This window comes from Mytilus edulis, chromosome 3 (assembly GCF_963676685.1).
Source record: "Mytilus edulis chromosome 3, xbMytEdul2.2, whole genome shotgun sequence".
In the NCBI taxonomy this organism is placed as follows: domain Eukaryota; kingdom Metazoa; phylum Mollusca; class Bivalvia; order Mytilida; family Mytilidae; genus Mytilus; species Mytilus edulis.
In genome coordinates this window covers 53,381,614-53,521,523 of record NC_092346.1, presented here as the reverse complement: position 1 = coordinate 53,521,523, position 139,910 = coordinate 53,381,614, and the positions used below count along the sequence as shown (strand labels likewise).

The following is a 139,910-nucleotide window of genomic DNA, read 5'->3' as shown; positions in this document are numbered from 1 at the left end:
AGGAATTTTTTTTTATGAAATCAAATTTTATACATTTTGTCATTGCAATGTGCAGCTTTTGAAAAAATTCTCGAGATAGTTTTATAGAGATAGTTCTTTGAGAATATAAATATTTAGTTTTATAGAGATAGTTCTTTGAGAATATAAATATTTGAAAATTTATAACACATAATATTCAATGAATTAAACGATAGAGTTTACTACTTTGCTATGTTGAAAAATGTATACAATTAGGTTGGGGAGTGTGTTCATGAGACACAGATGATGCCACCACTTGCATATAACATTATATAGGGACATAACTTAAGAACTGTAAAAGTGACAATACCGTAATTTATACTTGATCTAAGTTGTGATACATGTGTGGTAATAACTGATAAGCATTGTTTATAAGTTTCATAACATTTGGTTGAGGAAAACTAAAGATAGATTGATTGATTGTTTTAGGCGTTTTCAGTTACTTTTAACACCACTTTCAAGCCCCCCTTTTGCGCTACTTCGGGACAGTTTTTGTTGGAGGAAGACTAGTGAATTAAGATTGGAGTGGAGTGCACCTGTACAAGCAGTGTTCGAACTCACAACATCAGTTTTGATATGCTAGTGTTTACAGTAGTAACTACTTAGACAACTTGGCCACTGAGGCCCCAACTAAAGTTATACATGTAGAATAGAAACGAAAAATTCAGCAATTTTCCATTTGTTAATTAGGGGCATAATGCTAGAACGGTAAAATTGAAGTTGCCAAAATCCCATCTTGATTCTTGTTCTGTGTAATGTGGGAATAATCATTGAGCATAAGTTTAATAACATTGAGTCAAACTAAAATCGAATGAAAACCAACTTTGGGACATATGAACAGACGTAGGGTAAAAATTAATGCCCCATCAGCTATGGCACGGACATAAAAGTTCTTATCTGATGTTCCACCATGTGCCTTGTTCAAGGTATGGGAGGTTTAAGTGCTCAAAAACATGTATATCCCTGAGTGACACATTCTTCATGTGCCTGTTTCAAGTAAGGAGCTTGTAGTTCAGTAGTTGTCGTTGTTTGATGACTATCATATTTGATTTTTGTGAAATATTTTGTTATAAATTATGCCAATACATGTAGTATTCTCAGTTGAATTGTTTACGCAATTTTGCGCCTGTCCCAAGTCAGGAGCCTCTGGCCTTTGTTAGTCTTGTATGATTTTAAATTTTAGTTTCTTGTGTATAATTCGGAGTTTAGTATGACGTCCATTATCACTGTACTATTATGCATATTTTAGGGGCCAGCTGAAGGACACCTACGGGTGCGGGAATTCTCGCTACATTGAAGACCCATTGGTTGCCTTCGGCTGTTGTTTGCTCTATGGTCGGGTGGTTGTCGCTTTGACATATTCACCATTTCCTTTCTCAATTTTATTTAAAAATTTTCATGCCTGGGCCTTTCATAGCTGACTATGCAGTAAGGGTTTTTCTCATTGTTAAAGGCTGTACCTATGCATATAGAGTGGGGTGCTCATTTTTGCCAGGGACACAATTTCGTCGTTTTATGATTTTGAGGTGTAAAAACTTCAAAGGATGTCTGAAAAGGAAGAAATATGCCGGTAAACTATATTTTAATAACAAATATGATTATTTTTTAAACTGAGACAAAATTTCGGCACTTGCCTCAAAGAATAAAAAAACAGGCAACAATTTTCGGCAAATTTCCTGAATGAAAACCATGATTTCAAAGAAGTTTTTATACTAATTATTTGACTGATTGCCCAAAATTTCAGTTCTTTACACCTTTGAAATGTCTGCTATTTACAATGTATCTATAATAAAATTGATTTGATAAACATTATTTAAAGCTGCAGTGATTTGGTTTTAAATAGATATGTAAAAAAGGTGAATATGTGTCCCCCTTTGATAAAACCAAGGATTTGTATACTACTATACAAATCCTTGATAAAACATCAGGAAATTTCAAACACCCTTTAATCTAACTTTTCAGATGATTTTTTTCAAACAAACATGTTTTTAAGCTAAGAAATATTTTGCATTTGAAGTTATCTTCATATAAAAATATCAGTATACTTCAAAAACATAATGTCATGACCTAAACATAAACTGCAGAAAAGATATGGCGAAAATGAGCACCCCTCTCTATATTGCTTACATCTAATTTATTTGGTATCAGGTCCGTTCGCGCCCAATACACTTTCGCATCCTACACGTTCGCACCTCGCACGTTCGCACCCAAGGTCCGTTCGCACTCTACACGTTCGCGCCCAATTTTTATTCAAATTCCAGTTGAATAATTGGAAATCATGATTGTTGTTTTAAATTGCTTTGGTGTAAATATTGAATGTATTTATAGCTTGATATGAGTGAAACGTTGAAGATTTTAAATGAAAAACACAAAAGATAATTGTTTTTGACAGCTTGGTCACTTTAATCTGAAACAATTAAACAATAAAATATAGCAATACACTATTATAACCAAAACATGATAAAATGTATTCAACACACACAAAAAAAAACGTAGTCAGAATCTCACGTTAATACATTGTAGTTGTTTTGAAACAAGTCAATGAAACAAAGTTACAGCAATACTATAACCAAAACATGATTAACAGTTATTCAACACAAAATAAAACGTTGACAGAATCCCAATTTATTTATAGGAAGAATCATAATTTTTTTTAACAATACACTATCCAAAACATGATTAAGATTTATTCAACACAAAAAAATGCTGTCTCACTTTATTTTAATACATTGACAACAAGAATACTCTTGCATGATTACAAAAAAAAAGAATTAAAATTGGGCGCGAACATGTAGGGTGCGAACATGGAGGGTGCGAAAGTGAAAGGGGGCGAACATGAGTGGGTGCGAACGTGAATGGGCGCGAACGGACCCAGATTCAATTTATTTGGTTGATAGTACAGTTCAGTCTCATTGGTATAAATAATACCACATCTCCTTATTTTTATATTAACAACTGTGTAAAGTCACAAGTACATTGTTCCAATCATACTTGCTCAATCTCAATCGCTTTTGTTAGTGATATGTTTGATGAAAATTAAAAAATAACATGTTGATATAATGAAATTCAAAACAGTGTGGCTGTGGCCATTGATTGACACATTAAAATCATCCATTGACCAGGTTGGGCTCAAGTCATGAAACATGGGGTGATTCCCAAGTTTATGGGATAAACACGTTTTTCTGGGGTCGAAAAAACCCCACAAAACTGGGGTAAAAAACTTCGTACATAAATTTCACAACAACTGTGAAAAAGCGCACAATGTCAGCTGTTGCGGTAATTTTTATCCAACATGAACTTTCGTTTACGTTAAGTAGTTTGCCATTGCTATATTTATTCTTTTGTGCAAGTCTCAGGATAAATGAGCTTCATAACCGGAAGTGTAAAAATCAAGCCATTTATGAATAATATCATATCATTTCTTTACTTTCTAGACAAATTGTCTTTCTTACTAACTTTGTCGACTAACATTACTCCATCTTGAACAACAATGCATGTGCATTATGAAACAAAGCTTTCTATTGGTCGATTAATCTTTTGAGCTTTGTTAAATTCTATTGAGGGCAAAATTAACAAAACAATACCATAAACTGTTTTTCGTTTAATAGACTATTGTGAATATACCTTGACAAGACGAAATTAATTATGAAAACTGGAATAATCAATTATACTCTCTTGTATAATAGTCCCAGATGACAATGACCATATTTTGTATGTTTAATGAAATTTGTAAGCAAATAAATTTAGATAAGTTTATAAGCTAGGGGAGCTGCTAGCCCTTACAAAGTTTATCAAAAATTAAATTGCAATATACATTGACATGTCAAGGTATATACACAACAGTCTATAAATAGTATTACATCAGCATTTTTCTTATATATTTATCGTATTCATTAGGAATGATTCTATCTTATCAAAGATGGTAGATTCCTTCTAGATGTTTTGCAAAAAATTTGAAAATTTAAATTTACATGCCAATCCCCCCTTTTTGGCGAAACTACAAAATAAGTAAAGAATATATTTAGTTTATAATATAAAGATTGACTAAAACATTTAGTTGTGTCTGTTCTTATAATTTAGTTATTAACATGCTAATTTGTTCTTACATACTCTACCATTCTCCTTTTATATTAATGTATGTATATAATGCTTCTTTATTATAATATGATTTGACATATGTATTGATATCAGCATGTAATTTATTGTATATAAACCACACACGCAAGTTTATAACAACTCTGACTGGATATATAGCCCTTGCAAGGTCGGTGATGAGAATTTTCCTATATTTCTATTATATAAAATTGAGAATGGAAATGGGGAATGTCTATTTTAACAAGTTTATTTACAAGGTATAATTTTTCCATAAGAATAGCAAAGTATTCTATAAAATATATAGTAAATTGAAAAATATATTTTAAATCATAATAAGATAGTTTCATTTATATTTTCACTTAATATTCTGTTCTTACACAGTAATATAGTTCATTTTGAGTCATTCCTTATTCTTGCAAAGGGAGATAATTTCAGCATCTCCGATACAAAATGAAAAACAGTTTTTTGTATTGTTTTGTTAATTTTGCCCTCCATAGAATTTAACAAAGCTCAAAAGATTAATCGACCAATAGAAAGCTTTGTTTCATAATGCACATGCATTGTTGTTCAAGATGGAGTAATGTTAGTCGACAAAGTTAGTAAGAAAGACAATTTGTCTAGAAAGTAAAGAAATGATATGATATTAATCATAAATGGCTTGATTTTTACACTTCCGGTTATGAAGCTCATTTATCCTGAGACTTACACAAAAGAATAAATATAGCAATGGCAAACTACTTAACGTAAACAAAAGTTCATGTTGGATAAAAATTACCGCAACAGCTGACATTGTGCGCTTTTTCACAGTTGATGTACGAAGTTTTTTACCCCAGTTTTGTGGGGTTTTTCGACCCCAGAAAAACGTGTTTATCCCATAAACTTGGGATCACCCCATGTTTCATGACTTGAGCCCAACCTGTTGACTGGGACAATTTAGTTGAACGTTTGTATGTAACAACCACTGCTCACTATGTACTTTTTAAAGACACTTCAACTATGGGGTCACCAAAGGTTCTCAACACCTTAATAAAGTAATTCGAAAAACTAATCAGAAATAACACGATGTTTTGATTTATATAAATTATATAAATCAAAACATAAATGTTATTCCTGATTAATTTTTTGAATTATTTTATAATTAAAGGCGTAAAGAAACCTTTGGTGACACCCATAGTTTAAATGTCTATCGTAGGTACGTCATGAACGGTGGTCGTTACAGACAAACGTTCATGTAAATTGTCCCAGTCAATGGATGATTTTAATGTGTCAATCAATGGCCACAGCCACACTGTTTTGAATTTCATTCTAATGTTTGCTGTACAGTGTACCCTTGGCCTTGCTGTCTATCATCAAAGGGTGCGTCTACACTGGCGGAATACATTCATACATGCTACCCTACATTCTCCAAAAAATCAGAAAAATAACCAGCTCTTCTCCTGATCCCAACTCACATTTAGTTTCAGGCAACTTAGAGCATGCATTTGTATTTTCAAATGTCAAATCCGTCACGAGACATTACGCAACTTTCCCGCCATACATAATTATTTTTATACGGTTGTGGTGTTTACATATGTTTTTCTAAGCTGAGGAAAGTCTAATCAACTAATTGTGACTGATGACAGAAAATTAATTAACCATAACCTGATATATATCTCAAAAATGAAGCTCACCTTACCTTTTAAAAATATTAAATGAAAAATCAAGCTCGGGACGACAACGAAAAAACAAATTTTAGTGCTATTTTAAATCTGTCGATTCCGATCTATAACCGTAATTGTCAGGATCAGGGGATTTCTTAAATAAAATTGTATAAATTAAATTACAAATAAATATATCAATTTTATGGTCCATCTCAGCAGGAACATACCGGTATATACTATTCCCTGATCACTAGTATTTCTATTGAATTCCAAGGATATTCAGGATAGTCAGTTGAACAAATCCTTGAAAGTTCAAATATAAAGTTTTTTTTAAACTCCGGTTGACGATACTCATGGACTACAAAACAACTGATGAATAGAATAACACCGATATAAACATATACATATCGAGTTAAATTGCTGTTAAAAGATTACAAATTGATATTGCAAAAAAACTCAACACGAGTAACTAGTATATGCCATGATATAGCCCGACATGGTGACAGTTTATCATGGCTCTGAAGGGATATTGCAATTGGTGTTTGATCAACGTCCAACGACAAATATTTGTAAGTATATATATCAAATAGACAGAAAAGTAACAACACAATCCAACCAAATAAGATATATATAATTAGCTGTCAAAATATTATCATGTTCCTTTAGAGAAAGGTCACATTCTTTTACTATCAAACTTACTTCCGAAAATTTACGATGAAATGTACATCTCGACCTATAGCTATAGCTTGTTATTGTTTATGAAACTTACCTTTATTGTCTATTTTCCTGATTTACATAAAAAAAACGGTTTCGACACAAAATAACAAAGATTGAACTATTCGTGTACATCACGTTCACATACCATGGAAAATTTTAACACAAATAATTCTAAACACCATGTGATGGCATGTTGATCATATCATTACTTATTACTTAATTATCTCGGAATGACAGTAATAATTCTCTGAAATGCGATATCAGCTTCCCGGTTTTTAAAAACAAAGTTTTAAAAACAATTCAAAGAGTTTTGTTATAAATAAGGCCGTTAGTTTTCTCGTTTGATTTGTTTTACATTTTTCATGACGTGGACTTTAAAATAGCCGACTATACGGTATATTTTTTTTCATTGCTGAAGGATGTAAGGAGGTTTATAATTATAAGAATAAGAAGATATGTTATGATTTCCACCAGACATCCCGTGACTTGATGACATAGAAAAGAGGCCACCATACGGTATCAACAATGAGCAAAAAGCATACCACATAGTCAGCTATAAAAGGCCCCGAAATAACAAATGTAAAACAATTCAAACGAGAAAACTTACGACCTGATTTATATACAAAACCATGAGAACGAAAAACAAATGTAATACACAGTAACAAATAACAAACATTAAAGTAAAAGTACCTGGCTTGGGACAGGCATATACAGAAGGAAATTAAGGGTTAAACATGTTTGTGGGCGGCCATCACTTCCCCTAACCTGGGACATTGGTGTTTCTGCACAATATAAGAACAAAAATCCGTTGAAAAGGACTTTTACTCACTAGACTGATACAAAGAAGAAAAACAAGAAACAAACTGAACACAGACCGGGTGTGGCAGGATAGTTATACATCCAAACTCTGTTGGATAGTTGTCTCATAGGCAATCATACCACATCTCCTCATAATAACATTAATGTCAGAAAAATATGTCTGTGTTAGGATGACGGGTCTTCCTGTGGACTGTTACCTAATGAACTAGCATATTCAAAATCTGGTTCAGGGTGCGTGTAAGGAGTTGTTAAAAGAGGGGGCAAGGGGCAATAACAGCAAAACAGTGAATTGATTTGGCGTAAAACAGATAACAGCAAATGAAATATTAAAATAAGTCCGGTACAGGACCAATCCAGTAGATGACTCGTAGATCTTATTATATAACTGGTGGTGTGTGCCTATATAACTGTAATTTGTGTAAACAAGACATTTCGACCATGAAGGAAGTTTGCCCTTGGTTGATTTTTTTCTGTTACTTGTACAAAAAGTTATAGTATGGATGTCAATTTTTTCTGAACAAAATTAATAGTTTCGGTTTTTGTCATAGGAATATTTTTAATCAAGGGCATTTGATGAATCATTTTTTTATGGTTTATTTTTTTAATTTAATTTTTCAAGAAAATGCTGTCAGTGACACTTTATATCAATTTGATCTTTAGAACATTTTTTTTCTTTCTGAAAAGCAGTTTATAGTATAGTTTGTATTAAAAAACCATTGATGCACACTATAGAATTTTAATCCAATTACCACATAATAAACCTTACTTATAAAATACAAAAATACCCATGCAGATGGAGACAGGAAATGTAATTGAAACATGCATGCCATTTACGGTTATTCTGATAATATAATAGAAACTACATCAAGTGACAATTCTGATATTATAAAAGAAATTGGCTAGAGTAACAATTTGGATGACACCAAGTGAAACACCAATCATATATCTTATGTGAAATTATAGAATATGGAGAATTTTGGTACAGCATTGGAGTAGCTGTAGGATTTTTAAAAGGATTTTGACGAGAAATCAAATTGAAGACACAGCTTTATTTGAAGCTATGGTTACCGAGCTTCAACTTTTGCTATGCGAAGCAGTTCAAAAGCTTTAAGGAAAATTGGTTGTCAGGGTTCTCTTTCATGTCAATGCAAATAAATTATTGTAGAAGTTATAAGTGATTTTTCGTCAAATTTTGTACAAAACATAAATTGCACAAAAAATGTGTACAAAGTCAAAATACAAATTATAACTTGTACAACGAATGTGTACAAAGTCAAAATACAAATTATAATTTGTACATTTTTTTTGTGCAAATAACAATTAAATTTGTAGAAAATGATACATGTTCACAGACAATGGAATTGATTACAAAGGATAATAATAATTTATACTGGAATTGTCCTAGGTCCAACTGATGTTTAAAATATGTTTATGTGGCATATTACTGAAATCCTTCTGCAAATACAGGACCACCATATTACTAGTAGGAAGACCCCAAACAGATATTCATTGTAAGAAGATGTGGTATGCGTGCCAATGAGACAACTCTCCACAATGTTCAATTATCTTCAATTTCTACTGATGATTGGCTCTCAAAATGCTAACATTCCAATTTCAATAACAGTTAACAGAAAAAAACATTCTTACAATAACAGATAACAAAATAAATAATAGTCCTATAACAGCTAACAAAGAGTAAGACAATAACAGCTAACAGTAAATATATTTTCAGAATAACTGATAACAAAGAATTAAATTGCCTCATAACAGCATAACAGTTAAACCCCTTGCCCCCTCTTAAAAGCAGAGTTAAAGTCATATGAAACGAGTGACTGGTGAAAAATAATGTTTATCCAATTCTTGAACCCCATTGCATGTATATATCATAAACTTAAAGTCATATGAAACAAGTGACCGATGAAAAATACTGCGATTCCAATTCTCGAACCAATGCATACAAACATGATACACTTAGTCTTTTGTGCACGATTTTATCTTTTTTTACGCAAACATTTCGTATCATTTTATCGTCATTTTTTTCTCTCTGTCTGTTATTGTGTGAAAATATGACAGCTACTTAATTATCGTGTTTTAAGTTTATCTATTGTTAACTTATAGTAAACAATCAACAAAGAAGCATGGATATTGAGCACGTGTATAACATGTACAATCAGATAATAAGTTATTAAAATGACAGATCCATGCGTATTGCGATCACCGGGTTTTTACGAGAAGGGTCACGCTGAGGTCACTTGCATACCGAAAATATGTCGTGCGAATTGCTTCTTAGAAGCAAGCAATCAAAAAAGCTAAACTTCTTCTAAATGTGGACAAATTAAAGAATTTTCTTCAGAAAAACGTATATGTTCATAAGTTTTATAATGAAAACTATCCATTTAGTTTGAAAAAAAATATATGCATAATTTTTTTTTAATTTGAGGTTTCATATGACTTAAATAAATATCCATATCATGAATAACATGTATCCGTCATGATATGTACATGTATGTAATATTTTCCACTGAACTCAACCATCGTCATCATGGACTTTTCATTTTCATACCGTATTCATCTAATACAGCTGTTAAAACCTGTTGCACGCCAGGCAAATCTATAATTTCGTTGTTTATTGTAATGCTGCATGTATCTTGATTCTCTGCTCAATATTTCTAAAATTTCATTATATTCGAAACTACTCGTCTTTAAAATCATATATCTGACCTTCGAAATATTACATCATAAACAAGGTTGTCAGTTATGATAAATTGGTGCTGTTTTTTTCTTATCACTGTAATTTTCTACATGTTTATGTTCGAGAAAACTTTAAATTCATATCAAAAGATCAGTTCTTTCTGTTTCTGCGTAGGCTTTGTTATATCCACGAAGACATTAATTAATTTTTCCATCTTTGTCTCTGACAAGTAAATTTACTATTTTAAAATACAATTATTAATCGTGTTTGATTTCATAGATAATGCTTTGTTAAAAAATCTTTCATTATGGACATTTTACAGTTAAAAGGTTGTTATCTACTATTTCAGCTAATTTATAAATTTCCTTTTTTCACGAACTAATTTTGAAAGCTGAGCAACAGGGATTTTACTGCTTTTTTCCACCCCAGAGTCACAGCGAGGCCTTCAATACGGAGAAACGGCTTGAATGGAATTCCTTGCTAGATGCCGGTAACCCAAAATCTTTGCATGGAGAAGTTACGCACATGCAGGCCAGAAATTCAGCAGATAAGACTACAATAGTAAAACAACAAGCTTTTAAATACTACATTCGAGGCAATTTGAATTAAATCTAAGATTGTCATTATTATTCAACAAGATCTAGTGAATACATTTTTAAACCACTGATAATTCTGCAACATGCTTTAACATTTTATTACAATGCTATTTACGGGTTGGAACTTGTTGCAAAATGATTTACAGATTTGGGATCTTGTGGATATTAGATTTTCCGCCAGGAAAGTCAAGCAAATATTTCAAAAACATTTTTTTTATTTTATTGAATGTTCTAATCAATGTCAACGTAAATTAATTTAAGCACAATCATTATAAAACCTGATAAGTAATGATTACTTATAACTATATTTCTTTGCTTTTTTTTGCTTTTGTGCCAATTATCATTTCATTTGCACCAAAACAGTACATTGTATTTGAGCCAACAATACAGGAAAATGGTTAAATAATAGATCTATATTGGAAAGATTAGTTTTCTCGTTTGAAGTTTTTTTACATTTGTCATTCCGGGTAGCTGATTATGCAATTTGAGCTTTTGTAATTTTCAAAGGCCATCCAGTGACATATAAGTGTTCAGTGACGGACCCAGAACTTTTCCTTAGGGGGGCCCGCTGACTGACCTAAGGGGGGGACCCTCTCCAGTCATGGATCCGACTATGGTGTTAATTTCTTAATCATTGGCAATCATACCACATCTTCTTATTTTATAGTGTAATAATCATGTAAAAACACAATTGTGATTACAGAGTATAACATATAAATTATGGTATATTCACCAATAAACCAAAATTATAACATTAAATCCGTTTGAGTTTTTTTAATACGGGGATTGTAGATTTTGCTTCTCTATTTGACAGTGGTTGACTGTATCATTTAACGATGTAGCTGTGCTACATTTGTTGTGATTCTGACTTTTCACCTTACAACTCTATCTATACGTTTTGTTTCTTTTTTTAATACATCAGATTTCCTTCATTTCATGTCTTTAAAAATCACAAATGCATTTCCTCCGATATTTTTATCCGAATTAACTATGTCCATTTGTCACCTAGAACATATAAAAAAAGTTTTATACGAGAAATCAGTATGAACTCACTTACTTACCCAATGAGGAATGTGTGATTCTCTAAAACATTTCTTATACTAGCCTCGCATTCAGGATGCAACTTGCATCAAATTAGTTATATTCCACCTTTAAATTGGCGCAAAAGTCATACTTATTCAGTTTAGCGAAAAAGAAATACGATCCTGTGGCGACAATGACATTTTACTGCATTTTTCAATAAACAGCTACGCCATGAGCGCATGATACGCCCGTCGTCTTGTGAAGTTTTAAGCAATAATCATAAATAGTTTCTGAGACACGGCGCGACATGAAGTGAACCCCCCTTCTTTTTTTACAAAACTCAATAACTCTAAAATTAAATTTTGAACCATCACCAAAAAGTATACATATCTTTAGATTAATATAACTAAGAAGTGTGTAAAGTTTTAAACAATAATCATAAATTGTTTGGAGATACGGCGCGACATATTAAAACACCACTTTTTTTTACAAAAAAAAATTTACTCTAAATGAAATTTTGAATAATCACCAAAAAGTATACAGATCTTTAGATTAATATAGCTAAGAAGTGTGTAAAGTTTTAAGCAATAATCATAAATGGTTTTTGAGATATCATACGGCGCGACATGTGAACCCCTCTCCACCTTTTGTTTTTTTTAAACAAAAAACTCAATAACTCTAAAATAAAATTTTGAATCATCACCAAAAAGTATACAGATCTTTGAATTAATATAACTAAGAAGTGTGTAAAGTTTTAAGCAATAATCATAGATAGTTTTTGAGATACGAAGCGACATGTGAAAAAAACCCACACCCATGTTTCAGTTACAAAGTCCCGTAAATTAAAAAGTTTTAATATTATTTTCACCAAAAGTATACAGATCGTTTGATCATCATAAGAAACAATTATGTTAAGTTTCATGATTTCATGAAATTTGATTAAGTCGTTCTCAAGTTACGCCGGATGCGACATGTTTTCCGTCGGACAGACAGACGGTACGACGGACGGACAGACGGATATTTGTATACCATCATACGTCCCGTCAAAATTTTGACGGGCGTATAAAAATTTGCGCAAATGCAATGTGCTCATCAAAATTTTATAATATTTCAGTTTATAACATTCTGATATTGTATATTATTTTTGTAATGTTCTATGATAATATTTGATCAAATATATATATATCTACCAATTCAAAAAATCAAAAAATACTGTCATGTATTGCCCGTCAACAAATGTCGTTTTAATTGGATATGGAAGTAATGCTTGCATATGGGTCAGAATTTACTGTCATGGAATTTGTGTTACATCTGACAATTTCTTAAAATGTATAGTCAATTAAGATTCAGAATGAATAAAACATAAAATGGAAGAAAACTTGCATGATGATGATATAAATAATCCCGATAGAATTCCACTTTTTCTGATGCAAGTGTTTCTTATACTAAATTTCAATGTGATTTTTGGTGGACATTTTGTTGAATTTATCGTGTCCTTAAAAATCATGTGGTTAAAAATACGTCTCAGTTGATTGTATCTTTCAAATACTCTTTGCTATATGAATATTAATATCAATAAGAGGTGTTAGATAACTATTTAATGGTGCTTAATAGGGTATACATGTCATATTAAAATGAGAAAATAGGTTATATTTGCAGAAATTGAAGATGTAACATTTTGTGTCATAAATGTTACATCCAAAAAATGTTACTTAAAACAGCTTTGAGATGTTCCCTGTCAAAAACATGCAGATTTACCCGGAGATAAACTGTTCCAACATTCAGGTATAATGTTGTGCATGGACGGTTTTTCCTAGAAGTACTTCAAATACGCAAGTGTTGGACATCAATGAAAATAGTGTCAATTTGTTACATCTTATATACAACACTAATAAATTAAATAAAAGAGAACCAATTAACATAATAGCAATATTCAATTGATGTTTTGAAAAATTTATGAAATAATGTCATACTAATGTACAACCATATTCAACACATGCAGTCTTTTCAACTTTCAATGGAAGAAAACCAGGTTGCAAAATTGAAGGAAGTGCAAACCAGACATTAGTTACATCATGTACATGAAATATTTCAGTTATATTTACCACATAAATATACATGTAATGAAGGATTACTGTGATTAATTTTGTTATTTCTAAATCTGATATCATCAAGATTGTTAACCTGACAAATTTGGTACGGCTAAGTTTGATGTAAACAGATTTATGATAGATGAAGAATGGTACAACCATTTCGCTGCAATAAGTCCGTGTAGAATATGGTTTCATTGTTACACCCTTGAATTGTTTGTCAAAATTTAGGCTAATGAAAAATTCATGAATAAAAGTAACCCAATTTACACACAGAGATTAGTTCACATTGCACCACAATATTAATACTAGGAAATGTCCATGAAAAGATAAGCTAATATAGATACTGCAGTATATGGTGTAACACTGAAACTAAATCAATTTTTGATGTAACAAAGACAACAAATTTGAAAAATAGTTTATAATAAAAAAAGTATGAGGACCCAATTGGATTTAGTCAACTTTTTTTTTCATCTGCACCATGCATTTCTGATATTCTGTAACCTTTCACCAAAAATTGATTGTGGTATATTCAGAAACATGAAAAGAAAACCGAAATTGTGTCCTGTTACATCCATGAGTTTAAAAGTAAAATTTCTTGAATATGGTTCAAAATTAGACAGAATACTGCTAGTATTTAATCTGTTTAGAGATAATGAACAGACTTAACCCTACACAGATGTTAAATTGTTCATAGAATTTCTGAAATCCAGTATTTACAAGAAGTTTTGGAGTCTGTGTTACATCATTCAATGAAATGAAAAAAATGCCACTAATATCATGTTGCATGAACAAGTTATCTTTTTGCATACAGAAATGGAAAGGCCTTGATCCCTAGGTTTAATTTACAGTGGCCTTTTCATATTATGAGTAGTTTTAAATTTTCTAAAAAGACAGTTTTGGATGTAACAAAAATTTCATGACAGTAAATTCTGACCCATATAGTGGTTTTAAATACATCTGAATTATGTACTGATTAATATCTGATTCCTAGATTCTTTTGACAAAAAAAATCTGAATTGGTATTGTCTGGTAGAGTCTGAAACTTCATTCAGCAAGGTAAAAATCAGACAACTTCAAGCTGGCTTTTCTGATTATATAGTAATATTATCCTATGGAATTCAACGCTAAGTATCTACATAAACTATTTTTTAATCTGAAATCTCCATCACTTTTTTTTTTAGACAAACAAGGAAATAATTGCATTTTTGTTGATATAATATTTTTACTATATATGAGATATATATATGTCACACTTATTGTATTACAAAGATATACAGCTTGTTACGAGTCTACTTATGTCAACTATCAATAGTAAAGTGTGGAATCTTAGAGACGACAAAACATTAGAAAGAATTTGTTGTCACTGATATTCCCTTTGAATGAGCCAACCTATGTTTAAACTTCCCGTGGATTCGAACAAACAAGTCTATTTTTATTGATCATTTATTGTAAGTAAACAATTTACCTGTGTATATGTCCATATCATACGGTTACATGTAAGTTGTGTAAAACGTGGGTGATTCACATAATTACCGGTTAAAACACATAGCATCCGTAGTTACTTGTTAAAAAAAATGGCTGACAAACTAGCAGAACTAAGAGCGAAATGTCTAGAGCGAGGAGCTAGTGGAATACACGGCATCGGCAGGTAATTAACTTAAGCATTGATGAATTTCACATTTTCTAGCTTAAAAATAGCTTTGAGTTGATAATTCTACTTTTAGTCTGAGGTTACAAGATTAAATCTTGCGAAACTAGAACGTAGTATTACTACGTTTTAGAAACTAAGAAAGAAGTGAAACTTCTCTGACACAGGTTACTATATATGCTTTTAATAAGACTTGTCTTTGTTTCTGTGACTTTGTTTTTGACTAACGTGTTTCTTATCTTCTGAGTCGAAAGACCTGGGGAATTTGAATCCTCACAGATTTTGACATCACAAGCCGAATAAACTGATATAGTAGTAACAAACAGACCGAGTTATAAATAGAAAATGTGCCTGCCTCTACGAATTTGGTCGATCTCTAGGACTTTTTAATTTGTTTAAAACAACACAACTTTAATTTCAAGTCGATGTGAGCCACAGAAACTCATCATAGATACCAGGACTAAATTAAGTATATACGCCATACGCACGTTTCGTCTACAAAAGACTCATCAGTGACGCTCGAATCCAAAAAAGTTAAAAAGGCCAAATAAAGTACGAAGTTGAAGAGCATTGAAAACCAAAATTCCTAAAAGATTTGCCAAATACAGCTAAGGTAATTTATGCCTGAGGTAGAAAAGCCTTAGAATTTCCAAAAAATCCAAAGTTTGTAAACAGTAAATTTATAAATATAACCATATCAATGACAATTCATGTCAGCACAACAAGTGCTGACTACTGGGCTTGTGATACCCTCGGGGAAATAAATCTCCACCAGCAGTTGGCATCGACCCAGTGGTTGTAAATAAACTCATCATAGATACCAGGACTAAATTTAATATATACGCCATACGCACGTTTCGTCTACAAAAGACTCATCAGTGACGCTCGAATCCAAAAAAGTTAAAAAGGCCAAATAAAGTACGAAGTTGAAGAGCATTGAAAACCAAAATTCCTAAAAGATTTGCCAAATACAGCTAAGGTAATCTATGCCTGAGGTAGAAAAGCCTTAGAATTTCCAAAAAATCCAAAGTTTGTCAACAGTAAATTTATAAATATAACCATATCAATGACAATTCATGTCAGCACAACAAGTGCTGACTACTGGGCTTGTGATACCCTCGGGGAAATAAATCTCCACCAGCAGTTGGCATCGACCCAGTGGTTGTAAATAAACTCATCATAGATACCAGGACTAAATTTAGTATATACGCCATACGCACGTTTCGTCTACAAAAGACTCATCAGTGACGCTTGAATCCAAAAAAGTTAAAAAGGCCAAATAAAGTACGAAGTTGAAGAGCATTGAGAACCAAAATTCCTAAAAGTTTTGCCAAATACAGCTAAGGTAATCTATGCCTGAGGTAGAAACGCCTTAGTATTTCCAAAAAATCCAAAATTTGTAAACAGTAAATTTATAAATATAACCATATCAATGACAATTCATGTCAGCACAACAAGTGCTGACTACTGGGCTTGTGATACCCTCGGGGAAATAAATCTCCACCAGCAGTGGCATCGACCCAGTGATTGTAAATAAACTCATCATAGATACCAGGACTAAATTTATCCTTGTTTACACATGCATAGAAAACTATAATTGAGGCTCCAAGTACCCTGTATCGCTCACCTGTTAATTTACACAAAAAATGTATAATGTAATGAGAGTATTTTAAATAGTTTCCCACACTGAAAACGAAAAAAATAATTAATAACCTCATTTCAGGGAAATAGCTGATACGTAGATTTTGTCCTTTTATTGCTAATTTTCAGTTTCTCTTTAGTTTGCACAGTTAACGAAAAAATAAATCATGGTAAGGTTATACATAGTCACTCAAGACCAAACACTTGTACAAGGAGACAATTTTGACTATGTTGACTCGCATGATTTAAATTGATTGGTATTTTCTTTGAACGAACTATTAGTATTTGCGAGTACTCTCAGATCTGCACTGAGTTATGTCTTATGGGTTTGTCAGTTTTTATACGTCCGTCAAAATTTTGACAGGACGTATTATGGTATACAAATGTCCGGCGTAAACATGTCGCATCGTAACTTGAGAACGACTTATCCAAATTTCATGAAACTTAATATAGTTGTTTCTTATGATGGTCAAATGATCTGTATACTTTTTGGTGAAAATAAGATTTAAACTTTTTGAGTTACGGCACTTTATAACTAAAACAGGGGTGACGCAACGTCAGATATTGCTACCATTTAGTGTAACAGAAAAATGACGTTAAATTGAAAACGCACACTATCTAATTCTTCCTGCTTTCCTTTTTTGGTAAATGCAAAGTATAACACACAAATGTAAATGCCGTGAGAAATTAATCCAATATGATTTTATAATTAACATAGGAAATGCAATTTTACTGCTAGTAATTATGTGTTTTTTGAGGAATATTGATGCATTATATATTAATCAACCCGAGTATGATTTTATTCAAGCAGCAACATACAATAGCTTATACATGTAGTTATGATACTGAAGTTTTCTTACTTTTTGATCGTCTTATAGATGTGTATTTTTGTAATGTGTGCATCATTTCGTTTTGTTGAAAGCAGGACATATATATTTAGTGGAGGAAGGAACAAGCGAATGCAGTTTATGTCGTCCCTTTAGCTAGCATAACGCTTCTGGCGACGTCAAATTATGATAACGGACAAACTTGCAAGACATTTTCATTAATTCGTATTTTTTATAAATAACCCTGTAATGTTAATGCTATTTGGTGTACTAACTTAAACTTTAAAAGTACTTTTTATTGGTTTGGTATCAAAGCCGAAAAATAATCTTCACGAAATCAAATCTCTGTTTTTTGGCCGTAAAAGTTTTGTGAGGGCATGAAAGTTTAACTCGGACATTTCCGCAAGACATTGCAAATCTGTATTGTTTTGAATTGAATATGTAGCTCAATTTATTTTTCACTTCGAATTTTGGAAGATTACACTTAGTACAAAACGATCGTGCTTACAATTTAATGAATTTTCTGTCAACATTTTATTTTTGAACTGAAATGTTTGAAGTTTCCAAATTAAATTTCCGATGGGACATTTCCGTACATCATATTCTTTTGAAAATATGTATGCAAATTTTGAAATGGAGACAGCCATGTTAACCAATACTGAAATATATCACGTCATAGAATGTTCATGCAAAATTTCGAAGAGTTGCGTGAACATTTCGCGAATTGTGCGAGTTTTATGTCCCGAGTTTGCATGTTACTTGTTACATGGTACAACGTTAAGTAAACGTTTTTTTGGATAATCTGTGTCTTCCTAAGCCTATGAATATTATATTTTTATTCTTTCTCTATCATAATGTGAAAATGTAAGAATCAATCTTTATTTTCATGTATAATTTGAAATATTTATTTCAGCATTTCTATAAAAATTTTCCGGTCAAATATTTACTTAACGCTATTTTTCGTGGTAGTAGCAATATCTAACGTTGCGTCATGTGTGTTTTTTTCACATGTCGCACTGTATCTCAAAAACAATTCTTGATTATGACTTAAAACTTTAAGCACTTTTTAGTTATATTAATCTCAATATCTGTATACCTTTTGGTGATGATTCAAAATTTCATTTTTGAGTTATTGAGTATTTTGTAAAAAAGGGGGAGGGTTTTTTTACATGTCGCGCCATATCTCAAAAACTATTTATGATTATTGCTTAAAACTTTACACATGTCTTTGTTATATTAATCTCAATATCTGTATACTTTTTGGTGATGCTTCAAAATTTCATTTTTGAGTTATTAGTATTTTGTAAAAAAGGGGGAGTTTTTTTTTTACATGTTGTGCCGTATCTCAAAAACGATTTATGATTATTGCTTAAAACTTTACACACTTCTTTGTTTTATTAATCTAAAGATCTGTATACTTTTTGGTGATTATTCAAAACTTTATTTTTGAGTTATTGAGTATTTTGTAAAACAGGGGAGGGTTTTTTACGTGTCGCGCCGTATCTCAAAAATAAGTTATGATTATTGCTTAAAACTTTACACACTTCTTTGATATATTAATCTAAAGATCTGTATACTTTTTGGTTTTGATTCAAAATTTTATTTTGGTAATATTTAGTTTTTGTTAAAAAAAACCAGGGTGGGGGGTTTCACATGTCCCGCCATCATGGCCGTGTCTCTAAAACAATATATGGTTATTGCTTAAAACTTTCTCATAAACTATTTATGATTATTGCACAAGACTTCCACTTAAAAGACGTCGGGCGTATCATGCGCTCATGGCGCAGCTGTTTATTGTGTTATGTATCACTTAAATAGGTAAGCCCTGTTCAATTGATTTTTTTTTAGTTTGTTCGTATGGTGAGGGTTTTATGATGTGCTGTTTAACACTTCCCGGGTAAGGCGGAGGGTTGTGCGTTCGTGTTTAAATTGCTAACTTGCACTTCATATAAATGGTCTCTGATGTCTCATTTGCATTCAATTCAAATCTTCTTATTTTTTATGTTAACCCCACTTCTTTCTATTTGTGTCGGTCCCGAGCGGTTGTCTTTTCTTGCTGTTTATCATATTGTTCATTTTTTGTTAAATGTTTTGTACAATTCGTTTTTTTGTGTAGATCTATGACATCTGACACTGTCGGATTCCCTTTTGTTTTAAACAATTGGTACATGTTTACAAATCATAGATGACAACCATATGTACATTTATATGTTATTTACCATATGATGGTGTGGTTCATAAATGTTCTCGTTTCTCTTCTTTTATATAGTCTAGACCGTTGATTATCCTGTTTGAATTGTTTTACACTAGTCATTTTGGGTCCTTTTGTAGTTTGCTGTTCGGTGTGAGACAAGGCTCCATGTTGAACGCTGTACTTGACATATATAATTGTTAGCTTTTTATACATTATGACTTGGATGAAGAGTTGACTCATTGGCACTGATACCACATCTTATTTATATTAGCCGTCGAAAAGTTCCTCTACTAGTAATGTTTGATATTACGAAGTTTAAAAATACAAATTAATCACTCACTTAATTTTTATGTTGTAGAACTTTTCGAAATATTGACGATGATGGCAGTAAATCGCTTAGTCTTGAGGAATTTAGATATGGTCTAAAGGACTTTGGTCTTAGCTTTCCAGAAAGTTCTGTACAAGAACTGTTTACCCATATTGACAAAGATGGAAGTGGTACAATTCGATTTGATGAATTCCTAGAAGCAATAAGGGTATATATAATTATCATATACTAAGATGTTAAGCCAACTACAATTGTAAACAGTTTAATCACTTTATTTATAGCTTTTTTAAGCGGCAGTAAATATTAGGGGTATATATTTACACAAAAAAAAAAAAAAACCCAAAAAAACATTTTTTTTTATTCGGCACGAAACTGCTGTAGTAGTCGCTAAACCGCGCTCTTCTGCAGTTTCTTAGCCTGACACAAAAACGTTAATATTCTTTTCGACATTTACCCTGCTATTGTTATATTGCTCTGACCTACACAATCGCCATTCGGTCAGATAATTTTTTTCATTTCGTTAGTTAACATATGATAGATATACTTAACTTATGATACATAAACAATTGAAAACGCAAGATAGGCGAATAGGTTGATAAATAAATAAATAAATAATCGAAATATTCTTTTATTATCAGAGGTCAACCATGTATTGTTTTTTTTATTTGTTTTTGTTTTACCTTCCAGCCTCCTATGTCGCAAACTAGAATCTCAATCATCAACGAAGCATTTAAAAAGTTTGACAAAAATGGTGATGGAGTAATCTCCGTTGCTGATCTGAAGGGTGTTTACAATGCAAAACACCACCCTAAATACAAGAGTGGACAAATGACAGAGGATGAAGTCTTCAGAGAATTTCTTGACGTGTTTGACCATGGAGTTAAAGACGGAAAGGTGAATTGACATTTTTAAAATATTTTTTTCTTATTTAGTTAGTTTTCAATGCAAATTTCCATGTTGCGATTCCTCCCTCTTTTCTTATTTAGTTAGTTTTCAATGCAAATTTCCATGTTGCGATTCCTCCCTCCCCCGTTTCCGTTTGTTATAGCAAGAACTAATTCAGGCTATAAAAAGACTGACAGCTTTAATATCAAATTAATCAACAACGTCAATCATATTCATTATATGCAAAAAATACAGCATTTTTTTTTTAGAAATAAATAAATAGACGAAGCATGCACAAAAAAATATTTCATTATCCTAATTGGGGTAATTGACCACAGCTATTTCAAAAAGTGTTATCGTAGGATACGTCAAAGTTTAATACTGAACCAATCGCACGAAAGTGTAATTGCAGATGTATGATCAGTTTTCTTTGGTTTGTTCGATCGGAGGATCATTATCGCCGGGAAGTGGACGTACAAAAGTTGATGATATATTTTTTGATAATATTATAACATGCATCCATAAAATCGAATTCAGCAATGAGGGCAATTTTAATACTTAAATTTGAAAGATAATTGCTATATGAGTTGGCATGTCTCTGAGTTTAAAAAAAATACTACCAACACTACAACCGCAAGTCTGTCTGTTGCAACAGTTTTTAAAGCAATATTCAATATTCAAAGTTTGTCAATTGTTCATCTTTTTTCTGATGTATATTGTTCTGTTTAACTTTATTTTTTATGTGACCTAGGTGACCAAAGAAGAATTTATTAATTACTACAGTGGTGTAAGTGCCTCTGTAGATACTGACCAATACTTTGTGGAAATGATGAGAAGTGCATGGAAAATGTAGAGACTGTTCGATAGGAACATCAACATTTAAACAAAGAATGGTCGATATTTGATACTTCTCTAACCAGTAGGGACGGCGAATTTACCAGTTGAAAAGATTTGTAGAGCAACAGCTAGATGCAGTGAATAATATTTACCTCCTCCTCGATCGAAATGTATATTATATAGGAATTATTCAAGTCTGTCCATCTTTCAATTTATGTCTTGCTCATAGTTTGTCAATACAACGAAGGATATAATGATATGCATTAAATACCTGTTTTCTAACATCAGACTGTATCATAAATAAAGGATATTTAAATAATGGTAAAGGTAACTAGCTTTGGTGAATTTGCAACAATAATAGATTTGACACTACAGTTCACTGTACGACTTTCAACAATAAACACACCCCTTTAACTATAGTCAGCTAAACAATTGACAAATGTAAAACAAGTCAAACGAGAAAAGTAACATATAAGAATATATGAAATACAGCAACAAAATACAACCGATGCATTACAGGTACATAGAGAATGTGGCGGGGTTGAACATTTTGGCGAGTGCCCATCCCTTCTCACCTTGGACAGGTGTAACAGCACATCATATGAACAAACTATACAAATCAGTTGAATAGCACTTTATTTCATATCGGTTAAGAATAAGCTTCTTTTATTGGATAAAAAGGGGCCACATGACATTCATTATTCTTCAGTAATAAATTCAATCGATCATTAACAGAATAAAACGGACCAGAAAACCGGTCGTTAACAAACTTTTACATGATAATGACCGGTGGGGCGTGGTTTCCGTCTGATAATGACCGCTGGGTCGTGGTTTCCGTCTGATAATGACCATTGGAGCGTGATTTCTCTGTTAATGACCGGTGGGGCGTGGTTTCTCTTTTTAGAAGAGAGATGTTCCTTTAATAAAACATTTTCCTGTTTAAATATTATATAGAAGTTGTTGAATTGTTTATAATGTTTTCGTTAATTATAAAATTTAGAAAACTTGATTAAGTATTTATAAACTGAAAATGGCACTAAAATGAATGGCAGTTTAAACTTTTTACTACAACTGGTCTTCACTCTTTGCAATAAAAATAATAAAACTAAGCGAGTTTGCTTTAGGCATTCTGAAATAATGCGAATTTTCCAAAACATGGTTTCTCAATAAAATAAACATAATAGTTCTTGAAAAACTTGTCATTATCGTGATACACGGACTGCCCGTAGGAAAGTGGTATTGACTGCGACAGCATCGCCTTCGGCTCAGTCATTATCACTATCTTAGTCAATACCAATGTCTTGTGGGCAGTCCATATATCACGATAATGACCAGTTTTTCAAGAACTATTATATAATTACACATCAAATCGTTACCAATAAATGCAACAGTAGTATACCGCTGTTCAAAACAGAAAAAAAACAAGAATGTGTCCTCAGTACACGAATGCCCCACTCGCACTATCATTTTCTATGTTCAGTGGACCGTGAAATTGGGGTAAAATCTCTAATTTGGCATTAAAATTAGAAAGATCATATCATAGGGAACATGTGTACCAAGTTTGAAGTCGATTGGACTTCAACTTCATCAAAAACTACCTCGACCAAAAACTTTAACCTGAAGCGGGACAGACGGACGAACGAACGAACGAACGAACGAACGGACGAACGAACGAACGGACGCACAGACCAGAAAACATAATGCCCCTCTACTATCGTAGGTGGGGCATAACAACATTTAACGAAAACACTGATCGGTTTTCGCAGGGTATTCATACATTCTCTCAAAATAGATACTAAGCCAATACCAGCTTATAAAACATTTGATTTAGTGTAAAGACGTCTTTAACAATCAGAGAAAAACATGACCTTGTGCAATACCAAAAATACAGACTGTAGAACCAGGAATATGCATATGTGTATAACAATACGAATAGTTTGGTTTTTGTCGAGCCTGGAACTTCTGTTGCATTTAGCTCGATATAGGCATTGTGATCCGGCGGCTGCAGTGTCGTTAACTAAATACGCAAGTGCTTTTATTTTTATAATGGTGTAAGTCCTGGATGCTTCATACTTTGTATGTTATAAAGTTTCCGTATGTCGTATGCAATATGTCCTTATTTTCTTTGTTCAGTGACTGCTTGAAAAATAGTTGAGATGAGTATTAGTCCTCATGCATGTATGTTAATCTGACCTCGACCTCATTTCATAGATCAGTGAACAAGGTTACGTTTTCGTGGTCGTCTATATCCAAAATACTTTAAGCAATATGTCTACTATATTTGGTGCATGGACATATTTTATGACACACATGTCAGTCTTGAAGGTTTAATTTGACCTTGACTTATTTTTTCGGTTTATGGGTTAAGGTTTTATGATTTGATCACCTTTTCTTTAACAAAAAAAATTAGGTCATCTATATTTGTTGTATTGAATGATCGTGAGGGTTATTTGTATGTCTGTTATGTATCATGATACATCTGACCTTTACATCATTTGGCATTGCATGTTCCATAGGTCAATATTAAGTTTTCATGGTTAAGTTTCTTTCTTATACACTATACGTAATATATCAACTATATTTAATGCATATATTGATTGCAAGGTATACATGTCTGTCTAACATGGCTCCTCTGACCTTGAACTCGTTGTCATTAGTTCGTTGGTCAATATGTTTCATTTCCTGATCAAGTTCGTTTCTAAGAAACAATAAGCAAAAGAATAACTATGTTTGGTGTATAAATTATTGTAAGGTATACATGTATTTTTGTTTAAGATTATCTGACCTTGACCTAATTTTCTGGGATCAAGTTTATTGTATGTGATACTTGCGATTATAACTATCAACAATATATCAGTAAAGCAGACGAGACATTTCAACGTGAGAATGCAATCAAGGTTGCATTTCTGTCAATATTGACAATGCAATTTCCCATAGGAACTCCTTTAACGGCTAAAACTGTACCACTTTTACTATGTAGTTTTGAAAAAAATCTTATCCTAGAATTGAAAGTTCATATGCACCATAATTTTTTTCAAAGGTCAAAATATAGGGCTGTGCGGCATATTTTCAACGTTTGTATGCCCTGAACTTCTTACAGTTTAAACTAACACTAATTTTCTTAACTACCCCTACCTCGAATGAAAGGTTACCACAAATTTCAATGTAAACAATTTGCACATGTTTATTTACTGGTAACATTGCCATGTTATGTCTCTGTGAGATGGAACACAGAGAGCATAACTGGGAACCAGTATGAAACAAAATTAATTTTCTATAAATATTCAAGATCACCCCAAATGAGGCGTGTTTTGAGAAACAGGTGTATTTACAAAGTGCAACCTCAAGTTATTGACTGATAACACAATCAATATTTTACCAATACAAACAATATACAAATATCTAATTACAGTTTAAAGAATAAGTTTATGCAAAGGAAGAATTTGGTCAAGGTAATTTACGAGAAACAAATATGACGTTTTCTTATTTTAAAGCAAATACTAAAATCATCACATGATCTACAATAGCAACCAATCTAGTTGTTTTTCAAGATTCACCAATGTATGTGATAACATTTAGAGATATGTTCACTTGTTGAACCTCACGTGTTCAATTATCTGCAATTTGACACCATAGCATGCTTTGTCATGTTTTGGACATTGTTCACTGTAATCAAATTTAGAGTTATAAGACTAATAATGTACCCATATGTCGAACAGCGTCTGCTGTCATGGTCGTGCGCCATTATTCAAACGATTTTTTTTTAGGGAATCACAAAAAAGTATACCTATGGTCATTTTTACACACATATATGAATATGCTGTATGCTGAATTGATAAATCCTTTTAACTTTACTTTTAAAATTTTAAAACTGAAATAAAAAATAAGTGTCGAGTTTCATCAAAATGATAAGATTCAAACAGTCAAACGAATTTTCTATAGAAACACAACAGTAGTATACATAAAGGCAACAGTAGTATATCGCTGTTCGAAAGTAATAAATCCCGTGTTCAAAAGTCATAAATCGATTGAGAGAAAAAAAAATCGAGTTGCAAACCAAAACCAATGAAAACACATAAACTATAAGAGGATAACAACAGGAACACCGAAGTACAACAAAAACAAACACCAACACATACAAAAAAAGAACTTTTCGATAACAAATGCCATATATAAAGGCAAAAGTAGTATACCGCTATTCGAAAGTCATAAATCGATTGAGAGAAAACAAATCCGGGTTGCAAACTAAAACGGAAGGAAACACACCAACCACAAGTCAGGAATATTATTTCCTAACATGGTACAGGACATTTTAACATGCTGTTACATTTTCAAAATAAGAATTATTCTCTACAAATATCTAACTTAAATCAACATCTTTCCTATACCAAGACCCTGTAATAAAGTTAGTTTTATCTTGTTTCAAGCTAGTTTTTGGAAAGATTAGAACTTGTTCTAAATCTTTACTAAGGCACTGGCCTCCCTAACAACACGACAGGTTAGCTACTTTTAATAAATGTATTCACACTGAAATATAGTTCCCTATAGTTCTCATGTATGTGCACATAATACACATATGAACTTAAAAAAATTGGTATATTTTTGGAGCTCTTCACCCAAGAATGTATGTACCTAAGGTGTGTTGATGTGCAGGCTTTTTTTTTTTATAACATTTTGATTAGGTAATTGGGTATTGATACACTACTATAATGATTGACAACTGTCATTATCACCAAACAATCAGAGACAATGTGAACCTTTAATTACAATACCCCACCTCCTAAACTGTCAATCAAATTGACCACATTTCTTATCTACCTCAGTCTTACATAATTAGAACCTTCAATATACAACTTCAATATACAAATATTTGACCTCATAATTGATTACACAAATGTATATATTAGATGTTTGATATATATAAGGATGATAGATTTATTTATTGCCTATTACTTTTGATCTACAATACATAAAGTGATTTTGTAAATTATGTCTGAAAGATAAACGATCAATGGATTAACAAGATCTTTAAAAAAAAATGAAATGTGAATATAAATATGAATATATAAAAGCTATTCAAGTAAGGCCTATAATTTACTTGATAAATTTCCAACAATCATCTGTAATTAATCAACAATTTAGATTAGTTCACTTATCTTTTTTATCATGTCGATTTTAGTCACTTGAATTTTTATTAGAAGTGAATATATATTTTTGCAATCAAGAAAAAAATCCCAATTTTAATAAAATAAGTTTTTTTTAATTTGTTTAGGTTGAAAAAGTACATTGCCAATGCCCTGTTTTGAGAAATACTTTAAAAAAATGATCAAAAGACACTCTACAACTTTTAATCTTCAATGTCATATAACCTATGTTTCAACTTATAAAATGCCCCAAAACAACATATTTAGATTATTTTTGTTGACACTTTAGAGTTCTTAGCTGCTGGTCTAGAATTTATGTCTTACAATGATAGTTGAAAGCATTTACTAGAAGAAATTTTGATTTGCAATTTTTTTTTACCATGTTCAGAACAGGCAACATTATTTAAATAAGATATAAGCTGCAGTTTAAATAAAATTGTGCAAATTAAGAGACCCATACTATTTAATTAAATGAGTTCATTTTATTCTCATACTGGAAAAGCACTTTTCCTTCTAAAGACCTGCTGTTAATGCAATTTTCAGCAGTAGTGCTTTATTAATGTTCATTTCCCCCCACCATACCTTAATATGAAATTTTTCAAACTACTCTTCTTATCTTTCCATGAGTGATTTCCATCACTTTGATTAGTCATTACTGCAGACCGTACAGCTTCCCATAATTAATTACACCAAGTTTTTTGGAACACCAGGAATTGTTGTCACATAGACATTTATACCACATCTTCTTATTTTTATTTTTAGAGTAAAATCCTACACATAATAGTATATAAGAATTTTTGAATATGTACATACTTTTCAATTCTGTTTTCTTCTTCTATTCTTCTAAATCTAAGTTTATGAAACCAGATATACAGATATAGACACAGATAATGTTATCAAGCAATCAAGGTGTCTTATCACCATATACATATATATTTGTATTTAACAATAATTTTGAATCAAATTATGAAATACGCAGATGTCTCATCTTTTAATTACTTAAATTTTTTTCAAGTCATTTGTTTAGATTTGATGTACTTTTAAGGGCACCGCTGACTAGTCGCCGATATCCCACAGTTACCGTTCGTTTTTGTATGTCTGTCTGTTTGCACTTCTTTATCGTAGAATAAATCACGATTGCATTAATCGGTTTCCATTATTTTCATACACGTACACGGGGTTTATTATCATGATTTTCGTATCCCAGGCATAGATTACCGTTTTTTTGGAATTTTGGGTCCTTAATGCTCTTCAACTTTGTATTTGCCACTGCTGGTGGACGTTTCGTCCCCGAGGGTATCACCAGCCCAGTAGTACGCACTTTGGTGTTGACATGAATATCAATGGTATGGTCATTTTTATAAATTCCCTGTTTACTAAAGTTGAATTTTTTATAATACTAAGGATTTTCTTATCCCAGGCATAGATTACAATAGAAGTATTTGGCACAACTTTTTGGAATTTTGAGTCCTCAATGCTCTTAAACTTTGTATTTGTTTGTCTTTATAACTTTTTTGATCTGAGTGTCACTGATGAGTTTTATGTAGACGAAACCCGCGTCTGGCGATTTGGTTATAAGCCTGGTACCTTTGATAACTGTTTACACAACTGGGTCGATGCCACCTCTGACGTTTTCTTGATATCAATTGATTTCCATTTTTTAACTCAACTATTTGACCTGTCAAGTTTGACTATGAGATAATGAGAAACCAATTATTGCATAGAAAGTAAGACAATATGTATTATATATCAAATTGTATAAGCTATATGTCTGTTAGATTAAGTATCCTATATAGTTTTTAATTCGTTTGTGCATTTAATATCATATATATTTGATTTGGTACAGGTATTTGCTATTGTAGAAAATGGTGGATTGAACCTGGTCTTAAAGCTAGCTTAATCTCTTACTTGTATGACAGTAGCATACAATTCCATTTGAGCTATTGCCATCAATTAGTGTCGTGGTTGTCTTACGTCGTCCGTCCTTATTTTCCCCGTCTTAGATTTAAAAAATATTTTTTCTCTGAAATCACTAAAAAAATACAATTACACACACAGGGATAATTGGTAAAGGGTAAAAGCTTTTTGATGTAATGGCTCATCAACTAATATTTCAACTATATCATAATAATATAATGGTGAAACGCATTCAATCATAATCGAAAGAGAAAATTTGACATTGAAAAAAGGCTCAGAATGTTTATATCAACAAACTTACAGTAGTAGGTATATTCAAATAATCGAATTATTCCTTGTATGAAATATTGCCATTGTGACAGTTTTTCGTTTTTGTCTGATATCTCGAAACTTTAATAGCGAAAATGACCAGTAATATAAGATCTGTAATATTGCTTATCATGACAGAAACCGTAAAGAAGTTACGGCCAATAAACGATTATTTCGATTTAGATAACGCTATGATGGACTTATATTTTTATCTTCAAACTCATTTACATTTATGTGATTACAATTTGTTAGTATGATGTAAAAATAATGCATTTTTATACGACCGCAAATTAAAATTTTTTTGGTCGTATATTGGGATCACTTTGGCGTCGTCGTCGTCCGAAGACATTTGGTTTTCGCACTCTAACTTAAGTAAAAGTAAACAGAAATCTATGACATTTTAACATAAGGTCTATGACCACAAAAGGAAGGTTGGGATTGATTTTGGGAGTTCAAGTCCCAACAGTTTAGGAATTGGGGGCCAAAAATAGGTCCCAAATAAGCATTTTTCTTGGTTTTTGCACAATAACTTTAGTATAAGTTAATAGAAATCTATGAAATTTTAACACAAGGTTTATGACCACAAAAGAAAGGTTTGGATTGATTTTTGGAGTTTTGGTCCCAACGAATTAGGGGTCAAAAGGGTCCAAAATTAAACTTTTTTGTTTGATTTCAACAAAAAATCAATATATTGGGGTTCTTTGATATACCGAATCTAACCGTGTATTTAGATTCTTAATTTTTGGTCAAGTTTTCAAATTGGTCTACATTAAGGTCCAAAGGGTTCAAAATTAGACTTAGTTTAATTTTAACAAAAATTGAATTGTTGGGGTTCTTTGATATGCTGAATCTAAACATGTACTTAGTTTTTGGGCCCAGTTTTCAAGTTGGTCCAAATCGGGGCCCAAAATCAAACTTTGTTTGATTTCAACAAAAAATCAATATATGGGGTTCTTCAATATGATGAATCTAACCATGTATTTAGATTTTTACTAACGTACAAAACATAATTTAAAAGCAGTGTAAGGTTGGTAATTGAAACTCATTTTAATAGCTCACCTAAACTGCTCTTAAAAGAGGGACGAAAGATACCAAAGGGACAGCCAAACTCATTAAATTATGTATATTGGAAATTAATTATGTATATTGGAAATTTGCCAAAAACTTTGTTATTAATAAATCCCATTGGCAATTTGCCAAAAACTTTAGTTTAATGAACTTCATTGGAAATTTGCCAATATAAAATGTTGCATTGGAGTTATCAACTTAAATAATTACTGTATGACATTTTATATTTTATGGTGTATTTAAATGAGTAGTTATTGTTGAAAACTTCATTAGAAAATTTAATTGAGATCATTTTTAGAATAAGGGAAAGGGGGAGGTGAACAAAAATTGGTGGGGTTCAATTTTTCTTATTTCAAATTTCAGAAATGAAAAAGAAAATTTCTTAAAATATCAAGGGATTAATATTCAACAGCATAGTGAATTGCTCAAAAGCAAAAAACAACATTTTAAGTTCATTAGACCGCATTCATTCTGTGTCAGAAACCTATGCTGTGTCAACTATTTAATCACAATCCAAATTCAAAGCTGTATCCAGTTTGAATGTTGTGTCCATACTAGCCCCAGCCGTTCAGGGTTCGACCTCTGCGGTCGTATAAAGCTGCGCCCTGCGGAGCATCTGGTTTCAATTATAATATTTTAAAAAGTTTTAGTCAGACTTATTGCATGTCTCAATATAGCTTGCTATGAATTGTCTTACCATGAATCATAGTGTGAAAAAATAATATATGTGAAAGCATTGATTTGTCTTGAGTACAAATGAATAAGCAATTTGTATATCCTTTTATAAATCACGTCGTTTCACATTATTATTTTATTGATCTTAGTAATTTATTTCAAGAAAACAACTTTTACATATATGTATATCTATGGGTGAGCTCGGTTGGCGTGTTTCGAACACGATCCATCTGTTTCTTCAATTCTAAGTGTTTCATACTAAATCCCTGGGATGGTATTTTGATAAATGAGCAGCAAGACTTAATTGAAACTGGCTTTCCTTTTTTATAGGCTGTTTCTATTTGCTTTAGCGAGAGAGAAAAAAAAAACAACGTTTAATGTCCAATCAAAATAACGACTTTAACTTAACATTAACGAAACAACGAAATTACTGTAAAGTGTTGGTCTGACAGAAACATATAGTTTTAGTTGTGTAATTCCCTTAAAATAATGCTTTATATGATCAAATACGTAGACAGTTATCAAACACAAGATTTGTACAGTAAGCCTGCATTTAAATGATCATAAACTTAGTTTTCATTGCCTTGACTTTCAGTTCCATGCTGCGCCATTTTGTATTCAGTTTCAACTTATTTCTTTTCGGTGCCTTAGGAGGGCACATTTTGTCATTTTGTATTAAATCTCTGGTTGATTTTGTGCATTCCGTACATCTGTAATTCACCAATCGAGCGCCAGCTGTATACTTCAAACGTCAATAATTTGCAGAATTTCCGGTTAAAACACCTGTCTACCGTAGTTACATGTTAAAATGGCTGACATACTCATAGATTTGAGGGCCAAAATTTTAGAACGAGGACCAAATGGTATTAAATGCATAAGCAGGTAAAAGTCTTGAAATAATACACATTTTCCTAGTTCAACATATATAAGTTTATTTTGAAATATACATCTCTGAGTCTTTGCCTTCTGTCACAGAAAGCTCAACACAGGAATAGTGATCCGGCGGTGGCGGTGGTAGCGGTGGTAGCGGTGGCGTTAATAAACTTAAAAGATTTATATTTTAGAAGGTGGATGACCTTGATGCTTCATACTTTTATACATATGCATTATATAATGAAGTGTCCGGCTGTCATGTAAACTGTCTTTGACCTTATTTTCACGGTTCAGTGGCTAATTGAAAAAAAAACATGTAATGTTTATTTCTCTCTTTTTATGAGTAATAGGATAACAACATGAAAGATGTGCGTGCCTTGCAAGGTCTCATGTCTGTCAGACAGTTTCGCCTGACCTCGACCTCATTTCATGGATCAGTGAACAAGGTATTTTTTTCGTGGTCAAGTCCATATTTCAGATACTATAAGCAATAGGTCTACTTTATTTGGTGAATGGAATGATTGTAAGGTGCATATGTCTAACTGGCAGGTGTCATTTCATGACTATGACCTCATTTTCATGGTTGAGAGGTTAAAAAGTTCAGTTTTGTGGTTTGGTCTTATAATACTGTATACAAAATGTCAATCATATTTGGTATATGGGAATATTTATCGATGTACATGTCAGTCGGGCAGTTTTTATTTGACCATGACCTCATTTTCACGGTTCTTTCCTAACTTTTTAGTCTTTGGTATATTTTTCTAAAACTATGACAATAGGTCAACTATATTTGGTGTATGTAAAGATTGCAATGTTTATATGTCTGTCTGGAAATCATCATTTTATGTTGACCTCATTTCATGACTCATTGGTAATGTAAGTTTTCATGGTTAAGTTTGTTTCTTAAATGAACTATTGTTAATGCATGTATTGATTGTAAGGCGTACATGTCTGTCAGACATTGTTTATCTGTCCTTGACCTCATTGTCATGGTTCATTGGACAATGTGTTTTAATTTTCTGAACAAGTTTTTGTCTTGCTAACTATAAACAATAGTTCAACTATATTTGTTGAATTGAATGATTGAACATGTATTTCCGGTTTGATTTATCTGACCTTGACTTTATTTTCTTAAGTTTATGTGATACTTATAGTAAAGCTTTCTACTAAGGACTATCAACATAAAAAGAATGATCAGTAAAGCAGACGAGAAATTTCAGCGAGTACACTCTTGTATAACATCTATACAGAAATAAAACAAACAGTAGCATTCCATACCAATTTGTTATAAACACGTCAACGTTTATGTTGAACAACGAACTATAAGTCAATGCGAAACATAAAAACTGTTATATATGTTGCATTGACTTATGCTTATGCTTTTTGAAATGATGGTGTATAAAAATGAGACAGTGTATTCTTTGTCATCATGACCGGCAAATTACCTTAAATTTCGACCTCAAAATACTTAATTCATTTCACACAATTGTTTTCTTCTTTGCCATGGGCTGGTTGGTAATAGACAAATAAGTGCAACTCTTCAATATAACGTGTCGCGTACCATGGATAATGAGTATGACCTTTGACCTGCAAGGTCAAATAAAAGTAAAGGTAAAATATTTTATTTTTATATAAAATTGAGAATGGAAATGGGGAATGTGCCAAAGAGACAACAACCCGACCATAGAAAAAAACAACAGCAGAAGGTCACCAACAGGTCTTCAATGTAGCGAGAAATTCCCGTAACCCGGAGGCGTCCTTCAACTGGCCCCTAAACAAATACATACTAGTTCAGTGATAATGAACGCCATACTTATTTCCAAATTGTACACAAGAAACTAAAATTAAAATAACACAAGACTAACAAAGGCCAGAGGCTCCTGACTTGGAACAGGCGCAAAAATGCGGCGGGGTTAAACATGTTTGTGAGATCTCAACCCTCCCCCTATACCTCTATCCAATGTAGAAAACTAAACGCATAACAATACGCATTTTAAAATTCAGTTCAAAGTCCATCTTTGAACCATATATATTCTTCTTGGCATTGGCAAAACCTTTTTGACATCTTAAAATAAACTTATAGATTTTATAATTATATATTATTTACATAAACATCTTTTTAAGTGGGACTTATAGAATTGCATTTACTTTTTAAATCATACCATTAAGATATTTATGATCGTTATTTTCATGTACCGTTATGGCTATGAATATACTTTAAATAAACTCCCACTGAGAAGAGAGAAAAAAAAACATTATAAAGAATTTATTATTTTCTTTAGTTCTATCCATGTATTTCTTAAAGTTTACGTTGTTTCAGACGAAACTAACTTTTTTTTATTGATCAAAGCTGGGTTTTTTTTCTAGGAACTTAAAAGTACAATATGAATACCAAATAACATATTTTCTATTAAAGGCGTATTCATGGGAGATAAAATGAACCCTGCTTTTCTCAACTACATAGTGTTACATTTGATGATCCAGACAACCTTTTTGCTAGGTTTTTTTTTATAATAAATCCGTATACCAGAAGAAATAAAAATCAGCAGAAAATGTATAAAATACTGTATTATTCATCTCATCGCAAACTGAACTGTTTTTTCATTGTTCCAGTCGATTCTGTTAAGTAACAATTACAAGCAATCGGTACATAATACGAAAAGAATAGAACAAAAAGTTTTTAAATGTATTTTAAAACTATTTCAATCTGATGACATACAGAAGCAAACAAATATAAGTGGTAATCTGTTCCTATTTTATTTTAAATATTTAAAGGTCTGTTTTATAAATGCATATTTTGATTTCTATGCCATTCTATACTCCAAAGAAATACCAATAACTGGTTTTTTTTTTAAATCACTATGTTTGTAAGGTTTTGCTAATTTCGTATCATAAATAGAAGTACGAATATGAATGCAATATGCACACAATCAAATAAAACATATCAGATAATTCAGAAATAAAATAACTGTGTTAACCTAGTAATTTTATTTTTTACAAATAATAACAAGAATACTCTTGACAATAGAAGGCATTTCATCGAAACAAACTTGTCTATTTTAATTGATAATACGTATTTTTTTTAAAGGAAGTAATTTACATATTTACCTATATGAGTTTGTTTCTTGGAAATGTGGGTAGCTCCTATGCTAAACGATATTAATCACATATTATACATAGTTGGCTGATTGTTCAAGGTTGTAAGGTGACTTTTAGTTGCTCAAATCAACATTATTTGGACGTTTGTCTCATTAGTGACCACACCACATCGCCTTAATTTATTCAAATGTCTATCCAATTTACTGATCTAAGGACAACATATTTGAAACGATGAGCCAGTGAGGGAAACGGCATAAGCAAAGCAAGTTCTTTTAAAACATTTTCTTGGGTGGCAGCACATGCTTTTAATTTTGAATTGATGCATCTACCGCAAGTCTTAGTATTATATCCATACTAAACATTGAAAACAATAACATTACATAAACTTTTGTGTTTTTAAAAATATTTTACAATTTAACTTTGCAGTTTTTAAGTATACATTCGATTCAATTTAAAAAATGAAATTTGTTTTCTTTAGGAGAACTAAGTAGTTGTCAGGAAATGTAACCTTGAAGCGTTTTACACTACATAAGCCAAAGGACACGGATAAAACAATTTGACAAAATATAATTTTAGTAAATAAGTACTTTCTGATGAGCAAATGATACAGGTTTCTGTGGTTTACTATATTTGGTATAAGAAGTTAATATAAATTGCCACATATCCGTGTGGTAGGGTACATAAGTTCTTGAGGTCATATAAATCTTTCATTGGTCAATGTTGAATTGTTGTTATCAGGTCCCTATTCTCAGATCCTATAAGCAGTAGGACAATTACATCTGGCGTATCTGATTGCTAGAGGTACATGTCTATCGAAAAGCGTTTAAATGATTTTAATATTAATTTTAAGATCTTGAAAGTATCTAGGTTATGCTATATCTATACTAAAACATGTATCTTAAAGACTTTCAAAATCATAATTAATGAAGCAGGCGAGACATCTTGGCGTGCACTGGTATATTTCTATTTATACTAATTTGTCTGATATCGGTCGAGTTGTAATATGCACATCAAAAATAGGAAGGGGGAAAACCTCATTGACTGACTTTAAATTCTCTGAACTTAAAATGTAATTTGAAAAAAGTTTATTGACATAATGAATAAAGAAAGTATCTAGAAATGCATACCCATGTATTGTTTTGAGAACAATATATAAGAAAAAAACACTTGTCACTATACGCCTCAAATAATATGTTATTTATAATTTCCTTTTAAATATCGTCGTTTCAAACGAAAAATTTACTTCGATTGTTCATAGTCATTTAATTTTACTGAAAATACATACCTATATATGTCCATAAAACTGAAATGGGCGTTTCGGAGAACTTCTGTTTAAGAGACAGATTATCCGTTTCTTCATGCAAAAATGACATGCTGTCTCACAAAACCGAATGCGAAAAATTTTGGCGGGGAACATGGGGTAAACACGATATAAAAAGGCACTTAAATAAAAACATGGTCGACATGTTTCATGCGTAAATACGCATACAAAGTAAAATTAGAATTTATAAATCTGCATCATTTCTTATGTTTTATGTCTGTACCTATAACAATGATACCTTCAAGTTTCCTTTTGAGTATACATGAGCATGTTTTTGGAAAATTAAACGAGCCAAATGAATTTTAGTTAAAGTGTTGGGTAACACCTTCAATAAAAACATGGTCGACATGTTTCATGCGTAAATACGCATACAAAGTAAAATTAGAATTTATAAATCTGCATCATTTCTTATGTTTTATGTCTGTACATATAACAATGATACCTTCAAGTTTCCTTTTGAGTATACATGAGCATGTTTTTGGAAGCTTCATGTTACTTATAGAATAACTAATAGAATAATTCAAATAGAGAAAAATTTTCAACGAGTGACCGAACAACATATTAATTCACGAATGAGCGAAGCGCATGAGGTAATTATCAGTGTTGTTTGGTCACGAGTGAATAATATTTTTCGATATTTGAATTCTTTAATTAAGTATTCTTTTTATTGCATTGGCAAATTGCTTTTTTTTAAGAAATTAATGTAAAACATGTAAGAAACTATATCTTTTTTCAAAGCATTCACAATTTTTTAGATACGCCGTTGTCGACGTCTTGACAACGCCTATTATTGTATGACGACGTTTATTTCACATGTTAAATTATCGGTTTTTATTTAACTGGGAAATCAATGTAATTCATTGCAACCAATGTAATAATATGTTTTAGACACTTGGTTATTAACTTTCGTTTTGGTCAAACTTTTGTTCTTATTTTGTGTGAAAAGACAGACAATCATAAAGCAGCTTTACAATTTCAAATTTAAGTAGATGTTTTCTAGGTTACATCATTTCTCAATTAACCCAAATACCAGTAAAACATTCTTGTTTTATTATCATTTAACAAACATCTGATGTGTCCCTGGAACAAAAATATACTGAGTTCAGCCAAACGCTTCTAACCCTAAACAGTGGCGGATCCAGAACTTTTCATAAGGGGGGACCCGCTGACTGACCTAAGGGGGGGCCCCGCTCCAGTCATGCTTCAATGATTCCCTATATAATCAAACAAGTTTTTCCCACGAAAGGGGGGGGGGGCGGGCCCCCATGCCCCCCCTGGATCAGCCTATGCTAAAGATTTACAAAGAAAATTGAAAGAAAACGTTATAAATTTCATGCGTCCGAAACATTTTTTTCGGGATTTATCGTCACCAGGAACGCCCAATGCCATTCGTTTGGAAAAAGTCCATGGATGTATGATATCCGAATCAGTTGAAGAGCTGTATTACAAAAAAGAACATAAAACATAGCAAAGTCTATCTAAAATCAACTTTGCATGTGGGAATTGAAACCTGAATTTTTTATTGACGAACAATTATAGAAAGGATTGTAAAAAAGTGTGTCATGATTTTGCCATTTAATATGGGACTTTTTGTTTTGAATTTTCTCGGAGTTCGGTATTTTTTTTAATTTTACTTTTTTAGTATACCGATCTTCTAAGTATCGAGCTGATGCTAACATTGGAAACTGACAGTCCACAAGCAGCTGTATCGACCAAGTCCTGTAAAAAAAATCAAAAGATAAATTTTATGTGTCCGAAGCATAATAAAATTTTCGAATTTTCCGTTTTCTTTATTTGCCGATATGAATTATATCAAACGCCTGCGTGTCAGGGGAGGGACACATTCTTGGACATGGTTTATTGCGCGTTATAAATAAAATTCTGAAAATCAATGCAATTTGGCAACGTCTCAATTTGATTTTATCATTATAACAATAATATGCACAAAAATAATAAAACAAAATAAAAACAACAGCTGTCAGATAATTCATAATTCAAATAACTGTGTTACCCTTGACCGCTTTGTAATCAAAAGAATAAAAGCAATACCTTACGAAAACAAAAAGAAGTTTCGATGAAACAAACCGGTCTATTTTAATTGATCATAAACTTTTATTTCAAAGAATAGCTTTACCTATTTACCCATATATGTATATTTTTTTAGAAATATGGCTAGTGCTTAAAAAAACCGATATAAAACACAGATCATCCTTAGTTTGCACATTGTTGAGGGCTGAAAGGTGACATATAGGTGCTTATATCAACGTTATTTGGACTCGGTTGTTTAGTTGTTGCGTTGGTATTTACATCGTATCTCCTTATCTTATACAAATGGCTAACCATATCACCGAATTAAGGGCGACATGTTTAAAACGAGGGTCCAGTGGTATACACGTCATAAGCAGGTAATTAAGTATTGAATAATTTAATATTTTTTAACGTTACAAAATATGAATTTGAATTTGTATTGATACATCTATTGCAAGTCTAAGTGTTATATCTATAATGGAAACTGAAAAGAGTAGTATATGTAAACTTTCGTGTTTCAAGTCAGGAATATGACAGTTCTTGTCCATTCGTTTTTGATGCGTTTTGTTATTTGATTTTGCTATGTGATTATGGACTTTCCGAATTGATTTTCCTCTAAGTTCAGTATTTTTGTGATTTTACATTTTTCAGACAAATTTTATAGTTTTATTTTGTCAATGTTTACAAAGTATGGATGTTACGTAGCCTAATGTAATGTATAGTGGTTCATTTCGAAGAAATAAGTAATTATCCGGAAATGCAACCTTTCATTCGGTTTGAAAATCATACGCCAAAAGACAAGGATGAGGTAACTTAGACAAACTTGGATTTAAGGATGTATTTAGGTGAGGTTTTGGAATAAGTGTCAAATGTTCGGACTCCTTGGTGATTTTCCATACAATACAAGGTAAAATATTTTGCCACGTAACACCTTTTTATCTTTTAACATAAGACTTAATAGCTCATAAAAGGTCATTTGACAAAATTTAAGCAGACACTTGATTTTTGTTCCTTTGATTTCAGACCCAAATAATACCAATGCAAATATAAGGTAATAGTCCGAGGCAGCCTAATCCCGTCCTATTTTATAAATCAAAGATCTCGAAAAGGAGCTCCACGACCTATAAATATTTTTAGCTTATTTTGATCCTTTACTTATACTTTTCCAGCTTTAAGTATCAATTTTGAATTCTTGATTTACCTTAAATCACCTAAGTATTTACTTAAGTAAATTTATACCAGTAAACAGCTGTTTGTAAAAAATCAGTTATGAGCAATTAATACAGGTTTTTGTACCAAGTCAGCAATTTGACAGTTGTTGTGCATTCGTTTGATGTGTTTTATCTTTTGATTTTTCCATTTGATTAGTGACTTCCGTTTTTAATTTTCTAGGTTACTTATATGCAATATAAGTAATGTTCATACAAACAATATTTCAGTTTGAATTTTCCTCGGAGTTCAGTATTTTGTGAAGTTACTTTTTTCTGTAGTCTACTTCATTTGCTGAGGAAGTTGATAGACGCACATTTTGTTTACAAAAGACTGATAAGTGTCGCTCGAATCAAAATGTTCTAAAAGGCCAAATAAAGTACGAAGTTGAAGAGCATTGTGTACCAGAAATTCCCGAAAGTTTTGCCAAATACAGCTATGGTAATGTAATGCTGAGGTAGAAAAAGCCTTAATATTTCAAAAAAATAAAGTTTGGAAGCAAGTTATTTATAATTATGACCATATCAATAGAAATCCATGTCTTGGCTACTGGGCTGCTAACCTCTTGGAATAAAAACTCCACCAGCAGTAGTATCGACCCAGTGGTTGCAACGCTGATAATCAAAACTTCACTTTAAATTTCCATGTTTTGAAAGAAATGTTAAGTGTATCTTTTGGTCATAGTCATTTAGTGTAAGTAAAATGTGACCTATAGATATATATATCTGGGAAAAGGGTGCTCTATAGCATCAGCGGATAAAATGCATATCATCCATAGTTTTGTTAAAAAATGGCTGACTTAGTCACAAAACTATAGACGAAATTTAACACAGTTTATAACAAGGAGGCAGTTGTATTCCCGAAGACACAGACTTAAGTATCAAAGTGTCCGTTTTGGTAATTTTGTTCTGATATGTATAGATTATCGGGTTTTCTACACATTGATATCGTAAAATATCATCCGCGAGTCACAATGTGAACCTTTTTGGCGAGTGAGCGTAGCGAACGAGCTAAAACGTTTCCACATTGTGTCGAGCGGCTGATATTTTACGATATCTATACGTAAAAAACCCGATTATCTGTTTATCGTTCTATTAATGGTAGTTTTTCCTCTCCCTAAGACAGTTTTACGCTTGACGAAAGCAAGCTTGATAACATCTCCTCTCGCATTGTGACGTCGCTGATAACTTTTCCTCTCACATTGTAACGTCGCTGATAATACCTGGTCTCGTTTTGAAGTCTTGATACGAGAATTACTGAGCGACAGAGCAGGGTGATTTAGGCGTAGGGAAGGACGATAATGTATGATATCATAAATAAAGAGACAGACACACATAAAGCAGCTTTGCAAATTATAATTTAAATAGATTTATACTAGGATACGGCAATTTTTAGTTTAAAATTGATATTGATCTGAATCTGATGTTTCCCTGAACACATATACACAGATATCTATTGGCTTTTTAAACTTTATTTTGACGATACAAAATGTTAATCTTGGTATCTTTGATAAGTTTATTTCTAACGTACACAATGTTACGAAATTAAGGGGCGCACAGCCCTTCCCGAACATGGAACAGTGGTGCAGCAACGCATTACAAGAACAAGTTGAAAAAAGAATCAACGAAAAAATGACATACAATAACAAATGAAAACCACTGAATTAAAGGCGTCTGATTTAGGACACGAACATACCGAATGCTGGTTGGATAGTGTTGTATACTACTAAATTTAGTCCTGGTATCTATGATGAGTTTATTTGTAACATTACAACATAAGAAAAATATGTAAAATCAATATATATCGTTTAGTTGTCACATATTAAAACTTGTCAGGTTATCTTGAGTGGCAAGAAATGAAAAACAAATACAAAAGCAGAAATGCTTTGTTAACCTTTGTTTCATACAGTTGATGCATACAAATCATGATGCATATTTTAGTCGTCGAAAAACTAAAAAACTTGCAGTCAAGTTGATGTAAGATTTGACTTAAGTTAAGGAACAGGATACTATTCACTATATTGTCTTTAATTTATATTGATTAATTTTTAGAATATTTCGACATTTGGACGTTGATCATAGTGAATGGCTAAGTCTCAAGGAATTCAGTGATGGCCTAAAGGCCTTTGGTCTAAGCCTACCAGAAAGTTCCGTAGAAGAGTTGTTTAAATATATTGACAAAGACGGAGAGAATGGAATTCTTTTTGAGGAATTTCTACAAGCACTAAGGGTAACTATCGTACAGGAAAACCACTTAAGGACAAAACGAGATAAACAACGGCCTGACAAATGCTAAAAACAACTAACGAAAAATAAATAAAAAGTAAAAACACAAAAATACTGAACTCCGAGGAAAATTCAAAAAGGAAAATCCAAAATCAAAAGGCAAAATCAAAAGTCCAAACACATCAAACGAATGGATAACAACTGTCATATTCCTGACTTGGTACAGGCATGACGAGTGACTTGTGAGCTAGAGAATTAATTGGGATAGAGACCGTAAGAAAGAGTTAGTAGGCAAGCAAACCTCTTCTTTTTGGATTCTTAAACCAGAAATATCATTTTGGTTACGTAAATGTGATGCCTTTTTTTCTGTTAAATGTTATTTAAGGTTATCTTGCTCAGATTAAAGAAAACCCTTTTTATTACAGTTCCTTCAGTTCTACTATTCTTAAACGTCAAATGTACTATTGCAGCATTTTTATTTATGCTAAATTTAGAGTCTGTGATTTTTTACCATCACGTACACTTTATATCAATATCTTGTGTTTTTGGTAGGTTGATAGCTTGTGCATTTTGTTTTATGTATATAGATATAAGAAATAGTGGTATGAGTTGCAATGAGACAATTCTCCACACAAGTCACAATTTGTAAAAGTTACCCATCAGAGGTCAAAGTATGGTCTTCAAGTGGAGCCTTGGATCACAACGAACTGCAAGCTATAAAGGGCTCCAAAATTACTAGTGTATGACCATTCAAATGGGAAAACCAACGTCTAATCTATATAAAACTGAGAAACAAGAAAAACTTATGAACCACATGAACAGACGACAACCACCGAACATCAGATTCTTGACTTAGGACAGGTGCAAACAATTGCAGCGGGATTTAACATCACAACATAGAAAGACACTATAAAATGTCAATTGGAAGGCTTAACTTAATAAAAAAACGTAGCAACACAAAATAAAAATTCAATCAGACAGCTTCAGATTATTTTTTACCTTTTTAAAGTTAACCATATCACTACTTTGTCTTATAATTCATGCCCAAGCAAATAATTTATTGCGTTATTTCATACACACCACTCTCTAACCAGCTAGGATCTAATTTGAGCAAGGAGCATGAGGAGGATGTTGGGTACATAATTTATTATAAGTTATGCTCTGTTCATACTGGGTACTATATTTGTAGTCGATACCGAATCTTATGAAGATTCATATAAATTATGGCATATCAACGAGACTCTTAGACGTCTACTGTAATATACGAATGAAACTATTCGCTGCCAAGCCTTCTATATTTTTTTTTCTTAATTTGACGAAAGATCATGAAGTTGAAGATTACCTTAATGAAGTAGTGTGCTCGTTTAAAAAAACAAATAAACTCACAATTTAAAAAGATTTTGAAAAATAGGATTTTAGAATTTGATTTTATTTAATTTTTTGTTGGTTTAATGCTTTTGTTTAAATTTTGATTTTTACCTACCAGCCTCCTATGTCGCAGACGAGGATTTCGATCATCAATGAAGCTTTTGCCAAATTTGACAAAACTGGAGACGGAGTAATTACTGTTGAAGATCTGAGGGGTGTTTATAGTGTTAAACGTCACCCTAAATATTTAAATGGAGAAATGACAGAGGATCAAATTCTCAGAACATTTCTTGATGTATTTGACCAGGGAGTTAAAGACGGAACGGTATAAAAAAGTTTTTATGTTTTTTTTTATATGCATCATATGTATAAAAGAAGGGCAAATATACCAGAGGGACAATCAAAATCATAGATTGAAATTTAGCTGACAACTCCATGGGTTAAAATAAAAAGACAAACAGACAAATAATAGTACACAAGACACAATATAGAAAAATAAAGACTAAGCAACACGAACCCCACCATATAAGACTTACTACTCGTTCTGCTCAAGTCCTACCAACTTGAATGTTTCGTTTGATACTAATTGCCACTTACTTTTCTCATAACTCCATAAAAATGATAACAAATTTTGCACTCCTAATCATCGTGCATATACACAAAATCAGAATAATGTATTTAATAACGCAAAGAGATGTCAGGATATAAATTGACTACACACGTCAGAAAATTGATAACATATAGCAAACATGAGCTATCTAAAGAAGTGTTTTAATAATTCTAGTATTATATTTTATATTGCATAGTTTGGCCTCACCTTTCTACATTTCTATATTTGAAAATGCCTGTACCAAGTCAGGAATATGACAGTTGTTGTCCATTCGTTTTTAATGTGTTTTTTCTTTCGATTTGGCTATGTGATTAGGGACTTTCCGATTGAATTTTCCTCGGAGTTCAATATTTTTGTGATTTTACTTTTTATGTTTCTTAGGTGACCGAGGAAGAATTTACTAACTACTACAGTGGAGTAGGAGCCAATATAGATACAGATGAAGATTTTGTGAAAATGATGAAAACTGCATGGAAAATATAACAAGATTATTTGATAATGATTTCAATTTATCATTTGGGCTGTGATAGGTGCATGACAACTTAAAAATTTCAAGTATTTTCTTAAACTGTTTCTGAAAAAATTTAAATTATTTTTTCAACTGTTTATGAAAAACGTATGTAAAATTATTTAAGAATATGTCTGTCTGTCTGTCGTAGACCACCAAATATATAAGTTTTATGGTGATGTATTTAGACAGACAAGACATAGTACATTTATATATTGTGTATATATAATTTGAGTTAACCAAATGTTTTGAACTTTAGGAAACAGTTTCTGATGTTCCTAACATGTATAATATATTTTGTAATGAATTTCAATAATGTCTATCGAAAAACTATTGAATAGTTATGCATGCGCCAGTTTAAGTTTTGGTGAATGTATAACCACAGTAGGTGTCATAAATGATCATTAGTTAGTTAGAAATATATTTTTAATGTATCGGTTGTTCGAATGATGAACAAGTATTGTGGTTTCCATTTATTAACTTTTTTTCTTTTTTATGTTTAAGTTATTTTATCAAAGGTAAGTATAAGTATTTTTTCCTTATCGTTTTAACGTGTGCAATAACTGTAGACACTGTATAGATTGCTATAGATAGAGCAGATTTTATAAGAAATGTAATTTGTAGAGATTATTATGATTATATCTTCATTGTGTACATTAAACTCATCAAATATACTAAGATGTAAATATATATTTGTTGTTTACTGCTTAATATTTTAACATGAACAAGTTTGATGGATTTTACTGTTATTTTTAGTCGTTGTTTTATTTTAACTTTATATATTTCATAGGAGTAAAAGAGAGGCAGAAGTTACCAAAGAAATTATAGTATAACTCATAAGTCGAAAACAAACCGTACGGTGACCTATAGTTGTTAATGTCTGTGTCATTTTGGTCTTTTGTGGATAGTTGTCTCATTGGCAATCATACCACATCTTCTTTTTTATATGTTAAAAACCCAGTAAGGAAACTAAATAACAAAGAGCAGTCTACTATAAACCACGCAAAATATCTCGCATGTTCATTAATCTGTAATTTGATATTGTTGCTGGGTTTTTCATGTCTCCAGTGTTCAAACCACCGACTGTATATATATTGAATTTCCTCGCAGTTCTGTATTTTTGTTATTTACTTATATTTAAATTTTTTAATTTAAAGGTTTGTATGATGAAAAAATAATTTGATATTATTTTTTCACGAGGTTTCAATGTATGGTAGTTCCATTTTTTCTTAGAAAAAATTGGATATTCAATGGTGATTATTCACCAAAACTAATTGACATTAAACATCATCACCGTAACATGTTATCGCACGTGAGTTATGTATCTCCAAGTTAATATGATATTCCACGGCTTGTATTTCCATTTATGATTTCTGTGGAGGGTTGCTGCTCATAATAGAACTATAAAACAAAGTGTTCCAAGTGATGAAACTAAAACCAGCCCGTTAAAAAGAAAAAATAATAAATGTTATATAGATATAAGAAGATGCGGTATGAGTGCCAATGAGACAATTTTCCATCCAAGTCACAATTTTTAAAAGGAAACCATTATAGGTCAATTAACGGTCTTCAAGCCGGAGCGTTGTCTCACACCGAACATCAAGCTATAAAGTGCCCCAAAAATGACGATTGTTTAACTATTCAAACTGGAAAAACAACGGTCTAATCTATATAAAAAACAAGAAACGGATAACACTTATGAACTTCATCAACAAACGTCAACTACTGAACATCATATTCCTGACTTGGAGAGAATCTTTGGAGTATGCTATGACGATTTTAATGTTCAAAGTTAATTTTGTATTCTGTTTACAACTTATTTCTTTTCGGAGCCTTTGGAGGGCATATTTTGTCCATTTGTATTTAACCTCTGGTTGATTTCGTGCATTCCGATAGTCTTTAATTCACCAATCGAGCGCCAGCTGTATATTTGAAACGTCAATATTTTGCAGAATTTCCGGTTAAAACACCTGTCTACCCTAGTTACATGTTAAAATGGCTGACCTACTCATAGAATTGAGGTCCAAAATTTTAGAACGAGGGCCAAATGGTATAAAATGCATTAGCAGGTAAAAGTTTTGAAATAATACACATTTTGCTAGTTTAACAACATATATAAGTTAATTTAGAAATAGACATCTCTGCTGCAAATCTATTTTTATCGAGCCTGTGCCTTCTGTCACAGAAAGCTCGACACAGGGATAGTGATCCGGCAGTGGCGGCGGTAGCGGTGGCGTTAATTTACTTAAAATCTTTATATTTTAGAAGGTGGAAGAATTTGATGCTTCATACTGTCAGGTAAGCTGTATTTGACCTTATTTTCATGGTTCAGTAGTCAACCACTTTTTTAATGTTTATTTCTATATTTTTACGAGAAATAGGATAACAACATGTAGTATGTGCGTACCTTGCAAGGTCTCATGTCTGTCAGACAGTTTTCGCTTGACCTCTACCTCATTTCATGGATCAGTGAACAAGGTAAATTTATTCGTGGTCAAGTCCATATCTAAGGTACTATAAACAATAGGTCTACTATACTTGGTGAATGGAATGATTGTAAAGTGTAAATGTCCAACTGGCAGGTGTGATCTGACCATGACCTCATTTTTATGGTTGAGAGGTTGATAAACTATGTTTTGTGGTTTGGTCTTTTTTTTATAATACTGTATACAAAAGGTCAATCATATTTGGTATATGGGAAAATTTAACGATGTACATATCAGTCGGGTAGTTTTTATTTTACCTTGTCCTCATTTTCACGGTTCTTTCCTAAGTGTTAAGTTTTGTGCTTTGGTGAATTTTTTCTAAAACTATAACAATAGGTCAACTATATTTGGTGTATGACATGACTGTAATGTTTATATGTCTGACCTAACATTGACCTCATTTCATGGCTCATTGGTAATGTTAAGTTTTCATGGTTAAGTTTGTTTCTTAGATACTATAAACAATAGACACACTATTTTTAATGTATATATTGGTTCTAACGCGATCAAGTATGTCTATCATTGTTTATCTGACCTTGACCTAATTTTCATATTTTTCTAAATACGTTCTTTTCTAAGAAACTACAAACAATAGGTCAACTATATTTGTTGAATTGAATGATTGTTATGTGAAAATGTATTGCCGGTTTGATTTATCTGACCTTGACCTTATTTTCTTAAATTTTTGTGATACTTATAGTAAAGCTGTCCCAAGTCAGGAACCTGTAATTCAGTAGTTGTAGTTTTTTTATGTATTACATATTTGTTTTTCGTTCATTTTTTTTACATAAATAAGGCCGTTAGTTTTCTCGTTTGAATTGTTTTACATTGTCTTATCGGAGCCTTTTAAAGCTGACTATGTGGTATGGGCTTTGCTCATTGTTGACGGCCGTACGGTGACCTATAGTTATTAATGTCTGTGTCATTTTGGTCTTTTGTGGATAGTTGTCTCATTGGCAATCATACCACATTTTCTCTTTTATATTATACTAAGGACTATCAACAACAAAACAATGATCAGTAAAGCAGGCGAGAAATTAGAGCGAGTACACTCTTGTACTACATCTATACAGACAATCAAATACAGTAGCATTCCATACCCTTTTGTGTTATAGACACGTTAACGTGTATGTTGAACACTCAGTCTACTATAAGACAATGCAAAACATAAAAACTTTTTTATCTGTTGCATTGGCTTATGTTATTTGAAATGATGGTGTATAAAAATGAGACAGTATATTATATGTCAACATGACCAGAAAATTACCTTGAACTTTGACCTTAAAATATTTAATTCATTATACATTTTCGTATCTAGAACTCAACTGTTTTCTTCTTTGTCATGGGTAGTTGATATTTGACAAATTAGTGCAACACTTCAATATAACGTATCGCGTACCATGGTTAATGAATATGACCTTTGACCTGTAAGGTCAAATAAAAGTAAAGGTAAAATATTTTATTTTTATATGTCAATCCTTGAACCATATATATTCTTCTTGGCATTGGCAAAACCTTTTTGACATCATAAAATAAACTTATAGATTTTATAATTATATATTATTTACATAAACATCTTTTTAAGTGGGACTTATAGAATTGCATTTACTTTTTTTTAAATCATAACATTAAGATATTCATGATCGTTATTTTCATGTACTGTTATGGCTATGAATATACTTTAAATAAACTCCCACTGAGAAGAGAAAAAAAAAACATTATAAAGAATTTATTATTTTCTTTAGTCCTATCCATGTATTTCTTAAAGTTTACGTTGTTTCAGACGAAACTAACTTTTTTTTATTGATCAAAGCTGGGTTTTTTTCTAGGAACTTAAAAGTACAATATGAATACCGAATAACATATTTTCTATTAAAGGCATATTCATGGGAGATAAAATGAACCCTGCTTTTCTCAACTACATAGTGTTACATTTGATGATCCAGACAACCTTTTGGCTAGTTTTTTTTTATAATAAATCCGTATTCCAGAAGTAGTAAAAATCAGCAGAAAATGTATAAAATACTGTATTATTCATCTCATCGCAAACTCAACTGTTTTTTCATTGTTCCAGTCGATTCTGTAAATTAACAATTACAAGTAATTGGTACCTCATACGAAAAGAATAGAACAAAAAGGTTTTAAATGTATTTTCTAACTATTTCAATCTGACGACATACAGAAGCAAACAAATATAAGTGGTAATCTGTTCCTATTTTATTTTTTAATATTTAAAGGTCTGTTTTATAAATGCATATTTTGATTTCTATGCCATTCTATACCCCAAACAAATACCAATAACTGTTTTTTTTAGATCACTATGTTTGTAAGGTTTTGCCAATTTCGTATCATAAATAGAAGTACGAATATGAATGCAATATGCACACAAATCAAATAAAACATATCAGAAAATTCAGAAATAAAATAACTGTGTTAACCTAGTAATTTTATTTTTTACAAATAATAACAAGAATACTCTTGACAATAGAAGGCATTTCATCGAAACAAACTTGTCTATTTTAATTGATAATACGCATTTATTTCTAGGAAGTAATTTACATATTTACATATATGTGTTTGTTTCTTAGAAATGTGGGTAGCTCCTATGCTAAACGATATTAATCACAGATTATACATAGTTTGCTGATTGTTCAAGGTTGTAAGGTGACTTTTAGTTGCTCAAATCAGCATTATTTGGACGTAGTTGTCTCATAAGTGACCACACCACATCTCCTTAATTTATTCAAATGTCTATCCAATTTACTGATCTAAGGGCAACATATTTAAACGATGAGCCAGTGGGGGAAACGGCATAGGCAAAGCAATTTTTTTAAAACATTTTTTTGGGTTGCATCACATGCTTTTAATTTTGAATTGATGCATCTACCGCAAGTCTAAGTATTATATCCATACTAAACATTGAAAACAATAACATTACATATACTTTTGTGTTTTAGAAATATTTTACAATTTAACTTTGCTGTTTTTAAGTTTACATTCGATTCAATTTAAAGCAATGAAATTTGTTTCCTTAAGGAGAACTAAGTAGTTTTCAGGAAATGTAACCTTGAAGCGTTTTGCACTTCATAAGCCAAAGGACACGGATAAAATAATTTGACAAAAGATAACTTTTAGTTAATAAGTACTTTCTGATGAGCAAATGATACAGGTTTCTGTGGTTTACTATATTTGGTCTAAGAAGTTAATATAAATTGCCACATATCCGTGTGGTAGGGTACATAAGTTCTTGAGGTCATATAAATCTTTCATTGGTCAATGTTAAATTGTTGTTATCAGGTCCCTATTCTCAGATCCTATAAGCAGTAGGACAATTAAATCTGGCGTATCTGATTGCAAGAGGTTCATGTCTATCAGACAGTGTTTAAATGATTTTAATATCAATTTTAAGATCTTAAAAGTATCTAGGTTATGCTATATCTATACTAAAACATATATCTTAAAGACTTTCAAAATCATAATTAATGAAGCAGGCGAGACATCTTGGCGTGCACTGGTATATTTCTATTTATACTCATGTGTCTGATATCGGTCGAGTTGTAATATGCACATCATAAATAAGAAGGCGGAAAACCTCATTGACCGACTTTAAAATCTCTGAACTTAAAATGTAATTTGAAAAAAGTTTATTGACATAATGAATAAAGAAAGTATCTAGAAATGCATACCCATGTATTGTTTTGAGAACAATATATAAGAAAAAACCACTTGTCACTATACGTCTCAATGCATATGTTATTTATAATTTCCTTTTAAATATCGTCGTTTCAAACGAAATATTTACTTCGATTGTTCATAGTCATTTAATTTTACTGAAAATACATACCTATATATGTCTATAAAACTGAAATGGGCGTTTCGGAGAACTTCTGTTCAAGAGACAGATCATCCGTTTCTTCATGCAAAAATGACATGCTGTCTCACAAAACCGAACGTGAAAAGTTTTGGCGGGGAACATGGGGTAAACACGATATAAGAAGGCACTTAAATAAAAACATGGTCGACATGTTTCATGCGTAAATACGCATACAAAGAAAAATTAGAATTTATAAATCCCCATCATTTCTTATGTTTTATGTCTGTACCTATAACAATGATACCTTCAAGTTTCCTTTTGAATATACATGAGCATGTTTTTGGAAGCTTCATGTTACTTATAGAATATCTAATCGAATAATTTGAATAGAGAAAAATATTCAACGAGTGACCGAACAACATATTAATTCACGAATGCGCGAAGCGCACGAGGTTATTATCAGTGTTGTTTGGTCACGAGTGAATAATATTTTTCGATATTTGAATTCTTTAATTAAGTATTCTTTTTATTGCATTGGCAAATTGTTTTTTTAAGAAATTTATGTAAAACATGTAAGGAACTATATATTTTTTCAAACCATTCACCATTTTTTTGATCGGCCGTTGTCGACGTCTTGACAACGCCTATTGTTGTATGACGTCAGAGAGTGAAATAACCACGTTTATTTCACATTTGAAATTATCGGTTTTTATTTAACTGGGAAATCTATGTAATTCATTGCAACCAATGTAACAATATGTTTTAGACACTTGGTTATTAACTTTTGTTTTGGTCAAACTTTTTTTTCTGATTTTGTGTGATATCATAATGAAAAAGACAGACAATCATAAAGCAGCTCTACAATTTCAAATTTAAGTAGATGTTTTCTAGGTTACATCACTTCTCAATTAACCCAAATACCAGCAAAACATTCTTGTTTTATTATCATTTAACAAACATCTGATGTGTCCCTGGAACAAAAATATACTAAGTTCAGCCAAACGCTTCTAACCCTAAAGATTTACAAAGAAAATTGAAAGAAAACGTTATAAATTTCATGAGTCCGAAACATTTTTCGGGATTTATCGTCACCAGAAACGCACAATGCCATTCGTTTGGAAAAATTCCATGGATGTATGATATCCGAATCAGTTGAAGAGCTGTATTACAAAAAAGAACATAAAACATAGCAAAATCTATCTAAAATCAACTTTGCATGTGGCAGTTGAAACCTGAGTTTTTTTTTGTTAATTTCTTTTATTGATGAACAATTATAGAAAGGATTGTAAAAAAGTATGTCATGATTTTGCCATTTGATATGGGACTTTTTGTTTTGAATTTTCTCGGAGTTCGGTATTTTTTTGAAATTTTACTTTTTTAGTATACCGATGTTCTAAGTATAGAGCTGATGATATCATCGGAAACTGACAGTCCACAAGCAGCTGTATCGACCAAGTCCTGTAAAAAAATTAAAAGATAAATTTTATGTGTCCGAAGCATAATAAAATGTTCGAATTTTCCGTTTTCTTTATTTGCCGATATGAATTATATCAAACGCTTGCGTGTCAGGGGAGGGACACATTCTTGGACATGGTTTATTGCGCATTATAAATAAAATTCTGAAAATGAATGCAATTTGGCAACGTCTGAATTTGATTTTATCGTTATAAAAATAATATGCACAAAAATAATAAAACAAAACAAAAACAACAGCTGTTAGATAATGCATTATTAGAATAACTGTGTTACCCTTGACCGCGTTGTAATCAAAAGAATAAAAGCGATACGTTACGAAAATAATAGAAGTTTCGCTGAAACAAACCGTCCTATTCTAATTTATCATTAACAATTATTTCAAGGAATCGCTTTACCTATTTACCTATATATGTATATTTTTGGATATATGGGTAGATCTTATAAAAACCGATAAAAAACACAGATCATCCTTAGTTTTCACATTGTTGAGAGCTGAAAGGTGACATATAGTTATTTGGACTCGGTTGTCTAGTTGTTTCGTTTGTTGTATTTACATCGCATCTCCTTAGTTTAACATCTGTTTATAAGAACATCTGGAATCAGTTATGAGCAAATAATACAGGTTCCTGTGGTCTACTGTATTTGTCGAGAGCATTTATATAAAATGCATATGTCCGTCTCATGGGGTTCATTGGACCTTGTCAACATATTCATCCTTCAGCGGTCAATATTTCGTTTTCTGTATCTGCAGTAAAATCTGTATCTTTATACATTCTTCTGTAAGGTCAGAGCCACCCGCCTCTTAATGCGCGATTTTTTCGTTGCGTTGGATACCAATTGGAAGCATTTGTTTTTTTGTGTGTTTTTTGTCTTTCTTAGCACAATCAACGTTTCTATTATTTTTTTTTTATCTTAAAGACACTCAACATCAAATTCAATCTCAGAGCGCGAACTTGAGATATGTTAAGTTGTAATATACATATCATAGATTATAAGAAAGAAAACCTCAAAGACAAAACTTTGAACATAATATATTTTGTCTCCCAAGACAAATCTATTGAGAAAATGAACTAAAATATCTAGAAATTATACCCATGCACTGTATAATAGACCATACTAAAAGAAAGAATACCAACACCACACTTCGAACGAAACGTTATGTATATCTTTGTTCATTGTAAATTATTTTAAGGAACACATTACTATGAATGTCAATAACTTGTAAAATAGTGTTTCGGAAAATAAGCGGTTAAAACATAGATCATCCATAGTTTCATGCAAACAAATTGCCCACGAAACACAGTTTATTACAAGGAGCCAGTTGTATACATAAAGATTCTACCACTGCATCGAGTGTGATACGATATTTATCCACTCGAGACATTCAAATTTTCAAATTTAAAACGTGAGGCTCGCCGAGCGTTTTAAATATTTAAAATTTAACTGCCGAGAGTGGATAAATATCGTATTACACGAGATTTGGTAATGGAATATGTTTCTCTAATGATTTGTAAACAATATACAGACAGATTCCATACTTCTTTTCAAATGATCTACAAAAAGATGTGTTCTTTCTATGTGAGGTCATCAGGCATGGTCGCCTTTTTTCGTGCCGTCACAATAGGAAATTCAGAGGAAAGCAAAAAATTCGACGTCATAATCGAATTCTGACCAATGAAGAACTTCGCTGCGGAAACGTAGTTCATGGATCCTTATGTTATTTTTTGACTATTTGCGGACCATAGATGGTCCGCAGCTATGAAGGACTGAGATCAAACGATCCACACGTTGATTGAATAAGAATAATCAACATGTCAGGAAAGGGATAAATCGTGTAAGAATTAGAGAAAATCATATATGGTACTTAAATTTGTATAACATGTTTTCATCGTTGCAACACATGTCAAAAAAAATTAGAATTTATAAATCTGCTTAAAATATGAGGTTTTGAGTTTATTCTCAAAATATGATAGCTTGCAGTTTGGTTTTATGTACACAGTAGCATGTTTTCGATGCTTGCAGCGACATTGCTTGAGATAATAGGTTACCTCCGTTTTGTTCAAACTATTTCTGATTTTGTGTGGTATCATTAGCAAAAAGCATCATACCGCTTTAAAATGGAAATGTAGACAATTTTCAGTTTAAGATTTTCTTTTTATCTTTTATTGTTATTGACCTAGATATGATGTTTTCCTGAACAAATGTATTCAGATTTCTGCCAGATGCGTTTATTGTTATATTATTGTTCGTTTCTGTGTGTGTTACATTTTAACGTTGCGTCGTTTGTTTTCTCTTATTTTTGAGTTTTATTTCACATTGCGATAAGACGTGTCACGGTACTTTTCTATCCCAAATTCATGTATTTGGTTTTGATGTTATATTTGTTATTCTCGTGGAATTTTGTCTGATGCTTGGTACGTTTCTGTGTGTGTTACATTTTAGTGTTGTGTCGTTGTTCTCCTCTTATAATTAATGCGTTTCCCTCGGTTTTAGTTTGTTACCCCGATTTTGTTTTTTGTCCATGGATTTATGAGTTTTGAGCAGCGGTATACTACTGTTGCCTTTATTTATTATGCCTTTTAAACTATTTTGAGTCGAGCATCACTGATCAGTTTCTGAAGACGAAACGCGCATCTTGCGCACAAAATTGTAATCCTGGTATCTATAATTGTTTATTTCTAACTTGCTGCAGGTCTGGGCTTTAATATCTATACTAAAATTTCGATACAGTAACATTTCCGAAACGGTCGTGTTTCACACATCTTAAACAATGTTAATTTGCAGTATACATGAGAAAATTTTGAATACATGCTGTTATATAATAAACAGCTTCGCCATGAGCGCATGATACGCCCGACGTCTTGTGTGGAAGTTTTATGCAATAATCATAAATAGTTTCTGAGGAAGTTTTAAGCAATAACCATTTATTGTTTTTGAGACACGGCGGGACATGTGAAACCCCCCCCCCCCCCCCCTCCATCCTGTTTCTTTTTTACAAATATCACTAAAATAAAATTTTGAATCAAACCAAAAAGTATACAGATCTTTAAATTAGTATAACAAAGAAGTGTGTACAGTTTCAAGCAATAATCATAAATTGTTTTTGAGATACGGCGTGACATGTAAAAAAAACCCTCCCCTTTTTTACAAAATACTCAATAACTCAAAAATAAAATTTCGAGTCATCACCAAAAAGTATACAGATCTTTAGATTAATATAACAAAGAAGTGTGTAAAGTTTTAAGCAATAATAATAAATCGTTTTTGAGATACGGCACGACATGTAAAAAAAACCCTCCCCTTTTTTACAAAATACTCAATAACTCAAAAATGAAATTTTGAATCATCACTAAAAAGTATACAGATATTAAGATTATTATAACTAAGAAGTGTGTAAAGTTTTAAGCAACAATAATAAATCGTTTTTGAGATACGGCGCGACATGTAAAAAAAACCTCCCCCTTTTTTACAAAATACTCAAAAACTCAAAAATGAAATTTTGAATCATCACCAAAAAGTATACAGATATTAAGATTAATATAACTAAGAAGTGTGTAAAGTTTTAAGCAATAATCAAGAAACGTTTTTGAGATACGGTGCGACATGTGAAAAAAACACACACCCCTGTTTTAGTTACAAAGTGCCGTAACTCAAAAAGTTTAAATTTTATTTTCACCAAAAAGTATACAGATCATTTGACCATCATAAGAAACAACATTACACATGGAAAAAAGTATTGCAACACCAAATTGAAATTGAAATTAAAAAAACACTTTTTATTTTTTTGTGATATAATTTGTTAAAATAGAACTAGTTAAACATTATTTAAATATCACCTGAGTTTAATCAATAAATATTGACTCGATAAATTCTTATCTGCACATGCAGCTACTGTACCCGTAAACAGCAAAACAGATGTTTTTATCTTCATTGTTTTCAATACTTTAAATAACCAAGTTTATAAAGTTATATGATTGACACCTTGTTATGGGTCCTCCACAAGTCTTAACTGCAGAAATATGGCAGATAATCAGCATGAGAGAAGCAGGAATGTCGCAGTGACAACTGAACGTATTGTTGGTCTTCACCATCCCACTTTAAGTCGTTTTGAGAATAAAAATCAGGCAATAAACGGTGTTAAAGACCTTCCGACAGCAGGAAGACCCCCTATACCATCTGCTAGAGAAAATCAAGCATAATGAAGGTTGGTAAGAAGGAAACCCATTGCATACAATACAATTCTAAAAAGAGAGTGGTGGGCATACATAAGCTTTTAACAAGAACTGTTCGAGATCGACTAATCGCTACTGGTTATCGTGCGATTAGACCATTTCGAGGACCATTGCTTACGAACAGACACACAGTTGTCCGTATCCAATGTAGTGCGGAGCTCGCCAAAATTGGAAATTAGAATCGTGGAGGAAGATCCATTGTTCCTATGAAATTTGGTTCATCTTTCTTGGCCCGATCGTAGCCCGGATTTGAACCATATCGAGCATATATGGGACACTATTGGGCGTAAAGTGCGCGGAAGGACACCCTAGTTCAAACACTTCATGAAATAACCAATGCCCTTCATCAGAAATGGTTACTGCTACCTTAGCAACAAATTATTCGATTTATGGCAGGAATCATAAGACGTCAAAAGGCGGTTATCCGTTTGAATTGAGGCTGCGCACAAAGTTCTAATTCTTTGGCGTATAACGATCAACCATGATGTGAACAATCATCTTAAGATTTATTTTGAAATGTCAGACATTGTAAAGTTCGACTACAGTAAAAGTTGTAAAATGCATTTTTTTGTACAAAAAACACTTCATTTTGTTATTAAAATTGTGGTTAAATAATTCATTTTTTTTTCAAATATTTTTTGTTCTTTTAAATGCCAATGTTATCATAAACTAGGTTTCAATATTATTTTACAAATATCTTATCATATTACATCCAAAATAAGAGGTTGATTTTTCAAGTTTTAAAAAATCAAGGTGTTGCAATACTTTTTTCCATGTGTATATATTAAGTTTCATGAAATTTGGATATGTCGTTCTCAAGTTACGGTGCGACATGTTTACGCCGGACAGACGGACAGACGGACGGACGGACGGACGGACACCGGACATTTGTATACCATAATACGTCCCGTCAAAATTTTGACGGGCGTATAAAAACAAGGACATATTGTGGTATTATTGCCAATGACACAACTTTCCATAAGAGTTCAAATAACGTTGATGTAAGCAATTATAGGTAACCAAAAGGTCTTCAACAATGAGAAAAAAACTTATTGTCAGCTTTTAAGGCAACAAAAAAATGGGAATCAATTGCATCGAGAAAACTTATCCCATTATTTATAACAGTTTAAGATTAACGAAACCCAAATATGAGAAATATGATGCAATGCCTACCAGCGAATAAAATGCTCTTCCTGGCTTGGGACAAACACATATAGAATGCTACGGGATGTAGAAGCGCACAACTGTTCTGTAATCTGGGACAGTGGTGCAGCATCACAACACAAGATCAAATTAAAGAAAAAACATAAACACCACTGAATTAAAGGCTCCTGATTAAAGACAGGAACATACGGAATGCTGGTGGGATAGTATAGAATTTTAACAGTACAATATAAGAACAATCTGTAAAATTCATAAATATCTCTTAGTTGTCATATTTTAACCTACCAGGGACAAGAACTGATAAACGAATACAAAATCAGAAACGTTTAGTAAATCTTTGTTTGATACAGGTGGTGCATACAAATCATGCTGAACATATACACATTTTAGTCATCCGAAACTTGAAAAACGTGCAGTCAAATTGAAGTTATGTTTGATTTAAATGTCTTAAACGTATGTTAATTTACTTTTAGAACTTTTCGAAAAATGGATGCCGATCATAGTAAATACCTAAGTTTGAAGGAATTCAGTAGTGGCCTAAAAGACTTTGGTCTCAACTTACCCGATAGTTCAGTAAAAGAATTGTTTAAATACATTGACAAAGATGGCCAAAATGGAATTACATTTGACGAATTCCTAGAAGCACTAAGGGTAAATATTATAAAAATAGACCACTTAAGGACACTTAGTATTGAAGGTTTTCTGTTTTAAAAAGCATGATGAGTTTTCCTGAAAAATGAATAATAAGACGTGAAAAACCTTTTAATGTGCATCCTTAAACACGGTGAGAGAAATGAATCTAAGATAAATTTTTAAATATATAATGAGATATGGTATAATTAAATAAAAATAAACAACTATTCAAATGACCGAATGGTGCGGATTTAAACACTTATAGGACATTGTACGACCATCAACAATGAGTAAACCCATATAATATTATATCTACAGAAGACTCTGACATGAAGAACACAGAAACAAGTTAAAACAGAGAAACAAAGGCTTGACATATGAGGAAAACAACAAAGGAAAAACAAAAAAGACCATGACGCTCGAATTACATGCTCATGACTCCAAAAGAAGTGATGTTAGGCACCAATCCTCGTCTTTTGATTGCTTAAAAATATCATTAATTTTACGAACATTTTGTGTAGTTTTTTAAAATGCTATTAAAGCTGTTCTCTACAATTATTTTTCAATTAGATTTAAAAAAATATTTAGACAGTTCCTCCGATTCTTTCATTCAAATTCGTTAATTGTACCATGGAATCAATTCTATTTATTCTGAATTATTGAGTCAGTGATTCCTGACCATCACATAATCCACCACTTTTTACATAAGAGAATGCTCCTACCAAAATCAAAAATAGGACAGTTTTTATTAATTCGTTTGATGTGATTGAGCTTTTGATTTTGAGATTTGATTACGTTTTGAATTTTTCTCGGAGTGTGGTATTTTTTTAGATTTAATTTTTTATACACTTCAGTATCAGTATCTTGTGTTTTGGTCGGTTTATAATATCTACACTATACATTATAGATGTATCAACTAGCTGTTATCACGTGGAATTTTCATTTCACCATGGTATGGCATTTTCCTCTTTGTCGTGGTTTTTTGCCATAACGAATATTCCCCTTTGTACCGTAACGGGGAGCTTGGTAATTTGATGTGTGAGCATTATAAGGTGTGATTGTTTTTGTTAAAATCTTGATGGAAAAAAGTATTGATTCAAATTTCGAATATTTTATTTGCCAATCTATATTGATGTTAAGTATTAATAAATAGATTCATCGTGTTCTGCAAAATCCAATTTTGAAAAAACATTTTTGACGTCTAAAGCGTTTCAACTACAAAAATATTTTTAACCTGACAGATACAGAAGCTATAACTTTTTACCCTTTTCAAATATACCACATTACTACTTTGCCTGGGAATTTATGATCCAAACAAAGTTTTTACTCCAACCTAAAAAGGATCTGTTTTGAATATGGAGCACTAGGAAGGTGTAAGTGGTAAATTGCTTAAGTTATGCACTGTCCATTCTGGGTACTATATTCGTAGACGACAACAACTCGAACAAATTTGGAGAATCTTATATTGAATACGGATGAAACCATATGCAACATCGCCTCTTTCTTATTTTTATTTCTTTATTTGAAGTGCCAGATTAACTTAATGAATTAGGGCTCAATTAAAACAACAAAGAATCTCATTTTAGATTTTTATTTTAAGTTTTTGGTTTTAATTTTATGTTTTACCTACCAGCCTCCAATGTCACAGACGAGGATCTCGATCATCAATGAATCATTTGCCAAGTTTGACAAAACTGGTGACGGAGTAATAACTGTTGAAGATCTGAGGGGTTTTCAGTGTTAAACACCATCCTCAATTCCAAAACGGAGAAATGACTGAGGACCAAATTCTCAGAACATTTCTTGATGTGTTTGACCAGGGAATTAAAGACGGAACGGTAAAAGAAACGTTTTATTTTCTTATGTATCTTGGCCCGTATGCATAAACTACTTAAGTTAAGATTTTCGTTATTAACACTTCAGTTTACCTCCGCCCTTTTTAACTAAGTGGTATGCATGAAAAATCTTAAACTTAGTATTTCCTTAGTAAAATCACGCCAACAAAACTTAAATAGTATGCATTATACCCCTTATACAAAGACAACGCCTTAGACATTGCGATAAGACGTGTTACGGTACTTGTCTATCCCAAATTCATGTATTTGGTTTTGATGTTATATTTGTTATTCTCGTGGGATTTTGTCTGACGTTGGTCCGTTTCTGTGTGTGTTACATTTTAGTGTTGTGTCGTTGTTCTCCTCTTATATTTAATGCGTTTCCCTCGGTTTTAGTTTGTTACCCCAATTTTGTTTTTTGTCCATGGATTTATGAGTTTTGAACAGCGGTATACTACTGTTGCCTTTACTTAGATTTCACTTAAGTCTAAGGCACATATAGAGCTACCTTAAATTTTAACCAATAGTTAAAAGTCAGTCGAGAGTCTACGTTTTTTGTAGAACATTATTAAATAAATTAGCTACAGTTAAATGGATCAATAATTATATTACATATAGAAATAAATACTAATAATTCGTTTGTTAAGAACTAAATATTAACGATCCTCTTCAAATCACGTATAATCAACAAATCAAGAGATAACAGAGGGTAGTTATATACTTCATTCTATCCTCACTTCCCAATCTCGTTGCTGTGATTACCGAAAAGTACTCAGTTTTTACACGCATGAAATTATGACCTGTCCAGAAGCGGATTTCAGGGGGCAAGGATTCTCTCTTTTGTTGAAAAAATTTGGTTGATTGTTTATGGATCACTGAATCAGGTTCCCTCTTATAGCAGCCAGTGTCCCCCTTCTTTATGAAAATTTTTGAACCTGCCACTACTACACAATGAGATTCGCAAATTATATAACGTATTTATTTGATACCTTACCGTTAATATGTGAATGTAATCATGTGCTTAGGAAAATATATCCTACCCAAACCCCAACCCTCAACCCCATTTATTTTGTTGTAAACGGGAAGTTATAAAAATATTTATTTAATAAAGATTTTTTAAAACACCTAAAAGAAAATGTAAGCATGGATCTTGTTGGAAGACGACAGCCCTGAAGAAGCTAAACGATTAAAGTAAAGTCTTATGGAAAAAAGATGTATAAAATTATTTGTAAGCACATGCTTACAATGTTTATTTCTTAGAGTTTAAAACATATTGTTGTCTCCATAAAATATTACATCCATGAAAGATGAATTAAAGATAAGTTAGGGATATTGCACTGTTTAACTTTATTTTTATGTGACTTAGGTGACCAAAGAAGAATTTACTGATTACTACAGTGGGGTTGGTGCAAATATAGATACAGATGAAGACTTTGTAAAAATGATGAAAACTGCATGGGACATATAGAAAAACTGTTTGATCCGAATGAAAATATCTAAAACCAACAATATCTGGATAATTTACTGATACTACCCTTTGGACTGCGACACATCATATCATTTGAAAAAACAACGTTTAAGTTCAAAGTATTATCTTTTATTGTTTTCAAAACCAAACAAGAAACTACATAAAAAGTATATAAGAAAATTACTGTTTGTCTTAAAACTTTAAAGTAAATTACTTGTATTTCAATGTTGTTCGAAAGACAAGGCATTGTGTATTTACATATTGAGTATATAGAACCAGAGTTAAGTAAGAAAATTTAAAGGGCACATATTCTGGTGTTTTTTTAACAGGTATATCTTATTTCATAATGAATTTCAATATTGTCTGTTCAGAACTACTGAATTATTTCAAATGTTAAAAACAATATTTAGTTTTGGTTTATGCATAACCGTAGTTGGATTCCTAAATTATCATAAGATGGTAAGAAATGCCTAATTCGAAAAAACACATTGTGTGTTCGCATAATGAAATAGTATTGAGGTTTCCTTTTATGAACACTTTATTTTGTGTTTAAGTTATTTCATTACAGGAAAGTATTAGGATTTTTATTAACATTTCAATTGCTGTATAATCTGTATAGAATGTTATAGATAGAACAAATTTTATAAGGAATGTCATTTGTAGAGATGAATATCACGATTATATCTTCATTGTGTACATTAAACTCATTATATATATCAGGATGTAAAAACATTTCTTATTTACTGCTTAAACGTTTAGCATGACCAGATTCGATTGATTTTACTATTATTTTCAATTTCTAACAACTTATCTTATTTCATAGGAGTAAAAGAGAGACAGAAACTACCAAAGCAATAGTCTAACTCATAAGGGACGACATAAAAAGTATAATGAAGTAAAATGGTAAAAATGTAAAAGTTTTTATTCATTGACGCTCTCCCACCACCCCCTCTCTTAACTTTTTGATTGATCAATAATAAGGGCATATGCTATCAGAGTATACTTTTTGTATCATGTGTCCTGTTTGTTCGAAAAAATATATGTTTGTTTTGTATATCCATATTTTTCAATTCAAAAATCGATGTCAGATAAATTAAACTTGCAGAGTTTTATCCCCTCCACCCCCCCCCCCCCCCAAAAAAAAAAACAAACAAACTATTTGCAGTTTAGTGTATTTTTTTTTATCCATTGATTGTTTTATGTCGTCCCTAACTGACAAGCTGAAATTTAAACAAACTGAAAGATAACCATTATGCGAGGTTCAGTCTACTATAAACTACTTTAAAAACCAAGGACTGTGCACCACAAACATTATATGTTCACTGTCACAGATTTTCACATGTTCATTTATCTGCAATTTGACATTGTTGCTGGTTTTCCCACCAACGACTGTATATTACTTTGGAGTTGTATTAGGGATAATGTATTCATAACTCGAACAGCTTGTACTGTCCTCATCTCATATCGTTTGAAGTGAATGCGATTTTCAGAGTGTTTATCACTTCCACTTTTGACTATTTGTGGTTGGATTTATTTTATATGAACTGTACTCAGTTTTGTACTAGTAATTCAATTCTAAATTTTGAAAAAAGAGTATTTTGTTTCAAGTCTTTTTGTTGGTTGCTGTTTGTGCTTTTTATAGTTTGTCATTATTTCGAGATAAAACACTACTGTCCCAAATTAGATGAACGGTTAAGCGCTATCAAGCACGTGCAACAACGCTACATTTTGAATGTTTCCGTTCCAGGCCAGAAGCCTGTATTTTTTTTATTGTCGTTGGTGTCTATCATATGTGTCCTTTTTTGTGTGTATGATATTGTATTTTGATTTTGCTTAATCGAATGATGATTATCGAACATCGGTATACTACTGTTGTTTTTATTTAAAATCAGGCCGCTAATTTTCTTGTTTTGAATGTTTACATTGAAAAACATTTTGTCATTTAGAGCCATTATTTACTTACTTTCCGGCATGGGTTTTAACTTATTGTTGTAATTTGAGGGTGACCAACAGTTGCTTAAACCAACGTCATTTTGATCTGTGATGGATCGTTATTACATTAGCAACCATACAACATCTTCTTTTTGTATATAAGCAGTTAGACATTTCTTTTTATGATTTTAACAACGAATTTCCAATGCACCTGGTATCGCGCGGTATGAAGTTTTGTGATTTCCTTATCGTTTTATTACATGTAAAATGGTTCGTTTATTTACCATTTGATTACTAACTTTCCGTTTTGAATTTTCCCTGCAATCAGGTGTTTTTGTTATTTTACTTTTTATTCAATATTGATGTAAGAGTTTCAAACATCAGTAAACATCAGCGAGGTGGTTTTGAAAAAATAATTTGATGCTATCTTTTCTTGAGGTTAATACGTGGTTTGTTTTCAATATTCCGAAAGAAAACTAGGTATTTGATTATTCACCAATAATTATTGACATCAAACAATATCACCGTAACATGTAGGCGCAGGTGAATTATATATCTCCCAGTTGATGCGATATTCCACGGTTTGTATTCCTATCATGATTTCCTTGAACGAAGGTTGCTACTCGTAATGGAAATTTAAACAAAGAGTTCCAAGTGATGAAGTCAATATCATTTCTTCTTATTTCTTATTTGACCGTTACAAAAAAATCTGTTTCATAGATGACGACGTTCTAATTGTCGCCGCAACAATCCCGCTATCCTTTTCCCCGAATGTGAAGTAACGAATCAAACATCATTATGTCTGAAAGCTGTCGGTAATTGCGTATCATAAAGAGAAGTCTGAATACGAATGCAATTTGGCGTCGTCTCAATTTGATGTTTTTATGATAACAACAATATACCAATATGCACAAAAATAAAATAACAGTTATCAGATTAAGCAGAATTTAAATAACCTAGAATGCGTTGTATACAAAAGAATTACAACAATACGACAAGAAAGACATTTCGTCAAATCGAGCAGGTATATTTTCTATTGTTCCTTATCATTTAATTCAAGGAATCGATTAATCTATTCATATTTATATTTATATACATGTTTCTTGGTAATTATCATGTCAACTGATATAAAACACAGATCATTTGTAGTTGCTCGATAGTTATAGTTGTCTTATTGGTAGTCACATCTCCCTATTTTTAACAAATGGCTGACCATATCACAGAATTAAGAGCGAAATGTTTAGAACGAGGAGCCAGTGGTATACACGGAATAAGCAGGTAATTTAAAAGTCATGATTTTTTTTTACGCTTAACAGCACTTTTGGATTTAATTTTGAGTTGATATATCTGCTGCACGTCTTAGTTTAACATCTATGATGAAACTGATAACATAAACTTCACTCAAACTTTCGTACTACAGACGTACAGAATTTTACAATTGTGCTTTCCCTTTATTCTTTATAGTAAAGATGTGATTTTTTTCTTTTCATGGAAATAATTAGATCTCGTCAAATGCAACTTTTCAACCGTTCTGAAATAAAAACTCACGAAAACTTTTATAGCAACTGATAACAAAGTTTCATCGGACCTTGGTGTCATATTCATCCTTCGATATTCAATATTACGTTATCATGATAAGGTCTGTTGTCAGATATATACTACCTGTAGGTCAATTATATTTCGTGTATTGAATAATTGTAAGTTGTACATGTCCAGCAGTAAGCGTTCATATGACTTTGATCTTATTTTGATAGATCTTGAAAGTATTAAGGTTATGCGATATATATAGTAAAACGTGTATTGGTTAGAGGTATAGGGGAGGGTTGAGATCTCATAAACATGTTTAACCCCGCCGCATTTTTGCGCCTGTCCTAAGTAAGGAGCCTCTGGTCTTTGTTAGTCTTGTATTATTTTAATTTTAGTTTCTTGTGTACAATTTGGAAATTAGAATGGTGTTCATTATCCCTGAACTAGTATATAAAATTGAGAATGGAAATGGGGAATGTGCCAAAGAGACAACAACCCGACCATAGAAAAAAAACAACAGCAGAAGGTCACCAACAGGTCTTCAATGTAGCGAGAAATTCCCGCACCCGGAGGCGTTCTTTAACTGGCCCCTAAAGAAATATATACTAGTTCAGTGATAATGAACGCCATACTAATTTCCAAATTGTACACAAGAAACTAAAATTAAAATAATACAAGACTAACAAAGGCCAGAGGCTCCTGACTTGGGACAGGCGCAAAAATGCGGCGGGGTTAAACATGTTTGCGAGATCTCAACCCTCCCCCTATACCTCTAGCCAATGTACAAATGTAAACGCATAACAATACGCATATATATAAATATATTTGTTTAGGGGCCACCCGAAGGACGCCTCCGGGTGCGGGAATTTCTCGTTACATTGAAGACCTGTTGGTGACCTTCTACTGTTGTTTTTTCTATGGTCGGGTTGTTGTCTGTTTGACACATTCCCCATTTCCATTTTCAATTTTATTGTATCATTATTGTTTAGGGCAAGCTAAAGACCGCCTCAGAGGGTGGGATTTTTTCGCTGCGGCTGCGTTGTAGAACTGTTGATGGCCTTATGCTGTTTCTGCCTATTGGTCGGGTAATTGTTTCTTTGGCACATTACTCTTTTTATTCTCTATTCCATCTTAAAAACTTCCAACATCAAATTCAATTATGATTAATGAAGCAAACAAGATATATCAGCGCGTGCAATTGTATTATCTTACTTGTATTAATTTGTCTGATACGTGTAATATGCATAGATTTAAATACTTTGAAATAAGGATTATTTGAAAAAAATCTATTGAAAAAATGAACAAAGAAAATATTCATAAAATGTATACCTTTGCATTTTAATAAAGAAAGAATAATTGTCACTATACTTCTCAATAAATAGGTTATTCATTAATTTTCCTTTTAAATCTCGTTGTTTCCCACAAATGTCTACATCTATTGTCTATAGTCCTTTATTTTAAGAAAAAAATACCTATGTATGCTTGTACCTTGGAAACGGGTGCTTTGGAGAGTTGCCAGTTAATGCACAGATCATATGTATTTCATGCGAAAAATAGCTGACTAACTCATAAAATTAAAGGAAATTATTATGACGAATAGCCAGTGGTATACACCTGGACGTTAAAATTAAAATTTTCAGCATGCTCTATCTCAACAACACAAAAAAAATAGAAATTAAAGTTCGTAAATATGGTATACGTCTGAGGTTAGACCTATAACAATGATAACATCCTATTTGTTTCCAATTAAACATCAGCGTGTTGTGGATGCTTGCTTTGATATTTTTTTGGACAATAACTGTTGTTACCTTTGTTTTTGTCAAACCTTCTTCTGATTTTGTATGATATCATACGCAAAAGACAAAAAATCATAAAGCATCTTTAAAAATTGAAATATAGATAAATTCATACAGGGTTACAGCAGTTGTAAGTTAATTCAAATATCAGTTTGAATGTTATTTTTCACTTTCATTTAACATACATCTGATGTGTCTCTGAAGAGATTTATACAAATTTCTACCTTTTAAAAGAGGGGCGAAAGATACCAGAGGGACAGTCAAAACTCATATATCGAAAATAAACTGACAACGCCATGGCTAAAAATGAAAAAGACAAGCAGACAAACAATAGTACACATGACACAAAATAGAAAACTAAAGAATAAGCAACACAAACTTCACCAAAAACTAGGAGTGATCTCAGGTCCTCTAGAAGGGTAAGCAGATCCTGCTCCACATGTGGCACCGGTCGCGTTGCTTATGTTATAACAAATCCGGTAAATAGTCTAAGTTGGTAGGTCTCATGCATGAAAGGGAAGGGCATAATAGTAACAACGTAAGGAACATATCCGATATCATTTGCGAAACGGCAATTCCATAACGGTCAACCAACTCGTGATGGCGTCCGTAAAATTTACGAAGGGAGGATTTCAACTTCACCATTTGGAACTCTTGGTTTAATAGCTTCCTTTTAAACAGCAACCCTCTATCAAGGAAAAACAAGCACGGGAATATCGTATCAATTGGAAGATATATAACCCGTATGCAGGTGCTGCTAGAATTTCAACTTTTTTTTTGTAATTTTGCGTCACTGATGAGTCTTTTGTAGACGAAACACGCGTCTAGCGTACACAATTTTTATCATGGTATCTTTGATGAGTTTATGTCTAACCCTCGAACTTTGAACATAACTAAGTATTGATATATCTGTTTCAATAAAAAAAAATAAAAGTTCAATACAGTAGCATTTCACAAACGTTCTCGTTTCAAAAGGACACTAGCTACAAAATATTAAAAAAAATATATTGTTTTATGTTCAATCATTATAGAAAGTGAAATAGTGAAATAAAATATCGCTTTTAGCAGCCAGTTTGGTTCAATTTTGTGAAAATAAGCTAAGAAACATTGAAGATGAATTATTCACTTGCAAGTGAAAAAAAATCTATCTCATTCAATCCGTATTCATGTGAAATTCAAGTTAACCCCTTAGCTAGAGATGGATACCGCATACATTGTGCATGCTCAATTGTTGAAAGGAAAAGAATGCCCAGATTGAAAATGAAACAAAGGTAAATTATTTGACTGTCTGATTCGATCCACAAAAAAATTATTATTGTATATGTAAATACGATAATTAACATATATTTTTTATCTACAATATAAAATTAAACATACCTAGAAAATTTCTAATGCACGAGTCTATTATCTATTTATATCAATATTTATGTTTTTATCGCTTATATGGCAGCGGAGGTCAACTCGACAGTTAATGAGATGTCGTCTAGACTAAAATACTCACGAAACGAAGCTACGTATTTACGAGCCCATGTCCGGTATATTGTTCATTTAAAACTTTGAATAATTTGGATACATGTTTTACATTATTATAAAGCAAATATGAGAATTTGTGTCAAATCGGTTAACATGAATTTGACAGCTAGTTCCCCTTTAAACAGCTTAAACAATGTCAAGTTAGAGTTTGTTTTCCTAAAAAAAACAAAGGAGATGTGTTATGGTTGCCAATCTGAAAACTTGTCATCAAAGTTTAAATGTGTGCTTTTATAGGTCACGATAAGGCTTTCAGCAGTTAGAAAAACCAATACAAGATAGTCAACTTTTGAGCACGACTCAAGATTCAATCAGTACACATTCAACGGAATGACTGTATGATTAACAAACTGCGAAACGCATAATATTGTGCAATTCCAAAATATTGGTCAACAGTATCAACAAGATATAGGATCATGAATACTAATAACTGTACACATATATTTAGTTATGCATAATATAAAAAAAAATACAATGTAAATACCGACTAAAAACAAATATTTGATCTCTATTTATACCACTGTGGTTTTTTCTTTTCGTGTTAAATATATAGGTCCATAAAATATTCTATCGAATACAAGCCTTTAACTGTTCATGATTCTAAAATGCAAAGAGTTAAGCAAGACAGAAAAATATGAAATTCAAATAGATTAATTCTAAGTGAAAGGTGTTTGTAGGTAATACCGATATATGTTATGAACAGATAATACATGTTATCTTCAACTTGTTAGTGTTGCTTTATTATTTTAGTAGGTGGCTTACTTATATAGTGATTGCGCCTTAAATTCAAATGATATAAATAAAATGTATATACGCTCATTCTTTAACATATTTTTAGTATAACATTTTGACGAGTAATTATAAGAAACACTGCCGAACAGGGATCATTGTGCTGTATACAAAAAAATATTAACTGAAAGGTATCATAATATTGTTTAGAAATTTAATCAGGTTGTTCATATTTGTGTTGTCTGTGAAATACTTATAAAAGGAAAGTATATCTTGATAAAACGTAAGAATAAATTTCCTCTCTGTTTATTAATTCTCGTTAAAATCCTTCTTTTAATTTTGAAAGAATCCTAAATCCTGGTAAATGTTTTGCAGTAGTTTTAAGCCATGAAGCCGGAAATAACCATAGAAATTGCATATCCCGACTGCACACACCGAATTCGCCTTTTCAGAAACTAGAGGACTATGGATAACCTCATTGATCGTACACCAAAATGAAAATAACGTAATGTCACTGGTTGAATTTCAATTGTTTATGAAATTTTAAACCAATCACAACGTTCTTGTGTTCGCTTTTGAATATATTACGCAGAATGCATTAGATTCTGAAACGGCCACTTGGGAAAATTATGGACGGAGGGATAAAGTATCTAAGATTAATGGCTAATGCGAACTGAATTATCATCTCCTTTGGCTATTCAAGGAAGAATCAAAGAATCAAAGAACCTATGTGAGCACGTCTCCCACGATTGATGTAGCAGATAAAGAATCAATTAGTAATGATTGAGATTTTATAAATAATGTTCATACAGTAGTCCCTACTAATGTGTTACACTTTAGGATTATATACCTAACTTATCAAAACGGGTTTGAATATCTCTTACTCATACGATTAAGTCAAAATAAGGAGAATTTATAATAAGGGAACGTTTTGATCCCTTCAATTCTGAAATCAAATTATATAATAGATAATCATGTACTGTGCTCGACCCTGGATGAAGGTGAAACAGAATGACATAACTTGAATGAAGAAAGCTATATTTCATATAAAATTGAGAATGGAAATGGGGAATGTGTCAAAGAGACAACAACCCGACCAAATAAAAAAACAACAGTAGAGGGTCACCAACAGGTCTTCAATGTAGCAAGAAATTCCCGCACTTGGAGGCGTCCTTCAGCTGGCCCCTAAAGAAATATATACTAGTCCAGTGATAATGAACGCCATACTAATTTCCAAATTGTACACAAGAAACTAAGATTAAAATAATACAAGACTAACAAAGGCCAGAGGCTCCTGACTTGGGACAGGCGCAAAAATGCGGCGGGGTTAAACATGTTTGTGAGATCTCAACCCTCCCCCTATACCTCTAACAAATGTAGAAAAGTAAACGCATAACAATACGCACATTAAAATTCACTTCAAGTGAAGTCCGAGTCTGATGTAAGAAGATGTAACCAAAGAAAATAAACAAAATGACAATAATACATAAATAACAACAGACTACTAGCAGTTAACTGACATGCCAGCTCCAGACTTCAATTAAACTGACTGAAAGATTATGATTTCATCATATGAACATCAGGCACCATCCTTCCCGTTAGGGGTTTAGTATCATACCATCATAAAATATATGAGAAGAACATAACCTGTGTCATGCCAACAACTGTTTTTAGGATAAATGTGTTTAGTTCCGATGCAAAGACCTTATCAGTGACTCAATATTAACGCCAAAATATGCAATCTTTAATGATTGACAACAGTATCGTAATTATATCCCTTCTTAATAAGTCTATTCAAAGGTTTTGTAAGTTTCTGAGGTGAATACTGACACCTTTGTGCTTTATAAAGAATATTTCCATAAAAAATTGGATGTGAAATACCTGAACGTATTAGAAGTCTGCATGTTGAGCTATATTTACGAATGATGTCTTTATACCGATGATAAAATTTAGTAAATGTTTTGACTAGTTTGTGATATCGAAAACCCTGGTGTAATAATTTTTCAGTAGTACATAATAGGCGAGTGTAATATTTGAAAAAGACGTCTAGTTAAGGACTTTAATGCACCCACCTAACACACGGCTAATTTCTTTTTTAAATGAAAGAATAATGATTTAACTTTGATTTTTGCCCGGTCGTCACAAAATCGTACGGTGCAGTTTTTGTAAAATTGACGTTTATTTCAGAAATTAGTTGAAAATTGTAAAAATACGACATGTTTTTCAAGCAAAAGAAATTAGTCGTATCTCTTCTTTTAGACAGAATAATTAAGTGAATTCGATTCTTAAAATAATGAAAAACAATATTTACAACTATAACTCCGCATGCTTTTGCATTCCTTCTAAATATTTGACATTTTGTACGAAAATTTTCATAATCCTGACCTTTACGGATCTACAATTAAATTTTTTATTTAATGCTTTTGCAATCTATCCGTTTTAGAACACACCAAATCACTCATCAGTTATCGTTTTTTTCATTCAAGGTCAAGACTTTATCTCAACATTTCTTAAAATCACGTATTTCTGTAATTTTATGATGTTGGGTAACATCACTATCGTTTCCGGAATCCCTTATCTATTTCGTTATCGTTTTTTACTGAATATATTAGTCGATTTCCGTGTACTTATAGTGCTATTAGAGTATGATAAATCATATTTAAACGGTTCTATTTCTATCTTGAACTTCAGTGGAGCTTAAATATCTATAAAATCGTCCGAAAATAAGATCAAATCAAAGTAAAACATAGTTTTTGAGTTCTGTAGAATTCACCCATTTCTAAATAAGAAATCGTATCGGAAAATTGTAGAAAATCTTCCGAGTCGTGTCAAATTTTCACAGTCCAGTTCACAATGAAACCCTTCCTATGCTAAAGAGCAAAAACTATCCATTCATTGACACAGATGAAACTATGTAGTTAAACACTTAAATGAAGATACAGTTGTATTGCCGCAGTGGGAAAACGAAAAGATGAAGTTTACAGACTGGTCGATGAATATGAAAAAAATGAAAACATCCCATTTGAAAATACAAAATATCATAAGAGTTGCTATGAATATTTCAAAAGTAAGTACAACCTATCATCTTCTGTTTTGTCTGTACAAAGACTTTGTACTACATGTACCAATTCTACCGACCAGTCTCTTCTCGTATATCAACGAGGGCAGTAGATCTACAACTCATTCTGATTTGTCTGTTTGTATATTTTGCAAATGTATAAAGCCTATAAGCAGGTTACACAACTTCATAAGGTATCCTTTGAGTAGCAAGCTCAAGTGTTAATACATATATCTCCTACAATATATATAAAAAGAAGATTTGGTATGATTGCCAATGAGACAACTCAGTATCCACAAAAGACCAAAATGACACAAACATTAACAACTATAGGTCACCGTACGGCCTTCAACAATGAGCAAAGCCCATACCGCATAGTCAGCTATAAAAGGTCCCGATAAGACAATGTAAAACAATTCAAACGAGAAAACTAACGGCCTTATTTATGTAAAAAAAATGAACGAAAAACAAATATGTAACACATAAACAAACGACAACCACTGAATTACAGGCTCCTGACTTGGGACAGGCACATACATAGATAATGTGGCGGGGTTAAACATGTTAGCAGGATCCCAACCCTCCCCCTAACCTGGGACAGTGGTATAACAGTACAACCTAAGAACGAACTATAAAAATCAGTTGAAAAAGGCTTAACTCATCAGATGGAAAAAAATACAAGTGGACGTAATGATCTGATTTACAAAATAACTCATGATAATTTTACTATTAAATCTGTATACCATCGAGCGTGCATCGCTAAATATTTGCTACAAAATTTGAAGTCAGAAAGTAAAGAGCTATTTTATTCTGAACATAAAACAGCTTTTACTAACATTTCGACGATTAAAGATGACGTGCCTGTACACAAGGAAGTATTCTGGTTAACAACTTTAATTACTTAATTTATGCCCGAGGATCGCCGCCGAGAAAACTAAATAACATATTATGAGCTTCAACAAATACTAAAAATGTATGGTCAATTTATAGTTACAATGTACATGTATAAAGCCTCAACAAGGCCAAGGTACATCCAATATTGTATACAGTAGCTCTAAAATTTTGTCTTATTCTTTTTAACTCTTTTTCATTTAGATTTATCATTACAAATGCACCGTATTTGTGGACACACCTTTGATTAACAATTTAACAAGTTTGACTGATCAACAGATAAGAAAAATTGAAAATGGGGCATACATTCTACATGGCATTATTTTTCTTCTGGTGGTCAAAATTTTATCCAAGACAATGTCGACCACATAAGTCAACTACAGAAACAATAAAAGTTCTCCGTATGACTTTGGTTGGTTAAAAGGCAACATCGGTCTGGTATGATGTTATCCAACTTTCTACAAGATTTGAACTGTTCACGTAGGAGGAGGGTTGAGATTGCAAAAACATGCTTAACCCCGCCGCAATTTTGCGTCTGTCCCAAATCAGGAGCCTCTGGCCTTTCTTATTTTTGTTTTAATTTGTTGAGTATATTTCGAAGCTTAGTATGACGTCCATTATCATTTCAAAACTAGTACACTTTTGTTTAGGGGCCAGCTGAAGAACGCCTCCGGGTTTGGGAGTTTCTTGCTGCATTGATGACCCATTGGTGGTCTTCTGCCGTTGTCTGCTTTTTGAACGGGTTGGTATCTCTTTGACAAATCCCTCATGTCCATTTCCAATTTTTAATTCAATCTGTATATAGTAGATCTTGTGTCCGCCTTGCGCAAAACCTCTGCTGTACTGGTATATGCCCGTGCCAAGCAAGTTGTCTCTGTATGGATATTTTGACCGATAAGAATGATGAGATTACAAGTTAAAATGAAGCTATAATATTCCGATATCGCAATATTTTGACACCTAAATGGTCCTACATCCCATTGGTCCGACGTTTCGATCATTTAGGTTATACGCTAACGGGATTTTAACATAAGAAAGCCAAATAAAAGGTTCAATATTAGGATAACCATTTCCTCCGTTTGAAGCGGTGAAACAAGATATAAAAAAGTAATACGTAGTGCCAAAGTAGCCGAAGGTCATCACTAGCGTAATTTAAAATAAGTACAAACTCCTTTGTCAAGTGTTGTTTGATTAATAAGATATCTGAATCTACACGGCGGCCGACTAAAGTAAAATCAAACACAGTTTAACGTACAATGAGTGGTCATATTTTCCTTGTGATGTTTTATATTAAAATTGTCAATTTGTTGATATAAATATACTAGTAGCACTTTACTCATTTTAGTAATGTTAGTTAGTACTCTTATCATATCTGATTTAGTGATGTAAATGAAATTGCGGTATGATCCAGACTCAACATATTGCACTACAATAATAAAAAAAAATCGCCCTATGGTTGTCTGATCTTGAAGCGGTTGGTAGGCTTTCAAACTAACAGGAGACCATACGCTTCCTCAATTTTAATGTACAGCTCATCATGGGACTTTCTAAACAATTAAAAATACGTCATATGTTATATTTTCCCCTTGCTTCAAATATTTTGTTTCGGATTTTTTATATCAAATTTGCAGATATATGTTTGTAAAAACGTGCAATCAAATTATATGGAGGTATTATAAGATTTAGATAATGCAAGGGCGACTACAGATACATTTGTGTGACTTAATGGTTGATTTTCAAAGACTCCGAGAGAAAACGTTACGTAACATGCGGTACCGTTAAAATCAACAAAAAATAAATAATACTACGATAGAAATATATTTTCCCAACAGTAATACGGCATTCCTATAAAATTGTTTCATTTTTGTATTTGTTTTGACTCGATTTTTCTACTGGAAGTATCCGTGAATTGAAATTGCACCCATAACCTTTGACCTCGATTTAAAAAAAAATGCACCATAATTTCTTTTGACGACCGGGATATTTAGAAAGTACACATTTTTAGCCTTCCAGTGGTATATAATTTAGCCGTGTGTTAGGTAGGTGCATTAAAAATGTGAATTTGGCTCTCATATCACTCGCCTATAAATTTCTCTCGTTAAAATCTAAAACATTGTTACATACACGAGCGAATCGTACAAGTTGAGATATATAAACACCGTAAGATGGTGACAAGGGAACGTCACCATCTAAAAACGGATAATTAACGATAGGAAATGAAAAATCATCCCTTTTATCATAAATTTTAGTATTCAGCTTTCCATTAGTGATATCGATATCAAGATCGAGAAAAGGGCAGTGGTCATTGTTAGTATTAGCTTTATTTAAAGTAAGTTCAACAGGATAAATTTCATTAATATACATACTGAAGTCGTCATTATTGAGAGCCAAAATATCATCCAAATATCTAAAAGTTATTAAATTTGTTTATCAGATGTTGTTTCGATGGGTCTTTGCTTATTTTTGTCATAAATTGTAACTCATAACAATACAAAAACAGGTCCGCAATAAGTGGTGCACAGTTAGTCCCCATTGGAATTCCGATAATCTGACGATATACGGAATCCCCAAAGCGAACAAAAATGTTATCTAGTAAAAATTCATGGGCATATATAGTATCAAAGCATGTCCAATTAACATAGTTTTTTTGTTTATTGCTACTAAAAAAATACCTAAAAGAGTTTGAACATATATATTCACATTCTGATTTTTTGAATGCCCATTTAATAAGGTGTGTGAATTTTTTCTTAATGAGAATGTGAGGCAATGTGGTATACAGGGTAGAAAAATCAAAACTTTAAACAGATTCAAAATCACCAATATAAGCATGCAATTTATCAAGTACTTCCAACGAGTTCGTGACACTCCAAAAGTAATTTATTCCACTATTTTCGAAGGCCTTATTTGAACAATTTATAGTTTTCATGTGGTCTAAGGCATTGAACACAGGGCATGCGGTGTTGCCTTGATTATTACAGAAGAAAATTCCGCTGACTAAGATAAACAAAATTTGATTTCTCTAATTTGTAGATATAACGTTGTTGGGTTAAGGTTTAGTTTTCTAGTCTTTTGTTTTCGGTGTTGATTTGTATACTGTTGTTTACCTTTCGGCGGTTTTTATACCTTTTGTTACCTATTATTCGTGTGTTTCTCTGTCCTATATTTTCTCCCATTTATTTGTATTGTAGCCCTGTCATGTCATGTTGTAATTTTAATGTTATATTTAACATTTCCATTAAAGCGGGAGGTTTGGCATGCCACAAAACCAGGTTCAACCCACCATGTTTTTCTTAAAATGTCCTGTATTGAGTCAGGAAATTATTATATTATAGTTCGTTTCTGTGTGTGTTGCACTATAATGTTGTGTTTCTGTTGGGTCGTAGTTCTCTTACTTTTGATGCGTTTCCCTCAGTTTTAGTTTGTAACCCGGCTTTGATTTATTTCTCAATCGATTTATGAATTTCGAATAGCAGTATACTACTGTTGACTTTATTTATTTGATTTTTGCCAAGGCCACAAGCGTTGTAATTTGTTTCGACTTATAAGGTTGAATGTCTCTATGGTATCTTTCGTCTTTCTTCTTTAGACGAAGTATAAATAAATTGTGATGTTATCCCTGTCTAACTCAATGCCATTCTATAGATAGTGCCTATTGTTTAGTTGTCACATATTTAAACCTGCCAGGTGATCTTAAGCGACAAGAATTGACAAACGAATACAAAGGCCGAAGCTGTTTATACCCCTTTGTTGAATACAGGTATTTCATACATATCAAGCTTAACATATGCACATTTTAGTCGTCAAAACATTGAAAAAGTGCAGCCAATTTGATTTGATATTTGACTTAGATTATGGAACAGTATATCAATAACTTGTCTCCCTGCATATTAATTTTTTTCTAGAATTTTCCGAAATATGGACGTCGATCACAGTAATTGGCTAAGTCTTAAAGAATTCAGAGATGGCATAAAGGACTTTGGACTTAGCGTTCCCGAAAGTTCAGTAGAAGAGTTATTTAGCTACATTGACAAAGATGGCCAACATGGAATTCTATTTAATGAGTTCCTAGAAGCACTAAGGGTAACTATTATAAAGATAGAACTCACAATGAGTACGAAGGGTTCGTCTGTTTTTATAGATCATGTGGAATTTCAACATGCCTAAATTTCTTTAAACGCATGGAGAGATTTGCATTAAAGATAGATAGAAAGAAATCTGATGTAATGGTCAATAAGAAAAATGTTAGCCATAGACGAAAAATACGGATTCAAAATTTACAAAGCATCATCGTATGACCGTCGATGATAAACCCATATATAACATTAAGCTATAAAAGGCCCCAGCATGACAAAATAAAAAAAAAAAGAAATAAAAGAGAACTACAACGCCCTGCCATAGGCCAACAACAACATATAAATAACAAATAAAGCAAGGACGACCGAATTAGATGTCTTTTTCTATTTTGACGTAACAATTTATCATTATGAATTCGTGAATTCTATCAAAACAAAAAAGCAACTCATTGATTTATCCAACTTTTGAAAATACGGTTCTTTATTTTTACTTTTCTTACTTTTATTTTTTTTATTTTTTTTTTATTTTTAAATTTGTTTACATACCAGCCTCCCATGTCACAGACGAGGATCTCGATCATCAAAGAAGCATTTACCAAGTTTGACAAAACTGGTGACGGGGTAATTACTCTTGAAGATTTAAAGGGTGTTTACAGTGTTGAACATCACCCTAGATATATAAATGGAGAAATGACAGAGGACCAAATTCTCAGATCATTTCTTGATGTGTTTGACCAAGGAGTAAAAGATGGAACGGTAAAAAATAATTTTGCTTTTATTCTTATGTATTTTTCTCCCTAAAATTTCAATACTGGTTATTTCTGGGATAGATATAGGAAGATGTGGTATGAGTGCCAATTAGACAACTCTCCATCAAATTAAAATTTATAAAAGTAAATCATTATAGGTCAAAGTACGGCCTTGAACACAGAGCCTTGGCTTATTACAAACAGCAAGCTATAAAGGACCCCAAAAATTACAAGTGTAAAACCATTTAAACGCGAAAACCAACGGTCAAATATATATAAAAACGAGAAACGAGAAAGACGTATGAACTACATAAACAGACGACTGTACATCAGATTTCCGACTTAGTACAGATGCAAACATTTGCAGCGGGATTAAACCGTTTTAATGGTACCAAACCTTTTCCCTTTTCTGAAACAATAGTATAACATCACAACATAGAAAACACACTATAAAATATCAATTGGAAGGCTTAACTCAATCAAAAAACGCAAATTAACACCCAATGAACGAATTAATTTGATGTGCGATACCTGAATGCAAATACATAGTTAATAAAAACTATAAGGGATAAATACCTCTGTGAAATATTAAACACTTTTTAGAAAATCATCACTTTCGAAAAAAACTACGACTTATCCTACACAGGTAAATGAAAATAATTTTGTCGTTAAGGATACTTGAGTTTATTTACATTTATAAGAGCTACAAGTGTGGACACAGATGAGTGTGGATAGTATGTATGGATGTTTGACAGTGTCTTATGACAAAATGAGTTCTATGTTTTTTCTATATGGTGTTATTAACTATGTTGCACGATGACAACCAAATCTGAGCATTATGAGTGTTATTTATTAAATTTTTTTATGCCCCCACCTACAATAGTAGATAGGCATTATGTTTTCTGGTCTGTGGGTCCGTTCGTTCGTTTGTCCCGCTTTAGGTTAAAGTTTTTGGTCAAGGTAGTTTTTGATGAAGCTGAAGTCCAATCAACTCGAAACTTAGTACACATGTTCATTATGATATGATCTTTCTAATTTTAAAGCCAAATTAGACTTTTGACCCCAATTTCACGGTCCATTGAACATAGAAAATGGAAGTGTGAGTTTCAGGTTAAAGTTTTTGGTCAAAGTAGTTTTTGATGAAGCTGAATTCCAATCAACTTGAAACTTACTACACTTGTTGCATATGATATGATCTTTCTAATTTCAAAACTCATAACTGCTCCAAAAGTAATCTGATAGAATTTCAAGCATTTTAAGCCAATATTATCAACATCTACTAATGAGTCTTAATATGTCTACATATCTAAAAAGTCATAGTATTCAAAAGGTAATGCAAAATTATTCCTTTTCATTTTTTTTTTGGTTATATGGATACACATTTGAGTGATACATGTACCAATACAATATTTGTTGTGGTATGAAAGTGCAGTAATTAGCATTTACTGTAACTATGTTAATTCACACAAATTGAAAAATAAACAAATGAATGGACCAGATGCTCCACAGAGCCCAGCTTTATACGACTGCAGAGGTCGAAGCCTGAACAGTTGGGGCTAGTATTGACACAACATTCAAGCTGGAAACAGCTCTGAGTTTGAATTGTGATTAAATAGATGACACAGCTTAGGTTTCTGACACAGAATGAATGTGGTCTAATGAACTTAAATATTTGTTTTGCTTTTGTGTTAGGAGCAATTCACTATGCTGCTGAATATTAATCCTTTCAAACAAAAATATCTAAAGAAATTTTCTTTTTAATTTCTGAAATGAGAAACATTTAGAGGAGACAAACTTCAGTTAAGAGATCAGAAACTAAAAAAATGTATAATTTTTCCATTTGTAAAAGGGCATACCCTAGAAAGTGCTTGCAATCACTGAATGGTTATTAATGACTGCTTTAATTTATCAGTTGGTAATAAAGTGAATATTGCATTGTATATTGTATAATTGATTTAAGTTGACTGAACAAAGAAAGATAACTCCAATTTTCAAAGAAGATTTCATAAAGCATTGGTATTAGGTAATTCAAGAACCATTCTGGACAAACTCCAAATAAGGGTCTTGAATTTACAAAAATGTTTGTTTTTGGTCCGTAATTATTAGACTGTTTGTCCCATAACCCACACAATATATCCGAACCTTCTACTTATGGTATTAAACATTGTGGTACAATTTCAGAACAATTGAAATACTTATACACAACTTTTTAAACCGACACTAGATTAAAGCTTGTTTTGGGCACCTTTGTACCCCTTATTCCTAAACCTTATGGACCATAACCCCCAAAATCAATCCCAAGCTTCCTTTTGTGGTTATAAACGTTGTGTTATAATTTTGTTGATTTCTGTTGACTTATAATAAAGTTATTATCCAGAAACCATCTTTCGGACAGGATACCAATTTACGACCCCAAATTTTTTGTGGTTGTATAAAAATGTTGAACATGTGCAATGAAGTATAGTTTTAGAAATCGATTAGGGAGCTACCATTTGATTTTTATGGGGGGGGGGGGGGGGGGGGGCTAGGATGAAAAATTTTCTCCTGCCTTTTTTTTTAGTTGTAATCTCTGTCTTGCCTTTTTATTTTTCAGTCTATTCGGTCCTGCCTCTTTTTTTCTTAGCTTATCCTGACTTTTTTACAACAATTGTCATCCTGCCTTTTTTTTTTTGCCAAGTTACTCATCCTGCCTTTTTTTTTTACTCAAAATCCTGTCCTGCCTTTTTTTTCAAATTTCATCCTAGCTCCCCCCATAAAAATCAAATGGTAGCTCCCTTAGACTGGATAGGCCTTATAATTTTTTTCCCTCCTAATTGAAGGACCGTTTACACTCAGGGCCGAGTCATCAGCAGGCAATACAGATGTATTAAAACAACCTAGCATCATATTGCTAGTAGTGGGAGTAGCATTGTCCGGTAAATTTGTTCCCACTTTTTTTTATAAAATGTATGGTTCAAATCAAAATAGAATGCTTTTATCTCCTGAATACTTACATTGTACATAGAGATGATACTACTTTGACAAATCCTTGTCCATTAGAGTTGTCTGTCAAATCTTAATTTCACAAAGAATGAATTGCATAACAATGAACTGAGCTCAAAGCAAAGTACTTTAATAATACACTTAGACAAAGAGCTAAATCCAGTGATATACTTTGTACTACAGGTCCTTCATGACCATCCATCCACCCAAACCATATCTCAATAACATTCCATACTACATGATTGGATTCAGAAGTCCTGAAAAAGACATGACTTTTTTTATCTTGTTTTAAGTATATATGCACAGGTTAAACCTTTATTGTGGATATAATCATTCAGTATCTAGCAACTATCAATTTGCTTCATGCACATATTGATATAGGTTGATTGCTCCTCTGTTGGAAATTAGAACACACCTCCATCTAATTTTAGTCAACTGACGAAGAAAAATTCAAAACTATATAACATGTTATCTAAGACTTGTCAGTGTCTATTTCCTTTGCCACTGAATAAGATTCCATATTTACAACCAATGAAAATCAAATATCCCTCTAATAGACTTAGCATTGAAATCGTTTTCTAAAATGGTAGTTATGTGGAACCTAGAACTAAAAAAATTGAAACAATATATCTTAAATATTTCAAATGCATGTACATTTAATAATTCTCCAAAATTCACTTTATTTTTCCTTTTTTGGTTTTCTGTTGGAGACTGTATATTGACCTCTATGTAGCCTTTTCAACTTATAAAAGGGGGGATACATTTCCATAGAATTAAACTTTTCTGAAAGAATTGATTCCATTTATTTTCAATAAACAATAAATATTGAAGTCTATAACAGGCATCTAGGAACAGGCTCAACATTATTTCTAAACATGTATTAATATATACCAAAATGTGGACAAACCTACATTAAATATTCTACTTCAACGACTTTAATTAGTGGAGTAGATCAAATTAAAAAGTCACAATGGTTAAAAACTCCAATGGCAGTCTTTCCTGCTAAAATCTTGATGTGTAGAATGTGATATACCATTTTTGGGTCTATATACTGTCCTTTAAATTTAGGTCATTTTGACACGGCAAAATATGAAAAAAAATGTAAACTATGGTCTGGAAAGCACACAGTTTGTGATATTTTAAGGTATCTTTACTAAGAAAACCTGCAAATCTCAGTGGCAGATCCAGAACTTTTCAAAAAGGTGTGGGGGCTCTGATGGACCAGAGGGTTGCCCACTCCCATCAAGCTTCAATGATTTCTTACATATATGTCATAAGCTAAATTTCCCCCACCCCCTTGGTCTGTCTATGCATCTGTTTATCGTTCTGCGAAATAGTACTAATACTAATTTTTCCCCTCTGTTACCTGGCCCTAGACAGTTGCTTACCTTTGTAAACATTTTATAATTATAGTCAGGTATATATTGATTGAGAGTAACTTACATAGTAGTTAATGGGACTCTTTTTCACACGGTTCTGTGAAATATAATACGGCAAATATATACCCGTACATACTATCCGCATAACACAGAAATCTGATAGATTTTCACTCCTCTGGGAAAAATCAACCTGTGAAATGAAATACCATGCCTGGAAAAAAATTACCGGGACAAATTATCCTCAGGATAAAATATCACAGAGGACGAAATAAACCGTTACATTACATGAGAAGCCGGTTTGGTTATAAATAATTATGTCACGTGAAGGCGCACTGACGTCACAATTTGCATTAATTTTGCAATACACTACAGTTCACTCATACAGAACCCATTATCATGCAAACATGCAACGTGAATGTGATTGGTTATCAAATAATACAGAATTTATGCACGTACAGTTAATATAGAAGAAATTAGTTCATCAAATGTGAGTTCGTGATCTTGTGGTTAAGACCGATGGCTACAGTGCTGAAAGTCCTGAGTTAGATTCTCACTTGGGGTGCTAAAAATATCAGTACATCAGAAGGGTAATTTTCACCCTCTCACACACATCTTTGTTAATGTTCCGGGATTGTTGAAAACTTGCATATTCATCAATATTTGATTTTGTGGTTTTAACAATCCAGACAGACAAATAGCAATAAGGTGTTTAGGAAAACATGACCTAAAACCTCCTTCATATATGACAAAAATACATGGGAACTCATATTGAATGGTCAAATGTGTTCAATATGAAAATTGAAATTAAGATGGTAAAATCAAATATTAGCCGTTACTGTAAATGGACTTAAAGTATGACTTTTCAGCAAATTTAAAGGGAAATGACACGGAAGGGGCCAAATAGTGTTCAAGGGGAGCAAATGCTATTTAAATTAGTATGCAGGTTTTAAATATAGAGGGAAGTTGAGTCATCTTTTTGGGTGAAGTTAAATACTGACTAGTGTGTGGTCATCATTGGGTCTAAGCGTGACCAATATTGACAATTTTTCGCAAGCGTGAAACGTGAAAGTCAAATTATTGTGTCATGAAAACGGGAAATGAGGTCTGTCGTGAAAACGGGAAATGGGGTTCTGCAGGACCCCGGAAATGACAAAAAAATGAAAATTGCTCATGTACATAGTGTAAGCGGGATATGGGAATCTGACAAAACAGTAAGTGGGATCTGGGATCAGAACACCCCCCCCCCCCAATGAGACCCCCTTATGTAGATTTACCTTCTAATTCTATATAAAAAAAAACACAACTAAGAACTACATTTAATTCACTTTGACTACTGATATGCAAACCTAGAAATATTTCATAAAATAGTGATTGAAAGATTCATAACACTTTGAAAGGATAATTCAGACACGTGTTACGCGGGGAGCATGTTTTAAATTTGTTTACAAATAATAATGTCACGTGATCGCGCACTGACCTCAAGTTGCATCGCCCTTACAATTCACTAATACATGACCATTTTCATGCAAACATGCAACGTGGATGTGATTGGTTATCATATAATACAGAAATAATGCATGCACAGTTTAAGAAGAAATTAGTTCAATAAATCGATGCGATTTTCACTTTTGACACGAATAGGTCGGGTTGACATTACTGTCATCGGAGATAATATTGAGATAAATGGGATAAAACGGACCGTCAAAAAGGTCTAGAGGAGCACATCAGTAGAACCTTAACATTAATAAGTAATACTTACCAAAATTTCTCTAATTAAAAAGAACTATATAACTGAAATTTCACAAAGATAACGGTAAACATTTTGTTGATGGTGATGATGCTATTATCGATCCGTTGAATTCAGGGTCAACGGAATTTTTTGCGTTGCGTTTAAATCATTGAGGCCATCTATTTTTGTTGCGGGTTCCACATATATAAATCGGAATTAAAGAAAAAATGGAATGTTGTTAGCAGAATCAAAACAGAAATGATGAACATTGCAACATTTTCAGCAAAATATAAATAGGATGGAGGATCTGTGTATTCACATTATTTGTAAAACTCTCCTTATTCATGTGAAGCGTGTGCTTTACATCGAGGCTTGCTATGCTTATCATTGACGCCACAGTACTTCAACCAATCAGACAATGTTTATTTTGGGCATTTGACTTTTTTTAACTCAGATTTTGGAATATTTTAATCGAAATTATAGAAAAATGGAATGTTGTTAGTACATATAAAATAGAAAATGATGAATACTTTTAGCTAAAGATAATTTGGATGGGGGTTCTGTGTATTCACATTATTTGCACAACTCTCCTTACTGATGCCATATTTTGGAATTTCCGTGACCTAAATGGTTCGCGAAAATTAATATTTTTATATATAGTATAGTAACTACTGGTCCTTCTCAAGTCATAGCTTCTTAGAAGTGTTTTTGATACGAATTGTGCCACTTACTTTTTTCCATAATTCAATATAAGACATAATAACAAAGATTGGCACTGCTTATCTAGATTTACAAATGTAATAATAATGTATAAACACAACATTCAAATAAAGTATTTGATGGAAATGAAAAAATAAACAATCAAATTATCATTATAAATCCGGTCCGTTTTCTTACATAAGGTCCCATCAGATTATTTTTGGGGCAAATTACAGTGGTGTTATCGAGCGAAATTGTAATAAGATAGGTATGATTAATTTCGTTCTTATCGATGGGTCGAGATTTATTAATGAAATATAATTGAGCATTTGCTACATAATTGAAATTGTATATATTTGATTTTTTCGGTATAATTTGAACTGCATCTATTTGCACCCACTAAGTTAGTTTTGATTTGGACTATTTATATTATCTATTCTGTTAAATATAAATACTCCAATCGTATAGTGTTAACAGAACCCCAAAGTAAACAAATGAACTGATATATTTTAAATATCAATTAACATTTTAACTCTTTTCGAGTTGGCCTTCAGTGATAGATAAATTCACAAGGAACTGGCCATTAGTCTGTTCTCTGGATTTAGATATTAGGATTATGTCTTCCCAGATAGTGATGATTTATATTTTGATTTTTGTGTTTTTATTCGGTTTGATCAGATCCTCAAAGTTTATATTATTTTTTGGATTTTTTTTCTTTAAATCTCAATAAATATACAGAAACAATGATATTATTTTGTAAATTGGAGAACTTGAAAGAATGATTTTTCTCTCTCCAAAAATGTATAAATTTCGACCTCTTTAGCTTTTCACGGAAATCATGATGGTATAGGTTAAAAAACATATCTTTAAATGGTTACAATTAAGATTTCTTGTGAACATACATGTTTTTAGCCATCGGATCTAAATTGTATTGTATGCCCTTAATTGTGGAAATGGGCATCTGGTACAGTAAAATTATTACCTTTTATAAAGTTGTTACCTTGAAAACTTTTAACTCAGCATACAACCATAATGGAATAGTAATTTATTATTAGTATTATGTAATAATATCGAAGAAAATCTAAAATCAAGGAATTTAGCTCCCTAACGCATAGACTTAATTCATTTCCTGCCTTTGCTGTACGTTTGGTCTTATCATGTTTTGATCAGCTCATAAAGGCTTATAATTTTTTATGAGGTTTTTTTTTATAATCAAATAATTTGACCGCGATTAACATTGAGGAGATATTTATTTCCGAAAGCGCATTTAGTTCATGAGTAAAAAAATTTATTTTATTTTCAAGTGTAAAAAATGGATGGATTGAATTTGGCCTAAGAAGGACGGCAATAAAACCGTTTTCCTTTAAAAACGAATTTGAGTACAAAGGCAAAGAGCTGAAATACCTTTCTGTGGTCTAGGATAGAATTCTCTTCACATGTCAGTACATTGATAATACATAGAAAATATGAGCTTCAATGTATTTATAGAATTTTGATAATAATTAAAGCATAATTTTTATAGTGCATTGTTTGACTTCATGTTTTTATAACTTAGGTGACCGAGGAAGAATTTACAAACTACTACAGTGGAGTAGGAGCAAATATAGATACAGATGAAGATTTTGTAAAAATGATGAAAACTGCATGGAATATATAGCAAAACTAGAAATATTAATTAACTATTTTTAACTAACAATATCTGGGATTTGTTACAACTACCACTTTGAATCATATAATCACATGGTTTTATTTGTAAAACAACGGTTAGATTTAAAATATGTATATCCCCCTTTCCCGAGAAGAAGTATATGCGAATCTTTCGGTTTGTTTGTCTGTCGTAGATTACCAAATAAATGGTATATTGTGTAATTATGTATTGAGTATGAAAAGTTAAGTTTTATCTTAAGTCGGTAAACTTTGTGACATAGATTCTTATATTGGTTAACTAGCATATCTTTTTTGCACAATGAATTTACAAAACTTTGTACTGGCGTATGCATAACTACAATAGGTGTCAAAGATGATCATAAGTTAGTTAGAAATGTCTTTTTGTAATGCCAAATTCGAAAATATTACGGAATGAATCGTGTATGTCAATATAAACGGCACTACGTTTTCTGCACCAGATGCGCATTTCCACAATCAATGTCTTGTCAGTAATGCTCGAGGCCAAAATATTTGGAAATCCAAAGCTTATTAAAAGGATGAAGAGATTATAAATGACGAATAAAAAATTATTGTGGTATCCTTTAATTAACATGTTATTTTATGACTTAGTTATTCTACCAAATGTAGGTATCCTGGTTGTTTTTTTCTATTAATTTTTCAACAGATTCATTTTTTGTGTACACTGTATATCATGGTGTAGATTGAAACAGATTTTGTAAAGAAAATGTTAGTTCTAAAGATTATTATTTAGATAATATCTTAATTATGTACATTAAACTCATCAAAGATGTCAGAATGTTCAAATATTTAGTGTTTATTGCTTAAAAAAGGGACGAAAGATACCAAAGTTACAGTCAAACTCATAAATTGAAAATAAACTGACAACGCCTTGGCCTAAAATATTTTAAAAAAACCAGACAACAATAGCACACACAACAAAGAAAACTGAAGAATAAGCAACACGAACCCCATAAAAAAATAGGGGTGATCTCAGGTGCTCCGGAAGGGTAAGAAGATCCTGCTACAACCGGGCACCCGTCGTGTTGCTTATGTTATAACAAATCCGGTAAATAGTCTAATTCGGTAGGTAACATTCATGAAAGGGAAGGAGATTGTAGTTTCGACGTTAGGAACATATCCGATATCATTTGTGAAACGGTTATTCCATATCGGTCAACCAACTCGTTATGGCGTCCGTAAAATTTACGAAGGGATGATTTCAACTTCACCAATTGGAACTCTTGGTTTGATAGCTTCCTTGTGAGCATCAACTCTCTATCAAGAAAATCATGATAGGAAATGCAAGCAAAGAATATCGTATCAATAAGAAGATGTATACACCTTATGCAGGTGCTGCGGGAATGTTGCTACTTAGAAATGGAAAGTTCACAATTGGAAAGCTGAACTCATCTCTTTTGTCGTAAAGTTTTGTTTTCAATCGACCCTTATTTTCAATTTCTAGATGTAAGTCAAGATATGAGGCCTACTTAACTGTATCTGTTGTATCCTTTATCTCTAGTTCGATAGGATAGATGCGTTCATCATAGTCATAAAATTTTGTATTATTTAGTGAGAGAACATCATATATATATAGCGGAACGTAAAGTTAAATGATATATTTTTCCTAAGAAGTTCTTGTATGAAGTCAGCCTCATAATAATAAAGAATAAGTCGGCAAGAAGTGGGCCACAATTGGTTCCCATTGAAATTCCGATTATTTTAATTATTTATTGAAAGAACGTCATATATATATCGGAAAGTAGAGTTAAAAGATTTTGGTAACTTCTTATCTTTCTTTCTAAGAAGTTCATGTATGACGTTGGCCTCATAATAATAAAGAAACAAGTTGGCAAGAAGAGGGGCGCAATTGGTTCCCATTGGAATGCCGACAGTCTTTTTTGCTTTTATAACACAAATAGATAATTTTGTTATAATTTGGGAATTGAAATTATTTCAACATCCCGTTTTCAATGAAACCGGGATAATTGTCCTTTTTCCCCTTTATTCATTTCATAGGAGGACGGTTTTGAAAGCTTCTTTTTTTCTTCTAATGAACAAAATTGCATCTTTTTTTATACGGTTTGTATGAAGAAAAAAACTTGTATGATCCAGTTACTATCTTTTGATGAGGTTGATACGTGGTTGTGTTTTATATTCCGGGAAAAAACTAGTTTCTCAAAAACAATCATTTACCAAAACCAATTGACATCAATCATCATCATCATCATTTCCATACAAGTAAGCCCACGTGAATAAAATATCACCCAGTTGATACGATATTATACATTTACATGTATCTCTTAATGTTCCAGAGTTATTTGTAAAACCAAAAATTAGAGAATAAGTTTCCGTTGATTTGCGAGTCAAAAGATTACATAGAAACCCTTACTATATTCGATATGACCATTTGAAAAACACCTGTACCAGTCAAATTGCCAATCTTTGTCGTTATCTAAATAGGTTCATTAACCTAGAAACCAGATATTTTAAATACTATAATAGACATCATCATTTGGATTGGAAGAACGGTTGAAATAAAAACCAGTACATTATATAAAACTCAGTTGAACTCTTTTTTTGTATGGAAAGCACGAACTATAACTGGTACAAATTGTACTTTTAAACAATAATGTCGAGCACTCAAAGGTATATAACTTGTGTCTATTGTTATTTTGTTTATTATTTGTGTATTCAATACCAATCAGATAAGTCGATGCCATTGCCAATTGATTAAAAAAAATCATGAGCCATTGTCTCATGTAAAAGAGGGACGAAAGTTACCAAAGGGACAGTCAAACTCATAAATCTAAAACAAACTGACAACGCCATGGCTAAAAATGAAAAAGACAAACAGAAAAACAATAGTACACATGACACAACATAGAAAACTAAAGAATAAACAACACGAACCCCATTAAAAAACTAGGGGTGATCTCAGGTGCTCCGGAAGGGTAAGCGGATCCTGCTCCACATGTGGCACCCGTCGTGTTGCTTATGTGATTACAAATCTGGTAAATAGTCTAATTCGGTAGGTCACATTCATGAAAGGGAAGGGGATTGTAGTTTCGACATAAGGAACATATCCGATATCATTTGTGAAACGGTTATTCCATAACGGTCAACCAACTCGTGATGGCGTCCGTAAAATTTACGAAGGGATGATTTCAACTTCACCATTTGGAACTCTTGGTTTAATAGCTTCCTTGTGAGCATCAACTCTCTATCAAGAAAATCATGATAGGAAATGCAAGCACGGGAATATCGTATCAATTGGGAGATATATACCCCGTATGCAGGTGCTGCTGGAATGTTGCTACTTAGAAATGGAAAGTTCACAATTGGAAAGCTGAAATCATCTCTTTTGTCGTAAAGTTTTGTTTTCAACCGATCCTCATTGTCAATTCCTAGATGTAAGTCAAGATATGAAGCCGACTTAACTGTATCTGTAGTATCCTTTATCTCCAATTCGATGGGATAGATGCGTTCCACATAGTCACCAAATTTTGAATTGTTTAGTGAAAGAACGTCATCTATATAGCGGAAAGTAAAGTTAAAGGATATTGCTAACTTCTTATCTTTCATCCTAAGAAGTTCCTGCATGAAGTCAGCCTCATAATAATAAATAAACAAGTCGGCAAGTAGAGGGGCACAATTTGTTCCCATTGGGATGCCGACAGTTCGTTGAAAAACACGTCCTCCGAACGTTACAAATATGTTGTCAATCAAGAAATCAAGCATCTTGATAATATCGGTTTCAGAGAATTTTTTGTAAGGGTTGGGTTTAAAAGCTCAAACACATGTTTAATTCCTTTCTATTTTCTGTGATGTTGACATCCCAAGTCAGTAGCTGCATTGAATCTAGTAAAAGTCGCTTGTTTTGTCATAATTGTTGGCTTTTTTTGCATTGATTTTTTGTAGAATTAACTATACCACTGTTTTTCTTTTTTAAATTATGCGTCATCCAGAAGATTTAAAAGTTTAATTCAGGCTCTTCGACCACTTGTTTTTGTTGTATAAATTATAAAATTAATCACTGCACTAAGATGATGATGGCCGTTCGTAACACTTGCCACACAGCATATCTTGTAAATATTAAGCGACGATATACGCTAGTGAATTAACACCTTTTACGCATGAACACTTGAATTTGCACAACAAACAAGACATGTATAATGTGTATTTCAAACAAAATTATAATCACACTCTTTCTCACCAACTTCCTCCCTTTTTTCTTTTTCTGCCAAAATTTAATGTATTTACTTTCATCAAAATCTCTCCAACAAAATCAAAACAAGAATGTGTCCATAGTACTCAGATGCCCCACTCGTAATATCATTTTCTATGTTCAGTGGACCGTGAAATTAGGGTAAAAGATCTCATTTGTTATATAATATCATAGGGAACATGTGTACTAAGTTTCAAGTTGATTGGACTTCAACATCATTAATAACTTCCTTGACCAAAAACTTTAACCTGAAACTTGCACTATTATTTTCTATTATAGGTTACATGTATACTCAGAGTCAATTTGATTAGACTTCAACTTCACCAAAAACTACCTTGACCAAAAACTTTAACCTGAAGCGGGACAGATGGACGGACGATCGAACATACGAACAGACGGACGAACGGACGAACGGACGCACAGACCAGAAATCATAATGCCCCTCTACTATCGTAGGTGGGGCATAAAAACTTTTGAAAGACAAGATGCTTAAATGCGGAGTAAAAGGTACAATGTAACCAAAAGGAAACCAAAAGAATATTTGAATTCTTTTAAGTTCTACCTTTTCTTATCGAATTAGAACCTAAGTTTTGAAGTCATTTCCCTAAGGAATAGGGAATGTTTATGTTAACATTTGGTTTCTGACTTAGGACAGGTACAAACAAATGCAGCGAGTTTTAATGTTTTAATATTTACCAACCTGCACCCTTACCTGAAACAATAATGTAACATCACAACATAAAAATACACACTTTAGAATATCAATTGAAATAGCTTAACTCAATCAGAAGACATTTGAGCACCTCTACTGGGCCGTATATTTGGGTTCCTGGTTGAACTCCCTTAAAACAGATAAACCTCACTAAGTCTTCCAACTATTCCAAATGATGTGTTAGGAACATATGGCAACATAATTTGAATTTTTCTCAATAGGGGTATCCACAAATATTATGTTGTTATCGAGCAAAATTGTAATAAGTTTTCCACTGAATATAATTCAATGGAAGGATCACTATAGTAAAAGTGGTTAATTTTCTGATTGAAAGACAGTCGAAAAGATATTTCAATATCAAACATCTGTCGATAAGCAACAATCAAAAATACCAGGCTTATGATTGTGATAGCCAGACGAGTGTCAAGTCTACTTAACTCTCTTCAAGGGGGTTATAAAGATAAGATAGGATAAATGTTAATTAAAGTCTGCTGTAATTATATACAAAACAAGGGCTTTCCAAAGCTTTTTATTGACAAGGAAAACATATACATCAACAAAAAAGGTCATTTAGACTTGGTGGACATAGTCCGTTTAGTATTTTAAAGATATCTTTAACTGTGGTTCTCAGCCATCTTATTTTATGCTGAGGTAGTTTGAATTCGAACCACGTTCCACTCTTAATTTTTATTCTAGGATAGATAATTTTCTTGCAGAAGGTCGTTGGTTCTTTGATGGAACTTTCGTTTTTTCTACCCATGATTCGCAACAGAGATACTATTAAAATGTACAGCAACACACATTTGAAAGATTTATGGTGTGAAAAATATTATTTGCTTAGTTTTGATAAATAAGTATTTTTGTATATTTTTTTTATGTATTCTAAACCAAATTATAGGGCCTATCACTTTTCTGTTCTGTAGTTTTGATAAGATTGTCATTTTTTTTTAAATCTGATAGGAGCAATGTATTATCATCAGTCAAATGATAAAACGTATTGTCCTTTTTCTAAAAAAAGGTTCATCGGAAGGTACTAAGATTTTGTTGATAAATATTCCGTATCAACTTCCTAAATAATACACGATGGTCTTGAAGTATAGATTCTGGGTACTGAGTTGTTTATCTTCTTAATAAAATGTTATAGTATTCTTTTATTTGTCTTTATGAATATTACTTTTACTGTTTAGTCGGTTTTTTGGTTATATCAATTTGACGATATTCTGAACTTATACATCCCGTCATTGTGTTTTTGTTCTATGATAATTCTTGTATTTTTGTCTTTAATTTTTGCTAATGTGATTTGTCTATATGCCTTCTTGTGTTTCTTTAATACCTATGACGTGGCTCTATTCTCTTACATCTCGTCATTGTGCTATTGTTCTATGATAATTTTTGTATTCTTGTCTTTCATTTTTGCTAATGTGGTTTGTCTATATGCCCTTTTTTATTTCTTTTATTCATATGACATGACGTAACTCTATTCTTATATATCCCGTCATTGTGTTATTGTGCAATAGTAAAATAATTAATTCTTGTCTTTCATTTTTGCTAATGTGCTTTTTCTATGTCTTTTTGAACTTCCTTGTTTCCATTTATATCGGGTAAGATTATAACACAATGATGACTGCTGAAGTAGTGTATAACATTTTATAACAGGATAAGCTTCTAACATTTTGGCAAAATATGCTTCGTTCTATGACTTTAAATAACCACAAAACTTGTTACATAACATATTGAAAGTATTTTAATGAACATTTGGAACTGACTATTAAAAAATACTGATCAGTTGATGCTTTCTGTAAGGGTGCTTTTTATAAGCCTCTGTAGTTAAAACTCGTAATCCATGCACGACTTGGATTTTGATAACTTCATTATGAAATACTCTAAGTTTAGTTTCAAGTTGGTTTATCTTTTTCCCAATTATCTTATAAAATCTAGACTCATTTTGTAAATGAAACCAACGATGCTAAAGTATACGATACTGTATAACGAAAACAATAAACAAGGAAAGAACGGACAGATAAAAACATATCTATTTTCTAAATACATTAAGAATAAGCAACAGTAGATTACCGATGGTCAAATCTAGAGATATATAATGGTAACAAGCAAAAACTGAGGGAATAACATTATTATAAACTTCAAAAGATGCGAAAGGCGATTGATGCTTGATCATTCATTCTATGAGTATCTGTACACAAGTTATTATCATTTTTAAAACAGTTTTAGTTCCTGCTCTCTCAGTTTCCAGGTCAACATTAAAAGTTGTTTTTATATAACTTGAATTTAGTATTTGAAGTGTCTTTCTTTCAACTTTACCTGCAACTGTTACATCAAAATAGTAATCGCCGCTTTATGTGCTGTTGACGTAATTTTTTTATAGTAAAATTGTTTTTTTTATTCGAGCGTCACTGATGAGTCTTTTGTAGACTAAAGGCGCGTCTGCAGCAAATACAAAATTTCAATTATGGTATCTATGATGAGTGAATTTACAACCAATTGGTCGATGCCACTGATGGTGGAGTTTTTATTCCTCGAGGGTATCAACATTCCCGTTATCAGGATTTTTGTTGTGACATGAATTATCATTGATATGGTCATAATTATAAATAAACTGTTCACAAAACTTTGAGATTTTTTTTTAAATACTAAGGCTTTTCTACCTCAGGAGTGGATAATCTTAACTGTATTTGGCAAAACTTTTAGGTATTTTTGGTCCTCAATGATCTTCGTACTTTATTTTGCCTTTTAAACTTCGAGCGTCACTGGTGAGTCTTCCGTAAACGAAACGATTTTCTGGCGCCAATACAAAATTTCAATCCTGATTTTATTTCCTAATATTTTATAATGCTAAATTGTGCATTAAAGAATCGAAAACAAATGTTATGAACTTAATATTTTCTGTGTATTGAATACCGAAGAGCTCGTTCTCTGAATTTCCGAAACTACTTGAATTTTTTAGTGAATTAAAAAAGTATCATTTTAATTTAAAGTAATGGATAGCATAGAGATCCGATTTCATTAACGAAATTATCGAAATAAATTAGCTACTGATGCATTGTTTAACCCTTTTTTGGATTATTCATTCTAGGTTTCTTTCAAAGCTAAATATTACGAAATAATTTTCATATTGCACAATATATTATCAAGTGAAACAAAGTAAATATGAGGGAATATAGCCATCATATATACATACCTATTCAAATGAATTGTGTTAGGACAATTATTTTATGCAATTCAAATTTATTAAAACTATTTAAGACAACTGCTTAAATGTACAATGCTAAAACTGTTATTTAATATAATAGTTTGTTCACTATTGGTTGTTTATATAATGTTTGAATATGATTTTAAACTGTTTTATAGACCTTCAAATAAAAAATGTAAAGTTATAGGGGTTTCTTTAAATAAGTGATAACTATTGAAACAATTATAGTCCACTATCGAAACATGATAAGTCAATATAATTGTTGTTATAAGATATTTAAGTTTTTTATTGCTTTTCCTGAATATCACCATTGTACATTATTGTTTTATGTTTAAATTCACTTAAAAAGATGAGATAAAGCTTTTGGGTTTTCACGAAAAACAGATTATAAATATGCACATTGTTTCGTAGTATAAGACTGTGAAGTTGAAAAGTTTGCTTAATCTAATTAATTTGGAATACATGTATTGTAATTTTGCAATCCCACTAGCACATATTTACGGATAGTCTTGGTACCGACTGTTGACACCGATTTAGGCGGGAAAAATGAAAGAATGGTTTCAAATATGAATTTAACGGCGCACTTGATTCATTTTGGTATTTTTGTGAACCCAAAACATCTACCGGTATGCAAAAAGCAGCAAAATTTGAATCCACTAGAGGCTGTGCACCTTGGAGGCCTGCTGTGGGTATGGGTACGATCCGATTAAAAATCCCGTTTTTCTAATACGAAAATAAAGATAAAGATAGATAAGTAAGCGTTGGAGAGTCAAGAAATGTATCCCATATTTCAAAGAGCTTTTGAGTGGCGCTGACAAATGCAGACGAAAACGGTGTACTTGGCCTGACCTCACTGTTGACGTATGTTGCTGTATGTTTTTGATGATCATCACATCTACGCTATACATACGCAAGTTATTGTTGAGAGGAATATATGTTATTTTGAAAGCGGTTTTTTTAGTTATAAAAAGGATGCACAGCAGTACATCATGATAAGACAGATTAAACCCTTTGCATAACTAAATATTCTGGAAATATGTTTGCCAATAGAATAACAGATTTATCTAAATGGACAACTCGTCAAAAAAGTTCTAGAGTTTATGTCATCTCACTATTAAATAATTACGACTATCATATGTTAGCTCATCTTGGCAGTTTTTCAATGAGCTGAATTACTGACGTAACTGTTTTTTGATAACACATGTGTTATCAGATCTTTTAGAACATTTATTTTTTTTCTAAATTCGTTGAATATCAGTTTAAAAACATAGAAACAGAAAAAAATGCTTTTCAGCTTGCTACTATACGCTGTAAAACATAAAGTTATAAATATGCATACAATTTTAACATGACCTGTGCAGACACGTTCTATATGTAAATCAAAAGAATCCTTTACCATACTGGATATATAGGTATGACATAAGAGAGGGACGAAAGATACCAAAGGGACAGTCAAACTCATAAATCAAAAATAAACTGAAAACGCCAAGGCTAAGATGTGTGATTTATCAGGGCGACTTGATGAATCTTAAAGCGGATTGATGACGCATAGTTGGTCAATATTGGTAACTTTCTTTGCCTCATTCTTTGAATATTGTTCTTCCTTCAGTATTTACCTTCGAATACCCAAAATTTTGGATTTCAGGATGACTGAAGAAAAATAAGATTTTAGAATGAACATTTGATACATCTGATTGATTTCGGTTTATTGCATTATTGCATTACCACGTGAACTGCATTGGTCAAAAACACTTTTGGTGGACTTCATTTGTATGATGTTATCATACAATGTAAGCCCGTAAAAATGGCTTTCGCTTTGCTATGATATAAATGGGATATTGATTACTATCAGTAATGAATATATTAAATTGAAAGGTGTTCAACTATATTGTTATCCTAACGAGACATGTGTTTTTGATATTCACTTTCTCTTTCAGTTTGTGTTAACATTAACTTTACTATCCAAATTAAAACATTAGATTACCTGTTGATGTCAGATGCGAACAATAATGTCAATTGTTTACAAATGTAGCCCAGTGAACGAATTCAACATCATTGAATTGTCTTGACAGACGAACTCTCTTCTCGAATGATTTGTTTTACTGACACTGTACTTATCAGTTAACATTATACCAGAAAACAAGGCAAGAAATATCATTAGTTAAATTAACAGTAAGCTTGGTAAATTGATTTACAATATATATCATGGAATAAAGATTCAGACATTTAAATATCCTGTTTAACAGAATTTTTCAATGGATAACCGACATGAAATTGACATAGAACAATTCCACACAGATCGTATATTTACCAAGGAAACAATGAAGCACAGGGTGCAGAACAATTGTAATCCCGTGGAATTGATCAATAATTTGTATTACTATAAAGCTGGAAGCCAATATAGTAATCTTTCAAATAGCAAAATAAACAATAGAACTAGGACACGATAGCAGTTTGCTGTTAGCAATGAATGTTTAAGAATTGGTAATACAATTTGTAAATTCTCAATTTAGATCAAATTAAATACCTTCTTAAACAATTGATTTTGCTATCTGTATTAATATGTTAATTGGCAATGCTATATGTATTTTAAAAGAAAATCAAGTTTATCGTGTGATTTATTTTTTAATATAAGTATAAATAGTAACAAATAAGGAATTGGAAATAAGTAATACATAATAAATAATAAACAAATAGCGAATAATGAATAAGGAAAAAGTATCGATTAAGGAATAAGTAACAACTTGACGACTTTGTAAAACAAATTGCGCAAAATAAAAACGAATTCCCAACTACTTGTACCTATTTGAAAACTGTTAATTCTGATCGAATACCTAACACACATATTTGTATTATAACGGGTTTGCATTACGACACATCCAAAGTTAAGTAATCTTTGACAAAAGAACATTAAAAGCGAAGGTGAACGTCCGATGGACCAATTTAGTATTTTTTTCGTAATGGACCGGTCCGAAAAGCCATATTAACTCTTAGATTTATATCGACATTAGTATTGTACACGTTGATTTATCTGCATTAGGGCTTTCTCATATCATTTTTAAAATTTGGACTTAAAGTTAATAATACACAGGCATGAGGTAATTACACATCAATAACTAATCTGAACTGTAGGAGAGGTAACAATAAATTAACTACTAGGTTAACATTCGAATCATCATTTTGTATCATGCTGTTTATTTCCAAGTAATATACCTTGTCCAGATGTCTGGTATTCAGAGTGAAAATTAACAGAATTTATCAATCTATTATTAGTATTATAAACTTTGACAGTAGACATTTCCTGGGTAGCGTTTAGTGAGAAATTACTCTCATTCTTCTCTTTAATGGTTTTATTAATATTCCCAGTTTTCTTTATCTCAGAAATCTGAAGCCTTTATAAGAATGAAAATTACTTGCATATGCATGAAAATCAATTACAATCAGATGATAATATTTAATACATCAAATTTATTTGAAATGGATAAACCATGGCTTTTTTTCTAAGCTTTTTTCAAGAAGTACAAAATTTTAGTTTGTGGTCATATCTTTTACACCTTGAGCATTTGATTTTCATACAAAATTTACTGATGAATGTTAAATCCTTAATTACATACAAGAAGATGTGGTGCGAGTGCCAATGAGACAATTCTCCATCCAAGTCACAATTTGTAAAAGTAAACCATTATAGGTCAAAGTACGGTCTTCAACACGGAGCGTCGGCTAACACCGAGAAGCAAGGTATAAAGGGTCCCGAAATGACGACTAGTGTAAAACCATTCAAACAGGAAAACGAGAAACGAGACCATAACAGTTCTCAACAGTTTGCATAGCCTTCAAGATAATTAATTAATCTGGTTTGTTACTCATATCTATTTTTTGTATGTGTCGTGATGTTACTCTAGAGTTGAAGTAAATGCTGTCATGAACGTAGAAACGTTTGTTTTGTTTCAAGATATCAATCATATACATTTCATACTATTTTAATAAAAATAATTTCAAGATGCTGCTAATTCTTTCGAGAACTATATGTGTGTTGTATACATCTACATCATTTCTGAGAGGAAGTCAAGAAACAAAAAATGTTAACGTCCAGGTTACTACAAGCACTAGCTGCTAGGATCTAAATTTCATTTTCTTCATCAAAATCTGCCAACGATTTTTTATCAAGAATAACAATCGTATAAACTCTTAGGTCCACATTCTTAGGTTCTTTTGACATCCTATGAATTTTTTTCTCTACGCATGTTCTGTTGTCGAGCGTTAATATATTGGATGGACCATTTGATTATAACTTCCATATTCCTGACTTGTTACAGAAAAAAGTGAAATATCAAAGATACCGAACTATAATCCAAAGCGGAAAATTCCTAATCAAATGGCAATCGTGTAAAGCTCTTTAAAAGGGGTGACCAATAATGTATTGCGTTATTTTCAGTTTTTAAAATTTTCAGATTTTCTGATAAATGATGTAAATTATTCAGCCAAAGCTAGGGCATTCAGTCAATTTTCAAAATTATCTACTGCGGGAAATTTAGTACTATTCAGTCAGTTCGCCTGCAGTTGATTAAATTTTTCTCATTCTATATTCAGACTGCTTAGTTATATTTATCAAAAAATTAGAAACAACACGTTTAATCATTTCAATGCGTCCGACGAGCTTTTCTGGATTTACCATCATCAGGAACGCTCAAAGCCAAACATGTGAAATCCGAGGATGTATTAGTACCGAAACCCTTGAAGAGCTATATGACAAAAATACCTAGAATTGATAGCTAAATTCACCTAAAGTCAACTTTGTCTGAGGGAGTTGAAACCTTTGTTTCTTTATAATTTCAAAATTCATAAACGGACAATTTTAGAAAAGTCTGTTAAATCATGTCAGTACCGAAGTACAGGCTACCCTGTACACTTTAACAATAATCGGAAAAGTATATAGGAAAGGCATTGAACAGTACTAAGTTGACTGCAAATAACCGGTACGAACAGTATTGAAATTACCGCAGTGGATAAGTCTTAAAATTGCCCGAAAGACTGAGCATGGCTTAAAATTTATTGTTCGGACTTTGAAGATGATGTTTAGATCAACATTATCATTCAAGACTAAAATTCATTTACTCGTGGTATATTGATATTGGTTTTAATTTTTAACATATTTAATGCGACTCATTTTTTGTAGGATCTACGTGCCTTTCTTAAATGATGATATTTAAACTTAGTTTAGTTATCTTATGTTTTTCTTCCATAGTTGTGATTCTTACTCATGTTATTTGACTATTTAGAATAGTCAGTGAAAATATAAAAGTATTATATGCTGATCCAACTACATTCAATGGTCATTTACGAGTCGATGGTTTTTACTGCATATTTCATCGGCAATGCACGGCTCTGGATTATCGTATCAACTGGGAGAAAAATATTTCATATGCTGTAAATTTTTTTTCAATTTTATTAATGAGAAAGTTTTGTTAAGGATCAAATATAATAATATAAAGCCAGTCAGTACGCTCGACACGCATATACCTTGAACAACATGATGGCGTGTCCGAAATAAAAAGTCTGAGAAGTCAAACAAACACTCAGGACGTTGGTCTATGAGCACTAAAGCTAAAAGGACCAAAATAGTTCAAGGTTAACTCTCTTTTATTAAAAAAATATCAGTAATGGAACCCAAGCAGGAAATATGTCCGCAATCCAATATGATACACTTGCAAAGTTATTATTATGAACAAAACATGTTAGATTTAATGAGCTCTTTTGTAATAATCCATCGGTGGTATTCATCATTTTGATTCAATGATTTCCCCAGAAGCTATTGCTCTGCTTATATACAAATACTCTGTAACAATAATCGCTCGGGTCATTACTTTCACATTTAACAGTCTATAGATGATAAAAATAAAATTGTACCTTTTCTGAGGTTATAAATTATGGGAAAAATTAAAAACTATATTTTTTTAGTCTTTGATAATAGTTTTTCCTTTCGTATGTGAGACCCCCAGATGTGTAAATCGTCCACATCATTGAACATACCCCCCCCCCTTGCCCCCCATTGACTCACAAGGATGAGTTTCTGTGGATTTGATTATTCTTTACGATACCATTAGTACAGCTTTAGTTATTAAAAGATTAGGGTTATAAAAAATCTTGTGAAGGTTAATCGAGAAAAACGCTTCGTAGCGATCAAAGGTTTACGAGGGGCTAGAATTGGCTCTAATATTTTGATGGTTGTTTTTTAGACCAAAGAACTAAACATTTTTAAGCACCTTCCTTTAAAATTTATGAAGCTTTGTTCTCTTAAATAAACATTGTTTGTACTTCATCGTCAATTTTGGTATAAAATTTGCATAATTTAATTTTGTTTTGTCATAATTAACCTTGCCGCCATTCACAATCTTAATCTTTTTTATATTGATGAATTCTATATATAAAAAAAGTTGTCACGAATTATATTATTCTTATTTACAATATTGTAGAGTTACAAAAATTGAAGATGAACGTATATCCAGGTTACCGATACAAGCTATACTCTTGGTCACGAACGTATTACTTTGTTTTTGGTTTCAATGGTTCACCATGAATTCTTAGTCTCGTATCTTTGGTATTCATTTAAAATTGAGAATGGAAATGGGGAATGTGTCAAAGAGACAACAGCCCGACCATTTGTATTGATTTTTAAAAATGACAGCACTCATTTTTATTATGAGCTGCAGATTAGCTATCCTAAGTGGTAATTACTGATAACAAACAAAAGTTATTAAGATTACAACACAGGCGGTATGTAGTATAGTGTCCTCAGTATCTCTGAAAGTGAAATTAAAATTTTCTTAATGACATTCCTTATGTTATTTGAACTTTACATATATTAATTTACTTCAATTTTTGTTAAACTTGCTTTTTTGAGCTGCTTATTATTGATTTGTATGTTACTGCCCAGGTTGTTCATCACCGAGAAAATTGGTGGTTTAAAGGAGTTGGACGATTTTGAAATACTTGTTGAAATATAATTTTAAAAATGTTTTCATCGATCTTACTGTATTCCTTTCCATCTTATTTAATGTTGTTCTTTAATTGTGAGTTCAATCTCAACGAAATAATTTAATCCATTTAATATGCATTTGGTCTAATGGAGAATTATAATGCAAAAGTATGAAATAAAAATCTTGTTTGTTTAAATTCAAGTAAGGTAATGGGATAAAGAGTGCGTGGATTGTATCATTTTCGTTTATTTTCTATTGCATATCATCTAATAGTGTGTGTTTGATTGATTCCTTGATTTCATGAATGATTGTGTTTTTTTGCAATGAATGTGTTTGCTAAATTTGATAGATGTTTTTGTACTTCTTTGTTAAATATATTTTGTTTGTTTATTGTTCTAATTGAGATTGTGACACGGTGATGACTGCTATACCTCTATTTTGACAATTTTACCTAATATGTCCGTTTTGTTCATGCATCGTTGTAAATTTAATGGAATTTGATGCGACTGTCATACAACTGAAAGGTTTAACGCTATAAAACCAGGTTAAATCCACCATTTTCGTCATTTGAAAATGCCTGTACCAAGTCTGGAATGTGTCAGTTGTTGACCATTCGTTTGATGTGTTTTATAAATTGATTTTGTCATTTGATTAGGGACTTTCCGTTTTAAATTTTCCTCGGAATTCAGTAGTTTTGTGATTTTACTTTTCAAATCGTTATGATGTCTCATATCAGGTCAATTCTATATGCCAAATTCTAACACTATTGATAGAAAAATAAAGGCAACAGTAGTATACCGCTGTTCAAAACTCATAAATCCATGGACAAAAAACAAAATCGGGGTAACAACCTAAAACCGAGGAAAACGCATTAAATATAAGAGGAAAACGACACAACACTAAAATGTAACACACACAGAAATAGACCAAGCATCAGACAAAATCCCACGAGAATAACAAATATAACATCAAAACCAAATACATGAATTTTAGGATAGACAAGTACCGTGACACGTCTTATCGCAATATGAAATTACACTCAAAAATAAGAGAAAACAAACGACGCAACGTTAAAATGTAACACACCCAGAAACGTGTGAAGACTATCATTTTGAGATTTTGATATACTAAATGATGAATGTATACTTGTGATGATCTTCTCAGTCCATATGACTTAGGTAGTGGTCCGAAAATTCGCTTTGTCAAATTGGTAATATCACACCTGTATTTGGTAGATGTTGCCTGGTAATTTCGACGGTGTGCCGCAGAATTTTGTATCCTCTTCCAAATAAAAACTTTCCTCCTTTATTTCTAATCGTTGTACATAAATAGTTTATATCCCGAGAGATGCAAGGTCATTCAATGTGTAAGGGCATTTGAAAGACGACCATATAAAGTTGTTTAGAACATATCGAATACCAGTACCCAGTAAAGAAAGACACTGAAAATACTTGACAACATAATGAAGCGAAACAGAGTTATCAATATGGCATTGCAGGTTTAGCATTTCATATATTTTGTTCAGAAATGAGCTAAAATCAGGAGATATATGATTACCAATTGGACAATTGTCCCTAAAGATCAAGAGGCAAACACATGAACAAAGACAGATCACCGTTCAGCTTCAACGATTAGTAAAACCCATACCGTATAGTAAAATATAAAAATCCCTGGCACGACAAAATGTTAAAAATTGAAAAAGAGTTTTCAACAATAAACGAAAAACAATGATTACAGAAAGTGATCAGCAACAACAACTTGTTTTTTACCAAACACTACTTAATCGTTTGATTGCTGTCTCATTGCCGTATTATCTCCGTTTTTTATTTATCAATAAGACATTACAATATAAGTTTACTGACATTTTTATTTAAAACTAATTACTTTTATTTCGGCACTTTTTGATTTGATGCTATAGCGCCCTAAGTATAACAAACGATGTTCTGTACAATCAAAAAAAAAAATCAACAAAAAAATAAGCACAAGATATAACAAGTTCAAAACCTATACACTTGTGGCGAAAACTTGTTTAAGACAAAATAAACAAAGAAAGACAAAAAAAACATTGCTCTTTAGAAAACGTACGGATAATCTTGACGAAGGATGCATTTTTTTTTAACTTACTGACACATATCTATAACGTTACGGTGAAATATTTTCTAAAATGATTGTAAAAAGAAATTGTGTAGAATTTGTTTATTAGGACCAGTTTTAGAGGTCAAAAGGTGCCATATTTACTTCGCGTTTTATCATCAATCAAATCAGCAAAGAAACATTAAGTCAATAAACAAATATTACCAGAGATACTTTTACATCATTAATTGGACGAAAATGGAAAGTAGAATATTAAAAAAGGTATTAATCGGAGATTACATTGTCCGATATTTGAATTTCAGGATGGCTGAATGTTGAATCTTTGTATCAGACTGAATACAAACTCGAGTATCATATCAGAATATTTACAAAAGATTGGAAACACGCATTTACTACAAACGCTACACAAGATAATTTTCATTATCAGTTTGTTGTACTAGTATATAAAATGCTTAATCAAACTGCTCTGTAATATTCACGTTGCATAATTATATACATATATAATTTCAATAAACTGAGCAGACAAAAAAGAAGAGGACAATCTTGTGAATTTCAAAATTGAAATATTTTATCCAGAGTTGACATAGCAAGCCAGTTAAGTCAATTTGTTTTTCGTTGCTGGTGTTTGACTCTTTTACAACCATATGGCTATGATGAACTTGATCTTTTTGACATGCTCCTTCTTGTTGTTCTGGTATTACTCATACAAACTGGATCAAGACTACATTGTCTTTTGATTAAACCAAGTCCTACTCTATCTAAAGGTCGTTTCACAAGTCCCATGCCAACTCTATCGAAAGGACGTTTTACGAGGCCCATGCCGACTTTATCAAATGGCCTCTTGACCAGACCCATTCCTACTTTATCAAAAGGCTTCTTTACTAGTCCCATTCCAACTTTATCAAAAGGTCGTTTCACTAATCCCATTCCAACTTTATCAAACGGTCTCTTTACCAATCCCATTCCAACTCTGTCGAACGGTCGCTTAACTAATCCCATTCCAACTCTGTCAAATGGTCGTTTTACTAATCCCGTTCCAACTCTGTCGAATGGTCGTTTCACTAATCCCATTCCTACTCTGTCAAATGGTCGTTTCACTAATCCCATTCCAACTCTGTCAAATGGTCGTTTCACTAATCCCATTCCAATTCTGTCGAATGGTCGTTTCACTAATCCCATACCAACTCTATCAAATGGTCGTTTCACTAATCCCATTCCTACTCTGTCGAATGGTCGTTTCACTAATCCCATTCCAACTCTGTCAAATGGTCGTTTCACTAATCCCATTCCTACTCTGTCGAACGGTCGCTTCACTAATCCCATACCAACTCTGTCAAATGGTCGTTTCACTAATCCCATTCCGACTCTGTCAAATGGTCGTTTTACTAATCCCATTCCAACTTTATCGAACGGTCGCTTCACTAGTCCCATTCCAACCTTGTCGAAAGGTTTTTTAACTAATCCCATTCCAACTTTGTCGAATGGTCGCTTTACCAAACCCATTCCAACTTTATCAAAAGGTCGTTTTCGTATCAAACCCATTCCTATTCTATCAAGTGGTCTTTTTCGTATTAACCCTGATCCAATTTTATCAAGGCGTTTTTCATCATTGTCTGGTATATATTCTAAAAAGTTTGGATAGACTTCACCGACGGTATCGCCGTCGTTATATCGTTTAATTAGTCCACTACCAATACGATCAATGTATCGTTTCTCATCTTCAATTTGGTCTTCTTCTGTAGTTTCATCTTCTTGACTTTGGGCATTAAGTAAACTGAAAAATTGAATTAAGATAGAATATTAATGTATATCTTTCCGATTTTGTATTTCGTAGTAAAATTTCGCGGAATTATATAATTTTCCTTTTAGTCAATGACACTTTGTAGTAGAAAGTAAGGACACCGCCTTGATATTTCTGATTTTGACTTATTGCGTCATCATCTATCTTTGGGCTGGATGATGGTTAGGGGAGGCAGACGACGTACTGGATATGTGACATAAGTTATACACATCATATGGTTGACTCCAAATACAATTCATAAGGCAATGACTATTTTCTTTTTAGATACAAGAAACCCTAAGAACTTGTCTGACTCTGTGCTCGTAGAATTGTACATTGCAAACATTTTACAGTGGCAACACATATCACTGATTTGATCGCAAATTGTATTTGTATAAGCAAGGACGAATTCTACAAGAGCAAAGAAACTGAACTGATAATGAAATGTTTTTCTAAATTTGTACAACTGAAATTTATAAAATAGAATCTATTATACCTCTTAAAGCCTGATTTTTTTCAACCCGACATTTCTGATCTTATATCTTGAAGTAATGCAATCAGTGCAAAATTGATTGCTGTTTTTTCATAGCTTTGTCTTTGATGTTTTATCCAGCAAAAGGATGACTAAAAATTAGCCGACCTTTTTTATAGGAATAAAAGAAAAGTTGGTGAAGTTAAATCCCACAGCAACCTAATATTGATAAAACCTAGTGTACAAAAGGTAAAACCACAAAGTATACGTCAGCATTCAATGATGGAAAGCTCTGAATTACACCAATTCAAGACAGATAGTGAATGAATTCAACAGAGATGCTCAAGTTAATTGAACATGAATGAATTAAGAAGCAAAATCAACTACTAAAGATAGCATCGAATTGGAACAAGCACTCTCCATGTTATACAAATTTTACGTGTATTCAACTTCCCCTTAGATCACGAACATATCGAACTGTAAAAAGTAACCATAGTCAAGGAACATGCTTATTACTCAATAAAAACCATGTTACATATGAAGGATAGCAAGTGCAATATCTTAAGAAAGTTCAATATAATAGCGTGTGAAAGAATATATGCAGATACTGAACACAATATCAAAGTATCCAATTAAATATTAATTATGCCTTCTATCACTTAAATATCGATCATTGTACTTCTTAACAGATTGCATGCGGGAAAGGTTGTAAACAATGCAGGAATCACGAAGTTGAACCTATAACAATTTTTTTTAACAAAATAGAATGTCAAAAATGAAAAAAATAGGAAATCAAAGGAGTAGGTCCGGTAAGGGCCGATTTTGGCCTCAAATTTCAAGTTCATCTAACGACAGATTTTGGACACTTTTTAAACACTTAAGTTTCTATTTCAAATTGATTCAATTAGTTTTTGTGAAAGATTTTAACTGATTTAGTCATTAAAAACGCTCCGATTCAAGCTTAAATATGAAAATTCTATCAAATATGCAAAAAACGTCACTTTTCAAAAATGAAAGTGGTCGCCTCCGTGTTCATCCTCAACCTTTATATACGTTATGTATTATCATCAAATACAACTTACATTTCAATATTATGAATAAACACGAATGCGGCCACTTTCATTTAAGACGGAAACCGTCTAAAATTTAACTCAAATGCTAAAATTGTGAAGATTTCAGTAATTTAGCATGACTTCAAGATGCTAGTACCCGATATATGTGCATTGTATTGGCAAAAACAGCCAATAGTTATGTTGCAGAAGCATTCTACTTTCCAGTATATAGCTTAAATAAAATTGAGAATGGAAATGGGGAATATGCCGAAGAGACAACAACCCAACCATAGAGCAGACAACAGCAAAAGGTCACCAACAGGTCTTCAATGTAACGAGAAATTCCCGCACCCGGAGGCGTCCTTCAGCTGATTAAATATTCATAATTTTGTAAAACTGCTATATATTTGGGCCAAAAAGGGGTCTTACTGAACCTACTTCTTTTAGTATCATTTCAAACTATAAATAAGCAAATCGTAGTGATATTAATTAGTAAAGTAAGAACATACAAATTTTGTGTACCCTTTTCCATCAGTCTCTAACAAATTATATTCAAAGAAATTTTACATTGCATTAGACACCAAATAGTCTTGCAAGTTTTATTGGCAGCATTGTTAATGAATAACAGGCATTTATTGAACTAAATACATAAGTACATTACTGATGGTCAACTACACTTAAGGTGTCTATCGCTAATTACATATAATCGGATGACCACTTCCGAACTCTGTAATTGGTAAATACAATATTAAGTGATTAATTTGTTAATGGTCTGAAGAACATAAAAACGTAGAATGTTACTACACTTTGAGGATTATTTATGAATGTTGTGTAAGGTGAAGAAAAACTGTGATTTTGTTTGACCTTACTTTGTTTGCTGTTTGAAAGACAGAAGATGCAAAGGAAATAGCCACAAAGTTAGGACCAGACCAAAGTCAAATTATGCTTCTTAGTATTAAAAGTGTTCCTAAGAAGCGGTGTTTATAACATTTGAAACTTATTGCGTAAATCTTATTTTTGTCCCACTCTATGTTCAGTTATACATAGCAGTTTTCTTTTTCAAATTAATTACCCACTGATATTTTCCTCAGTGTAAGATCCTTATTAATCGATTATCGATTCTAACCCTTTCCAAAGTACAGCACCTCTTGTTAAGTAATTCTTTTAACACTTCTGATGAAGATTAAAGGGATAGAATTGTGTTCATGTAACTAGATTAAATCTGTTACAGGTTAATGTACCTGTTCCAGACATGAACATCGTCAGTTGATGTCTTAATAAAAGTAAATATTCTAATGATTTTCCCATTTCCTTAAAGGAACTATATGTTTTATATAACAGCAGCTCATTCACAGTTGTAGTTTTTTTTTTAATATACTGCTATTCTAAGTTCGATCGATTCAGAGTTTGGACGCAGATCAAACATACATTTCTCTAGTGTTTAATTCAGTTGGTTAATGTTCCTTTTGTAAGTCGTTCTTAACCTGGGTTACTGTATCGATTCATTGATATATACCCCACATCTCATTTATGACAAACGCGATGATTTTAATTTTCCTATAGTCAACTTTCCTTTTCTGTGTAGCAACATCCCAGCGGCACCAGCATATGGAGTATATGTGTCTCAATTGATACGTTACTCTAGCGCTAGCTCAAAGTACGTTGATTTTGTTGAACGAGGAATACTGCTTTCTCAAAAGTTGCTAAGACAGGGCTATGAATCAATTAAGTTAAGGTCATCACTCAAGAAATTTTACGGTCGCCATCATGAGCTGATTGGCAATTATGACAAAAGTGTGTCAGAAATCATATCTGATATTCTTCCTCAGTCATAATTACCTTCCATCATTACCGAACTGAACAAGGAAATAACACGACGGGTGCCGTATACGATGCAAGAAATGCTTACCCTTTCGGAGCACCTGATTTCACTCCCGGTTTTTAGTGGAGTTCGTGTTGTTTCTTAATTATTATTTATAACTATTGATGTAAATGTCCTTCGGTTTTGTGAGTCTTTGTTTACTCCTTGGTTTTGATTGTTATTGTCTCATCATTCGTATTCGTGTTTTAGATAGATGCATAAGATTTCAATGTATTTTAAAGGCGAACATATTCAATTCTTCATTAAAAGTTTTATGTTACTAATGTTTCTTCGAATAACAAGTAATGATGGTTCTTATCTAAATACATTTAACAACTTCTATTTAGAACAGAAAAAGGAAGATAAATATTGTTAACGCAAACCAACATATTTGAAAATCTTTCCGAAAGGACAACTTTACATTTGCTTCTGGTTAAGAAAGAAAATTACAAGCAGACAGAAGATTAATTTTATATACCACTTGTACAGTCAGACAGTCTATTGACATCGAACACAAATCTAGTCTAGTCTTTTCAAAACATTATGTTTATTTGTGTGGTCTAAAGCATATGCGTATAATGTTATTTCATTTGAATTGACGATGAAAGGCTTTTGTACCTAAATAGAATGAAAAGAAAAGAAGATATCGAAAACAAGTAATAACGTGCATTTGTTTTTCAATATCTAGTAGTTTGTCAACCAATTATCACTTTTTCAGAATAACGTCAACACAACTATAGTATCATTGATAAACACACAAAAGCTGATGAATGATAAATAGTCACGATTAATTATTTGCGCAAGGTACTTCGGATTAACAATGTATAATGTAGGATACATGTAAGTGTGCCCATGCTAAAAGTTCATAATATTGTCATAAAAAATATAATATTGATATATTCATGTAGATAGACGTTCAAGTTTCAATCTATAGAAAATGCTATAGAAAATGCTGATCAATATTAACACTTTTTTAAAGATTTTCAACAATCCGAAACTCTCTGTAAGGATTTTCCATATCTTTCACAGATATAGGACAAAATTCGGGAAATCATATAAAATTAATTTTATAAGAAATATAAAAAAAAACGCATATCAGTAGTTAAAAATAAATAATGTCAAGATCCAAGTTAAGATATGAAAGTGAATGGAATAGAAAAAACAAATCGGATCGTCGTAAATCGGAATTCTACTGAAACTATGTACTATAAAGTTAACCGAACAATGCATATTAGAATAGATCTTTTTCATCTTAATTAAAATCCACTTAAATTTGACTGAAGTATTCTTCTCCTAACAAATACATCTTCATTCTGAAGATTTTAATTTCAAGAAGATGTCAACATTTGTCTAATTAGTTATTTCCATTACGAGAGTTTGCTTTCACTAACAAATGGAATTGACACTTTATTAACAGAAACGTGTAACCTCAGCACTAAAGCACTAAATAATATTTCTCTTGAACCTGATTGTTTCATAAATGACTTACAAATTCATAGTTACTTCGAAAATTATATTTTCAGGAAACTGCACTAGAAAAAATACACGTAATCAATTTCTGTAAATCTCAAGTTATTTCAACATTTGGCGAATAAACAAGACGAGATTGATAAAGCCATTTCATAAAACTCATCAAATTTCATTGAAAATTTATTTTTTTACACTTTCTAATTACTTTTACAGATTTTAAAATGGAAAAAATGAAAGTGTAGATCAGTTGCCCTTAGATTTTCTTGCCCTTTTCTAATTTTACAATATGGCGTCAAATGCATGATGACGTTTCATAGAAATTATACATTTAGCAGAACTTAAGAATTGAAGGATTTCCTTCCTATCGTATAAAAATTCGTTTCAGACACTGCATCTTATGCGTTACAATATTTCTCCACTGTAGACTTCAATTTAAGTTTGGCTTTCTTGAAATTTTTAACAAAACTTTGCTCTACAAATTCCAGTGATTTACCGTCGATCCATTGATATAAATTGTGATAGGTTTCAACTAAAATTTTGATTCAGTGCCTCTTGAACGCGTTGTTTCTTATTCTGAATCTCTTATTTCACTAACAGTCAGGCGATTAGTTTAAAATTTACAACTTTAAGTATCTCATATCTCAAGAGCTTTTGAGAATTCAATTGCATTAGAAATAAAAACTACAATTATATATAAATCGCATGTATCTGGATTTACCTTTATTGAGAACACTCCTAACATTCCAAAGCCAAGAACTGAAACAGTTCAAGATCTAAATGACCAAAAAGGATAAAATAAACTTTTTGCTCTTATGATTTAATATTGATACATATTTAATTCATGTTTTTAAATATGTTTAGTTTGTTTTTTTTCTATTTTGAAAGTAAAAGTAAAAGTTTAAAGTAAACTGCAAATATTCAAACTAGACAAATACAGAGAGGGCAATTGAAAGTATATGTCGAGCTAAATAAATGGAAACAGTTATTTACCGATGTTCTGATCACAAAATCCATTTTGAAAACAGAAACGACATGTTCAAAAGTATGTCGAAAGTCACCAAAAAGACAAAGAAAGACAAAACAAAAACAAGTGATCAAACAAATATAGAAATAAAAGATTAAGCGACCCACCCCCCGGAAAAAATAAGTAAAAAAAATAGTATTTTAAACTAGAGTTACGGAGAACTTAACGTAAACCAAATAGGTGATCAATGGCACTGCAGAAACTAAAAATTAATTCTTAATGACTATATGGCGTTAAGAATTGTTGCTTTATCTATTCAAGATAAAATTTTAAATTCTATATTTGCATCCTATTTATATGGAACACATCCATCCCTAGTATTTAAACTATGAAATTTAGTTATATCATTAGGCCATTTGAAATCATACATCAATAAATAAAGTTTGGCCAATTTGTGAATCAACTGCAGTTAATAAAGTGTAATAAAAAAAAATGTCTTAGAGCTCATCAACACTAAAAATGTTTTCTACTCGAAAACACAATTTTCTTCGTGCTTGATTTTAGATAAATTTTCTATAGAATAGAATTATAAAGTAATGTATGCACTGTACATTGATACAACGTCTATCCTCTAACTGCAAGATGTAAAACATTGTGTTATTATCAGATGTCTTCAAGGTAAACATATGTTTATACTGTTGATTTAATTAAGTCATTGAAATCTAATTAAACTTCCACTCTACGGCATTCTAAAATAAACATAGATTAACCAACACCCGTCCTCTTTCTATATTGTACCATCACCGAATGAAACTCATCAAGGAAGTGTATTAACAAATGATTGCTACTAGTGGAACAGGAGCTATTTATCCAAACTCCGAAAAGTCCAGATCAAAGGATGTATAAATACGATGAGCTATATTACTAAAAGGCATCTAATAGAAAGTGATGATTAAACTATACATTTTGTTATTTGACGATTGGAAAAAGACTATGAAGTAGAATCTGAAATAAAACAGAAAAACCTGATTCATTCTCCTGTTTTTATCCGGACTCGTTTGTTTTGATTCGAGTGCCGCTGATGAGTCTTGTAAATTGCGAGTTAGTCATACTACATTGGGAGCCTGGTATCTTTCGTGAGTTTTACAACCATCGGATCCATGCCACAGCTGCTGGTCCTCGGATCAGTGGTTATACCATTAATACGTTCATTTATTTTTAAATATGCTGTTCATAAAATATAAACATAATTAAAAGTGCTATGGTTTATCATGGTTTTCTGTTTCTTATTTCTTCCGTTTTAAACGGTATTTTCCTTATTCTTCAGTTAATACGAAACTTGATAATTCCTTTACTGACGGAGAAATGGACTTAAAATTTGAACAACATCATCTAAGGTTCTTCTAAGTCGTTAGTTTCTAAATTCATTTCAATGTTCAGCTTTTTATGTTGTTGTTTTGTATCTGTAAAACAACATTGTTCATGATACAAAATGCAATATCATTTTACAATATTAGACGATTGAGTTACTTTATATTATACAAATTCTCTAGTGTCCAATATTAAGGGATTATGCATCTAGTATCATCGTTTCAGCAACCGATCAAATGCATCAGTTAAAGTGTTATGTCTTTCCAATGCACTTAATGTACACGCAATCATTGCATATAAAAAATGAAAAAAAAGCATTACTATTCAAGACCCGAACAACAATTATTGCTTCTTGTTGACGTAATTTATGACACTGCGAAGCACTCCGTATCTTTTAAAAATGGTTAAACTTGTACTTATAAGATTTGCTAATAGTATCTTCGTTCGACTTACGGACGTTTGATAGGATACGCAGTTTGCTGTAATCAATTTATTTATGCCCAGTAAAATCTAATGTTACTTTGTTTTCTTCAGCACTGGAAAATGCACTTTTTGTTTCCTTTAACAAATTCATTGTCGACGTAAACGTTTATCAAGGTCATATTATATATGCTGACATGCAATCTGCACCCTAATTTTGTTTTGTATTCCAATATATATTTACAAGAACAATTTGTTCAGGAAATTATCGGATGGGAGATGTGCTTTCGTAGAAATAGAATAATGCTGTTGAAATAATTATCGATTAAAAAATACATTTGTATACTCCGTAGTTTTATTACATTAATCATTTCATCGACAAATGAGTCAGTTTTCGATTAAATTAGTTTTCATATAAAAAGTCGTAAAAAACAGATGATCATATTTGTTCAAGTAAAAGTTTTTATATAAAACTTAAAAGAAAATATTATATATTGATGAACAAAATAAACAGCTGAGATAATGGCTCATGATATCAAGAATCGGATTTGAGAGAGTAGGCAAATACAGTAACTGAAATTAAACTTTACTGAAACCGCTCACAAGATTGGATGGTACGTACAACAATAATTACCATTATCAGGATCCACAGTTACAAAGCATGTGTAGTATTGTTTAAAAGAGCTTCCTTATAAAAAAATAATTTGTTCGATCTTCTCATTATTTAGAAATCAAGCATGAATATTGATTTGTAGAAAAATATCAACAGCAAAAGAAATAGACATGTATGAAAAACGATAAAGGTTTTGCGTTTTAATCTTTTATCAAATATTTGTATTACATGACAATCGATTCTTTTTTATTGTTTTTTCGAGGTGCTACCTAACCTTTGGTGAGTATCCTGTTTAGTTTTTTGTGAATTTGGTTTATCTTTTGGGTGATCATGGTATTGTCTGTTGTTCTACAGGTAATGGTTTTTGATTGCCCTATTTATCTTGGTTTCTAAATCAGAAACAATCGCAACAACGAAAAATTTACAACATGATGTATAAATAATTGAAAAGCTTAAAGACAAAAAGCGATCTTATTTGAAAAAAGCTAGAACGAAAATACCAAACGCTAATATAAATTCAAAATGTAGAAGTCAATAAAAACTGATAAAATATTACATTATCAACCGACGAAATAAGTTAAAACAACTGTCATATTCCTGACTTAATGTGTGACCTATTTGTTTTTCGTTCATTTTTTGTACATAAATAAGGCCGTCAGTCTTCCCGTTTGAATTGTTTTACATTGTCATTTCGGAGCCTTTTATATCTGACTTTGCGGTATGGGCTTTGCTCATTGTTGAACGCCGTACAGTGACCTAAAGTTGTTAATTTCTGGGTCATTTGGTCTCTTGTGGGGATTTGTCTCATTGGCAATCATACCACATCTTCTTTTTTATATTGGTACATGAATTTTTGAGGAAAAGAGTGAATCAATCCTGGTGTCATATTTATCCAATCCTCCCACTTGCAGAACAGATGTTTATAGTTTAGTTATATTGACAGAACAGATGTTTATAGTTTAGTTATATTGACAGAACTAGGTGAGCAACACCAATTATACACAATAGGTTAATATGACAATAAAGGAAATCCAGTAGCCTAATCACATATCACTTACATACATCACAACTGACCGAAAAGTGAAAACATTCAAAGTTGCCAACGAAATATTGATGATTTGACAAAAGATATTAGTAAATATTATAAGGTCAACTCCGCATGAGAGAGTTAAAATATAAGTTTTTATATAGTAATTTCTTACTTCATTGTCGGAAAGTTTAAGTAAAATAATTTTGAGAATTGAAACGGGGAATTTGTCAAAGAGACAATAACTCAAACAAAGAGTAGAAAACAGCACAATGCCACCAATGGTAAAATCACAAAAAACTGAACTCCGAGGAAAAATCAAAACGGAAAGTCAAAAATCTTTGTAAGACGCTGTTTATATACTTGTCACTTTATTCTTAGTGGTTTTTTTTTTCTTCCGTAGATTTTGGAACAAAACTCTTTTAACATATACTTTTTCGTTATTGGTTTAACTCAAAACACATCCAAGATCCTCAAAGAAAATAAGAAATTGTTACCCTTATGCTTTATTTTAACAATGTATTGTATCTAAATAATTATTGATTTTGAAATTACCAACATATTATCTAGTCCAGTGATCTAGAAAAATAAAAACACTGATATAATCGGATAGATTCATACCTTAAGCAACACTTAACGAGTGTAACATAGTTGCCTCGGTACTCTTCCAGTTAATAGTGAATTGTCCATAAAATAAATGTTACAATCATTAAAATACGCGCATATCAGAGTTATTCCTAAGAAGCCAGGTGGTAGCGACATATTTCTACTTTATTTAATATTCTTCTGAAAAGTGCTTGTTAAATGCCGTTGTTCTTTTAGCAAAAAATTAAATACAATTTTAGTTTCTATCTTAATGGCTAAAAAGGTTGTTATGATAGTTATTTTCAGTTGAGTAAACTTATGTATTTTCAATCAATTCATTAGTTAGTTAGTATTCTCAATCCGAGACAAATTGATTATTTGTACGTTCTCTAAGAATGTAGCAGAAAAAAAGTAAAGAAACATATTGTAAATCACCAGACTATGAACAAGCCTGAGGATTAAGATTTATTTGATGATTGAAAAATAAATCCCTGATAATGTCAAGAAAATATTTATTATAAAAAAGAAACGAAAGTGATAACATCAAATTAACTTCTTGAAAATATTATTAAATGCATTCTTTTTCTAAAATAGGATATTAATAGGTACCTTAAAAAAATATAATGTATGAATGAATATGAATGAAGTGATTTGTGCATTGGTCAGAATGATTTTAATAACAAATGATTTTAAACAATTAAATGGCGGAATATTACCACATTGTTGCAGTTTCATGTCAGTCCAGTGTAGGTTGTAATGACTGTATGACTTGGGATACCATAAAGAACCAAACATCCACCAGCAATGTTAAATAAGAAGAAATAAGCGCAGATATTTGTTTAATTCCTTTTTTAATCATATAGCTCTTCGAACGTTTAGGTTTAACATACCCTCGACTTTCAAATAATCGGCTTTTTAAAAAAATGAGGGTTTAAAAAAAAATGATTGTATTAATCACATGTGAATGATAGTACTTTTCCGAAAAAAAGAAAGATGAACTGAAGACTTGTAATGAAGACTTGTAAATGGGTAATATATACTTTTAATTTAATAATTCATCTTGCATGTGCACTTTTGGTTTTGAAGGTCAAACAAAAAACTGCATGAAAATTCTTATTTACGGGGAAAGATTATCATTATGTTGTGCACATAATTCATTATTACGAAAACCATGACAAACGACTTGTCAACTTCTAACAAGCATTAATATTTCATAACATAATTGGACGTTAACAACTGTTACTCTCATAGAACCAATTAGCTGAAAACCAAAGTTCATGTGAATAGAAAAAAGCCTTATACAGAAAATTATGTAAGCGTACATAAGCGTATTGTATCTATTACAAACCAGCTTCATTATTCATCGTTCACTAGATAAAGGCAACAGTAGTATACCGCTGTTCAAAACTCGTAAATCTATGAACAAAAAAACAAAATTGGGGTAATAAACTAGAACTGAGGGAAACGCATTAAATTTAGAAGATTAATAACACGTGATATAAGGCTAATGCGCAAAAACATTATATCTGTCATTTTTATAAATAGTGTTCTTTTCGATAAACAATGATCTCATAGAGTATAATGCGCATGTATGCTTCAAAATTTGTCATTCAAACCTTTTTCTAAACGCAGGTTTAATTCACAAAAATATACAAGTGAATTCCGTTTTACATTTTTATATTAAATTATGATGCCGTTGGTGCTCAACAATTAAATGGTCGATGTCTAAAATTTTCCTCCGTTTCCGAAAAACAGCGTTACTTTAACAAGCAAATATAAATAATGGTCAATTTAGGTCTATGTTTGAAGGATGATTTTTTTCTATAAAACAAATCAATGGGAATGTCAAAACCAAAGCACCCCTAAAGCAAACACTGGCTACTGTATCTTGAAAACTTAAGAGTAGTTTAGCGATTGATGATATAATCAGATAATTCTATTTTAAACTAATTTCCATTTATGACTCTTGAACAGCGGTATACTTCTGTCGCCTTTATTATACACCTTAGCTTTTATCAGAATGATTCTTGAATAAGATTACGCAAAGATTTATTCAATTTCCCCCCAAGACCCTGTTTCACGTGTATTATAAATAAAGGCAACAGTAGTATACCGCTGTTCGAAACTCATAAATCGATAGAAAAAAACAAGTCCGGGTTACAAACCAAAACTGAGGGAAACGCATTAAATATAAGAGTAGAACAACGACACAACATTTAAATGTAACACACAGAGAAACGAACTAAGCATTAGAGACAAAATCAGATGAGAATAACAAAAATAACAATTTTTTTTTACTTCGATATTAGACAAAGAAGGTGGTATAAATCAACATCTCACATCCTATACTTTCTCGACGAAAGATTAAAGACTTTGCAATAATTTTATCGCACTTTGTAGTACATAATTTAATATTTCGAAAACAACATTCTAAACATAGGTGGTAACTCTATTCATAATCTAACTGCAATCCTTTATTTTTGAGTTGTGAGTTTTGGTATCATTAAAAATCTAATCATCTTGTAAAATAATAACTATCTAGTCCCCATGATAACAATATGCATTTGTATGTATATACATTTAATATATCAAAACATATTTAATATTGTTTGTTAGCTAATTGACAGAAAACATTCCTGATTCAAGATCATAATCATAATAAAACAATTAACCCGAAAATAGTTGCGTGAATTTACGAATATGCAAAAGAAAACAACCGGGTGTACTAAATATCTCTTTTTTATTATTTAGAAATGTGCATCATTGTTTGGAAACTTATTTATTACTGAAACGTCTCTATAAGTAAGATGGTTTTGTTTTTATCATATACATTTCAAAATTGTCAATTTTGTTTTTAAATCAACCAGACTTCATTCCTGTAAATTTCATGCCCTTAATAAACAATGAGATCGGATGCCAATTTGATATGATATAAGAACAGAACTCTAACATGACTGCCATTTCCATGCATGTCCAATAAAAAAAATATGGCATTCTAGTTACTGCATTTCAATATTTTAGCCCTAACTGTGGTGTTTATTTTTTTACTAATATGTTCCCATAAGGTGTATAACTTTTTTATTCGTTTCTCTTGATAATATCAACATACTTAACAGAGTTTAGACTTGTAGACATAACAACCCCTGATCAATCACAGTCTCATTAAGTTTTTAAAACATTTTTTTCAATATCTTCAAATGCATCCTTTCCAGTTAAGTGCTGTATAATATTCCTATTTCATGGGAAATTATATTTGTTTATAAAGTCGGCTGAAATAATACATTTTGACATTTAATATCAGAAGTGCATTATATTTGGCAACTATTTCATAAAATTAACATATAGGTCCATAAAACTCATATTAAAAAACAAATCCTTACATGCAAAATTTAAAGTTATCAAACAAACCCATGAAATAATGACAATATTTCGCATAAAGTTCAAGAGAGCTGCCACTAATGATACGTCCATTGAAAATCAGATACATTATCTTTGTAATGACTAAAAATCTGATATGAATTAATTCCTGACGGCGTAATTGAATGTAAAGTTACATTTAACAAATATAAAAGAATTATGGTATTAATCAACTGATCTAAGTAACGATATGACTAGTTACTACCCTCACGCGACTCTCACGCGACATGCATTCTGATTATGATGCGAAATGTGGACAGTTTAGGGAATCAGACTGAGGATATTAAACAGTAATTATTTGCAGCATTCTGCATTAGAGCGAATTAACACGAAATAACCGTAAACCAGTCCATAAAATTAAACAGAATTTCAGTCAATAAGACCGGACTTCATTCGAAAATCATCTAACACACTACAAAGATATCACTAGCTTCTTTAAATATCGATGAACAACGGTAAATATCAAAGATGTATTTAATGTAAATAATGTAAAACCTGTAATAAGAGTTGACCATAGGGACCTTTCACAGTATACTCAACATTTAATGGTTTAGGAGGAGATTTTTATGTTGTGTAAGATATAAAAGTTAATAGAAAAGGTCAAAAAGTGTTGTTTTACTTTCAACAGCACAATGACCTGGAGTACATATAGCAAAGAACAGACGACCATAGTAAAACGTTGGGATGGTTTGATATGTCTACAAATAATCGAATTTGAAATACCACTTATAATTTGTTGTGATAATATCATATTATTTGTTACCAAGAATTGTTTCATAAAATTAGATTTGAATTGGAACTAAAGACAGCTATTAAATTAAACGGCAAAGGCGTTTTTTTGTAAAACAAGATATTTCATTGGGGTGGGGGGCAAATATTTTTGTTGATCAATCTTTTGAATTCTATGTTATGTTTTGAAAACTGCTGTTTGTCTTTAAATTGTTATTGGTTTTTTTTTTTCATTTTAAGCTATAGCATTGTCAGCCAGTCATAGACGTATGAAATTTATTATCCCTTTGAGCAACACGTAAACCACTACAAACCGTGGGTGATCTTTGGTCGTGTAGCTTGTTCATTTAAGTATTATTCCGTAATTAGTCAAACTCGGCAATGTCACAGTCGAGGGAAAGAGGATGGGATTTTCAAAACTTATAGAAAAATAAATACTGTCCATGTATTGTTTAAGAGTTTTGTTCTCATAGTGTTGTCATAAGTTTATGTTTATAGTGATCTTTTTGTTTGTTCCAATGTGACTAACGTTGTTTAACAACTAAAACGTATACCAGGTTGTTTTCAATGGAAGACGCGCGTTTCGTCTAAACAAGACTTATTATTGGCGATGTATTCAATGGAAGACGCGCTTTCCGTCTAAACAAGACTTATTATTGGCGATTGATTCAAAATATTTGAAAGGCTAAAACAAAAACGATATTGAACACTTCAAATACGGAGGAAGCATGAACACCATTGAATGATAACCAGAAAGAACGAGTATGATGCCAATTTACAACTTTGTTAAAATAATTCATTTCATCTCATATTCTGAGAACTTGTACTCTTTGTTAAACATAACCATATAAGCGGGAGGTTTGGCTAGCCATGAAACTTTCAGGTGCAACCCTACATTTATTTCTTAAAATGTCCTGTACCAAGTCAGGAATTTGGCAGTTGTTATCAAGTAATCCATGTCCAGGTATGTTGATGTTTGTTTTTGTAGCAGTTTTTTTTCTGTTTTCATGTTTTCCTCTTATACTTGATGTGTATTCCTCGGTTTGTGACCCGGATTTGCTTTCGATTAATCGAGTTATGACTATTGAACAGTTGTATACTACTGTTGCTTTTATTCAATCTATCTGAAGAATTGTTGGGTTTAATTCTAATGAAAAGTCAATTATATCAGTTCGATTACTATCTATTACAACTATTTATTTCTATACCTTATTTTTTTTGGTGCTATATATTTTCATTGGAACACCAATAATCTGAGTTGTTTTAATAAACTCATCATAGATACTCATCATAGATACTCATCATATTGACCAGGATTCAAATTGTGTACAGCAGACAAAAGATTCATCAGTGACGTTTGAATAAAAAAGTTTCAATTACCAAGTTAAGTCAGAAAATAAAATATACAATATAATTAGTCTATATAAGAAAACCATCTCGTGTGTTTTCTTGAATTAATCTCAATGGCAAACAAAATCAAAAGTATAGACAGTAAAATATCTAAACAAGGTAAATTCACATGATTTAAAAAAATTTCCAATTGATTGATTGTTTGATTGATTGATTGATTGGTACTGAATGTCTATTGGAATTCATTTCAACCAAAGACAAATAAGAACAAATCAACATGGAATATTTGAATATTATCCAGGGGGTTAGGTCTTTCAGTATGAAGGCTTGGTGTGACTAGAAAAAATGTCTTGTCATGACAAAAAACAAGAGCAAAATCCAAAAGGACAACAGCCCGATATGCATTGATTTCATCGAAGATTTTTAAGGAAGTAGTTCAATTAAGTCATGACGAGATGGACAAATATGAACGTGAAAAATGAGCTTAAATAATGAACATGTCTCTGATTTAAAAACTTGCAATTATATATCTACATTTTTCAAAGTAATGGGTTTCAACTCTTCTTACCACGGAACTGAAATAGTCGGTCGGTAATTAAGTACAAGAATATGTACAAACCTTCATAGGTTTAAACTACATAACTGCTAACATTATCCTTTTCCGTACAAAGTGTATCATAGTCAATTATGCCACGTATTCTATACTTCATGTTTTTCCAGGAAGTTCGAATTATGATCGGTATGTTTGTTAAGAGTCATACTGTAAACGTAAATAGTTAAAATCTCGAAACATGAACTTCACATACATATAAAAGCATGAAAATTAACAGTAAAACATAATTAGCTAAATCAACAAAACATATACAATTGTCATTTTATCACGAAGAATTATTGTTCCCACTAATACTTTACATTATAGATATATATCATTTAAGATTGAGTTACTCGTATTAGATACATACAATATTAAAGAAGATATTAAAAGCTAACAATTTGGTGTGAACACGGCCTAACTGTTTATCATATTTCTAGTGATCTATTATAAATACTATATTGGCAAACCACATATCATTCGGAAGGGAGAGTTGAATAAGTAACTAGTTTATAAGGAGCATATTCCTTCTGTAGTAGTTAAAAGTGGCTTGTGATCGTTTGTAATGAATGCATTTCCTTGAAATTTGTCCTGTGAGGTAAAGACGCTGACGTTATTTTTTCAATCGATAAATCGTTGCTTACAATGTTTTAATTTTGCTTTCAATTTCTTTTCCTATTAACTTATAAATCGTCAGAATTCATAGCTAGGAAACTTCAATATAATCATCACAAATGTAAATTATTCATTTAATGTTGTATAATATTATCACCCTTGAATATTCCATTAAACCCAATCAGTAGTTTGTGTTTACAAAGACAATTCAAATAACAACTGATGGTAGTGTCATAGTAATCCTGACCGGCTTGATACTATGATATTAGGATAGAAGAAATAATGACCATCTATAATTAATGAAATATATGAAATATTACTTCTTTAAGAAATTGTTGCGTGTAATGAAATAATAAACAACGTATTTTCCACATTACTGTAAAGCAGAAGTCGAATTACATCATAATAAGAAAGTCAGAGGGCTTAAAAAAGATAAAAAGGAGATAATGTTGAAGATTACTTTTTATGTTTTGATTGTATGAGTTCAAAAGACCTGCAATGGATATTTGAGTAAGTAAGATTCACAAGAGCTGTAAAATTGAAAGCAGCATTTGACTTGAACAAGAAAAGAGTTAAAACAATGATTTTTTAATGATTTAATGATTTAAATGACGCAACTGGTTTCACTGCTATAAGAGTCCTGTGCCTTTCTCTATTGTGATATTTTACCTAAAGTTATGAAGTTCACAAGTTTAGAACATTGGTTAACTACTGTCGCCTCTGACAACAATGTAAATATCTGACCAGCATACACACAACACGACTTATTTTGACTTGAGAAATGCATTGCAAGTGATCAAATTACGTTTCAGAGGGGAAATGTAATATGTAAAACTGTTTAGCTGTGTGTGGATAAATTATGATATTTAATATAGATCAATTAGACAATAACCCAAACAAAACAACAAACAAACATCTAAGCAGGAAAAATGGTCAGGATAATGCCTTATAAAGTTGTAGTAGTAGTATATTTAAAGTAGTGTATGTGTTTACTCTTGTTACTGTTCGTTTTGTATTAATAACAAATACTTATATCAGCAGCAAATTTTTCGTCTGACAAATAGATTACCAGAAATAAATCCCTCCCGTCCCGTGCAATCATTGTTATCTGCTAATAATCGTCAAATTAATTCATACAAAAAAATCTATTTTACAGGAAGTTAAAAGGACAACAACCCTTAACTACTACTTCCAATGCTGCGATATCGACTAAAATGTGTAACAAGAAGCTTGAATGTATACAAAATATTGTTAAGTTTATAAAATAGTTACATAGAATTACAAAAAAATATACCCGGAAAACCTGATACAAACCGTATCCAATTATTTTACTGTTGACTGCATGTTTCTCTCATTACTTCCTTATAATCTGTATCATAAATTTGATGCTTACAATTATTTTCGATTGCTAGTAGTAAGAGGATTTGCATTTTCATGTTTGAATAATGCGATTCTTCAGGGATTGCATTACCTTGAAGCCTAGGAATTTCATATTCAAGCATAAACATGGTCGCCATGTGAGAAAAAGACTATTTACTGGTAGAACTTAAAACGTTAATGTGCATCAAAATTAGAAGACAAAGAATCCCCTATATGTAACTTGGGTTATGATGGTAAATGAAATGACCAAAATATGTCTTAATATAATTCAAACGCAGTCAGTGCTCACAAACCAAAATATGCACTTTGAAAATCGTAAGAATTGTGTAAAGCAAATAGTTTCAATGATGCATTAATACATTTTTTCTTTATTTTCACTTTGTTTTAATCTTAAATTTTTAGGTCAATATCTAAGATCGGTGTTAACAAGAACATCACTATTTATTCTCGTCAATGGACACATAATGTAATACCATAATGATAGTGAAACAAGATTAGACAACAGTTTTAGTTGTGTAATGAAAATACATCTGCAGTAATGGAATTCTACTGCAATATTTACGATTCATTTAACACTAAAACTCCTTTTGCATCTTACAAAAGAGATACGTGCTTTAGTATTTCCGATTCATTTCATATCGTATTTTATTTGACAATGATAAAGAAAGACATAAAAAAATGAAAAACAAAAGGTTATCTTTCCATTAGAATTATATTTCTGTTGTAATTGACAAATATTGTAGACAAATAGAATTTGTCGAATCAATCGTTCATTAAAACTTTTGATTTTTTTAAATTTGTATGCTTGGAAATGTAATTCAAATTTTTGCGTATGGAATTTAAACTAAAATAATATATAGATTTGAATTACATTTCCAATCTTTTAAATGAACATTTTAGTTATGAAACCAGCATAGATACATTAACTAAAAAATAAAGCATTTAGTAATGTGAATGATAAATATAATTCTTACGACTTGGGTTTGGCTATCTATCGTGTAATAAACTAATAATATCTTTGATTGATAGTATTTTCGTTACCCTGTGATGTGAGGGTAGATGTTTCGTTGACTTTAATCAAAGTAGTGTATTTTTATGATACCAATAACAAAATAACTCTTCAATAAAGATATTCTTCGTTCTTCGACTTACCGGGTTAAGTACTTTGAACTTGCTAGCTGTAAATGTGGACATTCTTTGAAGTAAGTTTGTTTGTACCTGCATTTGGTTTTTGTATGGTTATACTGTTATTTTATAGATTGAATTCTATTTTTGGAAATAACCTTGTTGTGAACAAAAAATTCTTGGAAAACATGCTCATCCTTTTTATTCAAAAGTCAAATAATTGTTCTAAACCGTTGGTTGCATGCTTTTTCTATTTGGGTACGTACAAAATAATAAAATAAATATATATCTGTCAATAATCCTGCTTCGTTCGTCAGAAATGTTTCTTTATGAATTAAATTCAATCAATATTGATAGCAAATAATCTGAATTTACCGTACGTAAAGTATGATGAATTTATTTCGTAATTGAATAAAATAAATTACATTTTAGCTTTAAAAATTAGATTTTGTTTTCATGACCGTTTAACGAGTTAAACAAAGAGCTTTCGAGACAAAGTGCACTTGTAGACACGTTCACTATCGAAGCAAGCTACAGTTTAATCGCGAACCAAAGAGCTGTGCGTTACTATTAGTTCGCATACCATATGGCAAACGAATTTCAGTTGGTTCGCGTACCGTAGAGCAACGCTTATCAGTTTGTTCACGTGTCATATAATAACGCGTTACAGTTTCATAGCGTTACTATAGTTTTACTTTGTGAACAGTTTTTGTATGATATATGTATAAATGCGTTGGTCTAGCGTAGATCAATAATGTGGTACGCGTTCCTCCATATTTGAATTAACTATGACGCCTTCCTTCATTGTATGCTAACAAACTGTTACCCTCTGAATTGATATACCCGAACCTACAGCAATATGTTGCTCCAGGGTATACAACTATATTTTCCATAACAAAAATGTAAAAGTTGCAATTTGATTTTAAAATTTTAGAAAGCAGATTATTTTGTATTTATATTATCAATTAAGAAACATAAGAAATAGAGCAAATTGACAAATAACACAAGAGCATACTCAAGATTAATCTTTATTTGTAGGAAACGCTCCAAAATTAGATATACCATACATACACCTCATTTCCATTTTATTAATATATTCGTATTCTTGTTTTTTAAGGGACATTAGCTGTCAAATTCTTTTCCACCGATTTGGACTTTTCTAGGACTGTTTGATTTCTTATTGTAGTTTAAAAATATGAGTATCATCGTTTTTACCTGTATAAGAATGATTGACTTGTGGATCAAATCAGTCAACGAAATGAATCATCCTTGTTTCATTTTCAATGTTGACATTTTTTTTCTTTTAATAGCTGAATACTGTAGTAACCCATCACCAGGTAAGGGGTTAAATTGAAAGTCATATAAATACGGATTCTATTAGATCGAATTATACACTTTCAAGTGAATAATTAATCAGCGATGTTTCTTACATTATTTTGAAAAAAAACCTGAATCAAGTTGGCTGCTAACTGTAAATTAATATTTCATTCTTTCACTTTCATTAATAGAAGAACAAGAAAAAATCATATGTATATCTCGTAGCTAATGCCTCTTTATATAACAGTGGAAGACAAGTAAGGAAAAATAGACAAAATCGAAATTAAATGCGAATAAAACGAAGAAATATAACAAGGAAAGACCAACTAATAGCCCCAGGTTCTGGAAAGATTCGGCAAATGTGTTGATCCTAAAAAATGGACATATTCATAATTGAACAGTCTTAAAAATAATGTGCTATAGAAGTATCGATTATCATTTCTCCTTATTATGTTAAAGGGCAAACAAATAATTTCAATAGTTGAGTAGATTAAGTATTCTTCACCAGCTTTTGTCTGTATATTTTGTGTGTTTGTGCTTTTAGTATTTACTTTGTATTAAAGTTTTATTTAAGTATAGACTTTATTTGAAAATGGAAGCCTAGGAAGAATTTTGCTTCATAATATAATTAATATTTTTCCAAAATTTAATGCGTGACAAACCATCTAGACTTAACCAGATTCCGTTTATACGAAATACCATGAAGATATTTTCCATCCTTAGATAACCACGAATATAATCCAAGACTTTCGTAAACGCTTTTCCATTTTTGTTTTAGGTCAAAAATTGATGAAAATTATTAAGATCAAAATACAGCTACTGGTCTTAATTTTCACTACATAATCAAATATTGTATATTGATCAAGTAAAGCCTTGCAGTCTTATATTATGTCTATGTAGTGTCAAGACATCCGATACGAGTACTACATTCCTAACAAGTAAATGATTACAACAATTGCAATATAGGAAAGTAATTCAATAATCCTCTTGAAAGCGAAAACGTTTTGCTTTGAAAACAGAAGTTATTCTGTAATTTTGTGGGTAATTTAATATTTTTTAAGCTAAATTTGTATGCATATAAAAAAATTGATTGGCAACTCTCGAGTGTTAATTTTTAGTATAATTGTAACTCTTTCTTTAAGAGAGAGGAGAGTAAGATTGTATGAACGTTTATTTCACTTCTAAACTATACTCAGGAAATCATACAATAGAATCATTTAATTACGATAGACATGGTAACTGCTGGTTTTAATGATTACAAAACTAAGCAATTAAAGCAGTCCGTGTCCGTACTTAGCTTCCATAAGGAAAAGACCGGAAATTAACAATTTGTAATGTTGGTCTACATGGTACCTGATGTAGGACGGGATCAGGTGATCATTATTATCCAATGACATAAAGATAGTTTTTATTAGATATTACAGGTTCATCAACTTATTGGAAAGCTTGCATTAACGACTTTAGAATTAACCGTTGCTAATAATAAAACGTGAGGCTTAAAAATATCTAGTTCACACGCTTCTTAATATATTATATCCTGATCAACTCCTTATTAGATTCTGCTAAAATTCTATTTTGATACGACATTTTTATCGTTATTATTATGAAAAATTTAATTCATTTATATCAGTAAACTAAGTTTGTTCAACTTTTTCAATGAATGTGTCAACAGGCTGTTGCAGAACTATTTCATCTGTGTGTGTATGGTTTCAAGCAAATGGCTTCTGTATGTTCTGCATTGCTTCTATTTAATTACGATAAAAGTTAATAAAAAATATGTAGTAGGAGAACTTATTTACGTCAATTGGTGTTCAAATGGTGAGAGGCAGTGATTAAAAATCTTAGTCATATTAAATGCTTTGTGTCTTATGGCAATGTAGAATTGTTCCATTGAATGTGTCAACGACTTACTGTGTTTGCAAAGAACATTAGGATTGCTTTGGTAGTAATTTAACCACTTACATAATTTAATATTGACTTTTTATAAAGTGGTAATTTATTTTTTAGTAAAACATGAATTGTTAGGCGTATATATTAGCTATGTTTCACATGCATTTTCAACTTCTGATAAACACAAGACTGAGTTGTTGATAAATATCTTCGAGAGAAACAGAAATCAATAAAAAGTTGTAAAATAGTATATCCGAGGGGATTTTTTCTGTCACTTGACATTTTATAACATTGTTACAAGCATCTTGTTACATTTGACGAATATGGAAACAATACAATCAGCGTAAAAACAAGTCAATGAAGTGAAAAATTAAGACGTTAGTACGAAAGGATAACTAGCCTTGATGACAAGAATTTTCACACATCTATTTCGGTATGAACAGTGCCACCTTTAAAACAAACTAAATTGAATAAGACTAAATTAAACCATCACCTGGACAGTTTTGAATTATCAGAAATAGTGCAAAGAATGTATCAATAGAGCATTAAACAATATCGGTGTCAATATCATCGAAATTAGAATAATCAAATACGTTCTGTAGTATTTAAAACTCGAGTTTTCGAAATGACATTGACCAAATACGTTATGTAGTGTTTGAAACTCGTGTTTCCACAATAACATTTATCAAATACGTTCAGTAGTATTTGAAACTCGTGCTCCCAAAATAATATTGATAAAATACGTTCTTTAGTATTTGAAACTCATGTTTCTAAATACAATTGATCAAATACGTTCTGTAGTATTTGTAACTCGTGTTTCTGAAATAAAATTGATCAAATACGTTCTGTAGTATTTGTAGCTCGTGTTTCCAAATCAAAATTGTTCAAATACGTTCTGTAGTATTTGAAACTCGTTTTTCCAAAATAAAATTGATAAAATACGTTCTGTAGTATTTGAAACTCATGTTTCTGGAATAAAATCGATCACATACGTTCTGTAGTATTTGTAACTCGTGTTTCCGAAATGAAATTGATCAAATACATTTTTTAGTATTTGAATCTCGTTTTTCCGAAATGAAATTGATCAAATACGTACTGTAGTGTTTGAAACTCTTGTTTCGAAATGAAATTGATCTAATACGTACTGTAGTATTTGAAACTCGTGTTTCTGGAATAAAATTGATCACATTCGTTCTGCAGTATTTGTAATTCGTGTTTCAGAAATGAAATTGATCAAATACATTCTTTAGTATTTGAATCTCGTTTTTCCGAAATGAAATTGATCAAATACGTACTGTAGTGTTTGAAACTCTTGTTTCGAAATGAAATTGATCTAATACGTACTGTAGTATTTGAAACTCGTGTTTCCTTAATAAACTAGCCTTGATGACAAGTATTTTTTGCATATCTATTTCGGTATGAACAGTCCCATCTTTCAAGAAAAGACAAAATTGAAATATGACTAAAATAAACCCCCATCTTGCCACTTGTGAAGTCTAACAAATATACCGTATATGACAATTATACTCCTCTCCGTCACCCAAAAGTTAAATTGGCAAGGAAATTAAACCTGATATTGGATGCGAGGTAGCACAATTAAGCTTTTTTTAGCTATTTTGTGTTTTAAGAAGGTCGTTGTCAAAAGTGTTTTTCAATGTACGTTTACACTTTTGTGGTACTGTAAAACATGTTTTGTTGCTTTTCATTTGTCTGCTTTGTTTTTTGTCGGCTAAATTCGAGTATTTGATTTCCATCTCATCATTTGTGTAATTGGTATCTTGTGTGTATAATTTTATCAAAATTCACTAAGCTAGTGAATACTTAAATACAAATATTTGACAATTCTACAAGAAAAAAATTCATAAGGTATAAAGCGTATACATATTTTGAAACACAGGATTTTATACATGTAATATCCATATGATTTTCATATTTTAGAGACATAAAAAATATACTTTTATCTAATGTAACATTGAGTAGTGATATGATATCATCGTTTATTCTGAAGTGTTCATAAATACGTATGGAAAAATTATTTGAATGATAATCAGGATCAACTATCAGACGAGATTGCTTCACTGATAATAAAAAAAATACAATTAATAGGTGTGTGTTATTTCATCCCAATACTCTAAAATATACATGAAGATCTACAATCAATGTGCATGATAGAAGATATGAAGTCCTACCAATTCCGGAGACAAAACTTACAAATTTTTACGACATTTTTTGATTATCAAATAAACAGCTAACTCAACGGGACACGTTCGGGGAAAATTATCATTATCAAGATAACGACCGTGTCATAAAAGCAATGTTACCCAAAAGCTTTCAAAATTTTTAATTTAAAACATGCTCTTCGCTTTACAATACCAAGGGAATATGAAAATTGATATCTTAATGGTATATCTTGTGTATATCAAAGCAGGGGGTGCTGAATACCACAACATTCAGACTCATTTAGCGTCTACATTATATTATTTATGCCATGGAGGAGGGGAGAAGTTTTTATAAAATAATGACTAAAAACGTTGGATTGAATGTCAAACTTAATAAAGACATATGTTTAATAGTTCATTGGTTTCCTTCGCAATTCGACATGCATCTCAAGTATCAACTACGTATATAGCATTTTTACTAAAATAAGCAATAGAGTAATAATATGTTCGTCTTGTTTTTTTATTGTTCTTTCAAACTAACTTAATATAAAAGCATTTATTTTGCATTGATGTATCAAAATCCTACTAAGATATATCTGGTATATTTCTAGCATTTTAATCTTGAAGCAAACAACATTTCGATTTTCGTCTATTTGATATCTTTATACCTATTATATACAAAGTATGCACACACAATACAATAACAAAGATTTACATGAAACTTTGAATGTATGGCTTAATTTTAAGCCTACTGTGTCTTTTGTGTGTCTTACAACTAACAGCAGACCCATTAAGACTTATTTTTAATTTTAAAGCAATTTATTGTCTGTTTTATAATTATTCGTACTTCTTAAGAAAAACCCGGAAAAGGTCTGTAAGGAATATGACATTTTTTTCCATTAGTTTCGTTGGTTGACAAAGTCTAACTTTTAATAATGTCAGTTTTCATAGACCTTTTTGAATTTACAATGGATTTCTGTATTTTTGGTATCCCTTTATATATATAAAATACCTAGCTTTTGAGAGTAGTATATCAAAATAGAGAACAAGTTATCATAAAGCCCAGTCTTATTATTAGAAAATAATTTCGTCTTTTACTTTGGAGGTACTAATGTCGATTCACTTATAAAGATTGAATCACAGTCATAAGATGTGGTTATTTAATATAAATTGTCAGCATTCAAATGATGTACATTAAATAAGCCTATCAGGCTATGCATGATTTCCTGTCTAACAAAAACTGACCCAGTGGTGTCGTGGCAGCGTGCTCGCTTCTATTTAGGAAGGTAGTGCGTTCGATCCACGACTGGGTCAGATAAAGGACTTCTGTACTGTAATTTATGCTTTTCTGCTTTAAGCAATTAGAACTAAGGATTAAAATCAAAGACAAGTTGGCTCAGGTCAGAAGAAAGTGTCTCACTCACTATATTGACACGTCTTCCTGTGGACTTTTATATTCTGAACTAGCACGGAATATATCTGGCACAATGTGTCAAACTAGCAAAAAAATGTTCTAAATATTCATTTTAATAATTTGGCCCTCGAAGTTAACAACCATCCACTAGTCCATCTATTTAACAATAACACATAATTTTAAATTCCAATGAAAGGGGGGGAAAATTGATAAAAAAAAATTAAAACAATATCATTAATGTAGTTGTCAAAACCTAAGAAACTTTAAAGAGTTAATGCAATTATTTAACTAAACGATCAGTCATATAAGTTTTAACCTTTTTCTTATAAAATTAATTATTCAACTGGAAGAAAAGTTTTAATATTATGGATGTCTTTTGCCTGTATCTTTTCTGTCCCTTTATTCTGTTACTTTCAATATTTAACGTTTTTTGGGGGGATCACAAAACGTTTTGGTCGCATAGTTGATTATTGCGTTTCTTCGAACATCACAATAGATAGATTTGTTTAAGATCACCACTCAAACTTTATTATCAGGGAGTTTGATGCTGTCCGTTTTACACCTTTATAATGTTGTTGCTTTCAATCTATTTTTTTAGCTGTTCTGTCAAATTTCAATTTATAAAAAAAGGTATCAAACATTAGGAACTATTTGTATGCTCATTTTATAGTATGGGATTTTCATTTTTACATTTACTTTTTTGTTATAAAAGCTATAAACCTCTATATTATAAGTCATTGAGTCTTCAAAATCCATTTCAGATATAATGGTTTGTTTACTCCTATAAGTGTTTTACTGAAATTGTTGATATTTAAATACAGTTATATGTTTCCTTGGTTTATTAACCTAAAAATAACATTCCGAAAAAATCACTTCTTCATGAATTAATAAAATGTGCGTTCTACCAACAGATATATCGTCCTGGTTCATTTGTGGACATGTTAGATCATTAGTAAATGTCTTCATTTGGAGGGAATCTTTATATGATTGCATTTCATAAATGTTTGCGTGTGATAAGTATAAAACAAATTCAATCTTTTTCTGCTGAATATATTTCATTACTGAATGGAATAGAAGACGAAATAGTAAAAGAAGCAATGTTATGGAACTACAGTTTATTTAGCATTCAACTGAAAATTTGAGTTATTATAAAATTGAAAACTAGAAACTTTGAAAAGAAGTATCAACACTGACAGCAACTGAACAACAAACATATTTAACGAACAGTAATTAACCGCCTTCAGAAATTTTGCATGGAAAAAATACTTAAAGTTAAAAACTTTATATATGTACATGTGTTAATCTTAAATTTAGGAAGTCAATAAAGGCAACAGTAGTATAACGCTGTTTAACGATACCCCCAATGGCCATGGACTATAAATGAAATTTAACCATTATGGGTTTGCTTTCTGGATCAACCTTTATCTGTAACTCCAATGAAGAAAGTTTGATAGGATTGAGTGCAGACGCGCGTCTGCCGTAAATACAAAATTTAATCCAAGTATTTATGATGAATTTATTTACAACCACTGGGCTAATGCCACTGCTTGTGGAGTTTTAATTCCCCTAGGGTATCACCAGCCCAGTAGTCAGCACTTCTGTGCTGACATGAATTATCATTGATATTGTCATGTTTATAAATTAACTGTGAACAAAACTTTTGAATTTGCGAAATACTAAGGCTTTTCTACCTCAGGAATAGATTACTTTAGCTGTATTAGGCAAAACTTTTAGGAATTCTGGTCCTCAATGCTCTTCAACTTCGTACTTTATTTTGCCTTTTTAACTCTTTGGGATTCGAGCGTCACTGATGAGTCTTTTGTAGACGAAACGTGCGTCTGGCGTAAATACAAAATTAAATACTTGTATCTTTGATGAGTTTATTTACTAATTTCAAAATGAGAAATTGCGATGTGTTAGTTATATTGTAAGCGTTGAAGTAAATTTGACTTAGTTAGCATGAAACATTACTTTAAACAGTAATTTATTGAAATTCTAGTATCAATGTTAGAAAAATTATTATAGATACTTGCTTCATGAAAAATTAACTGGAATGGCCAGGTATACTCAAGTAATTGTACCTGAATATCTTACGTACATTATATTCAAACGTAAGCTTTTGTTGAAACCCATGTACGCTGACCTTATAAATACAACAAAGCATCAGCATCCGAGCGTATCTGAATGATACTATCACAGTGAAATGTGAAACGGCGAATTGGTTCGTTACCGAACACTAAGCACAGACTGCGCCCTATATAATAGGCTTGTTGCGTGTGTGTGCACTAAGAAATTAAATGGTCATGTTTTTGTCTCCGAATAGCTCCTGCAAATCGAATCCACTACCTTTTGTTTATTCCAAAGCACCATATTTTTCGTAGTTAGTTTAACGTTGATAATCGTATATTTATGGACCTTTTTTTTTTTATAAATATGACCAACAACTTGAAATGCTTTTTGTTAAAGAAATGGAATGTATAATTATATCCCAAAATTAGATGCTGTATTGCAATGGTGGCAGGAAGATGTCTCATATATATATCCTGATGTTATTTTTGTAAGACTAACTAACCCCCTCTTTTCAATTCCGTTCTTTTTCGATATCACGAATCGGGATAAATTATGTAAATTATTATGTCATACATCTAGTCATAAGAAGAATAATACGTTAAATTAATATTAATCCATTCATTTAGATAAAAAAAAACGGGACGAGTTATTTTGTAACTATTCGCTATTCTAACCCTCGACATATGAAAGTACCCGCCCTAGAAACCCTATCAGCAGTTGTCCATCTCATTATTGTTATTTGGAAAATTTGATGGTTTTGGCATATCTTTGATACCGAACATCGATATACTACTATTGCATTTATGTTAGTCTCACATTTAATGAACTGAGTACTATTTAAAGTTTGATATTTTGTACAAGCATATGTTTATTTCTTAACACAGTTTTCTTCTAGATGTCTTTTGGGTCGTTTTTTCCTTCGGTTGTTTTTTTTTAACTAATCTATTTTCTACATTCTGAGCTTAGCCATATCATAAATTATACAAATAACCAAGAAAATGTACATATAAAAATAAAAATCTTTGAATCATGATAAATCATGATAAATAAAATATCGTTTTTTTTAAGGTTTCAAAAATTCGCTATGCCTGTTTTACGTGTTTTTTCCTTTTGCTCAATAACATAACATAATTACAAGTTTTGTTGAGAACAATTATACATAAATTGTTTGAACACCTTTTCATGAATTCCACACTTTATAAGAAAAAGTAGACAGAAAGAAGTGTATCCCAGTGAAACACTAACAATACAACTTACTTCTAAATACGGTGAGTTGTGGAATAATTAAAAAAAGTTTGAATTAAAACATTTTGTAAGTTTTCAGTTAATGAATCATATAATAAAATCAAACATTAAATTGCAATCGCTTCTAGTCAAACTTGATTTAATTCCTTTTATTCATGTCACTAAATAAACAAATAACCTAGCATATTAAATTCCAAGTTGATCTTAGATGGGGGTTTTTTTTGTTTCACGCTGCTGTTTAAGAACTTCTTGTTTTGGTATGTTCTCAAACTTTTTACCATGAAGATCATTCCACAATCACGTTACAGGCATATTGAAATCGCTAACATACATGGACAAATATATCGACAATTACAAATTGATTTCTCTGAAGTTTTTATATCCTTAATAAAAATTAAAAATTTAGATCCACAGCTGTTTGATGTTCTGATTAAATATTTACCAGCAAAATTGTATATTGATACTCAAACATTGAATGATCTTTACATTGTCAATGAACTGATTTTAAGTTTCAAAATGATTTTTGTATTTTAGATAAAGGAATAATCCTTTTTAAATACCGATTCCAATGTATTGTAAAAACTTGACCAATTCGTTGACGTAATTTGAGATACTTTCAATGAAACGACAACCAAAAATCACAATAAAACCAACAAAACAAATACATAGAATGTCACCAACCAAATAAGAATAATCTTCGGGTTTATATTTACATGACAAAAAACGTAAGGAACCACATGTATAGCAGGATATGCTTTACCTTATAACACACATACGATCATCTCCATTTTGGAAGGATTTGAGATGTTCGTTCTTTAGTTTTCAATGTTGTAATTTATATACTGTTGTTTGTCTTTAAGTCGTTTATTTGCCATAGCGTTGGCAGTTTATTTTTGTGTAATGAGTCTGATGGTTCCTTTTAGTATTTTTTTGGCTGTTTCTTACGGAAACCATACGATTGCCAAACTGATTTCTTCGAGTGATTCGGAATTAGTTTTCAAAAGTAGCATACCATCTTTCAATTAAGACAAACCATAAATATATAAATATCAGACAAATGTAGAATACCTCAAAACTGAAATGTGATAAAATTTGTACTACTCACGGGATTTATAACACTATATTTATTAGAGATATACAATACATCTTCTTAGTTTTTGTAAATTGATGAAATATAGTATATTTTGTGGACGAAAATTAAATTAGTCAGTAAATATTCAAAATAAAATTAATGTTGATAATTTTTAATTCATAGTAGTTGAAATTTCAAAAATTAGATATAGATTAGACACGAGAAAGAACCAATACCTCTCCGGAAGACACAAAATAAACATAGTGCTTGATATCATATACTAGAAAATAAAATACTATTAGAAATTAATTCTAAATAAGCTTAAAACTATAACATACCTTAAACTAGACAACAAGCCTAAATATACGGCGAAAAATTCTGCAAATCTTTTCATGCTATTTCCTAACCGGTTCCAATGTTTCGTTAAATAAGAGTTGTTCAAAAGTGAATGACTTACGGAAACTGTCTCTTTTTATAAATACGCGCAAAGATTCATTTATCGGATATCTGTCAATCACTCCATATACAAACCATATTTGTATGAACTAACACTCCCACTTGTATGCTCGTTATTCTGTAACTACCATTTTGATCATTCTCATCCTAATTAATCTGTTCCCCAGAGATGCATTAGGAGGACCGTCGTATATTGCTTTAACTGTCCTACAAATTGATTAAAGTGAAAACTCAGTTAATGATTTTATCTACCTGTTGCCAATATTGTATTTATATATTTTCTTATGATATATTTAAATTCAAAATTATTTCTTTTCATTTAAATCAAAAAATTGCTTATTTAAAGTCTTGTTGATTTCAATTGTCTCCTTGTAGTTCGAAATTGATTTTTAATTTCTTTCCCATTCATTTCAATTTGTGTTGTCAAAAATCGTTATAGTTTCTGGGAATGTGAATGTTATTAAGAAATAGGTACTTTAAAAACAAATGAATGATTTCTTTTGACACATGTACAATAAATGAATATCAAGTTATATACCAAAATTCACAAAACGGAACTGTATTCACGAAGACTTTTTCAGTTAAATAAAATCAACTGTAGTGTTTTTACGTTTTTGTTCCCGTTTCTTTGATAGTGTTATGATCACATGTAATCTTTATTCATTTGTGAGTTTCATTATGTTCATTTTTTTAGATCAAGGATTTAACCGTAGACATATCACCGGATAACATATACGACGAAAAAGTGTTAACAGAATTCAATAAAGAATAAAACTGATTCTTCTTTAACATCATGACTGAAAATATTCCGATGAAAGAACACGATCAAGGACGGAGGATATATCTTCATTTAATGGATGTGGATAAAAGAATATAGATTGTTTCAATATATCAAAAACCGCCCCAGAAACATAAAAACAAAGCATTGTTGGCATGACACGGGTTATGTTCTTCTCATATATTTTATGATAGTATGATACTAAACCCCTAACGGGAGGGATTGTACCTGATATTCATATGATGAAGACATAATCTTTCAATCAGTTTAATTGAGGTCTGGAGCTGGCATGTCAGTTAACTGCTAGTAGTCTGTTGTTATTTATGTATTATTGTCATTTTATTTATTTTCTTTTGTTACATCTTTTGACATCAGACTCGGACTTCTCTTGAACTGAATTTTAATGTGCGTATTGTTATTGTTTTACTTTTCTACATTGGCTAGAGGTATAGGGGGAGGGTTGAGATCTCATAAACATGTTTAACCCCGCCGCAGTTTTGCGCCTGTCCCAAGTCAGGAGCCTCTGACCTTTGTTAGTCTTGTATGATTTTAAATTTTAGTTTCTTGTGTATAATTCGGAGTTTAGTATGACGTCCATTATCACTGTACTATTATGCATATTTTAGGGGCCAGCTGAAGGACACCTACGGGTGCGGGAATTCTCGCTACATTGAAGACCCATTGGTTACCTTCGGCTGTTGTTTGCTCTATGGTCGGGTGGTTGTCGCTTTGACATATTCACCATTTCCTTTCTCAATTTTAGAGCAGTACAATTGCATAAGATACTGAAGTCAGTGCTTACGACCGACAACAGTTCCTAGAACAAAATCCACCAGATACAATTGCTGCAGTCATTCTGCTGAGGGTACATTTAAGTGCTTTTGGTTTACATCATTAGGGCTTGTACCAAGTCCGGAATGAGACAGTTGTTATCTATTCGTTTGATGTGCTTGAGCTTTTGATTCTGCCATTTGAGTAGGGACTTTCTATTTTTAATTTTCCTCGAAGGTCGGTATTTTTGTGATTTTCTTTTTTGCTATTTCTATAAATTTCGATTTTCAGAATCTTTCAAGATGCTCAAGTGTATCGTGTAAAATGGGAATAACATTTTTCTAAGTAACGGCTCAATCGTATACTTTATTTCTAACAGTTTTTGAAACTCAAATGTTTGAAATGATACAAGATATTTTTCGGAATTAGTGGTGTTAATGCAGTACTGAAGCAATCAGATGTGGCACCAAAGGACGAATTTTTTACGCAAATGGATTTCTCCCGATTAAAATGAAATCTTTAGATATAAATACACTCATAGATACTAGGCTTAAAATTGTGTACACCAGACGTGTGCGTTTCATCTACAAAAGAATGAACATTGACGCTAGATAAATAATTCAGGAAAACATTAAAAAAAGAAAAAAAAAAAAAAAAAAAGAAAAAAAAAACTTAGCACTACAGTCCCTGCAGGTCAACTTTACACGAGGAAGTTCACACTTTAGTTTTATAATAATACAAAAATTATATACAAAGAGTACCATAATATGTTTTGAGAACATTTACAGCAAAGTAAATAAAGTAAACGGTGCAACCAAATCGTTTCGGTCAGCTAGACCTATGAGACTTAGATTTTTTGTTTATGTATATTTATATAATTCTTAACTGGAAATTTACAAACAAATTTGCAATAAATGTGACCAGTACTGATGCTGAATACTTTACGGCCTCTAGCTTAAACACAAGTGTCGTGACCATATCCAAAAAGTATAAACGATATATAAATGAATATCACACATGACAAGCAAAGATTAAAAAATGCTTGGTATCAGCCCTTTCTAAAGAAATAAATCAATTTCTACAAGACGACAATCAACAGCTGATGCTCCCAAATTTTAAAATGTTCGTCATCAAGGTTATGTTTACATCTCACAGTTGATACGATAGCCAAGGGCTATGTTAATTTGCTATCAAGTTGATAGATAACCTGTTTATATGGACGCTATCGTATAACAGGTTCCAATTAGTTAAGTATGGTAGGAACTTCTTTTTTTTTGGTGGGAGGAATATTTTGCTCACATTTAAGTTTCTTTACCATGTTTTGATTTGAAGACTGTAGTTTGGCTTTTCGTTGTTGTTCTTCTCTTTCGAATTGGTATCTTATTTTATGGATTCATGGTTTTTGATTGTCATTTAACTTCTGTAATAAATATTTCTTCATTTTCTTTTTGAAATATTTTTAAGGTGTCCTATCACTCATTAGCCAAATGTCTGTGAGTGCAAGCATCTTGAATATCCCACTGAACTTGAGATTTAGGATACTACAGAAATAAAAGGTCTGGTTCCTATCTCGATATTGTCACAAATGAATGGCCTAAAGACAACCCGATAGCCAATGAATTAGAAGAGCATATCGGGGATCTATGATAACATAAGTGGAAAAAAAATACTTCCTAGGTGTAAGAATGGACTGGACGGTTGTTTACACATACCACTACACAAACAACAGTATACATTCGAGTGGTGCATGAAGAGTGAAAGTGTCAGCTCACCACTCACGCTCCAAATGATTCCCTCAATTATTATTAGCTACCTTTATTTTGTCTTCTTTGACTTTTTTTGTCGATTTACACATCGGTTACCTCATGATGCCTTAATTCAAGGTTGAATAATCAGGTACAATCTACGGAACACTGATAGTTTTAGATACTTTAAATACTTTTACGTATATCGAAATAGAATAACAATTTCTTGTTTGCAATGACATAAGAGTCTATGTTCCTTGAATAACGTTTTTTTTTTGTTTGTTAAGCCAAACAGAACTATTGAAAATTGTACAATGCAAATGAATCCCAGAAATGCGAGGCAAACAGATAGCTGCGCTGGTTCTTATCTCTAAACTACTTGTTATTGTTATTTTTTTCTTTCCTTGTCTGATTATTTGACTTTTGTATGTTCTTCTGATTTTTATAAATAGCCTGTAAAATTTAAAGCCATTAACAGAAAAGTTACTGGTGCCAAAATAGTGTTTGCAACCTAGTATGGTATGATTTAAATTATACATACTGACTCTAATATTTCAGCTAATAAATTATGCAATGTACTATAGCTTCAAAAACTAAATCACCACTAGATCACAGGAACTGGTAATCTCAAATCACAAAACTAGTAACGCAGAAACTATTTTATAAATCCTACACTCAGCGAAGTCTTATTTTTTTT

The 139,910-nt window shown here is 31.7% G+C and overlaps 5 protein-coding genes and 1 pseudogene across 6 annotated transcripts in view; 4 read left to right on the top strand and 2 right to left on the bottom strand.

The window, feature by feature from the left end:
* The window catches only part of LOC139516837 (uncharacterized), a 13,770-nt gene extending 7,939 nt beyond the window's left edge, over positions 1-5,831 (bottom strand). The window contains exon 1 of one of the 2 annotated variants that reach the window (XM_071307166.1): positions 5,789-5,831. The gene's annotated coding sequence lies outside the window, so the exon portion shown is untranslated. Of the gene's footprint in view, positions 1-5,564; positions 5,690-5,788 lie in introns of those variants that run through there. The other variant, XM_071307165.1, reaches the window with a different exon arrangement.
* A 9,218-nt stretch (positions 5,832-15,049) lies between these two features.
* Positions 15,050-22,379, top strand: LOC139516836 (calcyphosin-like protein). The gene is made up of 4 exons (XM_071307164.1): positions 15,050-15,341; positions 20,362-20,539; positions 21,019-21,225; positions 21,968-22,379. Exons 1-4 carry the CDS (start codon positions 15,268-15,270, stop codon positions 22,067-22,069), a joined length of 561 nt encoding a protein of 186 aa, XP_071163265.1. The 5' UTR covers positions 15,050-15,267; the 3' UTR covers positions 22,070-22,379.
* A 9,442-nt stretch (positions 22,380-31,821) lies between these two features.
* Positions 31,822-45,097, top strand: LOC139516834 (calcyphosin-like protein). Its single transcript, XM_071307163.1, has 4 exons — positions 31,822-32,048; positions 41,748-41,925; positions 43,408-43,614; positions 44,281-45,097. Exons 1-4 carry the CDS (start codon positions 31,975-31,977, stop codon positions 44,380-44,382), a joined length of 561 nt encoding a protein of 186 aa, XP_071163264.1. The 5' UTR covers positions 31,822-31,974; the 3' UTR covers positions 44,383-45,097.
* A 12,959-nt stretch (positions 45,098-58,056) lies between these two features.
* On the top strand, positions 58,057-62,213 carry LOC139516835 (calcyphosin-like protein; annotated as a pseudogene).
* A 2,369-nt stretch (positions 62,214-64,582) lies between these two features.
* On the top strand, positions 64,583-86,984 carry LOC139516833 (calcyphosin-like protein). The gene is made up of 4 exons (XM_071307162.1): positions 64,583-64,725; positions 76,881-77,058; positions 77,601-77,807; positions 86,145-86,984. Exons 1-4 carry the CDS (start codon positions 64,652-64,654, stop codon positions 86,244-86,246), a joined length of 561 nt encoding a protein of 186 aa, XP_071163263.1. The 5' UTR covers positions 64,583-64,651; the 3' UTR covers positions 86,247-86,984.
* A 16,248-nt stretch (positions 86,985-103,232) lies between these two features.
* Positions 103,233-136,122, bottom strand: LOC139516832 (uncharacterized). The gene is made up of 2 exons (XM_071307161.1): positions 135,802-136,122; positions 103,233-105,247 (listed from the first exon to the last, which is right to left on the bottom strand). Exons 1-2 carry the CDS (start codon positions 135,855-135,857, stop codon positions 104,122-104,124), a joined length of 1,182 nt encoding a protein of 393 aa, XP_071163262.1. The 5' UTR covers positions 135,858-136,122; the 3' UTR covers positions 103,233-104,121.
* Between the last annotated feature and the right edge of the window lie 3,788 nt (positions 136,123-139,910).

Bases quoted from the DNA above. Each gene is read 5' to 3' on its own strand.
- LOC139516836 (XM_071307164.1), top strand. From the start codon at position 15,268: ATGGCTGACAAACTAGCAGAACTAAGAGCGAAATGTCTAGAGCGAGGA. The intron at 20,540-21,018 runs GTATATATAATT...TTTACCTTCCAG, and splicing joins AATTCCTAGAAGCAATAAGG to CCTCCTATGTCGCAAACTAG. The intron at 21,226-21,967 runs GTGAATTGACAT...TATGTGACCTAG, and splicing joins ATGGAGTTAAAGACGGAAAG to GTGACCAAAGAAGAATTTAT.
- LOC139516833 (XM_071307162.1), top strand. From the start codon at position 64,652: ATGGCTGACCATATCACAGAATTAAGAGCGAAATGTTTAGAACGAGGA. The intron at 64,726-76,880 runs GTAATTTAAAAG...ATTTTTTTCTAG, and splicing joins GGTATACACGGAATAAGCAG to AATTTTCCGAAATATGGACG. The intron at 77,059-77,600 runs GTAACTATTATA...TTTACATACCAG, and splicing joins AGTTCCTAGAAGCACTAAGG to CCTCCCATGTCACAGACGAG.
- LOC139516832 (XM_071307161.1), bottom strand. From the start codon at position 135,857: ATGAAAAGATTTGCAGAATTTTTCGCCGTATATTTAGGCTTGTTGTCT. The intron at 105,248-135,801 runs GTATGTTATAGT...TCAATTTTTCAG, and splicing joins GGCTTGTTGTCTAGTTTAAG to TTTACTTAATGCCCAAAGTC.
- LOC139516834 (XM_071307163.1), top strand. From the start codon at position 31,975: ATGGCTGACATACTCATAGATTTGAGGGCCAAAATTTTAGAACGAGGA. The intron at 32,049-41,747 runs GTAAAAGTCTTG...ATTAATTTTTAG, and splicing joins GGTATTAAATGCATAAGCAG to AATATTTCGACATTTGGACG. The intron at 41,926-43,407 runs GTAACTATCGTA...TTTACCTACCAG, and splicing joins AATTTCTACAAGCACTAAGG to CCTCCTATGTCGCAGACGAG.